This window comes from Camelus bactrianus, chromosome 10 (assembly GCF_048773025.1).
Source record: "Camelus bactrianus isolate YW-2024 breed Bactrian camel chromosome 10, ASM4877302v1, whole genome shotgun sequence".
Classification (NCBI taxonomy): domain Eukaryota; kingdom Metazoa; phylum Chordata; class Mammalia; order Artiodactyla; family Camelidae; genus Camelus; species Camelus bactrianus.
The window spans coordinates 45,267,437-45,411,615 of record NC_133548.1 but is presented as its reverse complement, the minus strand read 5'-3'; the positions used below and the strand labels follow the sequence as shown (position 1 = coordinate 45,411,615).

The following is a 144,179-nucleotide window of genomic DNA, read 5'->3' as shown; positions in this document are numbered from 1 at the left end:
AAGGAGTATGGTCTTCTCAGATAAGGAAGAGGAGGGTGCCATTGCCGAGGAGTATGGACACATAGATGACAAAGAAGGAGATGGAGACCCAAGGATGAAATTTCTCCAGACCTGGGAAGCCAGTCAGTAGAAAAGGAGCAGCACTGATGTTGGACCACATGGTGGGTCCCTGAGATGAAAAAAATAAAGCTTTCTCTAAATTTCCTGCCCAGTAGAAATGCAATTTAAGCCACATACATGATTTTAAACTTTCTAGCAGCCACATTAAAAAGCATAAAAAGTATAGTTATAAATACTTTTAATATATATTTTATCTGCTATAGCCAAAATATTATCATTTCAAAATGTAATCAGTACAAAAATCATACCCAAAATATTTTACATTTTACCATACTAATTTTTCAAAATTCAGAATGTAGTTTATACTTACAGAAATTCCTAACTCAAGCTAACCACAAGCTATATAGTACACTTCTTAGACCATAAAATTATTTTTGCCATCTCATTTGAAAAATAATAAATCACAGCACCTGTACAGAATTTTGCCTAACTTGTATCCTTCCTTCATAAATTTCTCACCCTAGTCCTCTGCTTCTAATATTTTCTAATAGCTCATTATCTTGGTCAGACTTCTCTATTAGAGCTTATCTGAATGTCTGACCTGATCTCACCTGAAATCCAAGACATTTTGTTGATTTCTAGTTTTGTCTTCTAGTTTCTTCTTCTCTCTATTGTGAGCATATTTTATATTGTAGGAAAGAGGTCAGCACTTTCATTTTGGATCCACCGTTTATACTATGTGCTCATTGATTCAGTAAGTAGAAGTTGATGTTCCCTACATAAATGAAGTCCTAGACTGAACATTAAGGATGCAAACCTCATGATCTTGTGAGTAACAAACATATGCCATCTTTACTTGAATTGAAGCTCACACTGTAATTCTTTGTATGGATAAGCATATTATAGAATCCCACAGGACCAACCCACTCAAGGAGCTCCAAAGAGGGATGCCTGAAGTCTGTCCAGGTACCTGCTACCTCATGGGGTTGTTCTAGTACTAAACTTACGGAGTTTATAGCTTTTTGCTTCTAGAAAGCATTGCATTTGGCTCCAGAAGACAAGAGATAGAAACTTGGAAGTGATTCATTTTTTCAATTTCTAAATTTTAATTCATGGCAATCATACTTGTCTCTGTTATGCAATGATTTGATATTTCTTACTCCTTTAAATCTCATAGTTGTGTGCTAAATGCAGTGAATATATTAGTAAAAGGCAGATATTCACACACATTAGAATGGCCAAAATCTTGAACACTGGTAACACCAAAAGCTGGTGAGAATACAGAGCAACAGGAATTCTCTCACACTGCTGGTGGAAACACAAAAGAGTACAGCCACTTTGAAAGAGTTTGGAGATTTCTTACAAAACTAAACATACTCCTACCATACAGTCCAACAGTAGTGCTCCTTTGTGTTTATCCAGAAGAGTTGAAAACTTTTGTCTACACAAGAACCTGCAATCAGATGTTTACAGCAGCTTTATTCATAATTATCAAAACTCAGAAGTAAACAAGATGCCCTTCAATAGGTGGATAGATAAATACATGTGGTATAGGTATATCCAGACAATGGAATAGTATTCGGCACTTAAAAAAAAAAAAAGAGCTGTCAAGCCATGAAAAATCATGGAGGAAACTTAAATGTATTATATAGATATAATTAAGTTTACTGATCCGAGGGAGGATATAACTTAGTGGTAGAGAGCATGCCTAGCATGCACATGCACGAGGTCCTAGGTTCAATCCCCAGCACCTCTATTTAAATAAATAAGCAAGTAAGTAAACAAACAAACAAACAAACAAACCTGATCACATCCCCACACCAAAAAAAAATATTTTTTAAAAACAAAAAAAATCTCTTTGGTCCTAAAAATTATTAAAAAATAAATTAAATTAAATAGAAATATATTTTTTCAAATATTAAATACTACTCAAAAGAAAAAGATTACTGATTAGTTGACTTTGAGTTTATCAAAGGGAGATTATGAGCAGACAATCTAATCATGTGAGCCTTTAAAAGCATAGTGTGTATACAGACTAGTGATGGAACAAAGACCTAAAGTGATTCAAATTTGAGAATTTGACAGATAGTTACTGGTTTGAGGATGTGAGAGGCCACCTAAGAAGGAATTTAGGCGGCTTCTTGTTGCAGAGATAGGGTGACAGCTGACAGTCTGCAAAAAGCAGGGACCTCATACTTATTGCCACAAGGAACTGAATTTTGCCAACATTATGAATGAGTTTGAAAGTGGATTCTTCTCCAGACTCTACATATAAGAGCCTAGCCCAGCCCTCACCTTGATTTTGGCCTTAGGATATCCTAAATAGAAAACCTGATCAAACCTACTAGAATTCTGACCTACAAAACTGTGATATAAATGAGTTTTGCTTTAAACAGCACAGTTTGTCGTAATTCATTAAACAGCAACAGAAAACAAATACAGTAGGGATTGCTATTATCTAGATCTTATTACTGATAAAGTAATATTTAGAGAGTTTATGTATGCCAGTTAGATATTAGCACAAAATTACCACATGACAAAAGCCTATATGGCTTCAATGGCTTACAACATTGCACATTTGTTTTTAACTCGTATGCATGCTTCAGGTAGTTTTGGGTGGCCTTGGCTGGGTGCCTCTGGTGGCTTCTGCCTCTCTTGCTCATGCACCTAAGATTCAGCTGGATGTCATCTCCATCCTATCATTTTCCTGTTTCTTTCTTCTTATACCCATTACACTTTTCTTGGGTTTATTACAATCATATCCCTCACTTTGCCCTCTCCCTCTAGCTAAGTCCCAGATACCTTTTCTACATTTACCAATCTTCAGAACTAAACTTAACACAAAATGTTGTCTGTTGCCTTTCACATTATTACCTGTCTCTCAGATCTAGTGGCTCTAATTAACTCATTCTAATTAAAGCATGATGTACTCCCAATTCAGTGCTAACATCGCTTATCTTCCTGAACTGCTCTATCAACACATCAATCCTCCTGGAACTAATGACAGATTTTGACATACTGACTGTCAGATCATTTATGAAATTTTAATTACCTTATTATTAAAACACTGATGCACTAATGGATAGTATACTGATGATTAAACTGATTTATGTAATGACATTGACTTCCAAATGATAGTGGTACTGTAATTGGCTAATGTATAAGTTGACTGACCCACACACTGCTTTTTCCCTAACAAATGTCCAATTAAGATTCACCAAGAATTCACCAACAAAATGCATATTTAGTCATCATCAGACCCTCCAGACTCCAAGTTTTCCCCAAAAGTGGACATGACTTATCAGATCCAACTCTGTCTTTCCCAGTGGAGCCCTTATCTAATGATCATTTCCAAGCCTTAATGGAATAGCAGCTCTTAAGGACAGGCATTGAGTTCAGAGCACACACAAAGGTTCTGTCATAACTGAGAATCAGTCATATCACTAAAGGCAAAAGGCACACAGGAGAAGAAAGAGCAGAAAGGTAACATAGGGAGATGTGACAGAAAGAAAACTGAACATGGAGAGCACACCGAGAGGAGGAGATGATGTAATATAGAGACTTCCATGTGTCCTGATGACCCCGCCCTCTACATTCAACTCAACGTCAGTCTCTCTTCCCCTTCCTGCCTCTTCAAAATAATATAGCATTGTAGGAAAAATGTCTTAATAGTCCTGGGATAACAAGAAGGTCTAGGTAGGAACCTGGATCTCTTGATTATTCATATAAGCACCATGACAAAAAATTTAAAAAAAGAAAAATCACCTCTTATCTCTGAAAGCTAGTACTGTCTAGGGAGTTGAACTTTAAATGTTACCCTGGATAGAGTCTATAAAAGCAAACAGCTACACTCAGTGTTCTATTTACCTTCCTGCAACATGTACTTGAAGGAAGAGCAGTCCATGAAAAGCAATCAGCTTTATTTTCCTCTCTGTTATCTCCATTCCATTCTCCCAGGGTCACTAGAGCCTTACCTGGGGCATCAGGAATTAAGGGGAAAGATAATTCATGAATTTTGATGTAGAGTCTGGTGCAAATATTATCTCTGAAGACTGCTAACAGGATTCACTAGTGAAATTATTTGTATAGAAAAAAATGGTTCCCCATGGTCCCTCTGGCTACTGACAATTAGGCTTGTGAGGTATCTCTTCCTAGCCTCCTCTGGAGAAGGAGGTTAGCCTCCAGAACTCTGTCCTATAACTCCACATTTTCAATGCAGACAGAAAGCAGAATTATAGCTTCAGCTAGCAGATGGAAGTCATGCTGTCAAATCACCTTTGTCCTTTCCGATCTCCACCTCAACTGAGAAAATACCATCAAAACAACATTTGACTTTGTCATTCCTAAATCCTGGATCAAGTGAGGTCACTAAACTTAGATGAAGCTTGAAAATTCCCTGATGATTACCTTTCTTTGGTTTCAAATGAGGTCACTCATTATAGTACTTGACATATATGTTCTTGAAGTAATAATTTCTCACAAATGAGTGCAATTGCTGATAAATTTTTTGATGCAGTGAGCCATTTGTCTGTCTCTTGGTCATACCCAGAGGTTATCATTCTTGCCTCAAGAACAATTCAAGTGAAAAATCTTCTTTTACTTTAAGTATCAAATAGTAAGATGAAGTAGTAGACATGATAAAGGTACCCTTTCCATCCTTGACTTTCTCTGATAATTTGCACTTGAGTAGAAAGGACTGTACTCGAGGTCTGGCAGAGATAAGGATCTGAAGGACTTTATTGTTTCATCTTAGCCTTGTCTCCTAAATCTATCCTGGAGCCTGGCCTAATCCTGAGACTTTGAAATGAAGATGAGCACGGTGCCGTCCAACATGCAGGTCACATTTCGGCTCCTGACGTTTCAAATTCAGTTAAGTTCTTCCTAAGCTCTCCTCTGCTCATCAGTCTTTCTGAAATTCAGTAGGACTTGGGAGTCATGGTTAGGAGTCGGTCTCTGTGAATGGCTTGAGTCTGAATGTCCTTGTGTGTGAAACCTCTTTGCACTAAGCACAATTTAGGGGTGGCTTGATTTGCGGGAGCGAAATAGTATAACACCATTCCTGCCATCATCACTTTCTCTAGAACAGATATAAAGTCATGTGCTGCAAAATGCCCCAGGGTTAGCCCAGGTGATAACTTCCCAGGTGAAGCCCAGGACAAGTCTCTGGAGAATGAGAGAGGCTATTAGCCCTTAGTAACCATCACTCGAAGCAGCCAGGTCTGGGGGCACTGGCAGGAAGTGGGCAGGGCACCAACAGTGTCTGCCATTCCCTGAAGTACCCGTTTATGGCTCAGTGTTTTATGTGTTTTATGAAACTGTATTCATTCCCTTTACGATTCCTTCTATACTTCTACTTCCTATGAAATGGAGAATCAGAGCAGCATAATCTCTCAGACTTGGAAGGACTTCCCATTTCATGTAATGAGAGCCTTCCTTTCTGACAAAAGTTATCCAGTCAGTGCCTGTCTTCTTCTGGGTCACAGAGCTCAGTCTTCATGAAGAATGTATATTTTGAAGATATTCAGGCAGCCACAGTATTACAGATACCTTACTATATTTTCACCTGGATTTGTCATTCCTTGGCTCTAAGTCTGAGCTCTGGTGCCACACAGCTTAGGTCCAATTCCTGACCCATATTATATAAGATATATGTCAAGGTAAATTCAGGCATTCTAGACACCATCACTAAAGATTCAGGGAAGTCTTTATCCTGGGGAATTTAGCTATTTGTTGAGCAAGACTGTGTTAACATTTATCAGCCTCCCTTTTTTTATGGAGTTTGATTCTATTATCTGTCAGCCTAGAGCATTCCACACTAGTCTGTGCATTTCCCAGCTTTTACGTTTTTCCTCTGAAGAGTCCATCTCATCTTATGCATTTTTATGGTGCCTCTTTACTATTCACTGCCATACCACCTGCCAGCTGGGTGATAAGCACTAGAAATCTAAGGACATAAACTCCCAAATTTCCTAAGTGGATTTTGTCTAACAGGAGCTTATTCATCACAATGTTGCTGTCTGAGGATTTAGCCTATAAAATAGAATTAGCTGACATTCTTTTATTGGATATAGAGACCCCTGGATCCTTTTAACATTTCTAATCACTCTGACTATCTAATTTAATGCTCATAATATCCAATAAGTGTCTTTAAATATATCACCTTAAATTTGCTCTATAAAAATCTGCATCTCCTGAGAAGAAACCCACGATTACGTGTTCATTAACTGAATGAAATTCATCTGCCTATCACGTAGCATGAGTTCGTTTTGTATTTGGAAAAAGAATAATCTGCTGATTTATTATGTCACACTGTGCTTTTTCAGTGTATCTCTAGTATTTCTCACTTTCTGATCATTTTAAAGACTGGTTTCTTTCATCCACCAAAATGCACACTTAGCCTGTCATTTCCTAACTCAAATTCACTATTCTTATGGCAAATTATCCCTGCAAACCCATGCTTGTATAACTGTAATACTCTTTGCAAGACAGAGGCTGATACTTGAAAAGACATTTTTTTTCCCCAGTATATACTCTTATATACCTTACATCTCCTGTGTCTACATGTTCTTTATTCATCTCAACAGGCAGTTGTGAATTCATTCATCATGAATTTATTCCCCATATATTTTTTAAAGTTTCAATTATCATAAGCTAAATTATAGACTTGCTCTGTATGGAGGTTCACTGGTGTGTTAGTATGGTGGTCCAGTGAACCACTCTGAAGTCTACCCTGCTTGTAAATACAAAACATATAGCAGTGTTTCTTGGGAGATACTGTTACAAATAAGTTGCTAATGGTGCCTGACATGTTATACTACAGGAAGACCTGTATGAGATCTATAGAAAACTCTAAACATTGTGATGATAATGACATGCATCCAAGGAAATGTTGGGCTTATGTTGATTGACAAAATGGATCTTGAAGAGAAATAAATATGTAGAAGGATCTCAGCCATTTGCAGTTCTGTGTAGATAAACAGAGGTCCTCCTTTGATCTAATCTCTCCCCCTGCTTGTCCAGTTCCTTTTTTTTTTTTTAACCCCACAGCCTCTTAGTGAATGTATTTCTTCAATTAATTTCAAATAAGAAATGGATTTCCTATACAAGGACAATCACATCATAAATCATTGATCAGATGGTAGCCAGACTTGTTTTCCTGACATTTTTTAGCTTTCATTTCTTGTATTTTGGGAAAATAGACAGTTTTCTAAAAGTATTTAAAGTTTCTAAATCTTCTTTGGAGCAGATTCACATATTGTAACTGAGATGGTATAATTATTATATTATTAGTACTATTTTGGTTATAAGTGACTGAAACCCAGCTAGAGCCAGTTTGAACAAAATAAAATAAAATGACAAGGGAGGTCTTTATCAGGCTGTGGAATTAAAGGGGAGATTGAGCTGCTTGTCACTGAGCCTCAGGAAAATATGGAGCCAGGGGCTTTAGGGTTCCTAGGGATTTTTCATTTCCTTATTTGTAATTTACTCTAAATGCGTATTATAGTCTGAGATCACTCACCTGATGGAAAACATGACTATTAACAATTCTAGACATTTCATCTTACTACTTCTATAATCATGAAAGCATAACTCTTTTTCATGATTTTATTTTGAAAAATTCTGAAAAAGATTTTTGACTGGCTTTACTTGGCAGGGAATAGGGGTTTGGAGATATAATGGAAAATATCAGCTCCTACAAGGAACCACATTTTTGGAGGAGAAGGAGGAGAAATGCTCAGAAGGGAGTAGGCACGGCTTCCATAAGCACAGTAGAGTTCAGGAGGGAAAAGAGAGTACACTGAAGACAGACTATTTCAGTGGAGTACTGTTTACACTGGCCTTAGAATTAGAAGATGTGGATTTGAATCACAACTATACTGCTGATAAATTTATGTCTTTGAATGTGGTAGTTACCTTTTCTTATCTTCAGATCCCTCATCTATAGATTAATGTTGATAATATCTATTTCATGATATTATTATGAATAAAATAAGCTGTGGGTGGGTGAATAGAATAGGAGGCATTGAGGGACATGTTTGGTTTCATGGAAATTGATAACAGGACATGAGTTACCATCACTCTGACACTACACTCCCAATTTAGTATTCATACTCTGTTACTTAGATGTTACAGAGGATAAAAAGAGAGAGAAAAAAAAAGAGTAAAACATACAGTTACTCCCTTTTTATAAGCTCAGTCCTTTCACAAATAAATTTCTTGATAAAATAGGAAAGAAATGAGAGTTGTAGGTGTTTTATGTTGGACTGCTTATAAACAAAGCCTGAGACAGGAATTCAGATGTATGTAGTTTATTAATGAATGCTCTTAGGAGACAGGGAGTGAGAAAAAACAGGGCAGACAAGGGAAGGTGATCAGCAAAGACATAATCCTTGCTGGAGTTTCACTTCAGAAGGCAAGAGGGTCCGTATACATCTACGACTTGCTTCCTGGGGATCAGGAGCTGTAACCTTGGCAAGACGTTTCCAGCTGAGTTGAAAATAATCACCTGCAGAGAGCAGCCAGCACTCACAGGAGCAAGGGGTGGGTGCACAGTCCTGTAAAGTGATCTACACAGAGCACCAATGACACCAATGACGTCGTCTGTAATCTGTCTCCTGACTCATCTAGCTTTTCTAGCTTTTTTCTGTTTTTACTGAAATGCAATAAAGAATAGCCTCTACCCATTGAAGATATTTTAACAAGTCACAAGTCCCTTTCTAACTCATCAGAAATTTTCAATCAAATAAGAATAATATCCTATTCCTTGAGAAACTCACACTTATAAAGTGGAGTCAGGATATGTACATGCATAGAGAACAACTATTTTCCAAAAAAAATGTGGAAACCTGTTGCTTCAGTCCCTCAGGCTTTGTTCATAGCAAAAGGAGGGAGAAGGAACTACCTCTTCCACTCGACAGACTCATGAGCCACTGGTACATGCCCTGGAGATGGCGCCATCATCAGAGCTAAAGACTGGGGTGGCAGGATAAGAATGAGGACCAAGGTGGAAGGAGATGCTGTGTCTATTTCTTCTCATTTATCCATGGTTCCTCTAATCAGTGAGAAATTTTTTTCTTAAGTAGATACTGACTTGGAAACAATATTTTTTGTAAGTAGATAGTGCCTTGGAAAATAAATATAAACTCATGGTTCTTGAAATAAAGTCATGATCACTTAAGGGAGGAGGAAGGAACCAGTGGCATAATTGGAATGATAAGTGATTACAACAGTGTTCAAGGAAGAATTCATACTTCTTTTCAGGGAAATTCCTGCTTCAGTGACCAAACATATAGATTTCCATGGTTTGTGTGGATTTCTGTGGTGGAGTTCATGACAGTTAGAGATTGGATTGGCTATAAATAGACCAAATTGGATTGGCTATAAATAGACCAAACTTTACTTTGATTCACCCAAATCAACTTACATCGTTATAACTCTGTTCCTATCTGCCACCTTTCAAACCCCAAATCAATATATTTTAGTTACATTATAGACACATCTATAAACATCTAAGGCATTGTTATCACAAGAATTTTAGTGATATTTGGTTTATAGATTTTTTTCTTTTAATTGCACAAACTAGACTAGGCCATAGACCTGGGCTTAAGGAGATCCCTTGGGCCATTTGTAGCTTTACTTTGACAATTATTTTACCAAGAGATCTGATCATGGGTGTTTGATTTGAGCCTCCTTTGATCCCCTGCCAAAAAAACCAGAGCTCTTACATTCCATGTGAGAAACACGATGGTCAGAGATCAGGCTCCAGCTCTATGGGTGGTAAAAAGGTGAAGAATGCCACTCTGGATCTGCTTGGTCTTGGCACTGTAGATTATAGGGTTCATTAATGGAGGGAACAGAAAATAGACATAACTCATAATGAGGTGGACAATATGTGGAACCTGCTTCCCAAACCGATGAATCAGAGACAACCCAATCACTGTGACATAGAAAACCAGGACACAGCAGATATGGGATACACAGGTGTTGAGGGCCTTGACCCTCTCTTCTCTGGAGGCAATGCTCAGAACACTCTTGAGTATCAACACATAGGAGATGAGAATAATCAGAGAATCCAGCACAAAGATAAGAACTACAAGCACAACTGGATACAGTCGATTGAAGGTAGTGTCAGCACAGGCCAGTTTGATGACATCCTGGTGAAGGCAGAATGCATGAGAAAGGACAGAGGAATGGCAATAGGGGAAAAAGTAAAGGGGTAAGATTGGGGGGACCACAGATACAAACCCCCTCATCAGAACTCCCAGCCCAATCTTCACCACTCGGTTATTAGTGAGTATAGACGTATATCTAAGGGGGTTTCGAATGGCAATGAAACGATCATAGGACATAGCAAGCAAAACGCTAGATTCTACAAAGGAAAGTGAGTGTATAAAGTAGGCTTGAGAAAAGCAGGCTACGTTTCCAGTCTCCCTGTGATCCAACCAGAGGACTCCCAGCACCGTGGGCATCGTAGTCAAGGTCAGCCCAAGGTCTGTGTCTGCCAGCATGGCCAAAAAGTAGTACATAGGCTCATGAAGAGTGTGATCTTCCTTAATGAGAAAGAGAAGGGTGCCATTGCTGAAAAGGACAGAGAGGCAGACGAAAAAGAAGGGTGTGGAAATCCAGTGGTGAGGTACCTCCAAGTCCGGAAAGCCAGTCAGGAGGAAGGCATTGAAGCTGCTGTTGGGCCACATGTGGGATTTATCCAGAAGAAATGTTCTTTTTTTTCTCAGTTAAGACCCAGGGTTGCAGTTCTACTTTCAAGGTATGGTTCCAAAGATACCGTCTCAGAATTCTTTCCCAAAAGCAAGAATGACATCAATATAAGCCTTTGTTTATGAAAACATATTCTTAAGATAACCTGTATTTTTGGTGTTCTTAACTGCATATTCCAGGGACCATCCTACTGGACCAAATCCTTGGAGATTCACCTAGTCACTTGCGTGTTAACAAACTCCCCAGGAAGTTTTTGACGCATACTCCAACTGAGAAACCATTTCCATCAACAATGCTGACTTTACAGAAGAATCTATCCTTGAAGGATTTCAAGGAACCCAACTTAACCTCATTCCAATCTACTACCTGAAGTTTTAATTACCTTCACGTAGTGATTCCTAACTCATGTTATCCTCAACAAAAGTCTCAGGGTCTAAGAGAAAAAAGTGTTAGAAGAGGACCTGAGCCATGACCACTGTTGCTGAAAGGCAAACAGATAAGAAGAGACATTTTCCTCCCATTCCGTGGATTAGTGTTGGAAAACTAAAGGGTTTACCTTAAGGGTTTACTAGTCTCACCTGGACACTACAGAAATGCTCACTGCTTACTACCATGGCCCTAAACGAACTGGAATTCAGATGATCATAGACCCTCAGGCTGGAATAAACAGTTAGGTCGGCCAAGGACATGGCTCATGATAGAATTTCTCCTTTCATTTGAAAATTTCATCTTCTCTTATTTCCACATAGCTTCTTTCTCTTTCCCCATTATTATTCTGTTGGCCCACTAAAATAACTCCCCAGAACCTGATTTCTCTCCTTTCAAATTCTCCATTTGTATTTTAAAAAGCATCTTCTTGATCTTCTTTTTACATCCAGTCGTAGGCTTTTGAATTTGTCTTACCCAATATTAAACGAGGGCTTTATTGCTGCTTAGAGGTGTCAATTAATGTTAGAGGTTTTTACATCTCTTCTGCCACTAGACTATGGGTTTCTTGTTTTACTTGCCTTGATTAACACCTAGCAAAGTACCTAATATGTGATACATATATCATATATGCATCAATCATACATACATATGTGTATATATACACATACACCCATGTACATATGTACATACATGCATGTGTGTGTACATATACTTATATATATTATACATATATACATTAATTCACCCAATACTTTTTGAACACCCAATATGTGATAGGCATGATATTTTAAGCACTGGAATTAAATGATAATAAGACAAAGTCTCTGGTCTCATAAATAATAAATTAGGTTAAATATAAATAAGAAAAATTTAGATCCATAGAAGTGCAATTTTAAAATAAAGTAGCACTATTTAATACATTGATGGGGACAGAACTGCATCTAGGTTAGTGTAGTATCTTGGGTGACCTGAGTGTGCATTTCTGAGGAGGTTACTCTGAGCTGATACCTCAATAATAACAAGGAAGAGCTGGCCATATGATGATCTAGAGGAAGACTGTCCTACTGAGAGGGGAAAATTAGTATGCCTGGAGCTTGGTGAGCAAATAGAAGAGGGATAACAGGTAACATCAGAAACTCAAGCAGCCAGTCAGTTATCAAATGATCTTAAGGACAACAATAGGAATTTTGTTTTTACTACAAATGTGATGGAAAAAACACTGAAGAGTTCTAAAAACTCAGTGGAGGAGGGGATGGTGACATATTCTGATTTGCATTTTAAATTATCACTTGGACTATGATGTAAAGAATGGATAATCAAGAAAGATAAAAGAAAAGAAAGGAGTTAGAAATCTATTGAAATAATCCAGATGAGGAGTGATGGTGACTAATGAGAACAGCAGCAGTGGAAATGAAAAAAAAAAAAAAAGAAAAGAAACTTAACCACAGATAAGGATGCATTTTTCAGGTAGTATCAGTACTTGCTGATATGTTAAAAATGGGAATGAGGAAAAACTGAAATGAGACTGAGTCTAGATTTCTAGCTTGAATAAATGGGAGAATGGAAAAGTCTTTTACTCAAAAGGGTTAGTGTGAGGGAGGTGTATATTTACTTGTGAAAAAGTCAAGAGTCATCAGTAAATGACTGAATTAGAGCAAATGCATGTCCTGCTTTTTGGCCTGTCACATACTGAAACAGTTTCTTCAAGCTGTTCTGTTTTTTCCTCTCAAATTAAAAAAATATATTCTTATTCAGACAGGCTTTTTTGAAGTTATTTTGTCAGTGTAAGTCACCACTCTTGAGATGCTCTCAGAGAAAACCATCTTACCTTGTACCTGTACCAGTGAGATCTAGCTGGTTCCCAGCAGTGAAGAGGTGCCAGACAACTGGGCATAAGACAATAATTCAACCCTTTTGGCTTGACCCTAAGGGATGGAAAATCGATAAAATCACTTGTCGTTCTCCCTACTCTGTTCCCAGGAGTGAGACAAACCAGAATTTATTGAGACTATAATAAGAGATGTTTATTCTTCAGTCACTAGATGCAAAGATAATCCCACATCACTGCTCCTCTTGTGTGTTCTTAGTACAGCTTCATTCCCTTTATTTCTCTGGCCCTTCAGCAATGATATTCTTTAGCCGAATCTCTTACTGCAATTTGGTAACAATCCCCTCTTGTAAAAGAATATGTAGCACAAGTAGTGAACTAGTGGAGGGATCAATTCTATTTGCCTTCAAATCAGTTTCCTCTTCTCTATTCCCAAGAAATGCATGCAGATCTATATTGTACTTCATGCTGTAGGAAATTTTCATGCCTTTAATGGGAGCTTCTCTAGGTTTCTGAAAAGAAGAACCTTGAGGGAAGAGACAAAAGCTGAGGAAAGACTATAGGGAAGGAAAGAGGTTCCTAAGGTTGAGGATAGAACAGGAAGACTCTCTAGTTGAGTATGCCAAAATTTAGGTAACCTAATGCCATTCACACCCACAACCCTTCTCTGTATCATTTTAAAAGTCTGGTAGAATAAGAGGTGCCTCTGTATTTACCTCCTAGAAAGGATAGGAGACATATAGGAAGGTCAACCATATTTATACCACAAGGCAGGGCAGGTCCTAGATACTCATGACCAAAATTCTTCCCAAGTGCTACCAACTTCAGTCTGAGATCTGTGCCCTCATTGAGAATTGTGAGCTATAGATACCCTTCCCTTCTGCCCCTTGTCATCTCTCCAGTCAGCTTAGAGAGGAGTCTCCTGATACCCTCATTTTGCATCTCCTGGGTGTTTCCCCACTCACATGCATCATAGCTTGTTGTTAAGAATGAGGAGTAAGGTTTTGACTGCTTCTCAAAGACTGCTAAGAGACCCAGTCAGTGAGGTTATTAATAAAGAAAGCATCTCCCTAGAGTTCTTCCTTTTCCAGCCAGTTGGGATCTTAAGAAACATCTTCTCTATCTTAGCCACTCCTGTGAAGGAGATGGAATACTAAATTGACCTCCCCAAGGTCTTAGAGCATTTTCTCCAAATAAGGTGTGATGCTAACAGAGCCTCAGGTGGTGGCTTTATGTGTGAGAAGTCAGAAAGCTTGTCTTTTTGGCCCCAGCAGACTCTGGTATCACCTGTGGGAGGCCATGTATCCCTCCACATCTACTTGAAAATTCAGTTTTTCCAGGTTGTTTCCTGGAGGAAACTTAAGCATCTTCCTGGCTGGTCTTTTGAATATTAATTATATTTTCTGCTGATTTATCTCAGAGCTAGCTTGAGATTGGAAAGTTAGATGGATTAAAGTCAATATGGTAAAAGCCAGGCAGCTTCTCCTAGAACCCACATGAACCCAAAAATCTACAGTTCTCGCCATTCCTTTATTGTTTATCTTGCCAGAATTTTTCTCTTTTCTTAGAAATGCAGTGAACGTAATTATAGCACAGTGTTTCAGCCAAGAGTATCCCATCACTCTAGACCTAGGGGTAGTATTTGTGATTTTCCCCTCAACTCTTATAGAAACCATCCTGCCTTTTACCAGTTTTAAGGGAAAATAAATATATGTTACCAGAATAACAAATTTCCCGTTCTTGAAGAAAATTTCATTTCCAGTCAAGCTTTGTTAGGACTAAAGTAATGGTTAATGCAAGTCAGAGGCCCAGATGATTCCTGCTGGAACCATCAATCGGTTACTAGCTGTTATGGATTGAATTGTGCCGACCCCTAAAAAAAAAATCATATATTAAAGTCCTATCCTTCAGTACCTTAGAATGTAACTGTATTTGGAGATTATCACCTTTAAGGAGGTGATTAAGTTAAAATGAGGCTGTTAGAGTCAGTTGTAATCGAACCTGACCAGTGTCCTTATAAGAAGAGAAAATCTGAGCACATGGAAAGACACTAGTATACACAGAAAAAAAAAAATGTGAAAACATTGGAAGAAGACGGCCATCTACAAGACAAAGAGGGAGGCTTCAAAAGAAACCAACACTGTTGCCACCTTGAACCTGAATTTTCAGCTTCCAGAACCACGAGAAAATAAATTTCTGTTGTTACAGCCGTGCAGTCAGTGGCACTTTGTTATGGCAGCCCTAGCAAATCAATGCCCTAGCAAAGTAAACAGAACAAGCTAAGGTATACAACCTCTCTAATACTGAATGCATAGTTAGGCGTAAGCTTAATAAAAAAATGAGCAGGAGTAGATGCTAAAAATTACAACATAATGAAGAGCAATACCAAAGATAACCTGAGTAAGTGGAGAGACATACTATGTTTGTGAATCAGAAGACTTAGTATAGAAAGATGTCAATTTTTTTTCAAACTGAGCTGTAGGTTTAATGTAATTTTTGCTAAACTCCCAACAAATATTTTCAAAGATACAGAGAGGCTTATTCTAAAATTTATATGGGAAGACAAAGGATTTAAATGGTTAAAATAGTTTTGAAAAATAATAAAATGAGAAGAATAACTCTGTTCAAAGTTAAGGTTTATTATATAGCTGTAGTTATCAAGACTGTGTGGTATTGGTGGACAGGCAGGCGCACAGACTGATGAAACAGAAGAGAGAAACCAGAAATAGACTCACATAAACATACCCAATTGATTATCTTTAGTTGTCTTTAGGTTTATAGGTTTTAACTTTTCCCATTTTTGAGATATACTTGACATATGTTAAGTTTATGGTGAACACTGTGCCGATTTGATATACGCATGTATATATTGTGAAATGATTACCACAATAAGGCTAGTTAACACCTCCTTCATGTCACATCATTAGTATTTGTGTGTGTGTGTTGAGAACCTTTAAAAACTACTCTTTTAGCAACTTTCAAGTACATAATAAAGTATTGTTGACTGTAGTCACCATGCTGTACATTGGATCCCTAGGACTTACTTATCTTACACCTGCAAGCTTGTGCCCTCCGAGAAACATCCACCCATTTCTCCCAACTTCGAGCCCCTGGCAACCACTGTTCTACTCTATTTCTATGGGTTTGGCTTTTTAAAATTGCACATGTAAATGAAATCATGCAATATTTGTTTTTCTCTATTTGACTTATTTCACTTAACATAATGTCCTCAAGTTTCATCTATGTTGCTGCAAGGGGCAAGATTTCCTTCTTTTTTATGGCTGAATTGTATGTAGGGTGTGTGTATATGTATATATAAATATATATGTGTAATATATGGTAAATAAAAATGTGATGTATATTATTTTAATTGCTTCAACCATTGATGAAGGTTGTTGTTTATCATGTCCTGGCTATGGAGTATGATGCTGCAATGAGAGTGAGTGTACAGAGATCTCTTTGAGATAATGATTTTATTTCCTTCAGGTGTATACCCAGAAGTTGGATTGTTGGATCATATGGTAGTCCTACTTTTAATTTTTCAGAAACCTCCATAGTCTTTTCCATAATGGTTGCACCAATTCACATTCCCACCAAAAGTTCACTAAAGTTCTCTTTTCTTCATATCCCTACCAAAGTTTGTTTTCTTTTGTCTTTTTTCATAATAGACATCCTAACAAGTGTGAGGTGATACCTCACTGTAGTTTTGGCTTATATTTCCCTGATGACTAGAGATGTTAAGCATCTTTTCAGACACCAGTTGGCCATTTGTATGTCTTCTTTGGAAAAATGTCTAGATTTTTTGATATGGAAAACAGTAGTTGCCAGAGGTTACGGCAACTACTTGTTGATAGGTTGATAGTAGATGCCAGAGGTTACGGATGAGGGGAGGGTGGAAAGGAAGAAAGGTAGGCATGTCTATGAAGGAGTTGCATGAGTTTAGCCTTGTGGGGATGGATCAGTTTTGCATCTTGACTGCAATGGTATTTATGTGAATCTACACATGTGGTAAAATTCCATAAAACTATACCCATATACACACAAATGAGAGCATGTAAAACTATTAAAATGTAGATAATCTCTGTGGATTCTACCAATGTCAGCTTGCTGGTTTTGCTTTTTTTTTTTTTTTTTTGTAGTTATGCATGATGTTATCACTGGAGGAGGGAGATCAAGATGGTGAAGTAGGAGGACGCTGGGCTTGCCTCCCTTCACAAGCACATCAAAAATACAACTGCATATAGAACTACTCTCACTGAAATCAACCTGGGGATTAGCAGGATGGCTCTTCCACAAACAAGACTAGAAAGAAAGATCTACACAAGAGTCTAGTAGGAGAGGAGGAGAAGCAACCTGGTTGGGACCCACAACCTTAGCAGGGGACAGAGAAGAGGAGAATAATATCACAGGCTGGGGGATCCTGTCTAGGGAGCAAGAGGCTTGAGCACATATTAGGCGTCCCACCTTTCGGGTTTGGCACTGGGAAGATGAGCCCCCTTAGCTGGTTTGAAAACCAGTGGGACTTACGAGATGGCTGTAAGAACCAAGACTCCACTCTTTAAGAGCACATTTACAGATTTGTTTACTCCCAGTCATAGATTAAAAACTGCCTGGGGCTCTGACCTACTTGCCAGAACTGCCCCAGCATGACCCCTGCCTGTGCTAACCCCTTGCTCCCGGGCTACGCCCCAACTAAGGCAGAGACTGCTGTTGCCAACAAGAGTGCCCACACTTGGAGGGAATGGAGCCAGCTTGGACCCCAGCCCTGCCTCTAACCAGAGAAGAGGCAGCCAATGCCCCTAGAGAGGGAGCAAAACTAGCTCCAGGGCAGAGACCACCGTTGCCACCGTTGCCAAAGCTGGCATGCCTGCACAAACTTGGGAGGGAGCGAAGCCAGATGAGTAGTGTGGTATCAGCCCCTCTGGCTCCTGTGCAGCCTCTAAGCAAGGTATACACAGTGGGGAAAAGTGAAACCAGGATAAGCTGCACCCAAGGCTGCCTGGCCACAGCCCAGGCCAAGGGGAAGACTGCTGTCACACTCTGGAAAGCCAACTCCCTCAGGGCTTCTGCTCCAAACAAATAAATGTTTGCCAGAGTGTGGAGAGTAAAGGAAATCCTAGTACACTGTTGGTGGGAATTTAAATTGGTGTAACTACTATTGAAAACAATCTGGAGTTTCCTCAAAAAATTAAAAATAGAACTGCCCTGTGATCCAGCAGTTCCACTCATGGTTATATATCCTAAGAAAATGAAAACATTAATTGAAAAAAAATATGCACTCCAATGTTCATAGCAGCATTATTTATAATAGCCAAGATATAAAAGCAACTTAAGTGTCCATCTACGGAGGAATGGATAAAGAAGATGTGGTATATGTGTGTGTGTATATATATATATATACACACACACACACAATGGAATATTATTCAGGCCATAAAAAAGAACAAAATTTTGCCATTTGCAATGATATAGATGGACCTGGAGGGTTATTATGCTTAGTGACATAAGTCAGACAGAAAAAGACAAATACTGTATGTTTTCATGTATATGTGAAATCTAAAAAATAAAACAAACAAATGAACATAATAAAGCAAAGACAGGCTCATAAATACAGACTCATAAATACAGAGAACAAAATAGTGGTTACCAGTGGGGAGAGGGAAAGGAGGAGGGACAAAATAGGGGAAAGAGATTAAGAGGTATGAACTACTAGGCATAAAATAGGTAAGATACAGGGATATAATGTACAACACAGGGAATGGAGCCAATATCTTATAATAAATTTAAGTGGAGTATAATCTATAAAAATATTGAATCACCATGTTGTACACTTGAAGCTACTGTAATGTTGTAAATCAACTGTACTTCAATTTTTAAAAAATGACATTCATTGAGCTAGACCTTTATAATTCATTCATATTTCTTTATGTAAATTAACTTTAATAATCTTTTTATTTAAAAAATTTGTTCATTGAAGCTTTTCCCAATTGCCGGTTTAGGTTTATCTACAATACATTTTCTCAATTCTGTTTTCTTCCTCACAGTCTCAATAATTAAATACATAAAAAACAATGGGTAATTAAATTAATTGAGTCTCATTAATTGCTTAATTGAAAAAGGAATACATCTGTGTGTTTATTTCTATATCCTCTATAGATCTATGACTAAAATCTAATGTAGATTTTTTAAAAGTTTTTTTAGTAAATAGAATGGTGTTCGTGAGTTAGTAGTTTTAATCTGGAAATGAAAGTTCCTCTCCATGAATCAGGGACACATTGTTAAATTGCCTGTGACATCATCTACCTCCAGGAGCAGAAATTAGAAAAGATGACATTGATTCTATGTGTCATTAAATTGTGAAAGGTGAAGTCTGTTTCTCAAACAGTTCATTCTTCAGTAGGGAAAGATGGTCCAAAATACAAATAATTAAAATAAGTGTGATTAATTATGACTGAGGTAATAATGGCTGACATCAATTGAGTCCTTATTACATATTGAGTACTATTCTTAGTAATTAGTATTTAAACCTCACAAAAACTTTATGCAGTGGTAATTATCATTGCATGTATTTTATGGATGAGGAACACAAGAACAATGACGTTAAATCACTTGTCCAAAGTGGCACAGCAAGAGCCTCAATCATAGTGTAAACAAAATGCTCAAGTTCCTGCGTTAATGGTCTAAGTCATTAATGGTCTACTGTGTTGCTGCTTTTCTATGGGAAGACAGTAAGACCTCTGGCTTCCAGACAATGGGCATTGGGATTCCTGTCCTCCATGTCTTACTGATGACCTGACTGAAAATGATTCTCGCCCTACTCTGTCTCCTTATAGAGAAGATGGGTATGGAGGATACAGACAGAGAGATAAGGGGAAATTAGGGACTGGAAAGGGGAGCTCCTTCCCATGAGACAGGGCCCCGAGCTCCCATTGCCTGAAGCCAGACTAGCTTAGGGGAAAGAGAATGGGGTGGGGGGATCTCTTTTACTTCACCAGAACCAATACCCTGCTCTCCTCTAATTCACATACATTCCTCACTTTATAGACAGGGTATGGGAGTTCTCCCAAGCAGCTCCCTTAAGGATTTTGTTTCATTCCAGATCCTTAACTAGTCCACTTTATTTTTTCCATGTGATAATAGATATAAATAACTAATCACTCTCCTAGCAGCAGGGCTTAAGTAAAAGCTGGGACAGAGACCTTGGGGACTGCTGTTCAAAGCCCCAGATCTCTAAAGCTGAGGGTGCAAATAAGGATGAAGAAGACTTAGAAGAAGAGACACACAAAAGAGGAGAGAGAGAGAGGACAGAAAGGAAGTGACAATGAGTGACCAAAATGAGGAATAAAACCTGGAGAGGAGCTTCTAAAATAAATGTTCCCACCAGCCAGGCTTTTGTGAAGATGATGAAAAGAACGGTGTTTTGACTAAATCCTTGATAAGGCTAAGAATTCCAGATTCATGACTATGGCAGTGAAGAATGGGAAAGAACCAAAATTCAGGTCAGTTAGAGTATCTGATGAATCTTCTCACTGAGGTCTCACTGCAGGCACAAGGGTAGAGAGGGCAGCAAAAGGATCTGGTTTCTCAGCAAAAAAAAAAAGTGATGGTATTATATATCAAGAGTACGTGGAGAGTGGGCTTGGGTCCTTAAGACTCTCAGACATCTCTAAAACCTGGCATCTTTAAGGATTACTTCCTCAAATGTATAAAATAAGGCCAAAGATAGATCTGGAACACATGAGGCGAAGAAGAGTTATGGGAGCAAACCAGATAGCAGGTGTAGACTCAGGGGTAAATGATACAGTCCTACTTGCTCTCTTCATGTCTAAACTTTCAACCTCTTTGGCCTCCTTTCTAACCCTGTGATTTCCTGTGTGACTTTTTTTTTCCTCCAGAAGTCCAGGTAAGCTCAGAAGATAGAATCTCTTCCAAAAGTGTGAGGAGGGGTAGCTCTGTAATCATCAGAGATTCAAACACTTTGTGGTGAGAAGTCACTATTTGACTGTCAGCCAAGACTGATAAGCCAAATCAGTGAATCTTGGATGGAGCCTAGGCTGTATGTGCCTTTAAATCAAGGACAGTGATGGACATAGTTGTGTATCTTCAGCACCTGGAAAAGTACCCAGTGTGCAATCGTCATTCAATACCACCTAAATTGAAAATAGGGTAGGACTTTTCTTTCCATATCCCTTATAACAACCCTGAAGGAATTTCCAGGTCCTGAGGACACAGCTATGTATTGAATCAATTAACCGCTTGTAGGGCATGTCAATCAATCTATATGCTTTGATGAATTGAGAATCTGCTTAAAATCAGGAATGTAAGGTGGTCAGAGAATCAATTTGCATGTGCAGGGAAATTGATCATTTAGTGACTTTAAAAGAACACAAATTTATGTGCTAGGCATTGTGTTAAGGATATTACCATTATTAAAAATACAACCATGGGAAATCCTACAGGTAGAATAAACAGAAGAATGGATTGCGTATTTAAACTATTTAGAAAGGAATGACAAGGGACAAAAGTTAGGAGATTTTTTTAAAAATGGAGAAATGGATTAAGTAATTGAGATAGAAAAGGAATTATCAAGAAAAGTGAAGACAAGGAGCCCAGGAGAAGGTGAGGAAACACATGAAGCGTAAAAGTGTGAGCTGAATCTCTGGGGTCTGCATGGGGTCCACAGTTTATGTGACACGGTTTGAGACCTTGAGAATTAGCTTCTGATTAATGAAAACCCAAGTCCCCTTTAAGTCAGAGCCTTGGGAAATGTTGGGTGGCTGCAGGGATGAGACAAAGGTCTATGATTTTTAACCCCTGCAGAACCCACAGATAATCTCATGTACCACAGAAAACAGCTCTGAGCAAATCAAGTACAAACGCTCAGTTTTTCAGTATGAAACCAGAAAGAAAAGCAACAGGCTTGGTTGTACTCCTAAATGCTACAGAGATTTCGCCCATTCCTGGAGTCTTTCTAACCTACAGTGCATACAAAGGACTCTGTCATTTGCTTAGTGTATCACCTTAGACGTATACAGTATAACTCTATAGAATGGAAGGAAAAGGTTATTGTAAGGATTCTACTAAAGACTGAGGCATGTGTAATGTCCTAGTGTCCTGACACATAATGGAAACTCAGCAATTATTTGTTCCTTATATTTCCTTTTCAACTCTGTCTTCCCTGTCTGCTTCCCTCCCCCACTCCTGCTTCTCTAACATTGCATGAGTATTTTCTGAGCCTTTCACTTACTGGTAGAAGTCAGGTTTTTCCTCCTCTTCTTGCCCGACTGAAGACAGAGTCGCTTTTCCCTCAACCTACTCTGGTCCTAGTGCTCCTGGCTTGATGTTGTACTTATTTACCATCAGAAATGCCCACCCTCACTCACAATGCTCCTCATCTCTTTTTCCTTTTCACTCAGACACATTATCTTTTATCCGCTGCTCAGATGACCTCTAGTTTAATACTTCCAGTGACAATCAAATCCAGCCTCCTCAAAACCCCATCATCTGATACCTGTTCTCCAGGCTTCTTAAGAACACTTGACACATCTCAGGGTGAATGAATAACACTGGTGTATACCCACCAGACAGAGAGAAAGGAGTCTCTTCTCAGTAATAGTAACAAAACTTGGAAAGTGAAGAATAATTTAACCCTTGCAAAACACTTTCCTGTTGGAAACGCCATTCTATTCTCACACCCTGTGTGAAGAGCATGACTGGCCAAGGCAAATACTAGTACCATTTAAATATAATAAAAACAAAGCCCACGGTTAAGTGACTTCCCCAGTATCATTGTTGTTACTAAGTAGCAGAGCTGGCATTTGAACAAAATTCTTCTGAAGATGAAGGCCCAGTAATCTTGCAGACATTTTTTTTTTCTTGTAGTGGAAAAGGGTCCTAGGAGTCATGCATTAAATTCACACCAAGATATTCTTTTCAAAGCATGTGAGATGGATAGTCCATACAAACCGTAATAGAAAGTGGCCCCATTTCTCTTCGGCTGATGCCACCAAGGCACAATTTTTATACTCCTAGAGATTGGCTGCCGGCACTAGATGATACCTTAACGTTTGAATGTCACAGAGACTTCTCACTTTTGTTAAATCTCATCAGACTCTGCAGCTTTCAAAAAATATTCTCCTTGAACTTTCCTAAATAACCAATTTCTATCCTTATATCTCCAAATAGGTGATATGCCAACAGTAGTTTGTGTTGTACTGTTGAAAACTAGTGCTCTCAAATGTTAATCATAAAATCTACCTTTTAAGGATAAGTTTCGAATCCATATTATGAAATTTTGAATTCTTTGAGACTCAGCACATCAGTAGCTAAGGTATTCAGATGCTAGGCAACATGGATTTCCAGGTGTATGTGTTTTGGAGATGAACACCTATAATGAACTCTTACCATTTTTTGTAGCTTCCCCAAAGTCTCCAGAGGTTTATCAACTGAATTTTCCCCCCAGGCATACTGAGTTAATATTAGTTATTCCCTCAAATCAACTGTCTATTTTATTTTATTTATTTGCTTATTTATTTATTAACTGTTTCCTTGTTTGCCGTAGGCTGTTCATACTTGCTCTTCCAACACAGCTTAGAATCAATTTTCCATTGATCTTTTAGGTTTCATACTTGCTGGGAAACCTTTACATCTGCCCTCGATATCAGCAGTCAAGATAAGGAGCACCATGAAAAACACCCTGTAAGTTGCCGTGTTAATAGGGTGCTATTCAAATATAGTGCTTTCTTTGTTGATTTTGTCTTTTTTTTTTTTTTTGGTTATATAATTTCTAAGAACATCAACCGGGTCTATTCTGCATATATTGTTGTGTCCCTAGTATATATTGTTCAAAGCCTTATATATAATCAACTCGGAATAATACATTGAGTTTTTCTGTATACACTGTATTCTCCCGTGCCTAGAAATCTCCAGGGAATGACTAAATTACCATCTTTGCTGTCACTGGAAGTCAAGACTGATAAACATCTTATGAACAGGTAGCACACTCAGAAGCAACTTCTACAGGACTAGAGACCCTATTGCATGACCTGAAGGGAATATTTTCCTCTCTGCAAGGCCTGCAATGTGGCTCAACACCACTGCTTCCCCATTTCTGCTGACTGGTTTCCCAGGCATGGAGAAGGCACATCACTGGATCTCCATCCCATTATTGGTGGTTTACATCTCCATACTTCTTGGTAATGGCACCCTTCTCTTTCTCATCAGGAATAATTATAACCTCCATGAGCCCATGTACTATTTCTTAGCTATGTTGGCAGCCACTGACCTTGGAGTGACATTGACCACGATGCCCACAGTTCTGGGGGTCCTGTGGTTGAATCACAGGGAGATTGGCCATGGGGCCTGCTTCTTTCAGGCCTACTTTATTCATACTCTTTCTATAGCAGAATCTGGTATTTTGCTTTCCATGGCCTATGACCGTTTTATTGCCATCTGCAACCCCTTGAGATATTCTTCAATTCTTACCAACACCAAGGTAATAAAGATTGGGATGGGGGTATTGACAAGGGCCGGTCTGTCAATTATGCCAATAATTCTTTGCCTTCCCTGGTTTCCCTATTGTCGATCCCGGGTACTCTCCCATGCTTTCTGTCTACAACAGGATGTCATCAAGTTAGCCTGTGCTAACATTACTTTCAATCGTCTCTATCCAGTTGTGGTTGTATTTGCAATGGTCTTGTTGGACTTCCTCATCATCTTTTTCTCCTACACTTTGATCCTCAAGACTGTCATGAGCATCACTTCTGGAGAAAGGGCCAAAGCCCTCAACACATGTGTCTCCCACATCTGCTGCATCCTGGTTTTCTATGTCACTGTGGTTGGTCTGACATTCATCCATAGGTTTGGAAGACATGCTCCTCATGTGGTCCACATCACGATGAGCTATGTCTACTTCCTTTTTCCCCCTTTCATGAACCCTGTCATCTATAGCATTAAAACCAAGCAGATCCAGAGTGGTATAATTCGCTTCTTTTCTCTGCCTCATTCTAGAGCATAACTTTGACTCACTGCTCTCTGAAGAATAATTCAGGGAACCTGGACAAGCTGACAGCTCTGTTGGTGGGAGCAACTAGGGAAAGCCATGTTAATGGAAGCCAACATTTGTGCTATTTAGAACATCATCTCCTCCTCCCCCCAAAATAAAAAGAAATTAAAATAATACAATAATAGAACATCATCTCACTCTGCCCATTTGTAGCTGAGTTGTATATTACATAATATATATACAACACTAATCTCGTGTCCAAGTGTTTGCTGTTTTCCCAGGTAATCACCCTGTTTGGTGAGCCTCTGGTGCCTATTATATGATTCTTGGATTTATGGTAAGGGTCACCAGTATTTAAGTCAAAGCTCATTGTTTTTTCACTATGTTCTGCATGTATTGGCTTTGATATACCTAAAAATAGCACACTCTTGACTTCAGACTTGTATCCAGTTTTGTTTTTGTTTTTATTTTTTGCTTATATGGAAATAATTGCTGTTTCTAGAAAACTGCACTAAGTAAAGCAATGAGCCTTACCTTGTTCTCAGTTCAATATGACAACTCTAGAGAAAGTACATTTAAGTATATCTAAATCTGTTCAGTTAAAATTTTGATAAACATTTATTAAATAATATTATTTATATGTAAGTAATATAACAGATATAATTATATCTATGCTGTTATTTTTACTACAACTACTACTAAATAGAAATATAATTCTTCATCCAGATGATCATTGTCTTGATGAGTTAGTCCTAATATGGAGAAAACAAACTTGAAACAAGATCTTTAGCAACTTTCAGGCTAATAAATGATCTTTATCAGATCAGCTCAAGGGACTATTTGTTTGATAATTAATTAATTAATTAACTTCTACTCAACTCAGCTGTATGTCTGTAATTAAGTATGACATTTATATTTTTTCTTTCATAGCTTCTAGACTGTGTATTTCAGGGGAATAATGATAACATAGGTCTGTTCCCTACTGTATTATAGAAACTACCACATGCATCATCTTTAGTAAAATATAGTTTTGATTAAAATGAATGAAACTTAAAGTGACTCATATCTGTGTGTGTGTCTCTTGGTTTTCTATCTCTAAATATGTGTAACTTCTGAGTGTCTTGTTACTACGCCCTGTAATACCTTCAAGTAGTTGGACATCTTCCATTGTATTCTCATTTAATACCTTCAAAAATATAAGGTCACCAGTCTTTCAGTAGGAGTCCATTCCTTGCTCATGCTCTTGGGACTGAATTAAGGGAGATCTAAGCTAAATCAAAGGAAAATTTTCTTGATTTTTATCTTTAGGCCAGTAATCCTAGGGCTTGCCACAGTAGACTAATATAAATGGTATTAGAATAACAATATGTTTTCTAAAGTCTTCAAATGGGTACATTTGATTGCAACCCCTAAAATTTCTCTCCTCTCTCTTTCTGTCCTTCCTTATCTTGCAGAGAGACGATAGAGACATTAGAGAAAGAGCTCATAAATGACTGGGAAGTTCAGTTTTTCCTATGAAACAGAGCAAAGCTCTGGGGTTGCAGTGGCATCTCAAGAGTAAAGTCAAAAGAGATTGGGTGTAGAGTTTCTTGATAGATCAATTTAATGTCCTGCTCGGATACTTGTAGTCACACATACCTTAATGTAGAGGTAAATTTCTGAGAGTTCTCAAAAAGGCCATCCTACTAGCCTTTTCTTTCTTGCTTCTATGTGATACTTAAAATTAGTCATCTTTCTGGTGACAAGACTATTGCCCAAACCAGAACATAGGGTGAGAACGTGGGGGACCACTGTACCAAAGCTTCAAATCCCCAAGGCTATGAGAAGAAAGAAGGAGGGAGGAGGCAGAAAAGGGCCTTGGCGAGGACCTTCTGAAACAAATGCTTCTTGAAGCTTGGCTTCTGGGTATGATTTAAAGAGGTGATCTTGAAAGTAAGACCTTGGCCAGGCTCAGGCTAGAGTCACACCTATGGAACCGATGAGCAAAGGACTGATGAACAGGTCAGTAAGTGGCTCCAGTGTGTCTTGTCCTGGAGGGCTAAGTGTAAATAACAGGGCATGGCAGGGTAGGTTGAGGTGTAGAGAGTTGGTTTATTGGAACTTACAGAGGAAGGTGGCAGTATGTCAGTCAAGAGGTAATGGAATATAGGAACATATCCCCAAAGCTTCCCCTAAAAATTGTCTTCTGAGTAATCTCTTCTTCATATTTTTTTGCAACAGGAAAATGCTTAAAATCTGCCTTCCCTTCCCTACTAGGTGGATGGGGAAGAGAAAGGCAGAACATCTGTGGGAATAGCGGCAGATATCTCTGGTGTGGTTCAGGACTCTGGGATGGATTAGCTGTTGTTCCCTTTCTTTCTCTCTTCAGCTGTTTGAACCAGCTTCCTCTTTGCTCCTGCATGTTCCACCAGGAATTTACTCCCCAAGAGCCTAAATCAGGCTATGGAGAGGAGGCACTATGATGACCAACAGTATAGAACAGAAAGAAAACATTGTCAAGTAGACCATTCTCAGATTAGGGCAAAGACATACTTTGAGGGATTTGACATTAAACATGCTTTAAATTTCTATGTATTTCCAGAGGTGAGCCCAGGATCCATCAGGAAATAAATGTACAAATCCTGAAAACCAAAGGCAGAGGAGAATTTCTTTGTTCATTGTCTTCCATGTTGAAGTATAGGCACTGCAGATTTTGAGCATCTCAAAACCCACACAGAGAGGGAGTGGACCTGGTGTTGGGTTGGAGGGGGGAGGGGAAGGTGGTCACCATTTTTACCAGCAAGGGACACTACCTAAGTGAAAACTCTGCTGGATGCTTTGGATAGAAGACCATTCAGAGCCAACAGTCACTAGTAAGAAGGTCAAGAATTTAGTGTAACTGTAGGTCAAATAATCAATCCATGGATTTGGAAAAGAACAAACATTATGTACTGAAACTTCTAATGAGAATTCGGTGATTAAGTGAGGTCTACTGGATACTATCCATCAGGATAGATAGCACTGTTAGTTATAGATTACCTAGTCAGAGAGCAGAGTTGAGGTCAGAAATGCAGAAGATAAGAAGAAAAATTAAAAGGCAAACAAGGATTGGGGGAATGAAGATTGAAAACAAGTGGGAAAAAGAGCCCAAGGAAAGGCAAATGTTGTAAAGTTTGTCACATAAATGTCTGGCTGGTGTTTCTCCTTGAGAAGAATTTTAGAGGAAGAGAGGCTCAGAGTCTCTCCTGAAGACTGCAAGTTTCTGGAACAGAATGTTTAGTTTGGAGAAATAGTTTTTCATCAATATAAGATCAAGGGCTTCCCAGAGAAGGACCCTCCTTTGAGTTGATGGATATAGTTTTCAAGGTTATAAGTCAACAGTCTTAGAATTATGGGACTTTGTTTCAAACTATGTCATTGAGTACATGACTATAATCACCAATTAACTGTTCCTCCAATCCCTAGCCTCTTGATACACCCACCCACACCCACACACATACACAGACACACACACACACACATTATCGCCACCCAGCTCCACAAAGTATGCTCATTACTTGATTGAACCAAGCAGAGATGCTTAGTCCTTGAGTGTGAACACAGAAAGATGACATATTAAGACTTTTTTTTTTATTGAGCAAATAATGATTAACACTGTTCATAAAACAGGCTGTAGGAAAGAGAAGGCACCTCTCAATTTCCTGTCACCAAGACCACAACTACTGAATCTCATCTAGTTTTCCCAATTACCCAATAACATATATCCTGTTGCTTTCCAATACATTTAGCCTTTCTTACATTTTTTTTCTGCCTTCAAACATGCTCTTTCCTAAGCCTAGAATATGAATCACCCTCTTCTCCCTTGTTCTCTGCATTTATCATGGAATCTCCTTTTGCCTTCCAGATTCACCTCTTAGAGCACATCCTATGTGAAAGTCTCCCCAGAAGATTCAGATGCTTCTTCCTCTTAACTCAAATTTCACTTTGTATTTATTACACTTATTATCTTTTCTTTATCTAGTAGAATATTTTCTAACTTTACATTTATATATGTTACTCCACTATAAATGAAATCCTTTGACTCCAGGGATAATGTTTTACTATCTGTTCCTTTGTAAACCCAAAGCTTAGCACAATGAATTGAGGAGGGTAAAAAAGCTGATTTTCTCACAGATACTACTGAACAGATTATAAATTTCTGGAATTCCTCTTGTCTAATGTCGTACAGAAAAAGAACAACTCCACTGTTTCCTTGCATTTTGACCTTTTGAAGTGCTTTTAATCATTTTCCGGATCAGTTATTTAAAAATGGGGAAAATAAGACTTCTGTGGGCATTCTGTTAAAAGTAAGGGGGCATATGCAACACATGTAGACCATGTTTGTTGTGTAATAAGAAGCAATTATTCTCTCTATCTCTGTCTTCCCTCTCTGTTTCCCCCTGCCTCAGCCTGGCATAGGAAACAACACTGACTAGACGTGTGCAAATAGGCAACTCAGGGAGACCCATCCCTGCCAAAATATTGTTTCTTGCTGTTGTTATTTTGCTTTGTTTTGTTTCTGTTTCTGTTTTATACTTTTGATTCTCTTCTGAATTCTACCAAGGTCAAGTTTGCCCCCGCCCCCAACCTCATAGGCAGCCCAAGCCTCAAGATGGTCTGGTCTGTGCTCACCAAAGTGCCCCCCTCTTCTCATTTCTCCCCACCCCACAACAGACACCAGTAACCTTTCACTAATCCTAGCTATTTGCTTCAGTCACTATCACCCCAAGCCTTCTTAAAACCCCACTATCCTAAACCTCTTCTCCACTAAATATTTTGAATAAATCAGAATGAGTCAACATATCTGAGTGTGATGGCTTCCCACCTGCCTCTGCCAGACAGAATCAGAATGGCCCTTTACAATAAATGTAACCCAACCCCCTACAAATGCACAGTGTCTTACCAGTGACCAACTCTGAAATGATATTGCATTTACTCCTCACAGGACAAGACGAAGTTGGCTAGTCTCATTTATTTCCAGCTGAGGATTGTAAGCTGAGAGAGTCCAAAGGATTTGCCCAAAATTACATGGTTAAAAATTGGAGGAGCTGGGACCTCAACTAAGGAGTTTTCTAAAAGTCAAAGTCTAGAGGTCTTAGAGGAGTTATACATATATGTTATAAACTCACTCTAGAAAATTCTCCTTAATGTCTATGATGATATATTGGCATTTCTCATGTCCTAGTTTATCCCAACACTGATAAATGTATTTACAAAGCGCAGATGGTTAACGATTTTAGAGCCTTACCTGTGGTAACAAGCTATCACATTAGCCCTCTTGTATGACTTTTCAAACAAATCAAACCTCGGCAGTCTAATCATTTGTTGCTCTCACCTGCATTTTTATAACTGTATTGAATATCCATTATTTTTTCAATTCATTCTTGCCTTAGAAATTTCTCTTCTGAGAAAATTCTGAAAAAAACAAATATTTCCCTTTCTTTACACGATTGATTCCCACACATCTATCAGATATTACCCTGAGGAAGCCTTCCTTGACTGTTCCCAAACCTTGCCAGATTTATTAAAATAAGTTATTTATATGCTCCTGTAGAATACTGTAAGTCTTCTATCATAATTTTATTTTATATCAGTGTTATTTCTCTTTTATTCCTTGAAGCTATTTAAAGCTTTAAGGTTCACAAGAACAAGAACCCACTCTGTTGTGCACACTCATGACTGTATCCTCCATGCCTAGTATGTTGCCTGGCAGATTTACTAGGTACTAAATTTATAGTTGTTGTTCCTATTATTGTTACTTCTTTCCATCTCTGAGACTCTCCCAAGAATGGATGCTTTATTTCTTTGGTGTCACTGCAGTTCAGGGAAGCTCTACACTCAGAAAAAAAGAAGTCACTAAAGGAAAATTTTTGAAGACCTACAGACCTATACATAGGGTTTCCTTAAGAGAAGCCTTATCCTATTATAGTGCCCATCATGGGACTCAACACGAGTGTCTCACCCTTCCTGCTGACTGGATTTGTGGGCCTGGAAAAGGCCTACCACTGGATCTCCATCCCATTATCTGTAGTCTACATCTCCATCCTTCTTGGCAACAGCATTCTCATATTTCTCTTCAGAAATGACCATAGCCTTCAGGAGCCTAGGTACTATTTCTTAGCCATGCTGGCAGCTGCAGGCCTTGGGATGACCCAGATTACCATGCCTACTGTGCTGTGCATGGTGTGGATGAGTCACAGAGAAATGAGCCATGGAGCCTGCTTTCTTCAAGCCTACTTCATCCATAGTCTCTCCATCACAGAGTCTGGAATTTTGCTTGCCACGGCCTATGATCGGTTCATTGCCATGCGCAACCCTCTGAGATGCACTTCCATTCTTACCAACACTCAAGTGATAAAGATTGGGGCGGGCATTTTTATGAGGGGATTTGTTCTCATCTTGCCCCCAATATTGCCTCTCTATTGGTTTTCCTGTTGCAGATCTCATGTCCTCTCTCATGCATTCTGCCTCCATCAGGATGTTATAAAACTCCTGTGCTGACATCACCTTCAATCGTCTGTATCCTATTGTGGTGATATTTTCTATGGCCCTACTGGACTGTCTGACAATCTTTTGCTCCTATATTATGACTCTCAAGACTGTCGTGAGCGTTGCTTTTGGAGAGGAGAGGGCCAAAGCCCTCAACACTTGTGTCTCCCTCATCTGCTACATCTTGGTCTTCTATGTGACTGTGGTTGGTTTGACATTCATCCACAGATTTGGGAAGAAAGCCCCTCATCTGGTACACATCACAATGAGCTACATCTATTTGTTTCCCCCCCCCTTTTATGAATCCTGTCATCTACAGCATTAAAACTAAGCAGATTCGCAGTAGCATACTCCAGTTATTCTCTCTGCCATCATCAAAAACATGACATTTACAGGGGAGAGGGTAGAGCTCAGTAGTAGAATGTGTTCTTAGCATGCACCAGGTCCTGAGTTCAATCCCCAGTACCCCCATTAAAATAAAAATAAATTTTAAAAAACCTTATTACCTACCCCCCAAAAAAATTAAAAATTTTTTTAAATTTAAAAAAAAAACGTGACATTTACACTTTCCTATCTGGGAAAGGACTAAGAGATTATAAACATAAGGATAATTTGACTGGCACAAGTTTCTAAGAAATATATTAAAATAGATGGACAGCTGTCAAAAAAATATCTTTCAGACACAACTCTTTCTTCTGCTGCTCCCTTTTTTATGAGGGTGAAGTATAGTAAGCTGTGTAAAAACTTAAACACAGTGCAAGGTGCTTAGCATGTGCTCAACTGATACTCATTTTGTACTCAAATACTCTTATCCTACTAACAGCAGCTCTGATGTCCTGTGGCATGGTCCAAAAAATTTACAGCAGATTCCATCTACAGTTGTCTTTTCCTTAAGGACTGGATGTTCCCACAACCAATGACTTTCACTTCTTTTGTTCCTTGTGCAAAGTTGGTTGCCTTTTCTGGAATATTGTCATCAGTGAAGCAGCGTCTATTTGAGCTAATTTCTAATGATGACCATTGAGCACAGTGTATATCTAAAATACGAATGCTCAGCTTTTACACAGTACAGTTAATTAAAATAAAGAAGTAAGTCAATTCTTGGTCCAGAGGAAGAAGTTTTATTATGAATCTTGATGAGAAATAGTTTATTAGAAGTTATGTATAATCAGAGCCTGGAGAGGAAATTAATTCAGGTTGGAACTGGACACGAATGGAGCTTGGCATGTATTCCTCATGCCATAAAGGGTAAAGTATGTGTGTAATTAGCTGGGAAAAAAAGAAAAAGGAGATACTTGTACTAGGTGTGAAAGAAGTCCTGGGCTGGAGAAAAGGCTTTCACAGCAGGCTGTAGGTGTAGGTGTCACCCACACACCAGGTGAGGAGGACCTCTCGGCCAGGTAAGATCCCATTCTCAATGGTGGCAGCAACGGTGGTTATAGATTCAATACAGGAAGTGGGAAGACTAAGATGCCAGGGTTCAACAAGCCTTGTGCAGGCCACCCAGGGCAGTGCAATTCCTTGAAGAGGGATGAAATCAGGTCCCTTGGTTCTGTCTAGACACAGGTGAACTTCTGACCTTTGCAAAATCCTTTGCCCTTGATCACTAAAGGAGAAGAACATCACAGAATCATTGGAATTTAGGGTAATAGGGAGGCAAGTCCAATATGCAAAAGTGGGGCTATGGCAAATGCTCTGGTGCATTTTACGAGCCGTGTAATGTGTCACGTACTGACAGGCCCGTGAGACTGGCGTTTCTTTCTGTTAAGAAATGCCTGTCACACTTGAAGCTCCCTCTTCCGTATCTCTCTCTCCCCTTTCCCTGTGGACTATGATACTCATTCTAAGCACAATGCTTTGAATAGAGTTGGAGCTTATTAAAATGTTCTTTATTACACAAAGTAATAAACTAAGGGTGGATGATGTTTCCGTGCCTTTCTATTCCTCTTGTTCCCACATCTCCATGTACATGTCTGGATATTCCTGCCACTCTGGGGCACCCCTCTAAGCTGTTTGTCTACCCATTGTGACAGGAGACTCCAAAAGTGAACAACCAAAGCCCGCTGTGTGCAGGGTCTACCTGTTTTTTCCTGAGCATGTGTTCTGAGCATCCTGAAGCCAAGCTCATAGGGCATCTTTTTCAGCTTTCCTGAGTTTCCACTGATGAATTTTCATTTTAAATGTGGATATGTGAAAGGTTGATTTTTAGTGAACAATTTTCAATCATTGTGGTGGTCTCCATGTTTTCCTAAGAGCTGCTGGATACCCACGAAAAGAAAAAAAGAGAAAAGGAAATACACAGTAGACTATAGAGTGTTGTCCATGCAACTACCACTGTTTCTCCTCTTTGCCACAGCAGCCCACTCAGCACAGGGCAAAGAAAAGACCGTAAAACCAAGAATGTCTTTAATAATGCTGGTAATAACCTTGACTTCAAGTGGTGGTTTATTGCAGCTGCCAAAGAACATTTCTTTTTTTGTCTGGTGACGTATGCTGTAGACGTTTGGAGCACTAGGGCCATGAACTGGGCCAGACCTTAAAATAAGGTCTTTATTACACCATGAGTTTGTGGAAGTATCTAGTGAACCTGAGGGATTAGAGGTCACCCAGCGACAGGTTCAGTGCTTTGAGATCAGTGTTATGAGAATATCGTTGGTGTTTGCCATCTACGGAAACCATGGGGTTAGAGCATACAGAGATGCCAAAGACAAAACAATGCTAGGCTGGTTCCAGCCTGGCAACAAGGCATCGAAGTGATCTTACCCCTCCTCCCCTGAGGTAAGCACACGGTAAAAAATGCTGCGAAGAGATGCATTTAGATACAGATAGAATAAATAACAGCCCAGTGTATTTTGACTTCCCAGTCAGCAGCCACCTTCTCTAGTCAGAGGAGTGGACATGGTTTATTACCCTAAGGAAGTCCTTCCATAAAGTGTATTAACAAATTAACACATCAGTGAGATACACATGTCATCTTGTTGCCCTGACAGGGCTCTGGAAGTGACTCTGTGCTGGCTTCACACCATTCCAGGGGAACTGAGGCCCTGGTGAGACTTAACATTGCAATAAAAATGCGCTTGATTTTATACAGCACAATCTGATACATTTAAATTATACAGTTGTTTTTTTTTTTTTAATGTCTTTAGCAATAAACTTTGAGGGCAGGGGCTATGATTCAGACATCATCTCCACTTAAATCAACATTCTCCAGCACATCATAGATGCTCAATATATGTTGGCCTGATGGCAGGATGAAGTTTATGTCCCTAACCATTCATAGAGGACCTCTACCTGCCTCTCTGGGGGATCTGAGGAGTCTGAATGTGGCTATAGAAGCGTGAATTTAGGATGGAAGGCGGGGAACCAGGACCATCACCAGCACTGGGAAACATACAAGTCGAAGGACTGTTGGGAGCAGTTGGACATTGGTTAGAGGAAGTCAGCTATGGTTGTGGGCCAGTTGGTAATGCAAGAGCTCATAAATGGCAGGAAAATAATTCTTCACCTATGACTAACCCCTGTCCAGTCCCAAGCAGGAGTTCCTGTGCACACAGAGTTAGGAGGGTTGAGGTAAGGGTGCTATCTAAGCCATGAGACACAGGCCCTAAGTTTTAGCCCCTCCCAGGGCTTGAACTCTTATCTCTTAGACACAGGACTGAGGGTCTACAACCACGCCCCTCCCAAACTTTGCAAATACTGCCATCTCTGCCTACAGTGAACGAACCAGGAGAAAGGCCTCTAGGAACAGGGCAGAAGACAGTCTCTAAAGTCTCAATATGGCTCAGGTGGAAAAGGATCTCTGCTGTATACAGGCATGTGAACTTGCAAAGTCCTTGAACCACTAGGCTTTAGTTCTTGCATTGTTAACTCGAATAAACCCATTGTTAAGAGAGATTTTTGAAGTTAAAATGAAAAACGGTATTTTCAACGTGCTGGTCCATCACCATAGAGGCACTGGCACAATCCATGCATTCCAAGGTATTCTTTCCTTAAGCATTCTCCCTGTGCCTATTTTTATCATCTAACGTCTCACATCCTAACCTTGACCAAGTCTAAGTGTTTCCTGGTCCTTACCCAGCAGTTAGTAAGGAGCCAGACATTCTTCAAAGTTTTACTTCTACCAAAGCGAAACTACCCCTCTTCCAATTGCACCTCACAAGTAATCCAGTCTTTTGTTGGCCCTTTGCATCTGAGCCCTCCAGCTCAATTCAGATTTGTTGCATCTTCAACCACTTAACTGTGGCCCAGCATGGGTAAGCCAGTTACGACTGCTCTAGCTTTCTAGAAACTCGTTGTTTCATGCTTCTCTGTATATACGCTAGTGCAGTGGTTTTGGACTCAACAGTCTGGTTTAGAATGCCACCTTCTACTAACTGGCTGTGTGCTCTTTTGCAAATCTTTTCATCCATCTGTGCTTTGGTCTGTTTAGTGTGTTGGACTATTTTAATGATTAAATGTATTCATATATGTAATGCATCTAATAGTTCCTGGCCCATAGTAAATACTGCAGAAGTTTTAGCTGTTATTATGACTGCTATTTTTATTATTAGACATTTTGTGAAAATGGGATAATTTGATACTTGGAGTGAGAAGAAACCTAGTCTGGTCTGCCAAAAAAGGTGAGGACTTAGTGAAAACTTGCTTACAAGCACAATGCTTGATAGTATGTACAATATTCTAATGTAAAGACTGATATTCTGTTCTCTTAAGGACCCTGTGAGAAAGCAGAACCTAGTAGAGGTTTTAGTTCTATTTATCAGAAGATTTTGAGATTCCCAGAGACTGAGTGACTTAAGGTGTTATGCTTAGAAATAGGAAGAATCAAACTTATAGAGCTGGTGATGGCTTTCCTCTGTAGGCCAATGTGTTCTAGGGAGTAAGAATGTTGAATCTGCATGTTCTCACGAGGATTTAGAGGAACTCTCTTCTGTGAATGTTGGACGCATCTACTCAGAATTTTTTACCTTCCTTGTGGCCCTCACAGATCTAGTGCAGACGTCCAAGAAGCCTACATTGTGGGTCAGTCGTGTGGACCAGATTAGACAGATACCCATTAACTAACACTTGCTAGGTGCCTGTGGAGTAGAATCTGTGCTAGGGTGTTTGGGCTATCAAAATGCACGTGGCTGTATGACCAGGATCTAAGCCTAGACATACTGGGAGAATGGAGTCTTTAAAGGCAGGTATTCACTCATTCACAAGTGTAACCTAAGCACCTACTTATCATCTAGCACAGCCTGGGGCCAACATGATAGAAGACGATATGTATGTGCATGCGTGTGGGGTAGTTGGCAAAAAATGATGATTAACAGTCAGTAAAAATCCATCAGCAGTGGTTTTTAGCAGCCACTATGAGCCACGTGCAGCCCTATTAGAAGATTTATATTTATTATTCCTCAATAAAACTCTATGAAACATTTTTTACATCTTATTTTTACTAATAAAAAATAAAATCTGATAAAGAAAATCTTTAAGATCACATAAACCAGTAAATAATTGAGTTCTTTAAAAATTTCCATACCTTAAGTATGTCTATGATATAAATATAACATAATATTTATACTTCATACATGTTAAATATAAAGTGAAAGACCATTTTGAGCCTCAAGGCCTACTGGGGGTTGAATCTTTCGCCATTCTGGTGTTAATTGCTGTGTTATTCCTTGAATGGCTGTGCCCTGCCCCCTTCCTGTCTCATCCCCATCTCAGAGATTTTACTCCCATAATCTTCTTAAGGGGTTGTAGAGGGATGATGGTCGTCTTCTGAAACCACTTCCAGGCTGAGTAGGAGCATTGACCCTGCCTATCAGGGAGTAAAAAGCCTCTGAATGCCTAATCTCGGGGCCCCAGGGGCAGGACAGCATTTTGTTTTTGTGTCCAGAGTGCTGAGGGTATGGGCCATCATTTGACTGGGACTGTTGTAACCCACTGTTTCCATTGACTTCTGATGAATTGTTTTTAAAGATGAAGCACCTTTGTAACAACTTGACATTCTGTAACAACAAAAAGATTTAAAAGGCATGGTTAAACACCTGTAATTGATAGAGATTTGTTTGTAATGACTAGAATTATGACTGATTATATTTAATTTAACATATTAAATAATCCTAGTTAGCTTAATATCTGAGATGTCTCAAGTTTTCTTTAAAGCATCTTAAAGTTACCTGGGGCTACAAAGAACTTTTTGAATTTGTTAGATTTTTAAAATCCTGATTATGTATGAAAACTGTTTTTTTCCGTAGTTTTTTTTTTACGAACTCTTACTGAAACATACATCTTACTTTCCCACTGTATACTGAAGTACTTATTTTAGGAGCTTTAACTACATGTATTATTATTTTAACCCTCAAAAACCATGAATCTCTGGCAAAAACCAAGAAGCAAGCAACTGTGAATTGGTTATCATATCACCGTTTCCTGACTGGAAACTTACACTTTAGTGTTTTTTTTTTTTTTTTTTCCTAAGGCAAAGGTAGATAAACTTAGATCTGCCCATCAATTAATGTTTTAATGTTTTATAAATGACATAGGTAGTCAGTGAACTTTTTAACTTAGTTTTAAGTTTTAAGTACCAAAATTTGGAGAGATAATTTTAGGTAGACTTTCAAAAGAAAACTCCTATAGAATTTACCCCAGATCTCTTATTTTGTTTACTTTTTGAAAGTTTTTTTACATTGAGTTACTTTTTTTGTTGACAAATTTGTAACAGATATAATAAAGTTTTGCTTGACCTCTATAAGCCTGGGCACAACCGAAGTATTATACTTAACACTGTTGTCTCTAAAGACAAGTTTATGTTAATTAAACCAACGAGCTTAAGCTGGCTTCAATACCAATACCAGCACTGAATCCTTTTTGGATAACGTGAACCTGAAATTTATTTTGGCCAGTTTTCTCTATGTTTGAGTATTTATATAAGTACTTAATCTCCTTTCAGCCAATTAAAGAGCTTTTTTACCATTTAATTGTGCCGATACCATACGTCTATGACACACAAACCAGACACCTTATAGTTTCCATTTTTAAATTTCAGTCATGAATCAGATATAACAGAGTAAAACCCATTGGCTCCAAAAGAGGTTGGATTTAAACTGGGGTTTTTGGCAGATAGAACAAATCAAAGTTGCCCATCTAGATGGCTAAGCCTCTTTACTAATATTTATAAAAAAGAGATAAAATTTTTACTTGTCCTTCACAAATTAAGTTCCAAATTATTTATCCCTCCCCACCCCCCTTTTTTGAAATTTGCATTTTAAAAAGATGGTGAGATCAGAGTTCCTGGAGAAGACAAGGTAGAATATTTGTATCTCAAAGGCAAGTTTTTCCTAGAAAGACTTTGTTTTTCAAAGGCCAGAAAAAAACATCTTTTTTTAAAATACTTGCCTCTTAAGGTAAATACATAGGGGAGGTTTGGGGAGTGGTAGAAGGGTCGGTGGGCTTTGTATCAGTTTTGGAGCCACACCTCTGGTCCTGTAAAGACTAGATTTGTAAAACAAAGACAGTTTTGTTTTTTCTCATTTAGCTTAGGGGAGACTTTTCCAAAAAAATGTTTATTAGGCTCTGAATATCAGCAATGGTCAGTTTAGTCCAACCGATGGCCTCCCATTTGGCCATCTATTTACAAACACTTTTGAGGAGACTTCCTGGGTTTGAGAGGTTTTTTAATTAAGGCTCTTGGTTTGGGCTTTGATCTGAAGAGGCTTGCCTGTAGCCTCATGTGGTCCCATTTCTGATGATAACCTAACAGTAGTAGCTCTGTCAGGGACCTCAGTTTCCCAGACAGGAGGGTTTCCTTGAGAATTAATATGGGGTGGAAGGGAGACCTCTTCTGGCTTGGGACTGAGGCAGGCTCCCGAAGCCAAGAGACCTTTTTTGGGGTGCGTGTCTTTCATGTAAGGGCCTTTGAATTGGATTATTTCTTAGTATTTACTGAGCAAGTAGGTCCCTTCCCAACGAGGGGAAGGGACGCTCAGCCACCAGCAAAAACTCCTGTGTAAAAGTAAATTTTTAGTAAGCACCTTGTTTGGGACCTTCTATTGATCCCCGTTGTTACACAGGATTGGGAGGGCAAGGGTCCAGGGAAATCAGTCAGCACAGAGTAGGTGGCTGCCTTACCTAATAAGAAGACAACTTTTCTACCTGCCACATCAAGGGTTACTCAAGGCTCCACCAGAGAAATGACCCGGTGTCCTGTGGGAGCCAGGGAGGGTCCCGGGCCCCGTCAGTCTTTAGTCATCTCAGCCATCATTGGTTTGGGAGCCGCAAGCCCCCTTCAGGACTGGGGGCAGTCCTGTTTCCAGTGGCCTTTTTGTTTGCGTAGGGGGCAGGGTCCTGGTGGACTTTTCCCATTCACAGGGCATTTGTTTTCCCAGTGGCCCTCCTGGCTGTACTTAAAACAAGTTCCTTTTTGGTGAGACAGTGGCTCTGATGCAGGCATCCGGGATCCTGTCCTCACCACGGGTCTTGGGTGGAGGGTAACTCTGAGGTGGTGCGGAGATGAAGGCTGCCGCTAAGAACTGCGCCTTTTGCTGTTGTCCCTGAAGCCTTTTTGCCTCTTTAGCCCTGCCTCTATTGTTCAATACTTGAAACACCAGATCCATGAGCTGATTCATGGGGGTCTGGGGTCCCCAGCTGCCCAGAAGGGGCCTTAGGGGTAGATGATTGGGAAGACATCTCCAGTGGGGTCCTTCCCAACAGGAAGCAATAGAAGAATCACAAAAATCTCCTAGTGAGATCCCCAGCCTTGGGGCTTCCAAATCCCACAAGGCCCTTCCAATTCTCTGTTCATGAGAGAGGAGGAATAGCCTTGGGGGTCCTCACCCAACGGCTGGGTCCTACCCAACAGCCTATGGGATACCGCTCCAAGCGGCTAGATCCCACTGCTCGAGGCTGGCCTTCCTGCCTAAGAGTGTTGGGAGCCCTCTCCACTCTCCTGGAGGAAGCTTTTAAGCTAACTCTGGGGACCCCTATACAAGCATATGCTAACCATCAAGTTTCTGACCTTTTAAAAGGCAAGAGACATTTCTGGCTCTTAGATGTTCGGCCTCTTAAATATCAAGCATTACTACTGGAAAACCCAGATGTCACTGTCTCTGTTTGTGGGACACTCAATCCTGCTACACTATTACCATCACCAGACGAGTCTCTTCCCTTTTGCCTATGTCATAAGACCCTATCCATTTCTCTAGGAGCTAGAACAGATCTCACCGACCAACCCCTGGAAAACCCTGATGAGATCTGGTTCACCGCACACATTCTCGTGAACCTCTTAGCGATCTGCAACTGCTTTCCAAGAAACACTGCAGTGAGACTCTTCCATCGCCCTAGGGGACTATGGATCCCTGTTAGAGAAACCTCTTCCTTAAATGTCTCCTGGTTCAAATCTTTTCTCTTTGAGGGCCCCCACCAAACTGTTTTAATACTAATTGAAAATGTCTCTGACATTAGGGTCCCTCTTTTTACTCCTCCTTTAGTTCACTGGACTAACACTCCAACATCTGCTTTCTAAACCCTAAACCAACAGAAAGCACAGAATTCAAAAATTTTTAAGACCTTTATTTGCCCCTTTCATCCTTTGGCTAGGATTAGCTCTCTATATTTGACCTCTGTCTTTTCAACCTTCTTATGAAAAGTGTTTCTTCTCATCTAGAGATAAACTTCAAATGATTATATAACAAGGTAATCAACCAGTCAGCCAAGACCACACATATCCAAGCACCTCGATGAACACCAACCCTTTGCTCACATCCTGTGCAAGGACAGCCAGCTAATCTGGGACCCCAACAAGCTCCATCATCACCCCAGATCAGCAGGAAGTAGCTAGAGCAGCCCTCACTCTCAACGTCCCCAAGATTTGGGGTTCTATAACTAGAGGGGGGAATCGAAGGTAGCTTAGATAGAAATGAGCATTGGGGGAAGGGAGAGGAAGGGGAAAGGAAAAATCCAGAACACAAGAAACCTGAGCCCTCAATCAACCAGAGCTCTGGGAAACGGAGTTGTCAATCAATCAATCAATCAGTCAATCAGAAGGCCTGAGGGTGACACGGGGTTGGGGATGGAGGCACACCCCGTGTCATGTCTCTATGAGAAGGTTTGTTCCTCCAGCCCCAGGCCTTGGGGTTGAAGTGCACCATGTGTCATGAGTTATCAGTCAATCAGTCAACCAATTAATCAGTTAGTCAACCCCCAGGCCTGGGGGTGAAGGCACACCCTGTGTCATGTGGTATGTGTCTTTTTTCTTCCCCTGACTGTTGTTCCCCATGAAAATTTTGGTAAGTTTTTTTTTTTTAATAGTTTTCTGTTATGTAATGAAAGTGTCTTTATCTATGGCTATTTTTAAGGGGTGTGTGTGTGTGTGTGTGTGTGTCTGAATAGAAGTTCACAGTGAAGCTGAAGAAACCAAAACTTTGGAGCTTCAAGCAGAGAGAGGTTTATTGCAGAGCCAAGCAATGAGAACATGAAGCTCAGGGTTCAAAAAAAACCTAAACACCCTGATATGTTTTTGTTTTTTCTTTTTGATGGTTTTTTTTTTAATGGGCCAAATTTGGGGTGAGGGTGGCAGGGTTTGTGATGTTCTCCTGAATGGCTGGTGCTGAGGTAACAGGGCATTGTACAGGAATCTAGTGCTCAGCCTGAAGTTGCCATCCTGCACCTGGGTAGGGGCCCTAGTTCCTGCGGAAGAACTCAAAGATACTCTTATGTGTATTCCTTGCAGACCCAGGACCCTGCCCCAAGTCTGCACTATTGTTGCTTGAGTCTTCCTCTCATGTCTCTGCATTCCCTCCCTTCCCTGATTAGCAGCTTTTTGAGCCTACCCTTTGTAATTCAGGGAAGGTCAGGGAGTGTGAATGAAGTGTATTTCCTACAAAAAGAAATGAGGGACACGCAAAAGATTTCTACCAGGGAGGACCCAACAGAGTCCTGCTCCGTTTCTGTGTGTGTATATTACTTGTTTTCTACAATTTGAAATATATACATTTAGCTATATGCTTTCTTTTTTAATTGGCCTTGCTCACAATTTGCTGAGCATATGAAATCATGACTACTGTTTACATTCAAATTATTTAAAAATTCAGGCAATAGTGTTTTGAAATTTTTTTTGAAAAAAATCTCTTCTTTTACAACTCTAATTGCTCATATAATAGTTTGAAACTGTCTCACATACCTCTGAGATTCTTAATTTTTAAATATATTTTTGCTTTATTCAATGTTTCTGTTTGGATGATTTATATTGATGTGTCTTAAAATTCAGTTAACTTAGCCTTTCCTCTGTTGTTCAAATAATTTGGATTTCATCCAATAAATTTTATTTTTGTTTATTTATCATTTATTTTGTTTTAATCTTTTATTGAAGTATAGTTAATTTACAATGTTGCATAGTTGTATTAGTTCCAAATGTACAAAAGAGTGATTCAGTCATACATATATGATGTAGTCAGTTTACAATGTTGTGTCAATTTCTAGTGCTCAGCATAATAGTTCAGTCATACACTTACATACGTATATTCCTTTACGTATTACTTTTCATTATCGGTGACTACAAGATATTGAATACAGTTCCCTGTGCTATGCAGTAGAAACTTGTTTATCTATTATATATATGTTAGCTAGTATCTGCAAATCTCGAACTCCCAATTTATCCCTTCTCACCCCCTTTCCCCCCGGTAACCATAAATTTCTTTCCTTTGTGAATTTATTTCATTCAATACATTTTAGATTTTAGGTTTTTTTTTTTTTTTCTTCTCTACTGGGATTCTCCTTTTTTTTTACTTTACATTCCTCATCCTCATCTTATCTATATCCAAATTTCTCATCCTTATAGACATTATGGAGCTACATTAGGGAACAAGACAAAGAATGTTAAGTTAATGAAAGATAAGGGGCTGGTTTCAGTCAAACTGTTTGAGAGAACACTACTTAACCAAGGAGAAGCAAGGAGCATTTTTGGATCTCACCCAAAATGCCTTCGCTCTGTATTGAAGCTAGATTGTGGAGAGCAACTTGAGATGGCCCATCAAAACCTGAAATGAAGGACATGGTCACCATTCCAGGATTCTCTTAGAGAATCTCTTAGATTCTCTTAGTGGCATCTCTTCTCACTAACGAGTGTCTGCTTAAATTTTGCTCTCTGGGTGCCTATCTTGCTTACTCTTGGCCTGGCTCTGGTCTCAAAATTTGTTTGGGGGCAGAGGGGAGGGCAACTCCCTCACTGAGCCTTTCTAAGAAATTCTTTCTCTTCGGGGAACTCCACACTGAGTCTAGTAGCTGGTTAAACTGATGTTTCCTCCTTGATCATAGCTCAGCCACTAATATGGTTTCGATAAAGAGGAAAAAGAGAAATGAGCAGAAGATTTCAGAAGGCAATGGATCTATCTGGACTCAAACTATAGGTTATTACAAAGAAACCGGGAGGATCCCAGCAGTTAGGGAAGCTAGGACTCAACAATAAGACTTGAAATACAATGTATAGGTGTCAAAGTGTCTGGGTATCAGACTCCACTCACACCTTGATGTCTGCACGTTATGGGGATCGTACTCTCTGAACATGCGCCTCGTTGGTCTCTTCTCTTTGCCTGTATCCCATGACTTTGTTCATCTCCTACTGGAATTATTATAAGATTTTCCCAAGTATTTTCCATTCCTCTAACATCAACAATAATGTCTGTTTTTATTACTCTCCTTAAAGCATTTTAAAGGCTTTGAAACTCTTAGTATCATTTCTCCAACAAGTTGCAAGATATACTTACTGTAGGCAGAGTCTAATCCTTTGTCTGCCTAGAGCGCGCGGGACAGGGGCTGTCCAGTCAGGTGGAATGCACACACAACATACTGGTGGCCACTGATTGAACAGCAAGGAGACCAGCCTGGGGAAGTTGTCTTTTTTTTTCACATAGAAAAGGTTTGTGGTAGAGGTGAGGAAGTGGCCTCAGAAACAGTTTGGGAAATGTCAGACCTGCTTTGGTGAGACAGGTGCTTGAGTTTTCTAAGCTTCCTGGGCCATGAGTTGAGATAGACAGATGAAAAAGACAGGTGGGCTTAGCCCATGTTTGGGGGAAGGAGGGGATAGAACCTTGGCTTTCCAAAAGGGGTATCTCTGATAACCGCCTACAATAAGAATAGAAATTTGTATCTGACATACATTTAAAAAATTTTCTCCTAGAAGAAATAAAAGCAAGAATAAACAAATGGGACCTAATGAAACTTACAAGCTTCTGCACAGCAAAGGAAACCAGAAATAAAACAAGAAGAAAACCTACAGAATGGGAGAAAATTTTTGCAAGTGAAACCGACAAAGGCTTGATCTCCAGAATATATAAGCAGCTCATACGACTCAATAAGAAAAAAATAAACAACCCAATCCAAAAATGGGCAGAAGACCTAAACAAGCAATTCTCCAAGGAAGACATACAAATGATCAAAAAGCACATGAAAAAATGCTCAATATCACTAATTATCAGAGAAATGCAAATTAAAACTACAATGAGGTATCACCTCACACCAGTCAGAATGGTCATCATTCAAAAATCCACAAATGACAAATGCTGGAGAGGCTGTGGAGAAAGGGGAACCCTCCTACACTGCTGGTGGGAATGCAGTTTGGTGCAGCCACTATGGAAAACAGTGTGGAGATTCCTCAAAAGACTAGGAATAGACTTACCATATGACCCAGGAATCCCACTCCTGGGCTTGTATCCAGAAGGAAATCTACTTCAGGATGACACCTGCACCCCAATGTTCATAGCAGCACTATTTACAATAGCCAAAACATGGAAACAACCTAAATGTCCATCAACAGGTGACTGGATAAAGAAGAGGTGGTATATTTATACAATGGAATACTACTCAGCCATAAAAACCGACAACATAATGCCATTTGCGGCAACATGGATGCTCCTGGAGAATGTCATTCTAAGTGAAGTAAGCCAGAAAGAGAAAGAAAAATACCATGTGAGATCGCTCATATGTGGAATCTAAAAAACAAAAACAAAAACAAACAAACAAACAAAAACAAAGCGTAAATAAAGGACAGAAATAGACTCACAGACGGAGAATACAGACTTGTGGTTACCAGGGGGGTGGAGGGTGAGAAGGGATAGACTGGGATTTCAAAATTGTAGAATAGACTACACTGTATAGCACAGGGAAATATACACAAAATGTTATGATAACTCGCAGAGAAAAAAATGTGACAATGAGTGTGTATGTGTCCATGAATAACTGAAAAATTGTGCTGAACACTGGAATTTGACACAACATTGTAAAATGATTATAAATCAATAAAAAATGTTAAAAAAAAAAAAGAATAGAAATTTGTTCCTCTTCAGAATGAGTGGACAGACAGAGGGAGGCTATAAAGAAAGAAGAACTTTCTAAAAGGGCTGCTGTGGGAAGATGTGGAACCTTCCACTAGGAGAACATTGCAGACTTTCTGGAATCATGCAGTTCTGTGTTTACGTAGCTGCAGACAGCCAGTGTTGCAGGAGAACGGACAAAATAAACTACAACTGGAAACTTTTTCAAGGGCTCTAGATAAGGATAGAGTATTTCTGCAATCTGAAACTCTGTGGGTCTTGCCAGCCTCGAAGATGCAGTCAGTGACACACCACAAAATGGAGTTCATCCAGGGAAGGCTTCATCCAACAGGCCTGCACCTCAGCTCAGAAAAGAGTGAGCTCAGCCTTGTGGCCGAGGAGAAATAATTTTTCTTCTACCTTTCTCGGTTCTTGGCAGAAACCCCTTGTTATAAACAACAGATTAACAGGAGAAAAACAAACAAAAGCTTAATTAATATTGTGTATACTCCTATATACATGGGAGAGACCCAGGAAAACTGAGTAGTTCCCTGAAATGACCCAGGTCACTACCTTAAATAATATCATCTCCAGCCAAAGACAAAAGAAGATGTTGGGGTGTCGGGGATACGCTTATGAAAGGCAATCTGGAAAAGCACAGTAAACAAGGGTAAGTTTGTTATGCAGGTTTCAGTCCATGTCTTCTCCACAGATAAGTCTCTAGAGATTTAGTCAGTCTCCATTTCTTGTTACAGAGAGGGAGACACGCTTACAAATAGAGAGCTCCCTTATAAATGATAAATATCACGTACAAAAGGTTTTCAGAGCTTCTCCTGTGTCTGCTGTTTCTTAAAAATAATCAGTCTTAAATAATGTTTATGCCAAAAAGGCATATTTTGGGATGACAAATTCTGCTCCCCTGCAACCTACAGCCATTTTCTGTGACAGAGCACCCGTCCCCAACTGAGTCGGTGAACATGAAGCGACAGAGAACTCTGAGCAAGGATTTCATTTAGGTCTGTCTGGCCAGACTGGGGATCCAAAGCTTGGTCAATAAAACTGTCTTCAAAATTTGAGAAAGTAGAGAAATATGTATCCTCTCTGTCAGTTCAGGATTTCAGGTGGGCTTGAGTGGGTTTGTCGTGTGTGTGCCTGAGATGGAGATCATCTTTAGAGGTGGAATAGACTGACTGGAAATTTTCAGAGCTATATGAGAGGTGCAGAGGATGTGGGAAGATGGTGCTGGGAGGAAAGTTCTATTTTCTTAACCTTTTGAGAAGGGGTTATGAAGGGAGGGGGAGAAGAATTTGAATTTAAGCCTATTTGGGAGCATAAGGCTCCCCCTGATGGTTGTATTGAAAAACTACAGCATGTATACTGGCGGGACTGTTTCATTTCTGCATTAATCTCTTACCCCATCAAGCTTGACCCAGTTGACTTGGTACTGATTCTGGGTAAAAGGTCCCTTAAACATAACATATATTGGGACCCTGAAAAGAATTCTAGAATCAAATATATCTTTGTCTCTCTCTCCCATACAAGTTTTCTTAATCTCTGATACAGAACAGGGTCAGGTCTTGTGTTCCTTGTGGAAAGGGGCTGAGCTCAGTCAGTCTCAAATTTTTCTGACAGGGACTTCCTCTCCTACAAGCCTAGATGAAGTCTGTGCCCAGACCACATCCTCAAGTACAATTCAGTAAGATGCCCCCTGCACCCTGCCCTGTCACCTGACTGTGCCTGCCTGCATCTGGCCATAACCACGTGTTCTGAACCAGGTCTAAATTTGTACTGCATCCTACCTGGGTGTTTTGGATCTATTTGCCCCATTTGGGGGTTTGCCCTCACACAACTCTGATCAGTATTTCGCAGCTTGAAAGATAATAACAATATACTGCCTTGTTCATGCCAATCTGTGCCTTTGTGTGTGTGCACACACGTGGAAAGGGAAAAGAAATGTGCATATGACCTGACCTCATCAATTCAGGTTCTACAACATAGACTGAGAGGGGAAAATGGATTTTCTAAAATGATGGTGTGTGCTACCAGAGGAGAGAAGAAGGCAAGAAGAGCGGAAATGTTAGGGACACTTAGCTTACCATAGGGCTCGTTGAAGGATTGCCCCACACACTCAAGGCTGAGTAGAGAGCCTTGGAAAAGCCTGAGACAGGCCTGAAAATGTATTTGGGGTGGGGGTGTAGATAAAACATTTTAATCTGGTTGACCTCTGGGCTCAAAGACACTATCACTGACAGAGACGAAGGACACATTCATGGCCTTGTAAAGGGAATGCAGAAACAGGCATGAAAGCGAGAGCAGGAGAGAGAGGCCCCTGGGGCCCTGGGGCTGTGGGGCTTCAGGGAAGAGGAGCAATTTGGAGCCGCTGTGCAGGTCACATGGATAATCTTCATCCGTCACGTCCCGCTTCTCTAGCAAACTCTGGCTCCTTCCAGTGAGCAAAGGGGTCAGTGAGGTGATGGGTGCCTGGGACTGGTTTCCTCATGAAGCAGAAGTAGTGGCTGAGGCAGGACCACGTTGCCGCAGCAGACACCTGTCAGCAGCCAAAGCCCGGACACTGAACACTATAAAGTCAGGGCCCTTTGGCCTCCCGCGAGCCCACGGAAGGAGAGAGGGATGCAGGCCAAGGAGGGGAGAGTCCTGACAGCTCCTGTCCTCAGAGCCCCCAGCCCTGGGGACTCGCTGTTTGTCCCCAGCTTCTCCCAGGTGGAGCCGTGGTGCTTCCCATGCACAGAGGAAGGAGGAGGATAAATCCCTCCCTGACAGCCACAGCGGTGCCGCTCACTGACCCCGGGGCCCTCCTGCCCGCCCTCTTCCTCCTTCAGTGCAGATGACCTGGCTTTTCTTTTCTAAAGTCAGCAGCTGTCGGTGAGTGTGCACTGCCGTCCGGGGCCAGGGTTTCAGGGGTGGATATTAGGGGGTCATACGAGAAGAAAGAGAGAAGAGACAAGAAGAGGGGAGGGTAGAGGCATCCAAACAAGCAGTGACCCTGGAAGGACGTGGTCTGAGTTCTAATCCTGGTTCCTCTCTTAAGGCTAAAAAGACCTCAGGCAGATGTACTCCCCAGCTGGGCCTTACTTAGTTTCTTCGTTTTCAAAATGAAGTCCTGAATCCACGATCCCATAAAAATGCTTTCACTTGTGATACCCTCAGCATGTTTGCACAGACCCAGAGCCAGAGAAAGGCTCAGGGCTTGCTCTCCCTAGAGAAGAGGAGCAATTATCTGCAACATTCTCTTACTAAGGCCAGAGGGAAGGGCTGCCTCTCTCCTCCTGACCTGGGTCTCCGTGGCCAAGCCAGGCCCTTCCTGGCTTCTGCCTGGAAATCAGCCTCCCACTGCATCAGGATGTCAGCAACCCTCTGGTCTCCACAGACCCCTGCCTGCCCGGCTGGCTGGTGCTCTCAGCCTTCCCTTTCCTTTCTTCACCAAACAGCCATTCATCTAACATCACACGTATTAAGTGCATTCTGTGTGCCAGAGCAGTTAACAAAGCAGAGGAGGCCCAGCCCTCAGTCTTTGTGTATTAATATGGACAACCCCTGTGACTTCCCCAGTATCCGGGATCCCCTCTCCCCCGTTCCAATGTGCTCTGCCACCCCGGGCACAAGACGTGGGTTGACAGGAGTTTGACCACGTGGGAATGTCCCCTCCCTGTTCTGATTCCTGTCCTTGAGCTTAGGCCTGGCTCCATCTGCATCTTCTGCATTTTAGAGACAGTGGTCTCCTTCACTGATTCATTTTTTAACATAGAATACATTAAATTGAAGCAGAAGAATGTTTAGAAGATGGACTTAAAGTACAGAGCTAATTGCTCATTGCATAGTGAAAGTCTCTCTTTTCAGGGATTTTCTCTTTAAGTCTCACCTGTGTCCCCTGTGCTGTGAATGTTGTAATTACATTGTCGGTAGCCACGGTGATGTGCTGATGAATGGATTCCTGTTTTTTAGAAGCAGAGAAACATCTGTTGGCCCTCAACATGGACAATTTCTTTCATTTCCAGGAAAAACTCAGTAGAACTTCCTTTCCAGCAGGAATTCTCCCAGCCCTGCCATGTCTCTCTATAAAAGTCCCATTTCCCCCATACCCTTCTCCCTGTCCTGCTTGTTCTGAACTCAGTAAAAACAAGACTCAACCTCCACCTTTAGGTACAATTAATTTGGACAAAGGGTAAGCACTCAACTCGCTCATTCACTTACTCAGTTTTTCGTATAGAGTGGTGCCAGCCATGTGTTAGACACTGCACTGGGCTCCAGGGTCAAGTTTGTACAAAATAGGAATTAAAAATCATAACCTAAAAAACACATCTAGGACTATATATAAAAGTAATATATATTATATATACTATGTATTAGATAAACACATGTATGAATATGTAAGCATAAATATTTGTTTAAGCATACATTTATGCTTATAATACTTATACTTTTTATGTATATATAAAGAATGTATAGTATATAAAGAATACATATAAGTAGTATATTATATGAAAAGTATATACAAGTAAATACACATATATGTTAATGTTTACATATTTTGCATATATATATTTATATATAACATTAGATACAATATATAATTATCAATATGCTTATATATAAAATATAAAGGATGTATGTGTATATTTACGCTTTAATCTTGCAGCCGCAAAGCTGCTGTGTGAGTACAGAAGGGTTTGCCTCACTCTACACAAGACGCCAAGAGATATTTGTCAGAGAAAATGATACTTATGTTGTCTTAAAGGATCAGTATTGTTCACTGGTCAAAAAAGCAAAGTAGTTTCTGCTAGGAAAGCAAAATATAAAGCAATAGAAAGAATAGAAAAAAGAAAAGTATATATGAGGCATTGTAGAAAAAACAGTATCGGTTTTTTGACTATGGTAGAAAAAAATGAATTTGGAAAGATGTCAACGCTGAATAGCTGAGTAAAGACAGGGTATTACCTTGTATTAGGACTGCCCACTTTGGAAGTAGGTGGACGTGGGTTCAAATCCCATCCTTGACATCAGCTCACTGATAAACTCATGTTGTGAATTAATGTAAGACGTGGGATTAGCTCACAGACTGAGGATTTGCTCTCTGAAGTCAGACTTTGGGAGAGCTATTTACCTTTTCTGTGGTTTCCTCCTCTGTGAACTAGGATAAAATGCCTCGTGGTCATGAGAAGTAGTCACATTATGTAACGTGTTACACAGTGTCTGCGTCGTGCCGGAATGCAATAAATTGGAGGTCTCAGCAGAGCTCTTCTGACCAGTTTAAACTGTATCCTGGTGAAAGGGGAGCTATTGAAAGACTGCAAACAGAGCAGTTACCATTTTAGGGATAAACCCCATGACTCAAGTGGAAAATAGATCTAGGACATGGGGTGTCAGGCTGTGCAAGTTAAGTGTCGGAGAGGTCAGTTATGCAGGAAAAACTTAGAAATGATGACAGCACAAAAGTGGAAACAAAGGAATAGGGATATTTAGGAAGTAGAACATACTTATTAAGTCAGTTAAAAAATGAGGTGTGGGAAGAGGGAGAGGGTCAATTAAAGCATGAGATCCAAAATGTTGTCTTGGAAAGTGATTAAATACATTGTAAAGAATCAGGTGTGGAGAGAGTAGGTGATGGATCAATGTTAGATGTGTTGGGTTTAGTTGGCGTCAATTGGGAGACATCTAATAAGAAGGCAGATATTCAGGTCTGCTACACAGCTGAGTTGTCGGGACTAGGGATAAACTTCTATGGGTTATCAGTCTACTAGTACTACTACTATTAATAATAACAGTAAAAAATAATAAAAAGAGAAAACAATAAATGAGAAGGTGTCTAAGGTCAGGAGTAAGTAATATGAACATCTGAGTAACAGATGGAAGGAACTGAATATGTACTGCCCTGAAAAATAAAGGGAATCAGCAGGGGCCGGCGTCAAGAATTCCAAAAGAGAGCTTTAAAAAGGAAGACGTGGCCAGAAGACACAAGTTTGCAAAGGAATCAGGTATGATTGAGTCTCCATTGAATTTCAGCCTTAGAGGTCATTGGTGAATTTGAAGAGCATTGCTCTAGCCAAGAGGGTTAAAAAAAACCAACAAAACAAAACAAAAACAGTCATTTGGTGGTAGGTGAGTAGTGAACTGAGGAATAAGGACGCGGAGAGGAAAAGTGTGATGGGTTCTTTCACCTCCTTGTCAGAGTGATGAGGGGCTGGCCCTGGTCTTCATTCCTAAACATTTTCCTTCTTGCCACCTCCCCCCACAGTTCTTCTCAGGGCATGACAGCATGCTTATCACTGCTATGCCTCCTTGTCCAGCCATATAGCCTGACTCATATTAAAAAAAAATTATTGAAGTGTAGCTGATTTACAATGTTAATTTCAGGTATACAGGAAAATGATTCAGTTATACATATATATGTATTTTTTTCTTTTCAGATTCTTTTCCATTATATGTTATCACCAGGAATTGAATATAGTTTCTTTTGCTCTATACAGTCTGTCATTGTTTGTCTATTTTATATATAGTGACGTTTGTCTGTTAGTATCCAACCCCTAATTTATCCTTCCCCCTCCACCCCTTTCCCTTTTGATAACCATAGTTTCCTATGTCCGTGAGTCTGTTGTTGGATTGTAAATAGAATTTACATCATTTTTTAAGATTACCTTTATTCATTCTAGCCTATCCTAACTTTAACCTGGTTCAGTTCAAATCTCTGTATAGTCATTTTCTGATTTCAAACAGGTAAACACAGTGATTAAAAACACACTTAAGCACTGACTAGTTCCACTTTGAATTTCTGAACCTCAGTTGGGCCACCATCACTCCCTGGAAACCTACTACATTGTTCTTGTCCACTTGTTCTCTGGCTCACGAACACACTTTTTTCCCTCCTAAGAACTGCTTTATTGATAATGCTTGGCTGCCCATTCAGGTGGTCCTGTGGAAAACGGCTGGGACCTGTCACTGTTCTGACCCAAAAGCAGCCACGGCCACAGCAGAGGGAAACAGAAATACTGACATGGTCATGGTCTTTCTGGGGGTGGGGGCAGGGATGGTTTTATTCCCCACTACCTCGCTGAAACTGCTCTTCTCAAGATCAGCTGTAACTTCCATGTTGCTAAATCCTTTGGTCACTTCCAGGTCTTATTACTTTGTCCCTTTAGCAACATTACATATCATTGATTTATCCCTCTTGAAACTGATACAAGACCACAGTCTCCTGGTTTTCCTCTAACTGGCATTTTTCCCCCTCTGTCTCTTTTAGTGGAGCCTTCTCTTTTCCAACTCTACAATTCAGATGTTCCCAAAGCTCAATTCTAGAAACTTCCCTCTACCCTCACTTTTTAAGTTTCCTCATCCAGCATATATACTATTATTACTCAAACATATATCTCATCTTCAACTTATTTCTGAAGTCCACATTTCTACTCCTGAGTTAGTGAAAACAACTGAATGAAAGCCCTGTTAGGGGAAGTTAGTATAAATTAAAATTTTGAAAAAACTGGGTAACACTAGATCCAGATGCTCAACCTGGTGTTAGATATGTGAGTCTGCAAATCAAAAAGAAGAGAATTATACAGTTATGTATTTTATATTTATCAACATAAAGTTAGTAAATACATTCATGAGAGTGATGATGTTCTCTAAGGAGGAAAAATAAAGTATGGACAGAAAACTGCCAAGAAAAAGAATGGTTGTATTTAAGGGTTGAGTAAGAAAGAGAAGTCTCAAAGGAGACAGAGAAGGAATAGAAATCGAGAGAAAACCTAGTGAGCCTGGTACTTTAAAGAAAGTTTCCATCAGGTAGGAGGACGGTGGAGTTGACAGTAGTAAAGTAGATACCAAAGATGACAATGAGCATGATTCTGATAATGACGGTGTGAATATTCTTGAAGCCAAAGAATTAATAACCAGAACAATCATTTATTTTCAGCTCAGCCCCAGAAGAACGTCAGCCCAGCATCCCCCCAGGATGCACTTGTCCAACATCACTCAGTTTAGCCCCGTGCTCTACCTCACTGGCTTTCCAGGGTTGGAAACCATTGAGCAATGGATTTTCATCTTCTTCTTCCTCATGTACCTCGTGGCCATCTCTGGCAACTGCTTCATCCTGATAATTATTAAGACCAGCCCTCGTCTGCACAAACCCATGTACTATCTCCTCTCCTTTCTGGCCTTCACTGACCTGGGCCTGTCAGTGTCCACCTTGCCCACCACTATGGGAATCTTTTGGTTCAACTCACGTGATATCTACTTTGGAGCCTGCCAAATCCAGATGTTGTGCATCCACTCATTTTCCTTCATGGAGTCCTCAGTACTCCTTGTCATGTCCTTTGACCGCTTTGTGGCCATCTGCCACCCCCTGAGGTACTCGGTCATTATCACCGGCCAGCGAGTGGTCAGGGCAGGCCTGGTTGTCATCCTTCGGGGACCTGTAGCCACTGTTCCCATTGTTCTCCTCCTGAGGACTTTTCCTTACTGTGGGTCTCGAGTCCTCTCCCATTCTTTCTGCCTGCACCAGGAGGTCATACACTTGGCCTGCACAGACACCACCTTCAACAACCTGTATGGGCTGAGCCTGGTGGTGTTCACTGTGATGCTGGACCTGGTGCTCATTGCACTGTCCTATGGGGTCATCCTGCACACAGTGGCAAGACTGGCCTCCAAGGAGGAGCGGCTCCGAGCCTTCCAAACATGTACCTCACACCTCTGTGCTGTGCTGGTGTTCTTTGTGCCCATGGTGGGGCTGTCCCTGGTTCATCGCTTTGGGAAGCATGCTCCACCTGCTGTCCACCTTCTTATGGCCAATGTCTACCTCTTTGTGCCTCCCATGCTTAATCCAATCATATACAGTATTAAGACCAAGGAGATCCGTCATGCCATCAGCAATCTCCTGGGTCTTAGAAAGGCTGGTGCTGAATCCTGGAGCTAAAAATTTCACTGGTGCCCAGAAGAAGGTCCCAAATCAGGCCAAAGATTTACTACATTTTGTACCTATTATCACACCCTATTTTTCCCAAGTTTTTTTTTTTTTCACCGCCCTAAATAAAATATGGATGAATTTCTTTCTTGAGTTTGGGTTATGAACGCTAACCTTTTCTTGCTTAAATTACAATGCTTTCTCCTATATATGAGACCTAGATATTTTGGTAGCATCAAAAACTGCCCAGAGGAAGAGTCTCATCAATGTGCATAAACTAAAACTAAAATGAAACTATGCAAAAATTTTAAAGGAGAAATAAGTAAAAAGCACCTAGAGCAGAACCTAGCAGAGAATAGATCAATGTTTGTTGTTCAAAATTCACCTCAGGAAATGTACCTCTTCTCTCCATGGCTCCTTGGGACTGCCTCCCTCTTCCCTGCCTGGTAAAGTCCTTCTCTTAGGTTTCTATCCTAAGTAAACTATATCCTTTAGACTCTTGTGTCACATTTGAAGAACCAGAACTTCTTCACTCTTCTCTCATGACTGATTCAGGTAGAACTCCTCCACATCCTTCTCATCTTGTGCTCTCTTCAGGCTCTGTTCATCTAGTAGACACTCTTGACCCCACTCCTGACACTTCTCACCTCTCATTTTCCTTTCCTGTGGATTTGCTGAAGATAAATGAAGTCAGTGTTTGCTTCTAGGCACCCTAGTTGTGAGATCTTGCACAATGACCTGCAATGTGACAAAGCTTCAATGAAAGGACCTACCACAAACATGTCTAAGTCACGATCCCATTGTGCAGGAGGCTGTGAACCTGAAATTGGCAGAGAAGCTTGCCCCTGCCGTTAACTATGTGAAATTCGTCTTGGAGTCTCAGAGACATTTTCATGACAGACTCTCTCTCCCAAACCAGAGCAGATGCTCCATCTGTCTGCTCCCTCAGAATCCTGCATTTCCTGTTGTAACATTTATCACATAGTAATGGAGTCTTCTGTGTTTTAGATCTTTTTTCTTTGTTGTTTACTTTTTTGTCTCTCAGAATACATGACTAAGTTTATCTCCTTGTAGGAGTTATGAATGTGTTGCTCACCAGTAAATCTCCAAAATACAATTACTGCCCTGTAACAGATATTCAATGAATAAATTCTGTGTTTCCTTTTCTTTCTGGAATGTTGAATCTAATGAGACAGCAGCTTTTAGTAAAGAATACCTGTTAAATCCTTGTATCTCCTGTGAATCCCTTTTTACTCTCTCAGGCAGTTTGGCCTTCTCGTATCTATATCCTGCAAAAGACGGATGAATTTCTCAGGAGCAGATATTCTGTCTTACAAATCTTTGCATCCATGTATATGGCCGAAAGCTTACAGTCCCTATATACTCAATGAATGAGTGTGAGTAACTACCTGGTAGGAAGAACAGTCTCAAAGGGAGGCTAGACTAGAGAAAAGAGGATGACAGAAAACAGGACTGAGGGTCACCCAATACATTTTTGGTAACTCTAGCAGCTAGTGGGAGAAGAGAATGAAGGAACATCATGTCTGCTGGAATATTTCATGTTGCTACTTAAGATCACTGAGTTTCCATGGTAGATAACTCAGGTGCCTGCAGACTGTTCCAGGAGAATGCTGATCCCTTTTTGGTGTTTGTCAGGTCTGCATCCATTTAAGGAGTTTCCTCTGGGGGCCCAAGACCCAAGGGAGAAAAACAGATAGTCTTATAGTTACAAGTGCAGCAGATGCAGAGAGTAGTCCTGAGTCAATTAGAAGAGGATAGGAAAGGTGTGAGTGAGGAGGGAGAAGGACCTCAGAGGCTGGGAAAGAAGCTACAGACAGCAAGGGACCAGTAAGTTGCTGAAAGCCCCTTGATTTGTGGATACAGGCAGCCAGTCCAGTGACCTCCCTGACACCCTTTATCTAGCAGGTCTCTAAGTAGGGTTATGGGATGATAACCCATCATCCCAGGATGATGGCGGGTCTGTGGTTAGAGCTGCTGCTCCATGCTATCTCTCCATTATCATTTTGGTTGGAAAGAGAGACCAGAATGTGTGTCTAGGCTGGATTTGGGAGTGGAGTGATACAGTATTGTGGCAGGCAAGGGATCATAATCTCAACAACTCTCCCTCCTCCCCCAGTTGATGTGACTTCTAACACTTCAGAGCACTTTTTTCCACACTCCTGTTAAGCCCAGTAGTTTCCCTGGAGAGGAGGCAGGCAATAGGGGAAAACCTTCCATCACAGAAAGAAGCTAATGCGCAGAGGGATTTGTTCCCTTCACCAAAGTGATGTAGCTGGCGCATCCAAAAACCACTTACAAGCTGCAAGTCCCAACCTTCAGCCTCTCACTCCTCACAGTTGTCGGATCACTGACTTACGCCCACTGAAGGTGTGGAGGGAGGACCTGTAGCCGTCAGATGGTGGATCATGGTTGTGGAGAATTTTCAATAAGAAGGCAGCACTGACAACTGCAAAGAATCATCATCTACATGTGGTTCTAACGGCACCACATTTAGAACCACAGATAAACAGCTCTATAACCTAACGACAGTGTTGTCGTCCCAGTTTTCCAGACGAGGAAACTGAGACTAAGCAAGCGGCTTGCACAGTCACCGAGCTCGTCAATGCTGAAGCTGTGCTTGGAGTGCAGATCTGATTCTCGGGTCGAGAGCTACGTCCTCAACCACTGCACTGCCTAATGAAACCCTGTCTAGAGTTGAGAAGCCTGAACAAAGGGCTGTGAGAGACCCAGCTCCCCATCCTCTCCCTGTTCCTAATGCTTCCCCGCATCAGTCCCCTGGTGTCTGACCGCCTCCTCCTCCACTTCCCATCCTCCCTGCTGCCTAGACCTGCCCTTTCTTTCCTTGTTGTCTCACAAGAGATTCCTCTCCTCAGGCTCCCCTCTTTTACCTGACTCCCCACTCCGCCTCTCCACCTCTTTCTCTGTTTCTCCCTCTGCCTCTCAACATCCACTCTGAGTCCCTGAGCTTCCTGCCAATGTATCGCTTGGCTTTCCCCTTCACAGTTCCTCAGCCCGTGTTTTTTGCCCCCTAGTTTTCTCTCTGTCTTTTTGTCATCCTCCTCCCTCCTCTCAGTCTTTCAGCAAAGTCCCTCCCTCCGACCTTAGCTTCCCCATTCTCCAGGCCCTTCACACCATCCCTTTCTGCCTCGCATCCCCCCTTATTTTCTGCTCTCCCATTGCTTCAGCTAAGTTACACAACCCCCTTTCTCCGTGACACTCACCGTCTTTCACAGACGCGTTCGTCACCCCTTTCTTCTTTCACTGTATGGTCTTCCCGCCTCCCCGCTTCTTGTGCTGCGTCCAGCACAGCTCAGGACCGCGTCTGAGGACAGGTGACGCAAGACTTAAGAAACAAAGAGAAAGAGTAAAGAGCAAAGATGGGACTAGGGGTCTCAAGATCTCATGGGTCCAGAGTCCCGAAAGCCTGGTCGACAGCATATTTATTAGGAGTATATAGCTCAGAGAAAAATGCGATCAAAGAGGTGGGGCTTTAGATATCCCATGCGAGAAGCACCAAGTTCTGCTTGCTGTTTAACTGATTAATTTCAGGCCTATCCCTTCCAGGAACAATCACCCTCCTCAGGGTATGCAAAATTTCTAAATCTATCCTGTTGTTGCCTCCAGGACATCTTGAGATAGCAAATATTTCCCCTGGGCTTAACCGCATGCTTTCATGCCAGAACAAAGGTCTGTTAATGGGTGATCTGGCTTTCCAGGACCATCGTTGTTTCACCCTAAGGAAGTATCTGCCCTCCTTCATGCCCTTATAGTCAATCTCAGGATTGCTCACCCCAAGTTTTCTTTAGCATAATATGTGCTATAGGTCATCTACTGCATAACACATTAAAACAAAGCATGTGTATGTTAAGCAAGCAAGTGTGAGTATAATATTTTTAGCTCATGGAAATTTAGGTGTGGCTTGTTTTCCAGCTGTTCGTTTACCAGCGGCTTGTTTTTGAGCAGCTTGTTTTCCAGCATTCTGGAACCATGATTATCTCCATCTTTGCCTCTCAGCATGTTTTTATTAAGTCCACCATTTTACTGCCTTTCATTCTCCCCCGTCTGACCCTCACTATACCTTCTTCTGTTGCTCAGCCTCATCCTTCAGTCTGTCCCTTAGCCTTGCTTTCTGTCCCTCAGTGTAAGCTGTGATCTCTTCCTCAGGATCCCCTTTTATCACTGTCCCTCAATTCCTCCCTCAATAGATCCTCAGTTTTTCAAAGTCATATGGCACCTTATGCTGAGATCCAATATGCTCTCATTTTAAAGAGGAGATCGGAGTTTATTTCTGTATAATAAGAGACAGTACAGACAATGGGGAAAAATTACAAGAAAATCAGTGTTTGGTTTGGGAGCAGTAACATTTATTGTTTTTTACATTCCAGACCTAGTGCTAAATTCTGTGCACACGGTGTGCCAATTAAAACACATTCATTCTTTGATTAGAAGGCATCATTACCATTATTTTACAGGTGAGAATACAGAAGCAAATATTATATCAGACACTGAGATCCGGCATAGCAGGGCTTGTCTTGTGAGCCTCTCGCCAGGTACCCCTGCATTTCAGTATTTAATAAACTGATTTGAGCAAGGAACAGGCTTTGTCTTTGTTGCTTTTTTTTTTAACATTTTGTTTTTAAATTCTTTTTTTTTTTTTTTTTTTGCAGGGAGAGGTAATTAATTTTACTTATTTAGTTAGTTTTTTGATGGAGGTACTGGGAATTGAACCCAAGACCTCATGCATGCTAAGCATGTGCTCTACCACTTGAGCTATACCCTCCCCTTGTCTTTGTTGCTTCTGTTTCAAGGTACACATTCTGATAGTTGCTTTTCACAATACCTATTTAGGAAACATTGCTCTAATAAGTTTACCTGATTTATTAAAATTTTGTGAGTTGTGTCAGACATCCAGCTTGGTTTTTAAGGAGAGATAACTTTGAAAACACAGAGACCAAAACAAAAACAGAAACAGAAACAAAAAACTAAGGGAGCAGACACGTCAGTCCCCTCTTAAATTAGATTTGTTAAAAAAAAGAAATTTCAGGACTTAGAGTAAAGGTAACAGCTTTTAACAATGAAGACACTACAGGATGAATTAGTGTGACTCAGTGAGAGGAAGAACGAGGTTCCCAGAGGACCTGAGAAGATGCTTGAGGCATGAGATACTCACTAGTGAGTTCTGGGTTCTTTGAAAGGGGTTGAGCTAAGAGAGAAGCAAGATACAACTTCTCCCAGTCATACAGACATGTGGAAAGGGTCACAGAATGACAATAAGGAGATAAAGTGAAGAGCAGATTGCATGAGGAAGCTCTCTACAGGCATCCTCATTTTGCTTAGAAAAATTAGAGATAAATTCTTCTACAGAAAAAGCTTGAAGAGGTAAGGCCAAATAGAGAAGGCAATTTGGGAGTAACAACATTTCTGAGCATCTGAGCATTCTGTGAAGGTTGAGCTATATAGATTTTTCTAAGAGAAGTTAAAAAAAAAAACTGCCTTTCACTAGCTGGTCCAAAAGAAGAGCAGAGAAAACCCTTGTTGATGTTTAATGTCACAGGGGTAAGTAAAAGACTTGATGGGAATAAGAGAAAGAGGGAGAAAGCAGGAAGAGGACAGACTGCTTATGAAGGCAGGGGTTAACTGATAGGTCACTGAGTCCCCGAGCGTGCAGAGAGGCCAGGCCGGCCAGCAGGGGACTGCCGCCCTAAGACAGCAGGGCATCTCGTGCTTACTGGCCTAGTAACCCTCAACACACCCGCCACCGCCTTTCACAGAACAAAGCAGCTTCTGGAGAATGGAGATGTTCACCCTAGCAAGTGCCAACTGGAGTTTCTCTGTGTTCCTGCTGACAGGCTTCCCAGGTCTGCAGTGGGCTCACCACTGGATCTCACTGCCTGCCTTTGTAGGACACTTGGTGGCCCTGCTGGGGAGTGCCACCATCTGGCACCTGGTAAGAACTGACCCTTCCCTCCACCAGCCCATGTACTACTTCCTGGCCAACCTGGCTGTGACGGACTTGGCCTGTGCCGGTGCATGCCGCCCCCAGTGCTGGGTGCGCTGGGGCTCGGCGCCCTGCATTCTGCAGCAGCACTCCCTGCACTCCTTCTCCTTCGTGGAGTCAGCCGTGCTCTTTGCTATGGCTCTGGACCACCTGGTGGCCATCCGATTCCCACTGCGCTATGCGTCTGTGCTCACGGGTCCTCGTGTGGCATTGGCCTGGGTCATGCTGGGCACTCAGAGTGCCGCCATCACGGTGGCACCATCACTGCACCTCCTGAGATTTGACTACTGTCACCCTGGGGCACTGCCCCATGCTCACTGCCTTCACCAGGACATGATCCGCCTGGCCCGCTCTGACTCTGCGGGCTGGGCCTCATCATGCTGGCCATGGGCACGGACGTTCTCTTCATCCTGCTCTCCTACAGGATCCCCCTCTGCCCCAGGGAAGAAGGGAGCACTCATCACCCTCAAAGTTGGAAAGCTTGATAAAGCTGCATGTTGCTGAATGTGTAGAGGACGTGCATTTTCATACACTACACGTTGTAATCTAAATTAGTGCTGTTCAGTATTTTATCACCTATTTTGGTGTATGTGTCAACTCACATAGCACATGCTCTTTAACCCAGAAATTCCAGTTCTTAGTGCTGCCCTAGATTCATACTCTCATGCTTCTTCATGGACGCATGGTCTTGAATAAGAATTTTCACTTCAGCAATGCTTGAAATAAGATTAAAAAAAGAAAACTAACTGGCAGTCAACAGGTAAACAGTTAAATGAGTTAGAATCTGTCCATACTATGGAATGTTTTGCAGAAAAAAAGAAGACCCAGATTGATAGGCTTAAGCAAGATATAGCAAATTATATATATTTATATATATACACATAATTGTTGTATAACAATTTAATCACATAAAAGCATCAATTTGTTTGTATCTGTAAAAACACCCCCTAAATTGATAACAATAATAACTCTTTTGAGGGAATCTGTGACAGTGAAGAGAGGAACAAAAGGAATTCTTACCTTATCTGCATTGCTTATAAAATGTTAAGAATAATACAGTTAACACTTTCTTCTGTTATAAATATATACATAATTATTGTATATATACAATTATGTATCTACACATATATTTATCTTTACACCAAAAGCCTGTTTAAACCTTGGGACAATGGGAAGCAAACTAGGTACTAAGAGCAAAGCTCTATAACTGAGAATACATGTTGAGAATAAGCCTGGAGGGAAGACATTTGTAAATCAGGAAACTGTAAGGTTCTTGAGGGATGCTGACTTTGGGCAATCACACTAATTCCTCTGCTGAGACCTTACTGGAGAAATGTACTGTGCATAGCTATTAAGATGAAGCGGAAAGCAAAAAGGAAAGTCTGCTAATGCTCGATATCCTTAGTTGGCTGAAGAATTTGAAATGTGAGGCTTCAGAAGCCGACCTGATGTAGACGTTGCAGACCAAGTATTAGCGGGATAACACAGGAGGGGGAAGTGTCCCGAGCACCTGTTTTCTTTGGATTTGTAAGGGCCTGAATCTGTGTCCCTATCTCCCTCACAGTAGCCTGAAGCGGCTGTGAAGACTAGTTGCGTTTTTTGTTTCTTGTTGTTTGTCTCATGCCACACGTCACAATTGTAATGAAGTAATTATCTTTGCACTGTCTTATTTTTTTTTAAGTTTCTCTTGTCTAGTACATTCTAAGCTCAGTAAGGCATAGACTGTGTCTCTTTTCTTCACTAGGTACCCCCATAGTCTCTGGAATATACCAGTCACTCAATAAATATTTGGCGAATAAATTCTTTATTGAATGAATTAATACAAGTCTACATGTATTTCCTTGACCCTTATGTTTATATCATCCAAAAAGAGATAATTTTTTACTTCATCAGGCTGTATCTGGATTTTGTTTCTAATCAGTTATTTTTCTTTTAATACATTTTATCTGCTAATTAAATAGAAAGGTGACTGTGATTTTAATCTGAATCTGATAAATTAATACAATACAATACAATAAATATGATACAATATGTATGTATTATATATATATATAATGTAATATACAGGCATGTCTTGGAGATATTGTGGGTTAGGTTCCAGACCACTGCAATAAAGCAATTGTCACAATAAAGCTAGTCACACTATTTTTTGTTTTTTGGTTTATCAATGTCTATAAAAGTTATGTTTACACTATACTGTAGTCTATTAAGTGTGCAATAGAAATATGTCTCAAAAACTATGTATATGCCTTAATTAAAAATATTTTCTTGCTAAAGAAGGCTAACCACTAGTTAAACCTTCAATGAGTCTTAGTCTTTTTGCTGGTGAAGCATTTGCCTCCCTTTGATAGCTACCATATGATCAGGGTGGTGGTTGCTCAAGGTTGGGGTGGCTGTGGCAATTACTTAAAGACAGGCACAATGAAGTTTACTGCATCAATTGACCCTTCCTTTCATGAAGCATTTCTCCTTAGGCGGCAGTGCTGTTTGATAGCATTTTACCCACAGGAGAACTTATTTCAAAGTGGGAATCAGTCCTCTCAAACCTGACCACTGTTTTATCAACCAAGTTTTTTGTTTTTCTGTTTTTTTATAAAATTCAAAATCCTTCAATGTCCCTTACAGCATCTTCACCAGGAGTAGATTCTATCTCTAGAAACCTGCTTTGCTCATCTGTAAGAAGCAGTTCCTTATCCACTGAAGTTTTATCGTGAGGTTGCAGCAACTCAGTCACATCTTCAGGCTCCACTTCTGGTCCTAGTTCTCTTGCTCGTTCCACCACATCTGCAGTTAGACTTCTTCACTGAAGACTTGAACCCCTCAGTCATGCATGAGGGTTGAAATTTCTTTCAAACTCCTGTTAATGTTGACATCTTGACCTCTTCCAGTGAATCAGGAATGTTCTTTATGGTATCTAGAATGATGAATATTTTCCAGAAGTTTTTTTTTTCTTTTCAATTTTCTTTGCCCAGATCCTCAGAGGAATCACTATCTATGGCAGCTATAACCTTACAATCTGTATTTCAGAAATAATGAGACTTGAAAATCAAAATTACTCGTCTGCTTTTGTCACCTAAATACAATCTGCTTCTGTCATCTAAATGAGAGCAATCAAAATATACATCATCAAAAAGTCTACAAACAATAAATGCTGGAGAGAGTGTGCAGAAAAAGGAACCCTCCTACACTGTTGGTGGGAATGTAAATTGGTGCAGCCACTATGGAGGTCCCTTAAAAAACTGAAAATAGACTCATCGTATGATCCAGCAATCCCACTCCTGGGCATATATCCAGAGATAACTCTAATTCAAAAAGATATGTGTACCTCAATGTTCACAGCAGCACTATGTACAATAGCAAGACATGGAAACAACCTTAATGCCCACTGACAGATGACTGGATAAAGAAGTTGTGGTGTATATATATAAATAATGGAATACTACTCAGCCATAAAAAGAATAAAATCATGCCATTTGCAACAACATGGATGAACCTGGAGATTGTCATACTAAGTGAAGTAAGCCACAAATTTCTGAGAAAGAAAAATAGCATATGATGTTACTTGTATGTGGAATCTAAAATAGTTTGACACCAATGAACTTATTTACAAAACAGAAAGAGACTCACAGACATAGAAAACAAATGTATGGTTACCAAAAGGGAAAGGGAAGGGAGGGATAAATTAGGAATTTTAATAATAATAGTAATATATTATTTCTCCATGATATAATTGTCCTATAAGAGTTATAACAGTAGCTAGCCCTTATGGTGCATTTTTTACAAGCCAGATACTTTTCTAAGCGACTTACATGTCAGCGATGTATATTATTATTATTATACTCATTTCATAGAGGTACCCTGACTCTGTACCCTTGCTCATTTCTTTCAAGGATCCCTGGACATTGACAAGGAGTGAAAGGGCACAAATGAACTTATATACAAAACAGAGACAAGACTCAAAGACATGGAAAACAAACTTATGGTTAGTAGGGGGAAAGAGGGTGGGAAGGGATAAATTGGGAGTTTGGATTAGTAGATAAAAACTACTATATATAAAACAGATAAATAGCAAGGTCCTATTGTATAGTAGGGAACTATATTCAGTACCTTGTAATGGACTATAATGAAAAGGAATATATATATATATATCTGAATCACAATGCTGTACAATAGAAATTAACACATTGTAAATTGACTGTATTTCAATAGAAAAAAAAAAGTGATTTAATTACCTGGGTAGTTGCTCCTCTGGGAACCCAAATCCCTTTCTCTTCCTCCACTCCCCAGAGCTGATCAGCTTACAAAGAAGGAGGCAGCGTTTTGGCCCCAGGCCTGGGGAGATGTTGATGCCAGTGTGGCTGGGACTTGCAGGAGTGGGCTCCCCAGCGTCACTTGATGTTCAGAGGTCAGTTCTGCGTGTGGTGAGTCTTGAGCCTGTGATCTCCAGCCCTGCCTCCTGAAGCAGCTTTCAGCAGTGGCTTTCAGAAAGACTCTCAACTCTACCCTACAATTAGCCCTCCTCAGTAGTCATCTTTCCAGCTTCCTGAGCTTGTGTGATAGAACAAGAGAAAACTTCCCTAAACTTGATGGTAGGTGAAGAATACAACAAAGACGTCAGAGACTACCGTGGATTTTAGAAATAGTTTAGTCGTCATAACAGCTTGAATTAGTCATGCCATGCGTATATCTTATTTATATGTTCATTTGTTAAGTGGAAAATCTTTGTGTCTTTGTTTCCCTCACAGATGTGCCCTGAGTATCAGTGAAGCAATGACCAAAAAAAATCATTATCAATAGAAATGCCAGGACAACCTGACTTTGAATGATTCCTTCCTTTCTGCCTCCTGAGAATGCCTGAGAGAGGAGGCAGAAAGAGTGGAGAATAGTTATATTCATTGGTTGCTGAAAGCTCACCTGAAACTCTTAAAGCCACTCTCTGAGGTGGGTTTTAACACCTCTATCTTTAAAGATAAAGAAACCAAGCTCCACAAAGCTTAAGTATGTGAAGGTGTTCTGCACACAGCGTTCATCTCCAATTCTGTCCACTTCCAGGGATGCAGTATGAATCGCATAATACGCTCTTCTTTCTTCAGATCTGTTGTGACTTACTAAGTGGACTACAGGCTGAATATTTCCTTTCAACCTCTCGCAGTGTGAAATGTTCTTGTCCTACAAATCCTAAACTCAGACAAATAATTACATTTTAAGATCTTTTTGAAGAAAACTTGAACCCTGTAAAAAAAAAAAAAGCAAAAAGGATAGAAGGAAGAAAGAAAGAAAACAAAAGAGCGTGCAGAGGCAAAGAAGATAGCTGATAACAGGGAGGGGAGACACTAGGTCCAAGTATCCTTCAAGAGATGTCTCTTCCAATATCAGGTCACTTGGCATGGGACAGGCAAGAAATAGGGGTGCAATAGGATCAAGGTTGCAATGAGGCTACCCACAGGAGAATAGCTGCTCAACCCAGAGGCAGGCCTATATTTGGTTCATTGAAAGGGTTAAGAAAGGGTTGGGCATTGGAGGTGAGGAGAAAACTAGAAGAGGCCCTAACAAGTAGGGAACAGAAATTTCCCTCAAGTCCCTCAAACAAAGGAAGTTCTGCCATGTGTGATCATTTCTTGAGGTCAATAATTTGTTCTGGAATTTCCCTGTCCTAAACTTTAGCACAGCCCACAGCCCAGAGTCTCTCCTAAGCTGGTATTTGCTGAGGTTAATTGCATCAGCCCATGATTCTGCATTTAGGCAGGCAGCGGTCTTTTATTTCATATTTTCCTCTCATATTTTCATGGGAGTAAAAATTATGAAAAAAATCACCAGTTCAATATCCTAGTGCATCAAGAGTCTTCCTTTCCTGTCTATTTTCTTTCAGTTCTTGTCAAAGTAGGGCTTTATATGCCCACTGGCGTGGTAATTTTTTTCTGCCTTTTATTATACCCAACCTCTCCACTTAACCTGGAAAAAGTCTACTAATTCCTCAGATCTCAGCTGAAATATTAGTTTTTGAGGAAACAATTCCCTGATTCTTAGAATAAAGTAAGTTTTCCCCTCTAGTTCCTTCCTATTGGCTTCTGAACTTTTCTTTTGTAGCACTTAACATAATGATAACTCGCTTAGAGAGAAGACATCAGGGCACTTGGTGATTGTATTTGAATCCTTGTGGGAAAAGAAAGTTGCAGAGATTTTCTAGTAAGTCCAGGACTCTGTGTTGCCATGGTCCTGTAAGATACAGGTCCTATAAGATACAGGTCCTATGTGGCAGAAAGGAGTGTGGATTGGTCATAGCTGTTCGGGAAAAAGAAGAACTTAATAATGATCACCATGTAACAATGAGATCCCTGTAAGTTCAGCAGTGGCTGAATAAATAGTTCACAACAGGGAAGTTCAGACAGGATTTCAGCAAGTGTTGGTAGTATGTGCATGGGCAAATATGTTAGCAGGTGTGTGTGTGTGTGTGTGTGTGTGTGTGTGTGTTTGGATGAATGAGTTGAAAAATACCTTCAGAGGACCTTCCTACTTGTCAATTCAGAATTCTGTTGTGCTGAAATTCTAGTCCTGTGCTGACATGGAAAATGCTCAGCTTATAATAAGCCCATTTTAAAGAGGTGATTTCCTCCTTCCCTCTCTTGCCTTTCTCTTCTTCCCAGGAGAACCTTCCTTAAAGCCTGTTTGGGTTTCCAGTGTTGCTGCAGTGTGTTCAGAGGTGTGTCTGAGCCAGAAAGAAGTCCCAGTGGGGCAGGTAGGTTGTCTCTGAGAACTGTGAATTGAGAGATTGTAGATGGCATTCACACAACGACAGAATATTTTTATGAGCCTGAAAGTCTACATACAAATCTACCGACCTTGGTCCCTACCTCATTCTGTCCTTTACACATAATCTGTACAGGTGCTTCCTTGTCCTTTCAAAGCCCAGAATAGCCAAAGCCAGTGAGGATCTGAGCTCTATTCTTTTCTAGTTTAATTTTTCAGCCACTTGCTCCAGATTCTGGGTCACTGCTATTTCTCAGTCTTGTTTTGGACTTCAATTATTTGTATATCCATATTTGCTTATCAGGTATTTTTAGTGGTTTATATACTGGCTCTTTGCCTTATATCTATATATTTACCAATAATACCTCTGTTCATCTATTCTTGACATTATTCCATATCTGACACTGAGATTGTCCACACATGCCTGTCTCCCAGTAGCTTTCTAGGGTCAGGCATTTTCACACCAAGATAGGGCAGTCATTTCTCTCTTGCCAGATTCAAAATACACTATAATTTACAGCAATAATTTTCTACTAGCCTTGAACTTCCTTCTGATGGAGACTGTAACCCCCCCTTAAAACTGGGGATTTCCTGATGGAGGTCATCTGTCAATTTTCAGGCATGAGATTTTTGGCCCCTTGAGTCTGTGACCTTTGTTTTCTCCTTCTCTTTCCTCATGCCCAGTGATCTTTCTCCATTATAATGTCATCTCACTGGTTTGTTTTTAATTTTCAAGGTAGCACTGATCTTAAGGAGAGAGATTCCAACATGAAAAACTCAAATAGTTCTTTGGAGTTCTTACCTACAAAGTTCATTCTGGTTGGAATCCCAGGGCTGGAGGCAGAACACATCTGGTTATCCATCCCCTTCTGCCTGATGTACATTATCATCTTCCTGGGGAATGGCACCATTCTTCATGTCATCAGAACAGACACCGCTCTACACCAGCCTGTGTACCTGTTTCTTGCCATGTTGGCCCTGGCTGAGCTTGGTGTCTCTGCACCCACCCTGCCTACAGTGCTAGGCGTCTTCCTCTCTGGCACGACTGAGATGAGTTCTGACGCATGCCTTTTCCAGATGTTCCCCATCCATTCTTTCTCCATTATGGAGTCAGCTGTGTTGCTGGCCATGTCTGTCGACCGATTTGTAGCTGTCTATAGCCCACTGCGCTATACAGCCATCCTAACTCTGCCCCGCATCTTTGGCACTGGAGCTATTATTGGGCTGAAAAGCATTATGCTCATGGCCCCATTGCCCATGCTTTTACAGCACCTGCCCTTCTGTGGCCATAATGCCCTCTCCCATTCCTATTGTCTCCACCCCGACCTTGTCCATCTACCTTGTGGGGACAAGTCTATCAACAATATCTATGGACTCTTCATTGTCACCTCCACTTTTGGGCTAGATTCACTGCTCATTGTGGTCTCTTATGGGCTTATACTCCACACTGTACTGAGTATCACCACTGGGGAAGGACGGAAGAAGGCACTCAACACGTGTGGCTCACATGTCTGTGCTGTACTTGCTTACTATGTGCCTATGATTAGCTTGTCTATGGTGCACCGCTTTGGATGTCATGTGTCCCCTTTGCTGCATTCAGTGATGGCCAATGCTTACCTCTTCCTCCCACCTGTTGTCAACCCAATTGTCTACAGCATTAAGACCAAGGAAATCCATCGTGGCATTGCCCGAATGCTGTCAGAGAAGAGAGCCAGAGTTTAGACAAAGGACAAAGTCGGAAGAGATTTTTTTCTAAAATCATAGGTATTACACACTCTTTTCAAGTGCATATAGAACACCTACCCAGATTGACCATTGGGACATAGTAATGCTTTTTTCTTGATCTGGATTAAGGATGTAAGATTAATTTATTTAGTGGTAATTATTGAACTTTTCACTTTATAATGTGGGTACTTTTATCTATGAACATTATATCCCAATTAAAATGTGTATAAAATGCAATCTGACAATTTTAGAGTGAAATAATCATTTGCTTGTGTGGTAGGAAGGAGTGAATTTTGCATCTAATTTGTCTTCCCATTGATTTTCATGAAATCTCCAGTTCTGATTCCTACACACTCTGCCTTCCTAAGTTCCAAATGCTTCAAATTAATGGCACTTTCTGAGTGAGCCTCTCTTAGCTTCTTGTTTATTTGTTCCTCTGTAGTCAATTAGGGTCTATATCTCCTTGCTTTGCAAAATCAGTTATCACTCATCTGTATGTTTTCTATAATTCACATTTTAAAACTTCCCTCCTGTTACTGTTTTCCCATCCACTATATCCTGTGAGCCGTACAGAATGATACACATTTAATATTCTCTGTCTTTAGACAATACCTACTAATCTTTTACTATAAACATGAATGAAATAATTGGACTTCCCAATACTACCTACTACCTTATTTTTAAAACATTTTAGGAGGGAAATGTTTATATATATATATATATATATATATAAATTGAACATGATACAGAACTCTTCTGTACTCTTTATATAACCTCAGCTTCAGGTATTATCAATTTTGACAATTTTATCTGTATAATTATAAGTATAATGTTAGTTTTAATACTTTATTTTTCAATTTTAAATTATGTCATTTAAGCCTTAACTACTGAAGAGGAAGTAATCATACATTTAAGACTACTTCTCAAATGTGTGTAATACTACATCCCCAACTAAATTGTGTTATTTAAATTCTGTATTTTCAAGGTTTATAAATTTATATTCTGTTCTATATACATAATGTCCCTTTTGAAGTCATGGGAATGGTGTAGAGGTGGATCTTCCCTGGAGCCAAAAAAGCTCCAAAAAGCCAAGTAAGCCAGATATAGAAGGAATCACAAAGATAAGCTGTATTTGCAGGAAACACTGTACCTTTGGTGGTAGAAAACAAGAGACGTTCACAGTGAACACCTGAACAGCTGCTGATTTCCACTATCTGGAGAGAAGTGCAATCTAAATAAAGTCACATATAAAACCCTAGATCAATTATCTCTACATACTTCTTCCTGAGGAAGGAGTAAAATAGCAGCACTGTTTACAACAGCCAAGACATGGAAGCAACCTAAATGTCCATCAACAGATGACTGGATAAAGAAGATGTGGTATATATACACAATGGAATACTGCTCAGCCATAATAAAGAATAAAATAATGCCATTTGCGGCAACATGGATGGACCTGGAGATTGTCATTCTAAGTGAAACAAGCCAGAAAGAGAAAGAAAAATACCATATGATATCACTTATATGTGGAATCTAAAAAATGAGACAAATGAACTTACTTACAAAATAGAAACAGACTCACAGACATAGAAAACAAACTTGTGGTTACCAAGAGGGAAAGGGTGTAGAGGTGGAAGGATATATTGGGAGTTCAGGATTTGCAGATACACAATACTATATACAAAATAGATAAACAGCAAGTTCCTTCTGTATAGCACAGGGAATTATATTCGGTATCTTGTAATAGCCTATAGTGAAAAATAATATGAAAAGGAATATATATATATATAACTGAAATATTATGCTGTATACCAGAAATTATCACAACATTGTAAATCAACTATACTTCAATAGGAAAAAAAGAAAAAAGCAGAAAATGCAACGTATGTTGAGGCTAATATCTGTAAGACATGGAGAGAAATATCCCGTTTTGCCTCTCTGACTTTTGACTCTGTCAAGAGATCTGGGATATTTGCTTCAAGAATCTTTAAGCCATATCAAAACTGAGTTTGGTCACATCCAAGATGACAACATCAATGCGTAACATAATAGTCCCTCTCTTGTGGTCGTAAGCAGAAATGAACCAATGATCACTGAGAAACAATTGCCAGAATATGGGCTATGTCTTTTCTACATCGCCCAACAAAATCTTCACATTTCCACGAGTCAGCTAGCTCAGTTGTTGGTACTTGCTGAGCGCTCAGTAAACGTTAGCTGCTATTATATTTATTATTACTGTTATTTTTCCCGGTTCTGTCCCCCTGGGGCCTCAGATCTCAGAACACAACCATCATATTCCTGTAAGATTTTTCCGAGGTTTCTTCATCCACCTTCTGCATTCCAGCCTGGGAGCTTCAGGAGCATAAAACCACATTCAGCCACAGAGCAGAGAATAGAAACCGCAGAGAGCACTGAAGGAACAGGAAAGCACACAGGTGGGTCTGGACATCTCCAGGAGTGCTTGAATAGGTAACACCGCCATTTGTGTCTGAAATGTTCTTTCCTTTATGCTTCTACAAATGGCCAAACACCTCTCTGACTAGCATGCTCTTTATTTGGAATATTTTAGAAGTTTCTAATACCTCAGCTATATTGAGCAAGTCCATTAACATTCAGTGCTAAGTTTAAAAAAAAAAAACTGCTCTGGCCGCGTCTTTTGGTTTATTGCTTAAGTCCTGGAGGACACTCTGATTCCTATTATTTATTATTTCATTTGAGTCCTCCCATTGGCCTCTGCAATTTCTCTACAGTTTTGCTTCTTTCATTCTATTTAATTTCTAAATGTTTGCCTATATTTCTCTTTCTTGATCAGATTTGCTAGAGGGTTTCAGATTACATTGATCCATTCAAAGACATCATTTTTGAATATTTATCTTTAAAAACTTTTTCTAACTGAAAAAAATTTTATTTTCTTCGTCATCATTTTCCCATTTCTCCTAATTTTATTTTATATTATTTTCTAAATTCTTGAGTTTAATAATTTTTCAGGGATTCTTAGTTTGGCATTTTTGGCCACTTTGGGGGAGTATGAGTGGACTCCATTAATCCTAGGAACCCATTAAATACTTTGTGTATTTTTTCACAAGGAGATTCACAGCTTTCCTTCTCAGTACACCCCCAAAATTGGTTACCATTCATTTACTCAAGTTATATTCATTCATTTAAAGAATAAAAGTCTCCACTTGTCCCCTAGGGGGCAGGATAGCTTCCCCTTTGTCTGCAGAAGCTGTCTCCAGTCCTTCATATTAACCCGCTTCTCAGACCACTTCAATTTGGCTTCTTGTCCCATCACTCTATTGAAATGTCTTTCCAAAAAGTTACTACTGGCATTTACATCCCTAAATTGAGTGGGTGCTTTTTAGGATTGTGTGTTTTACTGAGTATCTAAGAAGCACTAGTGTCATAACCACACCCTTTACCTTCTTATCCTCTGACTCCCATTTTCCTTGTTTTCTACCTACTTCTATGAGCAGACCTTCACAGTTTATTTTGCTGTTTCTTTTACATCTGCACTGCTGATAAATTTTTCACTTTTAATAGACCTTTCCTCAACCCCCTTCCTTTCTCACCCTACACTCTAGCCAAATTATCACATCAACTTCTAGGTTTTCAGCTCCTACCAATGTGCCAAAGGCTCCCCAAACTCCTTGTAGACATCTCTGTTTCTTGAGCCTTTTGGTCATCTGCCTAATTGTCACTTCTATTGGATAGCTCCTATGAACATCAAACTCAGCAACCACAAACCATACCGGTGATCTTTCTCTTAGTCTCCGCCTACTCTAATGCTCCAAATAAAAGCAGCTGCCACTGCAATCACAGAATGCTCAAACAAGACACCTGGACATAGCCACCCTTCACTTTCTCAGTAATCGTTCCATTCAGTGGGTTACAAGGAAGCAGTGAGTAGAATCTTATTTGTCTGTATGTTGAGCAAAAGATTAACTGAATTGTATCTGGATTTGGTTACTAGAAAGTTGTTTGGAGTTTCAGTTAGAAATTGCACCTGTGAAGGTTTATATGTACATATACATATATACACGAGCTGCTGGGAAGTGTGTTACAAGGAATGCATGATGCGTAAAGCTAAATTTTAGTGCATAGTGTCAGATATGAAAGTTGAAAAAATAAGGTCATTTTAAATGAAAATGTGTGGCAGAAAGAGCCACAGCTCTGTTGTTAGTGGTCTGACTGCTGTATTCTTCTGTGATGTTAGAAAAGCAATCCTAGACACATATTTAAGACCTTAAGTTAGAGGCAAATTGAGTAGATGTCTCTGTGGCAGCAGCACACTGATGGAAATCTTATCATGGAACACACAGATTCTGGTTTTTTCTTCATCTGTCATGTCCAATGTGACTAACACCACCCAAGACCCCTTCTACTTCATCCTCACGGGCATCCCTGGATTTGAGGCCTCCCATGTCTGGATCTCCATCCCCTTCTGCTGCCTCTACATCATCTCCATCATGGGCAACACCACCATTCTCGCTGTCATCGGCACAGAGCCCTCCCTCCACCAGCCCATGTACCTGTTTCTCTCCATGCTGGCCCTGACTGACCTGGGTCTCACCCTCACCACCCTGCCCACAGTCATGCAGCTCCTCTGGTTTGACATCCGTCAGATCAATTTTGAGGGCTGTTTTGCCCAGTTCTTCTTCCTCCATGGATTCTCTTTCATGGAGTCTTCCGTGCTGCTGGCCATGTCCTTTGACCGCTATGTGGCCATCTGCCACCCTCTCCACTATGCCACCATCCTCACCAGTGAAGTCATTGGCAGGATTGGGGTTGCCATCCTCTGTCGCTGTGTTCTGGCTGTTCTCCCCTCCCTTCTCCTGCTCAAGCGCCTGCCCTTCTGCCGCTCCCACCTCCTGTCTCACTCCTACTGCCTCCACCAGGATATGATTCGTCTGGTCTGTGCTGACATCCGAGTCAACAGCTGGTATGGGTTTGCTCTGGTTTTGCTCATTATTGTGATGGACCCTCTGCTCATTGTGCTCTCCTACACACTCATCCTGAAAAGTATCTTGGGCTCAGCCACCTGGACTGCCAGACTCAGGGCCCTCAACAACTGTCTGTCCCATATTCTGGCTGTTCTGTTGCTCTACGTGCCCATGGTTGGGGTGTCAATGACCCACCGCTTTGCCAAGCAGGCTTCTCCACTGGTTCATGTTATCGTGGCCAATATCTACGTGTTGGCGCCTCCTGTGATGAACCCCATCATTTACAGTGTAAAGACCAAGCAGATCCGCCAGGGAATGATCCGCCTCTTTTCCCAAAGAAACAAGCATTTAAGATAAAGGAATGAATTTATTAAATTACTCAGAAATCATTAGCATAGTTTTATAGGGGTAGTGTAGTCAGATTTGGGAAACGCAGACTGAAAAATAAAATCCCATTACACTTTTAGCACAGTTTGACATGAACTAGGCTTTTTTATATTTTTGTTGGGGAGGTGCCTGCAGCAAATATTCTATCCAAAAGAGTTGTGGGTCCAAGTTGATTAAATTCATGCACATTTACCAACCAGTGAGATAAGCATCATTGACTGAGTAAAAGTTTGTTTAAATTTTTTCTTCCTTTCTAGATACTTTTCTCTCTCATGGGTTTGGTTAAATAATGAAGTGAAATGAAATGAAATGAAATGAAATGAAATGAAATGAAATGAAATGAAATGAAATGAGATGAGATGAATGAAACCCTTAGTTGTTGCCCCCACCAGCCATTCTCCTAGGCAGCTCCACTGAGACCTTCAGGTAAACTCCATTTCTCGGGCTCATACAGTGGGTATGTGTGTTCTCTGTCTCTTGAAAAAGAGTAGAATTATCTGAGGGAAGATGGATACAGATCAAGTTTCTGAACTATCCAGCTGAGATCAACAGCTTTTCAGCTCAGATTGCCTAATCAACGCCCAGCGTGAGTTCAGCAGACCAGATGAACACATGCAAAGAGGCTAAAGACTGGGGTGAGACAGTAAGAGCCCCCATAGCTAGATTAAGCCTCCTGCCTTGCCAGAGACCCCTAGTATTTAGAACTAAAACTTCAAGGATCTACTGATAACATTTGTGGGAACAGGAACTCATTTTTCTGACCACAACAGGCTGTGTTTTTGTTTTTGTTTTTTTTTCTTTTTAACCTTAATGCTATTAATGTGGTTCAGATTCTTAGCCAGTTCCCTTTGGAATCATGGATTTTGTACTAGAAAAGGTTCTGATAGATGGGATATGGCCTTAATGATCATAAAGATTATTTTGTGGAAACCAGGTAGGTTCTCTAAGAAATACCAGTTTGAAAGGAAGCCATCATTTTGGTTACAATTTCTGATTATTGAACTCATAGTACAGGTGGCCTATATCAGAATCAATGTAGATTTTTTTTAATTGAAGTATAGTCGATTTACAACGTGTTAATTTCTGGTGTACAACATAGTGATTCAATTTTTTATATATATATATATATATATATATATATATATATATATTCCTTTTTGTATTTTTTTAATCATAGGCTATTACAAGGCTTCAAATATAGTTCCCTGTACTATACAGTAGAACCTTGTTGTTCATCTATTATATACTAGTTTGTATCAGCCAATCCCTAACTCCCAGTTTATCCCTCTACCTCCACCTTTTTCTACCATAGTAACCATAAATTTGTTTTCTATTTGAGTCTGTCTCTGTTCTCCAAATAAGTTCATTTGTGGGTTTGGTTTTTTTTTTTTTTAATATTCTATGTGTGAGTGATATCGTATGGTATTATTCTTTCTCTTTCTGGCTTACTTCACTTAGTATGATGATCTCCAGGTCCATCCTTGAGGAAACTCTAAAAGATACATGAAAAGATACATGCACCCCAAAGTTCAAAATATTACTTGAATAAATGAAGAAAATGATTGGTCACTTTTCAGTGACAGAAGTGCATATTTATGTGTAAGTCCAAGTCCCTGGGGCACCAGTCCAGAAGAAATCATCTTCTCTGATATTTGACTGTGAAATTCGACCAGATTTTGTCTAGGAAAGTCACTTTGGCTTTATAGAAGTTGTCATTGGTGAACATCTAATTTAGTGGTCTATAAATTAATTACATGCAGTCCTAGAGAAATGAGAGAATATTTTTGGAAGTGCTTGAGCACAAATACTTTTAAAGGAATAAATTTTTAGATATTCAATGCCCATATAGTTTCTTTGCTTAAATTGCTGTATAAGAATGAATCTGGTCTGACTGTGTCTCTTGTTACACCGTTTTTCTTCCTTTTTACAGTCCCATTCTCTCACTAAACCAAAAAATAAATAAAATTTAATTTTAAAAAAGGAAAAAAAGCAAATGAATATTCATAGTTCCTAAAGCCATTGCCTCTTTCCATGATATACCCTCAAAGGATAAACATTTCTGAGATACCAAAGGGACCATGGGAAATATTGGCGTAGATTTTGATGAAGTAAATGATGCCAATGACTAGGTAACATGTTCTAGTGTAAGACAAATGGTATCAATTTCATTGCTTTCAACAAAAGTAAAGAGGAATCCAATGGATTTATTGGTCATTCAAATAATTGTTCCAAACAGATCATCATCATATTATTATTTTTTAATTGAAGTATATAGTCATATTATTTTTTATTTTTTAATTCCAAAGGCATTAAAAATGGCAGTGGGCAATGATAAAACAGTACCCATATCATCATCCTATTTATGTTATTAAACATATCAGCATTAGCAATTATGGAATAGGGAGAAAGTCAATAGGAACAGAATTGCTGCTGAACTATGTCTCATTCTATTAATAAATAATATTCATTTTCAGCTCCAAGAAAAAAAAGCTCATGCAGCTCATTAAGAGATGAATTGCCAATCAAATTTTACTTTGAATATATCAATATTTGTGTCATGCTTATGTTGTTTTGATTAATTATGTACTAATAAGCATTAGAGAAATAACTCAATGCAAAAAAAAAAGGAAAATAACTCAATGCAGAATACATTTTAAAAATAATGCTCTATGTGTCATCAATTATTAAACATCAAATTTAAACACATTTATATACATTTTTTGAAAAGTATTATGACAGAGTGATCATTAAAATTGTTTCAAACAGAAAAATATATTACATGATCAAAAAACTCTTTGGTGGGGATAAAATAAAAATTTGGATTCAAGGAGAAAAGGGATTGATATAAAAATATGTGAATGTTTAAGAATGTGTTCATGCATTTTTAAATCCATGATGTCAAGTATCAAAATATCATATTTAGTTTCCATTAGTTATTTTTAAATGTGATATAACAATTTATTTTAAACTCACTATATTTATACTATATACCAAAATGCATGCTCAACGACTATGTAAATTTATGATAAAATTTTGATGTCAATCTGAAAATGCATAAAAAGATACATAGTTTATTTTTTCTTTCATTAACTGTTTTATAGCATACACAAAAATTTAGCAATCACTATCCTAAACAGATTGAGTACTTAAAAAATTTCCCTGTGTAAAGGTGACCCTGATGTGCTAGATGAGGTCTGGAAGAATAGCACATGGTGAGGAAAACACTCCCATTGTAACTGGAGGCCCTGAAGTGAGAGAGGCTAAAATCTGAGACCAGTTACTGATCGACCAGCACGGCCTTATCAATCCACCCTACACAGACCTGTGTTGTTTAGGAGGTGTGGGGACACTCTCCCATTTGACCAAAGGTTTCCGGGATACCACAGACAGCCACGGGCAGAAGCAAGCGGTGCCCACTAGAGCTAGGCTGACAGAGCTAGAGAAGGGGTGGGGTGAAGGGACAGGTAAAAATATACCTGCTGCATGGCGTGGTGAGCTGGCTGAAGGCTGAAGGATGGGAGGAGAGGGGAACAAGTATTTCCAGCCACAATGACTTAAGAAAAATAGGACCCAAGTTTCTGCTAAAGCAGAATTCAGAGCTTTTCCTGGGATTCTTAGGATCTGAAACCTGGCTTTGCCATATTTTACTAGACACCTAAGCTGACACCATCTATTCAGCTATTCCTCATCCTCAGAATCTCCCAGTACATAAACTCTGAGGGTAGAGATTTTTAGATGGTGAGTTGTTGAAAGAGTCTGGTTCCTTACATAAGAGGAAGGAGGTTGCTTCATGAATAGGTTTAGCATTAATTTACTGTTTAAACAAGGACGTTTTTGAGAGGAGAAAGGAGTGCTATTAATAGTGATGCTGAGAAGAATAAGTGTAAATCATGATTATCTGGGACAAACCAGAAAATGTACTTACCTTACTCAAAACCATATTCCTAGGATGACTTTTTCTTGGAGGAGACACAATTCCTGCCTGACCCCTCTAAACAAGAATTTGTTTTATTTCAACTCAAATATCATCAAGTCTTAAGCCTTTACTGTTAACTTATTATTTGCCAGGCTTTTTGCTGGGAGCTTTGAGAGGAAAAGGAAAAGGGAATTCATGATCTCTGCCCTCAAGATCATCATATCTGCCAGAGATGGCATGCACATGGGCACAAACAGAGACACACATACATTGATGAGGTGTGAGATGGGGAGGGGTTAAGATAAGTCTTGTGATCCAGATTCAAGCCTGTAGGCAACACTTTGAATCCACTTTGCCCACAGAAGAAATACCATCAGAGTTTATGGACTAACTCAAAGTCCCTGCTCCCTGGGAATGATTCAGAGTAATTCTCTCTTACAGGAAAACAAGGTGGCAATTCCCTGTCGGATTGGCTTGGTCTTGACGCTGTAGATGATGGGGTTGAGTACAGGGGGCACAAAGAGGTAGATGCTAGACATGAGTGTGTGGACCAGAGGTGAGGCATGCTTGGTAGCACGATGCATCACAGACACACCAATCATAGGCACATAGTACACAAGCACCGCACCGATGTGTGACACACACGTATTGAGGGCCTTCCGTCGTCCCTCCCCAGAAGCAATGCCCAGCACTGTGTAAAGAATCAGCATATAAGAAATCACAATGAGCAGTGAGTCCAGCCCAAAAGTGGCCAAGACAATGGCCAAACCCAGGATGCTATTGAGCTTAGTATCAGCACAAGGCAGCTGGATCAGGTCTGAGTGGAGGCAGTAAGAGTGGGAGAGGACGTTAGTGTGGCAATAGGGCAGTTGCCTCAAAAGGATTGAAAGGGGAGCCATGAGAGTCACACTCTTCACAGTGATGCCCAGACCCATGGAGATGATACGGGGCAGGGTCAGGATGGCTGTATATCGCAGTGGGTTGTAGATGGCTACAAAGCGATCGTAGCTCATGGCCAGTAGGACCCCTGACTCCATGCAAGAGAAGGTGTGAATGAAGAACATCTGGGCCAGGCAGCCATCAAAGTCAATCTGGCGGGTATCAAACCAAAGAATGCCCATGACAGTGGGCAGTGTAGACACAGAGACACCCACCTCAGTGACAGCCAACATGGAGAGAAACAAGTACATGGGCTCATGTAAGGCAGGGTCTGCCTGCACTGCTGCCATGATTAGGCTGTTGCCCACAATGGCCACCGTGTACGTGGTGAAGAAGGGGATGGAGAGGCAGCCGTGTTGGGCTTCCAATCCTGGAATGCCAGTCAGGAAGACAGATAAGAGGTCAAGACTTTCATTGCTCTCAGCTTTCATGTCACCAACAGCAGAGATCAGTCTTCACCTGACATTTGGGAAACAAAAACAAAAACAAAAGTTAGCTCTCACCTACCTTAAATTTATTTAGCTACTCAAAGAAACTGACTTAATTCACTTACTTCAAGTCCTCCTGTCAGGATGTCCCATGGATAGTCAGGGCTTTAGGCATCGTGAGCAAGAATATTTTCTTCAGAAGATAATATGTTCTAAAATGTGCATCTACAGTTCAATGTTTTCTTTTTTTCTTACTTTTATTTTCTTTCTCTTTCTTGCTTTTGAATTCTTACTATCATTCATATTCAAAACCTTTATTTTTATCTGCAGCTTTTCCTATCACTGTTTAAGCAGAAATAATAAAATTTCATCCATGACTTGTAATATTTTATACATACTTTTTATTTTTGGGGAAGTACTTTTACCCCTGTTCCCCCAGTCATAGTTCGGGCTCTTTTAGGGTTAAACGCTTGCCTCATTCATTCTTGCCTCCCCACCACTTCTTGATTCTAGCACAAAGACATGCTCAAGAATTCATGAATTAATGAAACCATGAACACACTGCTCAGGGCTATAACTGAAGTACATTCAGAAAGTGCCTGCCTGAGGCCCATTCTGAGCGGCGTATGGGTTCCACGTTCTAGATCAGAGTTAAACCAATTGGGAAGCACTCAAAGGCAAGGAGAACCAAGTCCTAGAAAGAGCATTGAAGGAACCAGTGATGTTTTGTTTTGAGAAGAGGAGACTGCAGCAGAGATGGGTGGGGATGGCTGTAAGAGGAAGTGGGTGACGGGTGGAGATTGACAGCTGGCCCTCTCTGGTGTCATAAAACCCCCACCCCTGGGCTCTCCGTGTGCCTGTGTGCTTGTAGCCTTTGACACCTTAACCCCAACTCTCCACTGCAGGACCCTTCGCATACCTGCATTTCTGCAAGATATAAAACATCTTCTCTTGATGTGTGTTTTCCCTAACAAAACTCATCACCCCTGGAGATAGCCCCACAACAGCCTAGGGCACTGGCCTCACATTCTGCCCTTATCAAAGTCAGAAAACCTATTGTTCAGAGAAATCCCTGACAGATCTTACAACCAATCAGGTGCCTGTGCACAAACTGATCAGGTAGCCCCTACTCCTTGTGTGCACAGCCCCCTCCCCCCAATAAAAGACCCTGCACGCCCATCCTGGGCCCTCATGCAGGCAGCTGTCACCTGTGTGGCCCACTGTTGCCTGTAGCAACGTGTCTATTAAACTTTCCTAAACTTTTCTCAGTCTCTGGTAGTTCTTTACCAATGTGAACGAAAAGCACTGCAAACCATATCAGTACACAAAGAATGCTGAAGCCGTCAGGTGTCAGGTCATCAGCGGCTGCCGCCACCCCCCAGTGAAGACAAGCCTGCAGCCTGGCCTCTGCAGCCGCTCCAATGGTGCCCTCTGAGGGGACTCAGAATAAGAAAGGACAGGATACTGGCCCTAGATAGCTAGGTGCTTGTCAAAGGAATGAATTCAATGAGTCCAAATGTTTGCTTTCTCACATAGAAAAGCACCAAATTCTTTAACTTGAGATGCCTGGTTTTCTCTAGATAACAAGTGATCTTTTATTGTTCCAACTACCTGGTCTTTGTCCTACATGTCCTAGCCCCTCCCCTACCTCTTCGGAGCAGTCCCTCAGAGCCATCTGAGAGGCTGTCATCCCGGCTCGAGTCCTCCCGCCAAATAAAACATAACTCTCAACTTTCAGGGTACACATTTATTTTAGTCGACACCAACCTCCGTGTCACTGTCACCATGTTGTGTGCCCACAACAGAGATGACAGGGGATGGTCTAGGGCACAGGTAAGGAAGATTCTTTCTCTGAGAGTCAAAGCTACATGATGAAGTAATAAATTTCTGTTCAGTGAAGATATTCAAGCCACAACTGCAACAGCTGAATGACCTTTGATGGGAATGCTGGAGGGAGAATCCCAGCATCTGCTGAACTGGGATTAAGGTCCCTTTCAACTCTCCTGCCCTTGGGCAGGATGTTCCAGAAGGTCAAAAATCTCTCTTAGTCTGTGACCCTGAGAATATCATGACTTTGGACCTGTGTGAAATAGAACAGAGGCAAGACGTCAATCCCGTCATGTGACTAGCACGTGTCTTTCCCTGCGGAGCAGTGTCGGCAGCTCTATCTGAAAGTGTCTGGGAGGACACAGGGCATCAGGATGTATATTATTTCTTTTTAAGAAAACAGACACAAAAAATCAGATTTTGAGAATTTTTTCCTTTTTTAAAGACATCTCCACCTCCATCATAGGCCAAACAAATCATAGCAAATATACAAACTCACACACACGCGTGGACAGAGACTCACTCAAAGATCCAGAGACCTGAGAGAGACTGAGGGAACCACACAGCGGAGCAGAGAGAACTGACACAGAAACACATTTCTTGCGCACATACCCGGGGACGCAAATAGATTCACACCCGCCTGAAAGAGTTCTGTGAAGTGAGAGTTGAGTTGACAGACAGAAGCCAGAGCTCACAGTGGCTCCAGAATGGGCCTCAGGCAGGCACTAGCCAAGAGACGGGCGGGCTTTATGTCTCTGAATGAGAGTTCCCAGGGGCCAGGGCCTCTGGGGTCCTGGTTTTCCTGCGTGTGATGCTGTGCTGACGACGGGGAAAGGAGGGGGATTAGATCTCACCCTGGGAACAAAAGAAAACAAAAAATACTCCCCCTGGAAGTACTTTCCTCTCTTCTCAGAGAAAATAAAATTCCAGCTCCTTCCTTGTGATGAAGAGGAGGATGGAGACAGATTCCCCCAAGCTCCATAGCAACAGCCCTCCCACATCAATTATCCAGGCTCAGAGTCAGAGCTCCGAGCCCAGACCCCGCTTAGATCCCTGAATTCTGGGCTGAAAACTCATATTCCAGGCAGAACCTCAAGTTTAGGCCCAATGGGCAAAATTCAGAACTCAGAGCCAGGAGAACAGAACTTGAAATGTAAAGCCGTCCCAGGATTTAACCAATAGAATATATGACCACGGCTGCCTTACTGACTTACCACTGCTGTTCCCTGCTCAGCTCCAGTCCCACCATCTCCCACCCAACTCTCTACCAAGTTCCGTAGGACTGAGGTCTCTTCCAGGAGAGACATCGCAGGGTATTGAAAGGGCATGGGGTCCAAACTCACACAGACGTGGGTTTGAGTCCTAGCTTTGCCATCTGTTGGCTTCATGATTTCATAACATTAGTATTGTTTCAACTTGGAACCTGATCTGTAGAGAATAGATCCTATCTACGGGGGAGATTCAAATAAAAAGAAGAAAGTGACTTTCTTTTAATGTGATTGTACCACACTTGATAATTACGCCTGTCAGAAGATCTGCTGCAGTTTTCAGTCTTAGGCATTCCAAATTGTTTATTTTCCCAAATACCTAGTCTTCCCATTAAATAGCACATCTTACCTCCTCTTTTCTTCGGTTTCATATAGAGTAAGTGTGTATCAAGGAAAAGAATACTGGGAGAGCTCTCTTCTTTTCCTGTGGGTAGGGGATGAAAACAGAAGCCGGACATAGAGAAAATTTTCCTTTCACCATATAAAACTTTGAACTGTCTTAGAGAAGCAGTTTGAAAAATGCTCTGCTTTCCCTGATTGTAGAACTGGTTGGGTTAAAATTGATGAGTTAGGAAAAAGAGAATGAAATTCAGGAGAATGCAGAAAACAACGTTGTGAATAAGGTCATAGAATTATGGGAAAAGAAAGGGACCGATATGGTGTCTCAGACTGAGCAGCAGTTCCTGGTGAGGGGAAGGGGGCTCTGAGAAGCCACAGAGCAACATGACTCTCGCTGTGCCATTGGAGGTGGAATAAAGGGAAATAAATCAGCTTGGATCCAATTCCTTCATTTATTTAATTAGCATTTGGTTGTTTATTTAATTCATATGTACTAGGCACACCGAACACTGTGCTATTTGTAGGATTTTAGATTTGACCTTTTTTTTTTTCACTTTTGAAAAGTTCTTTCAAGGCTTAGTTCTGCCTCCACTAAATGAGAAAAGAAGTCAGAGAAAACAGAGTATTTGCTCACTCTGAGAGTGATACGCCAAACATAATGTCTGTGCAAATCCCAACAAAAGGGATATATTATAAATGTTAAATATCATTTATGGTAAAATTATAAAGCAGTTCCCCCATAGAGCTTAAATAGGGAAATAAATTTGTACTGTGGTTTGGAAATCAAAATTTCCACCATGGAGCACAGCAAAGGTAGACACAATGCAGGTATATGTTTGGTGTGGAAACATACAACCAGAGTAAACATTTTCCATTTAAGGGAGGAGTATACTCTCCAGAAGGAAGTTAATAGACTTTGTAGAAAAGAAAAAAGAAGTCTCAGAGAGGCTTTGATCAGAAGCTTGTATACATTCAAGTTCCACTCCAAGAAATCTTGCTGATCCTGTATCTCATTGTAACAACCAATTGATTTTTCCCCCTCTAGGTTCTCTTTGCTTAGAGGGCAGAATTATCATTGGATTTTACCTAAATTTTGGATTTCAGGTAGGTTGGGATTTCAGGGGGTGGAAATTGGGAGAAGAAGAGAATTGCATGATGGGGCAGGAGCCTCTGTGTGATGGCGAAGTGGCTGGAGATTGTTCGTCTGTGAAGCTTCCTCTGTGAAGTTATTTCTGTGTCCCGTCTGTGCCACCTCATGGAGATAGTAGGCTCTAAGTCTGCGTTTCCCTTTGCCACCAACACCATATGCCTAATTGTCATGCATTCGGGTTCCTCCAGCATTGACATCCACCCACAATCTGACTTAGACAATCTCCCAGGTTCTTGTTTCCAGAGCTTCTCAAAATGAAACCTCCCCCTTTAAATAAAGCTGTTCGCAAATCTCCCAAATATTCCTGACCAATATTCTAGATTAAAGATTCTCAAACTTTAACAGATATTAGAACTGCTTGGAGGACTAATGAAAACCCAAATTTCCGTACTTCACCACCTAGGAGTTTCTGATCAGGGTGTCTGAGGAAATGCCTGAGAATTTGCATGCCTAAAAATTTCCCAAACAATGGTGATGGTGCTGGTCTGGGAATCACACTTTGAGAACCGCTTTCCAGATCACTTGTTAGTCAGGAATCTTGTTATCTTTGTTACACATCAGATAGGCAAGATAACCTGAGGTGTTACAAAATTGAAGCACTTAGCTTCTCAGCTTTCATTACTCCAGGGCCTTATTAAATGCAATTTGAGTTCAGTAGGTCTTATGTGTGGACTACGTTTCTGTTTCTCTAAAAAAACACCAAATAGAGCAATGCTGTAGATCATCAGACTATGCTTGGGATAGTAAGGTTCTAAACTTTCTTGCCTAAATATCTTTTCTCAGGCAGCTACCTATGCGAAAATCATTATCTTCCCTTCTTCCTGTCACCCTGACCAACTACTCTAACTCTTCTCATCCTTCACAAGGTACTTACAAACACACAGAAAAAACTTATTTTGATCTCCACGAAACAATAGGTCCTCTCTCTCCCATGAAGCGCCAAGCTGCCACAGAAATTTATTTGTGTTTTCCTTGCACTGGGTAGTAGCAGAATTATCTCTGTTCAAAGCTATCTGCACTGTAAATCCATGATTGTCATATATGTTTAACATGTTCAGGGTATCTTTATCCTTTTTTTGTGTATTTCCCAGCATGTATCTCTCACTTAACAATATGTTTCACTCACTGTTATAGCATTCTTAGCAACTAGTACAAAATTTTTCATATAGTAAATGTTCAATACATATTTATGTCATTTTATAGAGTCAGATTTTTTTATTAGTTCCATATTCACAACTCCCAAGATCTTGGTTCTTCTCCTCCTTGTTTTAGCATTCCTAAAGATGACAAACAAGCCCAGTCCTTTCTTTAAGGTAGTTCTCTCAAGGTCCGCAGCCTTCCTAAGCTCTGAGATTTATAGAAGACTTTGAGTATCCCTCTGCGTATCTCCCTTGTTTTCACACTGTAAATGATGGTGTTGAGCATGGGGGGTACAAACAGGTAGACATTGGACATCATGACATGAACAACAGGTGGGGCACTTTTCCAGAAGCGGTGAATCATGGAGACAGCAATTATGGGCACATAAAAAGCCAACACAGCACAGATGTGTGACATGCAGGTGTTGAGTGCTTTGAGCTGCTGCTCCTGGGATGCAATGGCCAGCACAGCTCTCAGGATCAATACATAGGAAAGCAGGATGAAAGTTGAGTCTATGCCATAGGTGAAAACGACCACGAAGAGTCCATAGATGTTATTAACATGAATGTCTCCACATGCCACTTTCATGAGATCTGGATGGAGGCAGAACGAGTGATGCAAAACATTGCCCTTGCAGAAGGGCAGTCTTTTTACCAGAAAGGGGAAAGGGAAGAGAGTGGTGAAACTTTTGGCAAGGATGCACAGGCCCATAGCCATGATGCGGTTGTTGGGGAGCATGGTTGCATAGCGTAGTGGGTCACAAATAGCCACAAAACGATCAAAGCTCATGGCCAGTAGTATGCCTGATTCCATAAAAGAGAAAGTATGGATGAAGAACATCTGAACCAAGCAGGCATCAAAGCCAACACGACGATAGTTGAAGCAGAAGGTAGCGAGCACAGTGGGAAGAGTAGAGAAGGACACTCCCAGGTCATTGAGAGAGAGCACAGAGAGGAAGTAGTACATGGGCTGGCGCAGAGCAGACTCCTTAATCACCAGAGCAAGGATGGTGAGGTTGCCTATGATGGAGATCAGGTAGAAGATGCAGAAAACCAGGGCCACCCAGGCTTGGCCCGCCTGCATCCCTGGAATGCCTGTCAGCTGGAGTGTGACTGGCTGGAAGGGGGTGACATTGAGGATCAACATGGCAGGCAGGTGGGGGAACACAGATGGGGATGTGCCCAAGAGAGTGTGTTGGGAAAGCTCTTCACTTTGTTTCAGACATCCTGTCTCCAACACAAAAGGTCAGAGATTGAAAGTGTTTGTTTATGGTCCTGCTTCCCCTATTAGACTATGAGCTCTAGGTTGCATTTATTTCTGTATCACCAGAACCCAGTATCCTGTCTCAACCATAGTATAAACTCTGTGAATGTATGATGAACGAGGGAGTACCCATAAAATGACAAGGCGAAAGACAATGTGAGAAAAGCCTCTAAGATCACCTTAAACTGTGGTACCCCTTTACTTCCCCATCTTACCCCACAAGCCATATTCTGGGAATTTTGAGGGAAAAATAAAAAATAAAAAAGAAAGTAAGCTGTACAGGGAAAGGAAACACTGCCCGTGCCTTTGAGGACACTTTTGAGGTGGCAAAGATGAAACCTCTAAAGATAAAAAATCAATACCGTTACTCAGACTTCACCTCAACCTCCCAATCCCATGTTCCAACTTTAAAATCTTAAATTCTGTTTGTTTATTTTTTAAGCTTCTGATCATAGCCTTCAAACTATAAGCTCCCTTACGTTCTCATGCCCATGAACTGACTCTCAGAGTTTTGTTCATTCTTTCATTTTCTTCTCATCTATTCATCTATTAGCTTTTCCTTCCTCACTTTTTTCTGACCTAATCTCCCACTAGGACTGGTACCTTCATCTCTTCTTTTCCTCTCTTTTACATTCATGCAGTAAACCCCAACCTTTGATCAGTTCTATAATCAAACCAGGTGTATGGCTAGATAAAACCAAAGAAGCAAGTATTTTATTGGAAAAGAGACAAGGAGACATATTATTTACCACTACTGAAACTTTAAACTTACACCTGCCTCTTGGTTTCTGATATCTCTTCTTCTCCTAGTCCAGACCCTCCACCTCTAGGATTCTATTTCTTGCCATTTCTTTCAGAGACCTTTTCCATTAGTCCATTATACACATCTTCAACCTCTCAATTTCTGTCTCTTTCCCATTACACAATAAGTATGGGCAAGACTACCCCATCATAAAAACAGAACCTTCCTTCTTTAGCTGCCATTCATTTACTCTTCTCCAATTCATAACCAGACTTCTTGAAACACTGTCTCTCTGGATGCCAAGGAAGGGGAACTTGGGTCTGTTTTTCCAGTCCATTCTGAGATCCCCCAATTCAGGAGTTCTATCTTATTGTCCTTACTTTCTAGCACTGCTCAATGTATTGTATTGTGGCTTCCACACGGCACCCTCCCAACGGAAACTAATTTCTGGGTGATCATTAGTGACCTCTTTGTCACTAAATCTAATGAAAATATTCTCTCTCCTAATCCATTTGGCCTTCCTGCCAGAGTCAACACCGGTGGTAACTCCCCTTTTAGAATGGCCTTCTTACTTAAAAGGCATCATTTCGCCCTAATTTTCCTCCAGCCTTGACATCTTCTTCTCTGCCTTCTTTACTGATTCCTCTTTCTCTGGCTTTGTCCCTAAGCAGCACCAGCCAGACTCCAGGAAAAGTAAGCAAGAATCAGAACAGTACAAATTGAGAAACCACATCATATAGGACTTCTCAGCTTTTGTCCAAAATATCTCTGTAACCACATTTTTATGGTATTAGATATCTTAAAATTAAAGCTCCACTCTGTAGAGTGTAGAATGGTGGTTGCCAGGGGCTGGGGTAGGCTTGGGGGAAGAACGAGAAGATGTCAGTCAAAGGACACAAACTTCCAGTTGTAAGATGCATAAGCTCTGGGGGTCTAACTATAGCATGGTGACTAAAATTAGCAATACAGTAATATATGTCCTGGAAAGTCATTAAGAAAGGGGGTCTTAAATGTTATCACCACATTCAAAAAATGGTAATTATGTAAGGAAATGGAGGTGCTAACTGGCCTTACTGTGGTGATCATTTTGTAATACATATGTCCATGAAATCATTACACTGTATATCTTAAATTTATAAATGTTGTATGTCAATAATAGCTCAATAAAGTTGGAAAAATCTGTATTTAAAATTAAGAAAATAAAATAAAGCTCTATTCTGAAATACAGGCATAGTAACTTTCATATTCCTCTTCCCAAACCTCTTGGTAAATTCAGTGAAAGGAGATGGTGACTAGAGGCTAGAGAATGACCTGATATCCGTAATAATCCTGAAAATATATGGGCTGTGAGTAGGAATTCTATTCTTTTGATTTCTCTCCCTTCCAACTGAGAATTCAAAAGAAGCATTTAATAAGTAGGATTTCTTTTCCTTACTTCCCCTGTAAACGTCTCTCTTCCTCCCCACCCAGATTTAAAGTTGATGTCTCCGAGAAGTCTTGCATACAGACTGTCTTGTATCTACTTTTTTTGATATCATTTTCACTCCAAGACTATTTCTAGGTCCTAAAGAAATGGAAAGACTTTTCTGAGCACCAACAGACACTAAGGATTCTACAAGACAGTTTTACCCTCTATCCTGAACCACTGGTGCGCAAATGTAGGTAATCCAGAAGGGCAGAGATCGTCAATGTTTCAAATTTTCCTCAGTACAGAAAGCGACTTTGAAAATATCTGCCCCAAGGAGAACATGCTCTGTCACCACCCAAATACCCTTTTTTTTTTTATTTGTTTTGACCAAAAGGATGTCAGTTAAGTTTTCCTAAATGTGTCTAATCTAGGGATAAACATCAAGAAAATGGGAACAAACGCAAGCAATGCATGTCTTTTGCACAGAATGTACACGGGCATGCACACACACACATGGTCACACAAGGGTACCAACACTTACATTGTTTTACACGCCTGTACACACTTACACTCTCGGGTATTCAAAGGCATTATCTCACATCATACAGAACAGAAATTATTGCATGCTCCTCTGGTCACACGTAACACTAGCACAACCACGGAATTTTAGAAGACAGATAGTACTCATTGGCTTTACATGATATATTTCAGATATCTTCCCATTTTTATACCCACCTGAACATGTACTGATAAGTGTACACACACACACACACACACACACACACAGTGCCATAAACGCATCAGCATTAACAGACTCACAGTAATATCCCCATCAGTTACGTCCCCATGGCATACTCAGTATTGAAAATCCAGCTAAGATTGAAGCTCACATCACATTGGTTGAATGACTTCAATACTTTTGGGTCTGTGTTTTTTTTTTTTTGGTTTGTTTGTTTACAGATGCACACCCAAGAGTTAGGTATAGGAGACAATAATTCAAATTGCAACAGAAAAATGTATAGGATACCCTCAAGATAAAATGTAGACATGATGACTCAGCCCCTTAATCTAAACGTGTGTGGTTTGGTAGTAGGATTTTGATTCTAAGAAGGGAAACTGGCATCAGGTTCTGTGATAGGCTTTGGAAAGGAAAAAGTCTGGCTCCTATTTAGAGGAGAATTGTGAGAGAGTCTGCCTGGAGTAGCAGTAAGAGTGCTAAAGTTTGAGGTAAGTTCTGTCTAGGAGCCCCATGAGTGATGTGAAGGCGGTGGCACTCACTGGGTGGCAGACGTTTCTTTTCCCTGTGGCTAGATGTACTGGTCCGTGGGTCCCTCGGGCAGAGCGGCATCAACTCAGCTTCCTATGACTCATAATAAATTTATCAGATCCCTAGGCTTGTTTGTTGTGGTCAGAGGAGGGAGAGGGAAGATAATAGGGAGGGTGGTATCAATGAGGAAGGAGCTGGCCACCAGAGAATTACTCCAGGGGACTCTCCCTCTCAGCCCCATTGTTGCTGATGTCACCATCTGTCTCCATTACTGCGTTAATCCTTCCTTAGTCAAGGAATGCAATCCCGTGAATGCATACAAAGATTCATACCACGGACATTCTGAGACCCCCGCAGACACACCCATAAGCACATTCAGCTATTTATTTATCAACATTCACATTGCTTCTTTTAGATCCCTACACGTATAGATAAACCTGAATATTTTCATACACCTGCCCAATGCTTTAGTCACATATCTGGAAGCATACACGCTGCATCTTACATTAATGATAAGAAACTAATGCAGATTAGAGACACAATTTCAGAAATAAGTAGAGACCCATACACATAATCAAAGAAATAATCAAATGTGTTTCAAATTTACTCCCCTTCTCACGTATCTAAAACTATATAGTGTTTCAAACAAACACCCACATTCTCATGAACAGATCAACAAAATGTCCAACAAGTTCATATTGCCACGTCTCTTTACAGATCCATATATGAATTGAAGTGCTTTGCATTTACTTCAACTGCATATCAACATCCATTCAACATGCATCTTATGCAAGCATTCCTTTTACTCCATCACTGGATGAGGCCTTAAAATTACAAACTTAGTTCAGTTCAACTAAGACCAGACCAAAAAAAAAAAAAAAAATGAAAAATGCATTTTGAGCACTGTTTTGCTCCAGCTATTATTGTCAGCACTGAAATTATGCAGAGCAATATAGACACAGCACTGATTCTTGCAAAGAAGATAAATATTGAAAAGCTAATCCACTCAACAGTCCAGATGCCTCTCAGAGGCAAACAGGCCTCCAGACAGTACCTAGAAATATGTCATAAACCAAAACCATGTTTCATAACCAAACCAAAAAATTTGTCAGAACTTACCTGATGTGCATGTAAGATCTGTGCACTATATGCTTGAAAGAACCCAAAGAACTATACAAAATATTAAACTTCAATTAATTATATGAAGGTTGAAACATTTAGGAGGAAGTGTATTGATGTGGCAACTTATTCTGAAATGCACAATAAAATCAATTGACTGATGAGTGGTTGAAGGAATGGCTCTGTGGGCAGATACATGACAAAACAAGCAAAATATTATTGATATAATATAGGTGGTAGGTATACTGATGTTCACTGTAAAATTATTTTAGATTTTCCATGTTGTAATTCTTCCTGATAAAATGTTGGGAAATTTTTTGAAATAAAAGGAAAAAAAAACTACCGAAGGAGCAAGCCATAGACCATTCTTCTGAAAGCATACACCACGTTCAACTGCAATGAAAATTCAACCTAACATGAATGATCTCAAGTCCCAGTTTAAACCAACCCTGAACATCTTCTGTATAAACTCAGTATTTGTATAAGTTATGGGCTAAATTTTATGTACTTGGCATCGTTGATATATTTTCACATGATTAAAGACAAAATCCAATTTCTCAGCTGCAACTTGTTTTGTCCCAAGGTCAACCACTAATGTCTAACAAACTGACACTCCATACCATGTCCGAGCTCCATCCTAGGGGCACCTGGTTCGTCCCCCAGACTGCTCTCTCCCCAGTGGAGGCTCCAGAACCCCCCAGAGCCAATAATAACAGAGTGAGATAACTGCTCGCATGGCAGAAGTGAACAATGTCATGAAGAAAGTATCCTCCCTCCTACTTGAGTGGGTACAGTTTTAGGGATATAAGTAGCTTCTAAATTGTGTGCCAATTTTGAAGTCGTCCCCAGAAAAATCTGGCTTGTCTAGCTTTTGAGAGAGAAGATCATTTTATACAACACAAACTCTACTTCTCAGAACATGAGAAGTTCAATACCATGATTTTTCACAGACTACAGTGAGTTGACACATTCCATGGCGCTGGCTATGAATATGAAAGTCCATGAAAGATCTTGTCTCTTACGGTTCTAGTGGTATAGTAAGATTGAGGTGAATGGATATATTACGCTCTATACCAAGAAATGGCCTGTTTACCTTGAGATCCACTTCTCACTTTTCTGTGGCTCTTGTCCACATCACAGGAGTCCAATTATTACTTGAAGAATATCCCAAACTCTAATATCAGCTAGCTTCCAGATGGGTTCAGCAGTTAAGAAACACTGGTAGACAGATCTTATGTTACTCACTGAACTCTCCTGCTTAAAGAAGTCTCTGGCACAGGTTTCATCTTTCTTCAAGCTTCTAAGAATTAGTCATTCCAAACGTCTCACTTTGTTCTTCTTGTCCTGTGGTTAGAAGCTGCTTCCTGAAGTTCCTACCTCTAATGATGACATCATACCCTCTTTTTGTCTTGTGCATTCTCTAATGCTTGGTTAAAATTATTTTACATTAACTTTTCTCAATTAAAGGAATCGGTGTAGTTCTTATATTCTGACTGGACCATAACTAGATCATAGTTTTTTGTTCCTGGGTTGGATTACAACTAACACATATAAATTCAACAGACAGTCACCAAGTATCACATCCCAAGCACTATTCTAGGGCCTGGTCAAGACCAGTGCGATCCTTCTACAGGAGAACTCACGGTACAGTTGGAAATACAAGTGAATCTACCACAATCAATGTGAAAGTTTGTTGGAAAGTAAAAATTACTGTGGGAATGCCAAAGCATTTATGATGCAAATGATCAGAAATATTTGAATTGCAAAGACACTAAAACTTCAAAGATGTTAAACAAGAGGTACATTCACAATGTTTTCATCAGAAAGAACAGGGGTCATAAGTTCATTTATTCAGCAGATGCTTATTGAGCGTCTAGCGCATGTCCTACAATATTTAAAATAATGCAGATAAACCCGTGAACAAAATAGTCCAGGCCCGTTTATCTGGTGTCTATCGTATAGTGGAGATGATAGGCAACAGACAAGTAATGAGGCAATTTCAGAGTGAAAAGAGGGATGAAGAAAATAAGATTAAAACTAAGAACATATTGTCATATTCTTAGGCTTGCCAATGCTTTGCATGGTGCCTTGGCACTTAGAAAAACTTCTCTCTATATTGATTGAATAATCAGAGGAGTCCAGTGACTTGGGCAATGTAGAATCAGAGTTTTGTTTTCTTTTATTTTTTTCATTTTTGCTTTGCTTTGCTTTGTTTTCTGCAGTGAAGGAGATAAGGAGATAAGGAACAGCATTAGCTAAAGCACACAGTTTGATGATGTCAAGCGAAAAGAATCACTTCTACCATAGCTGTTGCTGTGAAAGAAGATAAAAAGGGACAAGTGGAAGAGAACACAGAGAAAATAAGGGCAAAAGAAGAGAGCCATGGGAGGAGGAGATAAGAAAATGAGATGAAATGTCCCCTGAGATTTGAGGAAAGCGAGGCATAGCAGACTGGTTCCTTACTTGTGCCTGAAAATCTGAACAGAGCGATAAAAGCTCCCTTGCTGTTCTGATAGCAGGATTGAATGAGAGTCTATTCCTGTTTTGTGGTAGGGCATTTGTTGCAACCATTTCCTGGGTGGGCTACATGTTACAGCGTGCTGTTGTCTGAGATCTTGGCCAGAAGAATGTATGGTTTTACAAAGGGGGCCTGGCTTGTGGATGGAATCAAAGGCAACCATATATTAGTTTAAATCAAGTGGAGAAGGAAAAGATGGGGAGAAGGCTCTTCATTCATCAAGGAAAGCACCCAATGAAAGAAAGAGTCAGCTCTAAACACTTAGCATGCCTGGGACACATGACAGCAGCTAACTGAACCATAATCAACTGTGAATCTTCCCCTTGCCCTTGTGGCTTCTCAGGGGAGGAGGAGCCAGAGAACATGCTTAGCAAGTGAAGGATGGGAGAAGACGAAAGGCTGTGCCTCTGAACCCTGGAAAGCGTGACTGTCCCAAGAGGCTGAGCAGTCTAATAGTCACCAGAGGATGTTTTATTTTCTGAATGTGACCAGGACCATAGGGAACTGAGTTCTCATCCAAGGGTAAGGAAAGAACTAATCCTTTCAGTACATTTAAAGGAGTAAGAAAAGTAAACTTATTTTCTCATTATCCCTTATTTGTCGTACTAGGTCAACAGATCACAAAATGCTGGGATTTCTTAGAAGGTAACGAGCTCCTCTCTTATATGCCTGCCCAGTGGCCACCAGATGGTGTCTTGCACTGGGTAGAGAATTGCTCTGGCAGGTTGCTGAGTTCTTTTTCAGCTAAGAGTATGTGCTTTATTCTCAGTAGTCGTGGAAAACCTCAGGAGACTAGAGCCTTCCTGATGTGTTTTCAGACATGAAGTCAGCATCACTCTTTGCTCTCTCTCCAGGGGCTTAGAATGAAACATAAAAGAGGCCGGCGTGAACGCACTGTCGCAGCTGGAGAGAAGGAAGTGTAGTTCTGTGGGTGTCTCTCATCTGTCTGTCTTCTGGTGAGTTCTGAAACCCAGTCGGGGTGAGCTAGCGGACTGTCCTGAAGCCTGCCCCAAGAAAGGGTTAAACTGGGAAAGGGGTAGGGTGAGGTGCAGAGGGAGAGACTGAGTGGTGGTTATCAGATAGAAGCATCTGAGCTGAGTGGGCAGAGCAGGTGGAAAGTTCCGTGAACTTGTGGTTCTTGCCATGGCACTATCTGATTGTGTGACTCTGGGTAATTCACTGTATTCTCTAGATTGCCCCCTTTCCAGAGTCAGTTTCCTTGGGATCCATGTTTCTCTGACTCACTAACATTGTTGCAAGTTCAGTGAGGAAAGAAGGACTCTGAGTACAAGAAAAATTTTTAACAATCCAGAAGCAAAGTCATCTCTACCAATGCCATGACTCAAACTAACAGCAATGCCAGCTCATGTGGTCTAACTTTGTTCTCATCTTACGATTTCTGAAAAATAGTATGTAAAAGTCCCTCAGGAGATTAAAAGAGTAGAAGAAATCAGCATGTCATAAACTTCAGATGAATCATACATAGATAAGCATTTTTAAATGTTTATAACTGTGACAAAGATAAAAACTATGGTCCTTATATTAACAATATACTTTAATAAAAAATGTGAATTAAAAAACTGAAGTGTTTAGACAGGCAGAATGTCAGTGTACCTAGAGCGGATTTAGAGGAGTATTCACATATTTTTCCAAAAACAGAAACAGCTTTCTGCCTTTGCACAAATAAGTGGTTTCTTTGTTGCTTTCATGCAACAACTCTGCCAATGAAAGGCTGGTGTCCAGAGGCTGTCAGTTTCCTCAGCGTCCCACTGCCCCATCCTCTTCCTGAGCAAACACACATCATCATTGAAACTCACTCTGGTGAGTGTTTATTAATCAGTGACATGTCAGAATAAAACATTTTCAGGGAAAAATTTAAATACTTCCAACAGTTACTGAGGACTCAAATCCTCAGTGTTCTTTTATAAAAACGATCTCTGATTTGTAGTTAACATATTTGCATTCAATGATGCTTGTAAAGCAGTTAAAATTGTGGACAATAGCGTTAAAGTTTTTTCTTGGTGACTGATATGTTTAAGCATTTATCAATATCTTCCTTTTTCCATAAAACAGAGCCCAGGCCATAAAATATTCCAGAAAACAATAGCCCAGCCCATGCCTTGATGATCATAAAACATGAAGAAAAGAAGTTTGCCTGCAGTGTCCCCGAACCAGTGATTTCACGAGTGCATCAGCTCATACTGTGTAGACACCTCCTGCTGTGTCTTTTACTCCCTGATTCCCTCTCCTCCAGTAAGTGCAATTCTCACAAATCTCTCAATCAGAAGGTCTGACCCTGAAAAGCTCTCTGGCTTCCTCTTGTCATGGGATTGTTCAACGTCACTCACCCTGCTTTCTTCCTTCTGACTGGCATTCCCGGTCTGGAGAGTTCTCAGATCTGGCTAGCCGGTCCCCTCTGTGTGATGTATGCCGTGGCTCTTGGGGGCAACGCAGTGATCCTGCAGGCGGTGCGAGTGGAGCCCAGCCTGCACGAGCCCATGTACTACTTCCTGTCCCTGCTGTCCTTCAGTGATGTGGCCATGTCCATGGCCACACTGCCTACCGTGCTCAGGACCTTCTGCCTCAATGCCCGCAACATTGATTTCCATGCCTGTCTCATCCAGATGTTTCTCATCCATTCCTTCTCCATGATGGAGTCAGGCATTCTGCTGGCCATGAGCTTTGACCGCTACGTGGCCATTTGTGACCCCTTGCGCTATGCGACTGTGCTCACCAACGAAGTCATTGCTGGAATGGGTTTAGTGGTGATTGCTCGGAGCTTCGTCACCCTCTTTCCCCTTCCCTTCCTCATCAAGAGGCTGCCTATCTGCAGATCCAATGTCCTTTCCCACTCTTACTGCCTTCACCCAGACATGATGAAGCTGGCCTGTGCTGATATCACTATCAACAGCATCTATGGACTCTTTGTTCTCATATCCACCTTTGGCATGGACCTCTTATGTATCTTCCTCTCCTATGTGCTCATTCTGCGCTCGGTCATGGCCATTGCTTCCCATGAAGAACGCCTCAAAGCTCTCAACACGTGTGTGGCACATATCTTGGCTGTACTTGCGTTTTATGTGCCAATGATCGGGGTCTCCACAGTGCACCGCTTTGGGAAAAATGCCCCACGCTACATACATGTCGTCTTGTCCAATGTCTACCTCTTTGTACCTCCTGTGCTCAACCCTCTCACTTATAGCGCCAAGACCAAGGAGATCCGCCGAGCCATTGTCCGCGTGTTTCACCGCATCGAAATGTGACTTCACATTTGGCTTATAATCTGTTGGTTACTGTAGCCATAGGCTGTCATCCGTGGGGTCATTTTCATTATCATTATCATCATCATATCATCATAATGAATAAGATAGACTTTTTATACTGAGAGAAAAGTAAAAGATCAGGAATGGAGCTGCAAAACTTATAGCACAAAACAAGTGATCAGTCCATTCAGGAAACAGTGGCATTTATAGAAAGATAAATGTTAGAGGAAATTGAGTGACCAGACAAAACCTTACAAAGGGGATTAATCTAAGCTAGGAATCATTTTCTATTATAATAAAAGTTACTAATACAACAGCAATTATTATAGTATTGGGTTTCTAAAAGTACTGAGTTCTGTCCTGAATGTTTTGCATTATTTCACTTAATATTCATAACAATCTTATGAAGTATACATAGTTCAATAAACTGTTCAGAGTAATACAGATAATCTGTGATCCAGGGAAGATTCAATACTAGTCTGTCTCTACTATTTGTACCCAACCACTACAAATCCTGCCTCTCCATCTAATCAACATCACTATTAACATTACAACTGCTCTTCTTGCTTCCACTACCATCGTCATTCTCAAACATTCATGAATGTTTTAACTTCACAAAGTGAAATTTGATGTCAGAACTTACAATAAGATGTATGAACGAATATGACCCTGGAAAATTGAAAGAGAATGATGTGTAGAAAAATCTCCAGATTCCTCTCTCCTTTTATCTGTCCATCACTCCTTCCCCAAGGAAAATAATGTTTGATATTTGAACCATAGACTTCTTTCATTGTGCTAAGTATACGATTTACCTTTTTCTTCCCTTCTTGGGGTTTTAATTTTCTTCTATACTTGATGAAATAGAGATGACAAAAATTATGTCCTTCCAGAACTTCTAGCTCAGAAAGGCTGGGGATTGTCAGAGTAGAGCATTTATGATTTATACACTAGAAAATAATTTTTTGGATATTCTCTTAAGTTAATTATTTTTGCATACTCTTTCCTTGATAGCTGGGAGATAAGCTATGACACGAAATCCCTTGTCCTCATTTTACTGCTCGTAGACTAAGTTGGGCATACATCTAGAATGCATTAAAGGAGATGCCCTGTGGAGACTTACCTACTCACCAGGGACTCGGGGCCAGAGGCTTCATAGTTGCAGATCATACACTTACCTTGAGTTTTTCACTCCATACAAAGCTCTAGGGTTGAAGGGTTAGGTGGTAGAGAAAGAGAATTATTTCTGAATGGAGATATTGTAAGTATTTAAAATTCAAGTTTCCAAAAATGCCCATAAACACAGTAAGAGGCTCATAATATATTCCATTAAATGAATTATTTTAGGGGCAGGATTGAATAACATAACTTAGCATGATTTAAAATGGAAAATAATTGGGATATTTAGTGATCCAGAGTCAGACTATGGTCTTCAATCAATGTAAATAATGACTTCTGATTCATACAAAAGGTTCTTTATTTCAACATTTAATAATAATAATAATAATAATAATAATAATAATAATAATAATAATAATAATAATAATAATATAATAATAGTAATCCATAATGCCTTGAGAGTTATTTTAGATGATTATACAGATGCAGAGACAAGGCTTGGAGAAGCTGCTATACATGAAAAGGAGGTGAACACTCACTGATTCCCACCCCAGGGAGCAAGAGGAAGATGTCCTTTTCATCACAGGCCTAACTTTGATACCAGAAAGGACAAGGAGCAGGGAGTGGGAGCCTCCTTGAAGAGGCTCGTCACTCACCCCACCCCCCTTTTCCTCCTTGTTCGCCATCATCAATTAGAAATGCTGCCTGTGTGCAGAGGATAAGGGAAAAAGCATTTTTAGGTTTCATCTCCTCCTATGAGGCTGGTGCCTTAAAAATAACTTATGATTCACAACCTCAGCCTCCGTCCTAAGAAGGCCAATGATATGTAGAAATTCTCTTTCACCTCTTTTTATTTAACAAGGTTTCCTTTGAACTCAGCATTTTTTCTTCTTAAAGTGGTAAAATACCTGGATTTTGACATAGTGAAAAAAAAAAAAAAACAACCTCTTATACTCCTTTTTGGGAGGGGGGGGCACTAGGTCTGCTCCTAATTAAGAAAATGAAATACTGAACATGATTCAGCTAAGCTGGTGAGAGGCTGTTTTCAGATTTTCCAGAAAAAAAATCTCTGAGTAATAAAGGTCATTCCTTACAAGTTAAATGACAAAGGCAATAGTCTATTAAATAGTGTGTTGTACCAGAAAAGGGTGATTCTTTTGTCTGATCTTGTCGTGAGTGCATATGTCTTCCTCCCGGGCTGGTGCTGGGTAGTCAATGGAGAGAGAAGACAGAGAAGGAACTAGAACAAGAGTTATGGGAGGATAGGATCCCTGAACTCAGGGCCTCACAGAGTCTCACAGAAAAGTTTATACGGCTAAATGTCATATAGAACTAAACAAAACCCACATTGCATGGACGTGTGTGGTCCCAGGAAGTGGGAGAACCTTACAAAGGAGAGGGTGGTAAAGAGGGTGATGGATGGGCCCCTGGACACGGCTCACCATCTGCGCACTTCCTCAGTTCCACAGAGAGGTCCAGCCTGAGCTCATCGAAGCCGTCTCCGGACCTGATCTGCTCTGCTAGGACAAGGCGACTTTGCTGCGCGGTAACAATTCAGTGAGATGAGAGTGCTCTTCCCGCAGACACTGTTTTACAGGGTGATAAGTAGGAACAAAGGTCGGGGAGTCTGTCTCCCTAGCTAGGATCATCTCGAAGGGCATTTCCTCATCAGGAGACTATCCAATACTCCAGTATCAATTGGATACATTTTCTAAATGGGCTGATATAGTGTGGACTCAGGATCCTATATAATTTTGTATGATTTTCTAATAAGTGTCTATTTGGTGATGGTTATACATTTGAGCACAAGCAACCAGATGCCTTCCAGACAACTGAGTAGACTACAAGCACCTAAATGTTTTCAGGTTTCATAGAATCAGCAAACAGCTTATGCAATCAGCAATTACTTTGTGAATTATCATCTTCCTGACCTCAAATAGTCAGGAGTCACTGCTGAGGAATTACCCTCTGCAGGGGAGGAGGAGGACTGCTCAGCAAGCAGTAACTCTACAGGAATGTCAGAAACCAAGAGTTGGTTCCATGGATTTCTATACTAGAATCAAGTATACATGGTTTGTGTTCCTATTTATAGTATAACTGTGTTCTTTTCCTTTTCTTCTGTTATCCAGGGAAAACTTGTAGATCAAATATTTATAAGAAAGTAAAGTAGATACATTGTCCATTAAGTGATTATTTAATTAATTTGTTTTGGACATGAATAACTAGGAGTCAGCTGACATCACGGAAACATTTGCTATTTCACTGAAATTTGCATAAGCCTCCGACATCTTCAAATGGAAAGTAAATCCTCACATGTATAGAAAGTTTATACTTTCTGTAAGTATAAAGTATAAACTTTCTATACATTTTCGGAGTCATGTATCAATCATCGAAAGCATTGGTGTGTGGCAGAGTCTATTAAAAGTTTAGATGACAAACACATCTCAATAGAATTCCAAAATATAGATCTGATTATTGGACAACCACGATCTCTCATCATTTCCTGTTACTCATGTTGATTAGGAAAATTCTTCCCTAAAGTGGTTTTTGACTTCCAATCCTCTTAGCACAAATATTTAGTCACTGTTCTTTACTCAACCCTGGGTTTAAAAAATATAGTGATTTTGGGGTGAAATGAATATAATTCTAGTGACGGTGTATTTTTCTTACAAACTTTGCTTTTTGTTTGCTTATAAGACACATAGCTGATTATTCACTCAGCAATATTTATTGAAACCCACAATGTGGCAAGCATGGTGTTAGGTTTGAGGGCTCAGTGGTTACAGAATTTTGTCATTAGGTTTATGAGACAAACTTACCTGGAGAGAGATAGAAGAGGAATGTCAAGTCTCCTGGGATGTTTACTAACTGCACATTCCTTTTAAATACCTCCTTACAGAGCTGTACCGCATTTGAATGGCTGCAGTGTGATGGGGGGTGTTACTGGTGGGAATGTGGCCAATATTTATGTGAACTGTGCCAAAGTGATGTATCTAAGGCAAATATCTTATATTATTAACTGGGAAACAGAAGTTTCCTGGGTGACAATCTGCATTTACAATGAAAGACAGATTATAGGTAACAATGGTTTAGAGTCAGATTTAATTATTAGTCTCCATATTCAAGTCCAATGTCTCTGAGACAAGTTCTTTTGAAATGTTAAACAGCTTAGAGTGCTAAATGACATTTTCTATATTTGACGTGTTCGTGAAAACAAAATCTATTGTGGATTTTAACTCAAAAAAGCTGAGAATCAGGAATTTAATAAACAACTCTTGACTAAATGTTGAAGAGGCAAGTAAAGTAAATCTGAAACTCAAATGAAGAAATTTCTGCTAAACAAATATATTCAAAACTTTATTTATACTGGCTTATAGACAGTAGATTGGAAATATTTCTCATGCCAATTATTCAGCTAGGTATGGATTATAATTCACAGGAAATACTCCTCAACATTTGGAAAGCCGATAACTACAAGAACATTTTTACGAACAATGTAGAAAAATAGACTTTAATTATTAGCGGAAAAGAGAGTTATAAGACACAACTCAGGTATAAACCGGACAATTGCTCATTATTTTTAAACCCATATTGATATGTTTTCATTGTAGTTCCTTAAAGAAGCCTTTTAACATTTAGTTCACACAACAATAGTATAAAAAGTTTCATTATTTATAATTTACTTAGAGATCAGTCCCTACTTAAATATTCATTTTAACAGTTTTAACAAACACAATTTATCTCAGATAAAAAAAAGCATTTTTTCCCTACAAGTGTGTTAATTAGGGAATTGGTCAGTATTTATTATGCAGCAATAAAACACATACACATATGTTGCATCCAGCGCAGCTCAGGACCATGTCTGAGGACGGCGATGCAAGACTTAAGAAACAAAGAGACAAAGTAAAGAGCAAGGTGGGACCAGGGGACTCAAGATCTTGTGGATCGAGAGTCCCCAAATGCCTGGTCAACATCATATTTATTAGGAGTATACAGCTCAGAAAAAATGCGATCAAAGAGGTGGGGCTTTAGATAGCCCATGCGAGAAGCACCAAGTTCTGCTTGCTGTTTAACTGATTAACTTCAGGCCTATCCCTTCCAGGAACAATCACCCTCCTCGGGGTATGCAAAATTTCTAAATCTATCCTGTTGTTGCCTCCGGGACATCTTGAGATAGCAAATATTTCCCCTGGGCTTAACCACATGCTTTCATGCCAGAACAAAGTTCTGCTAATGGATGATCTGGCCTTTCAGGACCGTCCATTGTTTTACCCTAAGGAAACATCTGCTTTCTTTCATGCCCTTATAGTCAATCTCAGGATAGCTCACCTGAAATTTTCTTTAGCATAATATGTGCTATAGGTCATCTGCTGCTTAAAACATTAAAACAAAGCAAGCATGTGCATTTTAAGCAAGCAAGTGTGAGTATAATATTTTAAGCTCATGGAAATTTAGGTGTGGCTTGTTTTCCAGCAGCTTGTTTCCCAACACATATTATATATACCTACATGAATACATACATACATACATATAATGGATTTTTTTTTCTCTATTAAGAAAATAAAAGCTTTAGGGAAAGGTTGCAGCCCTACTGGTAGAGGGCATGCTTAACTTTCAAGAGGTCCTGGGTTCAATCCCTAGTACCTCCATTAAAAAATAAACAAATAAATAAGTAAACTTAATTACCGCCCCCCGCCAAAAATAAAAAAAAATAAAATCACATGATGTTAAAAAAAAAGAAAACAAGAAAAGGAAAGCTTTAAAATTTCTGCCTCCTCAACAAATTTCTCTGTAATCTCTAGTCACTAAAAATAGGTTGTGTGTCTGTGCACGTATCCCAGTGGTCCTCTTCCAACCAAGAGCTGGAAGGTAAGTCCTTCTGTGACACAGAAAGAGATGTGTTGAGATCCCTTATTTGTTAAGAACTTAACTCTGCACGTGAGTATTCAACCGCTGAGACGCAGGCAATAAAGCACCTTCCAGTGTCACAAGTTCTTTGTTGTCAAGAATCAGGCCCAACCCACTTCCACATCCCCTCGCTTAACCCAGAGCTAGACCTGGAGTAGTCACTCTACGCACGTGTGTTAAATCAACGAAGAAGGGGTCACTGCACAGAAGGCTGAGAGAAATACATTCCCTGTTACGTGGTACTCACTCTTCCCATCCTCATGCCTTCTGTGATTCCTCAGTTCTTCAGTTGAGATTAGGAAGTGTTTCTTAAAAGGAAACCTAAAAAATTCTGAACACACACTCAACAATGTGGTTTTTAATATTCAGGTCTGGATACTGAAGCATTAGGATATAATTAAAAAAAAAATTTTTTTTAAAGGAAACTCTCCATTGTAAACATGGGAATCCCAGGGCTGTGGGTTAATCTTAGTTCTTGATTTCTTTTTTCTTTCATTTGTTTGCTCAAAACAGTGTACAGAGTTAGCTATCCATATATAAAGAAGGATGGTTTTCCAGAATAACTGGAAGGAGGATTCTCTGGACTGAGAAGGGATAACAGAGTAGCTTTCCAGCTTCACTGGCTCTAAGGCCCCCTCTTTTACTATGGGAACAGCTCAAAGTAGCACTTTTTCTTTGAGGTCACTTCTGTGAGTCAGAGCTAAGTCTCTTTCTAGAAGATGTCTGGCTCCCTGTTATGGTCCTAGAGTTGATTTGCACAATATTTTCTGTCAGTCCATAGGTTGTCTTTTTGTTTTGTTTATGGTTTCCTTCCCATTAGGGTGGTTACTAGCTCCCTAGAAGAAAGGTGAGCCTTCCCCTCATCATGCGTGAGACACGGCAACAAATGATTGTTTTCCACAAAACTTTTCTCCTGCTTTTAAAGTTCTGAATCCAGGCTGATGCTGCAATGTCAGTATGGCAAGCATATATGTGCCATTTTATAGGTCTCAGAATAATAAAAGTATTGGGTGGTACCTATGATCTCAAGTAACATAACCCCCAGTTATAACATGGTTTATATGTATGCATCAGGTTTTGTCTGTTTTTGAGCTTTACTTAAAAGTATAGATGATACCAGTAGATTAGAACAAATAAAAGAGTCTGGTTGAAGACTCATCCTTATTGCATCTGAGAGAAATCATTGATGGAAACCTATGGTTCAGTTAAGTACAAAGTAGGGCAGCCTGATGTTTTAAGTTATGGATTATAGCCAGGCTACACCATATAGCTAACTCTAGGTCCACGTATAGGAGATTGACACCATCCAACAGACTAGCCTGTAAACCCAAACATCAGCAATAACAACAAACTCTTAGAAACCTGGATTTCTAGAAGTTCTCTTTCTGATCAGTACCTAGTCCCCAGTAATATCTTGTGTAGCCTCTTACGAATCTCCTTAGTCTTGATGGAATAGATAATTGGGTTGAGCATTGGAGGCACAAAGAGATATACCAGGGACATGAACTTGTGCACATACTCAGGGGCATACTTCCCAAATCGATGGACCATGGACACACTAAACATGGGCACATAGAAAATGAGTACAGCACAGATGTGTGACACACATGTGTTGAATGTCTTCAGCCTCTCCTCCTGGGATGCAATGGCCAGCACAGAGTGCAGTATGAGTGCATAGGAGAGGAGGATGAGCACTGAGTCTACACCAAAAGCAGAGATGACAATGAACAGGCCATACGTGCTGTTGATGGTGGTATCTCCACAGGGCAGGCGGATCAGGTCTGGGTGCAAGCAGTAGGAATGGGTCAGCATGTTGTCTTTACAGAAGGGCAGCCTCTTCAGAAGGAAAGGCAACGGGAAGACCATGCAGAAGCTGCGGATGATGATGGATATGCCCGTGTGAGCCACACGGGTGTCAGTGAGCACTGTAGAATAATGCAGGGGGTTACAGATGGCCACATAGCAGTCAAAACTCATGGCCAGCAAGATCCCAGACTCTGTCCAGGAGAAAAAGTGGATGAAGAACATCTGGGTCAGGCAGGCATCAAAGGCAGTCTCTGGTACATGAAAGCACAAAGTAGCCAGTATCGTAGGCAACGTAGAAAAGGACACACCCAGGTCATTGACAGACAGCAGAGACAGGAAGTAGTACATTGGCTGGTGCAAACTCTGCTCCTCCTTTATGATGAAGAGAATGAGGATGTTGACCAGGATGGAGATAGCATAAAGCAGCAAGAGGAAGGCAGCGAACCAGTGCTCCAGTCCCTCTACCTCTGGGAAGCCTGTTAGTGTGAAGCTGGTAGTGCTCGAGATGTTGGTTCCAAAATTTCCCATGAGGGTCCCTGAGCAGCTTTTGGGGAAATACAACCAGGGTAAAATGAGGTCAGACAGTGGAAGGATTGGTCACTGTCCAGGATGGAAAGGACATATTACTTACATTTCATACCAAAGATCATGAAAGATTAGGAAGGAGGAGGCTGGGGGATCGTCAGTTAGATCTCAGGCCTTCTGCAGTCTCATCATATCTGCAGATGGGGTGTAGGTTCCAATCCCTTCCCCACAAAATCCTTTGACTCTTGTTTTGGACATGATATCTTATTTTCCCTGTCTCAGTATTCTTGGCAAAATTACTCAAATTTTTCTCCAATAGCAGAAAATGACTTTCCCTTTCTATCTACCAATTCTAGCCATCACCTTCTTCAAGAAGTGAGGTACGGTATGACCTCCACAAGGTCTTTCCTTCGTTCTCTTCACTTACTAATGCGTTCCCGTGAGTGCAGGTGATGACACTTCTGTCTGTACTCTGGGCTGTGTCCCCTCTCTTGCCTGCACCTGAGCATCACTCCAGCTCTTTATCCTCTCTTTGTTGCTTAAGTTCCTCACTTATTCACCAAGTGTCCAGACTCTCATGCTCCTCCACTCTTGATTGCTCTTGGTTTTTCTCTCTTGAATGTTCTTATTTTTCCCTCTGTTTAGATTAAGGATTCTGAAACTGTGCTGTATGTTCGATTCACTTGAAGATCTTTAAAAAAAAATCTCCTTTTCCTGGACCACACTCATACCATAAATCAGAATCTCTAGCAGTGGGAGTCAAAAATCAGTATTTTTTTAAAAGAAACTTCCTAGGCAATTTCAACAGGCAGCCAAGTTTGAGAGTAAGGGATTTAGATCACTCTTATCAGTTTCGTATGTCCTAACTACACCAATTTTTTCCTTATTGAGGATCAATTTCAGGATATAATCCCAAAGAAGACAAATAACAACAACAAAACCCCTCTTATTGTCCCACATATTCTTCTAGTAATCACTCATTCCTCTGCTCTCTTTCATAACCAGAATCTTCAAAATTATTTCCCACTCATAATGTTCTTACCTCTCTTCTGTACATCAGTTATCCCAAATTTATGTCACTAGCTCAGATTTCTCTTCTGGCTATAGAGTCAACCACCTGACTCCTTATTGGGCTGTCAATTAGAATAGCTCATCAGCATCTCAAACACAACATGCAAAGTTGAACTTCTGTTAATCATCATACTAGATCCTCTGCAATATTACTTATCTCATGAAAATCCATCAGCATTTATCCATGCACTTAAGCCAGAAAAACTTTGGAGGAATCTCTCACACTCTTCCACTCTCAGGTCTAATTACCAGCTTTCCAAAATATGCTTAACACCGGTTCTCCTCTCTGTCTCACTTCCAGCTAATCCATCAGTCCCATCTGTCTCACTACTCTGTCCCTCAGCATCTTTCCCCAGGATGTCTGCAGAACCTTTCTTGCTGCTCACCCAGCTCAGTGTCATGCCTCTCTCTAATCCATTCTTCACGAAGAAGCCAAATCATTCCTTAATAATATAAATAAAATGATATTACACTCCTATGGAAAACCTTTCAGTGGTTTCCTTTCACTTTTAAAATAAGAATTCAAGCAAAAATTCGAACAGTTTTACTATGGCCTGCAGCAGCATATGCACCGCCTGGGAACACATAATCTTGCAGTGATACCAATCATCGGTTACTTCTCTGCTCATGGGTTGTATGTCTCTGTTATGTATCCTCACACATACTTCATGAATCTTATCATACTTTGGAATCATAATTAATTATTTTATATCTGTTTGATCATTTGATTAGTATCTTTCTCCCCCAGTGAATTACAGGATCCCATAATCATCTCTTTTTCTTCTTATTTTATCCTCAATGCTTAGCCAAGTCTCTGGGCGTAGATTAGGATTAGGATTCAGAGATTCCTGCTACTCATTCTTATTGATTAAATGGATAAATAAACTATCCAAGGGAGAATGTATTATGACCCACATTTTGAAGTGTAAAATAAATTCAGATAACGTAAATAATTCTCCTAAAATCTAATTACTGAGTTTTTACCTAAGCTTTAGCACCTGCCAGCTATGAATTTAATTTACTTCTTTATACTTTATTTTTGCAGCTGTTGTATAGCAAAGTACAGAGTAAAACATTTAAAATTCATATTCACGACTCTTGTGCAAGATATGTACTAAATAAATGACAACTGATGAAGAGGAACATTTAGGGGCTGAGGTTCCCTGGTCCTCTGCGTTACCACTCTCAGTTTCCCGAACAAAAGCTCTCCTTTTATCTTGGCTGTGTATCCACTCTGCAGTGAGAATACTAGAGTACGAGTTAATCACACAGAAGCAACCGCACCAAACAACAACTGGGGGATCTCAGGCACCGAGGGCTACAGATGAGGAGTATTGGTCTGAGGGCAGAAGTGGAATGAAGAGAAAATCTCTAAACTTAGATCACAGACAGATAAGTGTACCTTAAATCACTTTAGGATTTTGAAGCTATAAATGTGATTCCTATAGACCTCTGTGAAGGGAGAGCTGAAGCCCCAACTTACCTCCCCAGGGCAGCTCTAGTGATGAGAGGAAAGGTGAAGGGTCTCTTAGGGAGAAACATGGAGGGCTCTGCACACAACCTCCCAGCCAGCCTCTTCCTTTGAGCTATAAAGCTTCATCTTAAGGGCCCCCTGGGCCCAGTAAGTTTCAGGACTTAGAGAGGTGGCTGGGGCAGCAGGGAATGTGAAAACTCTTGAGTGGATGGCTCCTCTGTGTCCTTTCACTTCTCCCCCTTACACGCTTCAGGGATTTGAGTTATAACTGTGTTGTCCATCATTATATAGAAGAGGAACTAAGAGAATCCATTCAATTAGTCAGAAAACAACTGGACTGAATCCCAGACCTGATTGCCAAGTTAGAGATCTTTCTATGAATTATGTCACAACCCAAAGAGATTTCAAGAAACAAAACAACATAACCACTAAGAGCTTAAATAGTTATAGTCAGCAAGTAGGTGACTATCTTGGTCTGCCTGGAACTGTGCTAGTTTAGCACTGAAGGGCCTGCACAGGGGACAAACCCTCTGTAGCTGCAAACTGGGACAGTTTGTCACCCTTTGCCCAGATCTGGGTTCAAAACCACCACCTTCCCTGTCTCGGTGTCCTTAAGAAAATTACTTAGTTCGCTCAAATTCCAAATCCCTCATTTGTAAAATTGGAGCACAAATGCCCATAATGATCCAGTTGACCATGAAACTCAATATTACATGGTAAGTCATCATGAACCAGAACTACAATGACTTGCCAGTTTTCCATTTGTCAGGAAATAATTTGAGAAGATGGGATAGCCAATTGGCTCTGGGAATCCTGAGGGCTGTGTGGGCAGGCTGAGTCCCAAGATACTAATTCAAATGTCTTAAAATTAAGAGAGTCTTTGGACCATATTTTATCACACCCAAATTGTGTAATGAAGAAATTAAGACTTTAAGGAGTAAGAGGCTTGCTGACATCCACCATGAAATTGCTAACAAAGTCAAGACTTGTGCATAATTATTCCTGATTCAGGTCCCAAGGTCTATCTCCACTGTCAGGGCCATCTTTTATTACCAGGGATTTGGATGGGAGAGAAGTGACGCTGATTTTTGTTGAGCACCTGCAAAGTGTCTGTGACCATGCTAGGTTTTTTGATAAAGATGAACTTACTTAATCATCAGAGAAAACCTGATGAATACATTTTATAATGCCTCAAGTCAGCACTGGAGTTTTCAGTAGGCAGACCAAACATACAGAATTAAAGCCACAGAGAAACACACAAAAAACCTATGTTTAGTATATTTAGATAACATTTTTTAAAAACATCAAAACATCAACGTCTTCTTCATGAGAAGACTAGAAATGTGTTGGACTTTACAACACTTATTTTAGGGTTTCATTTTTTAATTGTTTTTAAATTTCTATAGAGGAACACCAAAGTCTTATGTAATATTCACAGAATCCTTATCAGCTATATTTACCGTCTTCTTTTTACAAATGAGATATCTGAGATTCAGGGAGTTTAAGACACTTGCCAAGATCATTGCCAAAGTTATTAGAGAAACCAAGATTCCAATCTGGATGAAAAATCATAATTATAAACATATACTACACACGCATGCATGCACACAAGCACAGCCACCCTTTGGAAGAGGAGATTAAAGCAAAGAAAAAAGAGACTTGAAGGACAGCATCCATCAAGCAGTTATAAGGAGAAGACATGACTGGCCCACTAAGCACCGGGGACTACAGGGTTAATGTTTTAGGGTTTTGGGGAAAGATACTTGTCCTTCAGAATTTAAGACATAAAACTTTTGAATTTTATGGTTATGCCCTTTACCTCTTTCTCTTTGTTCACCTCCAATGTAACTATGGTTGTCTCTTACCAGGTAGGTAGGATGTGCTAGTCAAGTTGAGAAGAAAATTTTTGCCCACGTAATAATTCTATTTCTCATTGTTAATTGATAACATTGTGCACGTATGCCTCTGTCTTGGTTCGTGGGAGTTCATCCCTGAGAGAGAACCACACGGAAGGGAGTCTGAGGTAGAAGAATGAAGAGGATAGGCCTCCTCTCTGCTCTCACAGTGATCAGGACAAGAGACTAAACAAGTCATTTCCTGTGTCAGTCTGCTTCAGAAAAGACATTTGGACAGCTATAAATAGGAAACATCAGGAAGAGTAGTTTAGATTGGGTCTTGAAGGATAAATTAGAGATGTTCAGGGGAAGAGAGAAGAGAGCTCAACAAATAAGTGTCGGAGTGAACTCTACTTGCAGAAATAATTATGTCCTTTCAGTTTTACCTCCTAAACATCTGTTTAATCGACTTCTTCCCATTCCCAGTGACTCTCTAATCAGAATATCAATATGTCAACCTTAGATCATTACGCTAGCGTCCTTGCTGATCTCCCTACATTATTCAGCCCTTTTCCTATTTACTTTCCAAATTACAGAAATATTTTAAGTAAAATTTCATCGTATTATTTCCATTTCCAATATAATCAAATCCAACTTTCACATGGCCCAGAGGACCCTGAGTAATATGACAACTTCCTTTTTTTCTAACTTTATCTTGAGCCATTTGTTCTTTCTGTTGCAACCACAAAGATTTTTCAGTTCCGTGAATATGCAAAGTTGACCCCTCCCACGTGGCCTTCACAAGTGCTGCTCCCCAAGTCTTGGAAGCTTCTCCTTACTCCCCTTCCCTTCATCTGGCTGGATCCCTATCCGGTATCTGCTAGCTTAGATTGCCCCACGGAGGATTCCCCTAACCTCCTAACCTAAATAAATGCTTCTATTACATTCTCCGTTGATCTTTAACAAGCTATAAAATTGAGATGTCTCTTCTCCTTCCTAGGCTCTAAGACCTTTCCTACAAAACGAGGGGCTATATACAATGTTCTTGCAGACCCCTTCCCGTTCTGATTATTTCTACTCCTGCATACCCCTATGAGCAATGAAACACCAAGTCAGAGAGGGGCGGGACACAGTAGATGCCCTTATTCCCAGCGGCCCATGAGCTCCTGAGCTGACGTAAGCTCAAGGGACTCCCTGGATGCAGCCTTATGTTGCTCAGGCCAGAGAGTTGGCAGAGGTAATAGGGGGCTATGGGCAGGGCATGCAGGGCCCCGACTGCTGCCCTTCCTTCCGTGCATAGAGCTCTCTCCTGTAGGTAAGTTGGAGGGTCAGACACTCCAGACTCAGGCTCTAAAGCACTCTGACCCAGCTGAGAAATCCTGAGTGTTATAATGTGACAATCTGAAGAAGGAAAGACTGTCCCTAATTGGGGTCAGTTTTTTGGTTTTTTTCTCTGCTTGTTTTCACCTTTAAAACTTACCTGATTCTTCATTTTCTATTTGTTGCTCTTGTTCTCTGAAATCCTGCCATGCCTTTGCTTCAGGCATTACTTCTCAGCATGGAAACCCCTTCAGGCTACACTTTAGATGTAGATACCTTTGTGTGCATTTTTCAGAGTTAATCTGGTAGGAGAGGGGACATTTAAAAAGACAATGGCTGCTTTAGAAGCCATTTGTCAAGATCCTACTCAGTGCTAAAAGACTCCAGTATGTCTGCTTATCGCATACAGAGGCAAACAAAAATGTTTAGGAGGAGCCTGCAGGTGGGGAAAACATAGAGATTCTATGAATATGTAATGGAGAAAAAAAAAATGAATCCTGAAAAGAAAGGACAGAAGAGACCTGATGCAGATGGAGTTGAAAAGGCAGCTGAGAGGCTGGAGGTGGGGGTCTGAAGCAGCCTTTGGAACTCCAAGTGGCATAGTATTTGGTGTTAAGAGTTTTCACAACTGTCCACTTTTGGACCTTCGCAACCTCATCAGCAAAGTTCCTTCGCATCTCCAATTTACAATGAAGAGAACCCCAAACCGGAAGGGATCAGTGACTTACTGAGTGCACCTCCCGTGCTCAGCCTGCGCAGCAGGGGCTGAAACAATTAATAAAAGTCAGAGCCGAGTCAGGAGGGAAGATGGGATTCGTGATTCTATGGGAATTATTAGAGCTGCATGATAGAAAGCTATAATGCAGAACAGGCAGAGAAAGGGGCGCAAAAGAAGATGTAAACCTGTAGCTGTAGGAGTGGTGGGGCATGGAGAGAAGTTACCTCCTCTAGCAATCACCAGTCAAATTTGTATGGAGGATGGCATCACCGATCCTGGGCCCTGAAAGATGGATTGAACATATTGCCCACACATTCTGGGCAAGTCTGAGATCTGGGAGCTGTAATTCATGCTTGGATAAAAGCAAATACACCCATCTGGATATCTGGAGGTACAAGTCCGGAAATTTTTAGAATGAGACCAGAAATATCCATTTAGTACTGGCCACAGTGGGCTTTTAATTCTAGTCCAGTGGGTTTCAATTTGACCCTCTGGTAATAAGGGAGCATTCAAGGTTTCTAATCAGAACAGCACCATTTTCAGATTTGCCCTTTAAAAATATTAGTCCTACTCCAGATTACAGAATGAAATAGAGACGTGAGATTTATTAGGAGGGCAATATTATGGTACAAGAATGTGATTTCTTGGATCTGAAGCATGAAACTGCAGTGGAAGGAAGTGGACAAAGGCTGGCAGAGGCACTTAGGGGTCAGCATTTTCATTGATTATTACCCCTTTTAATGTAGTAGTAAAGGAAAGAGTCAAAATGACGTTTGGATTTTGAGTCTCAATCTTAGGCATAATGATAGTATTGTTCAGAGAGATGGAGAACACTGAGAGGCAATTCCATGGTATAGAGAAATGATATTTGGGGGAGGGGCTGGTTTTTTTTTCAGTGAAGTATAGTTGATTTACAATGTTGTGTTAATTTCTGATTACAACTTAGTGATTCAGTTATACACACACACACACACACACACACACACACACACACATACATATATATTCCTTTTGAGAACTGCTTATTAATCCAGTGGCTTTAGGGAGCTAGGTGCTATTCAGATCTGAAAGAAATTAATTAAGAGAAGACTTTCCGTAAAGTTGTTCACAAAGAAAAGTAATGCCATAAGATAAATGGATAGAAGAACGAAAAGATGAGCGGAAATACAGCAGTCAAGCGCATCTTGATGAATCTCTAGAAGGCTTTCACTAGGGATGGGTATCTTTCTGTGCATCTATCTTCAGTTTGGATGAGTAGATCGAAGAGCTGAAAGATTGTACAGGAATAAGAAAGCTGGGGGCGTCATCATAAGGCAGTAAATATTCAGTAGAAAGAGAGTGGGAAGGGGGAAAGTTTATGGCTTGATGAAAAAGTGGAATGCTCAGGAAGGCAGAGTAGTCAAGGCAGCAGTCATCAGAATTTTGTCTTAGGTCTTGAAGAAAGAAATGCCCACAGATTGATAAGATCATAGCTTTGAATGTGAGATAGAGCACAGAGGAAACAGGCAAGGGTGTCAAGGAAGGCAGTGAGCCCTGTTTAACCAGCTGGATAAACTGAAAAATCTCAGACTGTGAAGGAAAAACCGGGCTGGTCTGACAAGATAACTCATAAGTCTAGGAATGCGAAGGAGAGGCTGGGCTGGGCTAACAAGTCTAAGTATTGGAATACTGATCTGAGTTCTGCTAGACTAACTTGTAAATCTAGGTTAATTAGTGTTGGTTTGCTGTTTATGTGTTTTTGCTAGCCAGCTGGATTTTCAAAGAGACATATCTGGCTTTGGAATGTTGGTTTGCTGCCTCCCCACCTCCACTTTTGTGATGATAATGCTGCTAAAGCTGTTCCATGCCTATTGGCCGAATACCCCAAGCTTGTACTTTACCCTATAAAACCTCATGTGCATGTCTTGAAGGTGCTCAGAGCTTCGGAGCAGAAGGCCCTCTGAGCCCGCCGGCATAATACATCTGAGTACTCCAACCCTCCGAGTGGTGCTTGTTTCTTGACTGGCCTGTCGTTTCCGTAACAAGACAAGTCTAGAAATCATGGTGACAAAAAGAGACAAAAATGAGTGATTTGGTGAACAGAATTGATTAACGGTGTAAAGTGAGGGGCTGGATGGTAGGTGAGAGTCTTCAAATATCAGGTCTAGGTCATGAATAAACTGGATGTTTGTCTTTACAGGATAGTGGTCCTGCAGTCTGCACATTTGTCCCAGCATGGGAGCTAACCGTCACAACAGCTCAGAGTTGCCAACTTTCACCCTGACAGGACTCCCAGGGCTGGAGACCTCCCAACACTGGGTGTTCCTGCTCCTTGCTGCCCTCTACACTGTCTCCATTGTGGGCAATGCTCTCATCCTCTTCATTATCAAGGAGGAGCAGAGCTTGCATCAGCCTATGTACTACTTCCTGTCCCTGCTGTCAGTTAATGATCTAGGCATGTCTTTTTCCACATTGCCCACTGTGCTAGCCACATTTTGCTTCCATTTAAGGAAGATCACTTTTGATTCCTGCATGGCGCAAATGTTCTTTATCCACCTCTTCTCCTTTATGGAGTCTGGGATCCTGCTGGTTATGAGCTTTGACCGCTATGTGGCCATCTGCAACCCACTGCGCTATGCCACAGTGCTCACTGATGCCCGTGTTGTACACATGGGCTTGTCTGTCATCATCCGCAGTTTCTGCATGGTTTTCCCACTGCCTTTCCTTCTGAAGAGGTTGCCCTTCTGCAGGACCAATGTACTATCCCATGCCTACTGCCTGCATCCAGATCTGATCCGCCATCCCTGTGGTGACATCACCATCAATAATATTTTTGGTCTCTTCATTGTCATCTCTACCTTTGGCATGGACTCTGTACTCATTCTCCTCTCCTACATGTTCATACTGCGTTCTGTACTTGCTATTGCATCCTGGGAGGGACGGGTAAAGCCACTCAACACGTGTGTGTTACACATGTGTGCTGTGCTCATCTTCTATGTGCCCATGGTTGGTGTGTCCATGGCTGCTCGCTATGGGAAGCATGCCCCAGCCCATGTGCACACACTCATGTCCCTTATTTATCCCTTTGTGCCTCCGATGCTCAACCCTGTTATCTATTCCATCAAAACCAAAGAGATCCATCAAAAGCTTAGCAGAATGCTAGTCGGATCCAAGTTTTAATCAGGAGGCATACTGAAAGGCCAAAATTCAGAGGATATTTACTGTTACTTCACAAATTTGAGGTGTTAAGACCTGTTTTGACAAGACTTTTAAAATTTCCTTTTGGGCACAAACCTATTAGGATTTCTGTCACCAGATATTTGATGACAGTCTGGCACTAGTTAAGGCCCAAACCAGAGTTTTGGCAAGGTACACCAGGTCATAATTTACCAAAAAAAAAAAAAGAGAGAGACAAAATTTCCTCTTCTTAAAGCCAAAGAAGTACATCCTCAAAATTTGTCCCTTCCCTCATTCTGTTATAATAAGTTTCTATCATCTCTTTTTAAGGTGAATCATCACAGAGGAAGTTACTTATTACCATGGGAAGGCTGTCATAATGGCTAAATGATTCTTTTCCCCAAGATTATGCCAAAGGTAGTTCTCTTTTAATTCTTTGTGGAATCTTCATACTGTTTCCCATAGAAAATGCATGATTTTCCTTTTCCACTAACAGTGTGCAAGGCTCTGAATTTCTCAATATCCTCCCCAGCCTTTGTGTAATTTTGGAAATAGCCATTTTGACAGATGTGAGATAATACCTCATTGTGGTTTCAATATGTACTTCCCTAATGATTTAGTGACATTGAGCATTTTTTCATATACCTGTTGGCCATTTGAATGTCTTCTTTGGAGAAACTTCAATTCCTTAGCCCACAGTAAAATGAAGTTATCAGTTGTTTTTTGTTTTTGTTTTTGTTTTTTGCTGCTGTAGGAGTTTCTTCATATTTTGGAGATTAACCCCTTATCACATACTTAGATGTACACTTGAATGAATGGACACAAATCATGTGCCTTGGTGGAAAGATTGAACAAATATTGAAGGTATTGTTTTTTCCCAGTTCATTTTGCTTCATTCTGAATATTTAGGGGAATACAGAACAATGATTTAAAAATAAATTTAGAATTCTAGTACAGTTTAGATTATCTGCTCTGAAAATTTCTTTAAAAAAAAAAAATGGTACAGGAATAGAGTAGATCTCTCAAATGTTAAAACATAAAGGAAAAAAACAAAAAAAATCTATACTAATTAAAAAAGGAGATGTGGCTGCAACAGCAGATTTCTGGCATAGGATAGCTTAGAAGAATGTGTAAACCACTGTAGAGCAGTATTTCAAATAAAACGTTATATAAAAAGTGTTTGTAGCATAGTCTCAATTTTTTTCTTGGTAGAAACACTAAGATGTAATATTATTGTTAAACATGCATATATTTGCATGGAAAACATATTTGGAAGAATTAATGGAAATTTTATTAGTAGTTGTTTCTGGTTAGGAAAGATTGGGAAGATTATTATCTATTTACCTTCATTTTCTGCTTTTCCATAAAACATATACATTATGCTTTTAATCAAACGAAAGGGGGGGGGGCAGTCGAATGAAAATAATCAGACAGTTCAAGGAGGTGAGCCTCACAAGGGAGAAGTCTGAGCGTTGACACCCCTGCTGGCTACCTACCAGGTGCTTTCTGAATGCTCCTCTCTGCTTCTCTCAGGGGATAAGTGGTTCTTGTCCCAGGAGAGCCGCTCCCTTCCAGATGTGACCACAGGCTGTGGAGGGCCCACGTCACTACCCACAGGGGCTTGATTCCAGGCCCCAAGGGACTCACCTCCTCTGTGGTGCATATTGGAAACACATCAAACTTTCATCCCCTATATCCCGATTCAGCAGAAGCCTGTGCTAGTCAGAATGTTCACTCTGTAGCATGAAAGGATAATATGAGATCATTAGTTTAAAACAAAATGACAGACTATGTATCCCTGGCAGGCCTGATGTCAGGACTAATCCCACTGATCTCTTCATTCAACTGGAGTAACTACACCATCATTTAAAGTCTCTGATGCTCACTCTCCCAGTAGCGGAGTACTACTAAGGGTAACATTTCCTCACAGCTTATTAGGAGACAGTCAAAGTGCAAAGCTTATTTTATTTTATTTTATTACTTATTTTATTCTTAAAAATTCATTAGGTTTTATCGGCAAGCCTACGATGTAGGTAAAATTATTATTCTTGTTTTATAGGTAAAGACACTGAGACACACAGAATAGATTAATTGTCTAGGATCACATAGCTAGTGAGAGGAGGAGCGGGAGGTGGACCCAGGAAGCCCCACTCCTTAGTCCAATTAGTATGACTTTGAGTCGATGACACTGCTTTGGAGCATCTTGCAATTCTTATCTTTCATGTGCATTGCCATCTACAGCCACACATACTTAACACCAACGATACTTAGTCTGGGCTGGAGATCTGCAAGATACCAAATGAAAAGGAGGCTCATCTGGCCATTCAGTGGCTCTTTATTGAGCGTCCACGATGTGCCAGACCTCACGTCAGGCACAGAAGGGGTCCATGGAGAATAAAGCAGAGGGGCACTTACCCTCTGAATTCAGTGTGACCGTAGAGTATAATGGTTAAGAGAACCTAGATTCATGACACAAATGAACTTCTTTACAAACTGGAAATAGACTCACAGACATAGAAAACAGAGTATGACTGCCAAAGGGAAAAGGGGTAGAGGTGGAGGGATCAGTTAGGAGTTTGGGATTAGCATGCACAGACTACTATTTATATAGTAGATAAACAACAAGGACCTATTGTATAGCACAGGGAACTTTATTCAATATCTTATAATAACTTAGAAAAGAATTTGAAAAAGGATTAATATATGTATGTGTATGTATAACTGAATCACTTTGCTGTACACCTGAAACTGATGCAACATTGTAAATCAAATATACTCGGTAAAAATAGGAAAAAGAGTACCTAGATTCGAACACTAGCTCTGCTACTGATACTTTTTGTGACTTTGGAAAAGTTATTTAACTCGTTATGCCTCAGTTTCCTTATGTGAAAAAAGATAGCTAATAAGAATATCTGCTTCATAAGGCTGTTCTAAGGTTTAAATGAATTAATGAAGTTGACCAACACATAAAACACTCAGTAAGTAAACATAAATGTTATTACTGGTGCAGGGAACAGCCGCAATCTGGGGAGATATGGTGCCATGGTTACTGTTGGTGATAGCCCAGAAAAGGGGCATCTAACACGGCCTTTAGAGCCACGGTTATCTCTAGCGCACGTTGGTTTGAATTAATTAATGTAGAAAAGTGAATCAGATACTTTACAAAGATTCTATCCAGGAATGAAAACAGTGTACAGACTGGGAACAGCTTTGTTTAAAAAAAAAATGATGAAATGATCCAAGCGTGGGCCATTCTGCAGGACAGTACTGTGGGGCTCATATGTATCCAGATATATTGACAAAAAAGCATAGTTTGAATAGGTGTGTGCATATTATATCTTCTTTAATATGGGATGCACCAAATACCATAATTATCCATTTTGCAGAAACTTATGGAAAGAAGGCTGGTGGTGTTATGCTAATGATATAGTTACAGTAAAAATAGTTGTATGTTTACCATTTGCTAAATGTTGTGCAGGGTGCTTTAAATATATATATATTTTTAAATGGCCTAGAGATTATCATATTAAGTGAAGTAAGTCAAACAGAGAAACACAAATATCATGTGATATCACTTATATGTGGAATCTAAAAAAAGATACAAATTTTAATTGCAAACCAGTAATAAACTCACAGACATAGAAAACAAACTATGTTACCAAAGGGGAAAGGGGAAGGAGGGATAAAAATTAGGATTTGGAATTAATAGACACACATTACTGTATATAAAATAGATAAACAACAAGGATCTACTTATAACCCAGGGAAGTATATTCAATTTCTTGTAATACACTATAATGGAAAAGAATCTGAAAAAATATATGTATGTATATGTATAACTGAGTCACTTTGCTTTAATCTCCTCTTCCAAATGGTGACTGTGCTTGTGTGCATGCATGCATGTGTAGTATATATGTTTATAATTATGATTTTTCACCCAGATTGGAATCTTGGTTTCTCTAATAACTTTTCCATCTCAGCGAGTGTCATAAACTCCCTGAATCTCAGATATTTCATTTGTAAAAAGAAGACAAAAATATAGGTGATAAGGATTCTATGGATATTAAATAACACTTTGATGTTCCTCTGTATTAATTTAAAGACAATTAAAAGAATGAAACCCTGAAATAAGTGTTGTAAAGTTCAACACATTTCTAATTTTCTCATGAGGAAGACATTGACACTTTGACATTTAAAAAAATTATCTAAATGTACTATACAGTTTTGCATTTTATTTCTTTGTGACTTTAGTATATATGTTTAGTATGTATGTTTAGTCTGCCTACTGAAAAATTCAGTACTGATTTGAGACATCATAAAATGTATTCATCAGGTTTTGTCGGATAATTAATAAATTAATCTATATCCAAAAAACCTAGCATGTTTAAGTCTTTAAGCCATTTTGAGTTAATTTTTGTGTATGATGTGAGGGAGTGTTCTAACTTAATTGATTTACATGCAGCTGTACGGTATTCCCAACACCACAAGGCAGACACTTATAAACCTCCCAGAAGAAAACACAGGCAAAACATTTTCTGACATAAATCTTAACAATGTTCTTTTAGAGCAGTCTAGCAGGCAATAGAAATAAAAGCAAAAATTAAAAAATGGGACCTTATTAAACTTATAAGCTTTTGCACAGCAAAGCAAACCATGAACAAAACAAAAGGACAACCTATGGACAGAGAGAAAATATTGCACAAGTGAACTTTATTGCTATAACAGAGGGAGTCAGACATCTTCTAGAAAGAGACTTAGCTCTGACTCACAGAAGTGACCTCAAGAAAAAGTGCTACTTTGAGCTGTTCCCATAGCAAAAGAGGGGGGTCTTAGAGCCAGTGAAGCTGGAAAGCTACTCTGTTATCCCTTCTCAGTCCAGAGAATCCTCCTTCCAGTTATTCTGGAAAACCATCCTTGTTTATATATGGATATAGCTAACTCTGTATACAATTTAGAGCAAAAAAAGTGAAAGAAAAAAGAAATCAAGAACTAAGATTAACCCATCGCCCTGGGATTCCCATGTTTACAATGGAGAGCTTCCTTTTAAAAGAAAAAAAAATTTTTTTGATTATATCCTAATCAGATGCTTCAGTATCCAGACCTGAATATTAAAAACCACACTGTTGAGTGTGTGTTCAGTAGTCTTTAGGTTTCCGTCTAAGAAACACTTCCTCATCTCAACTAAAGAACTGAGGAATCACAGAAGAAGTCATGAGGATGGGAAGAGTGAGTACCACGTAACAGTGAATGTATTTCTCTCAGCCTTTTGTGCAGTGACCCCTTCTTTATTGATTTAACACACGTGCATGGAGTGACTACTCCAGGTCTAGCTCTGGGTTAAGCAGAGGGGATCTGGAGATGGGTTGGGCCTGATTCTTGATAGCAAAGAACTTGTGACACTAGACGATGCTTTATTTCCTGCGTCTCAGCGGTTGAATACTCATATGCAGAGCTAAGTTCTCAACAAAGAAGGGATCTCAGCACATTTCTTTCTGTGTTACAGAAGGACTCACTTTCCAGCTCTTGGTTGGAAGAGGACCACTGGGACACATGCACAGACACATAACCTATTTTTAGTGACTAGAGATTAGAAAGAAATTTGTTGAGGAGGCAGAAAATTTAAACTTTATTTTTTTTTAACATCACGTTATTTTTTTTTCATTTTTATTTTTGGTGGTGGGCGTAATTAGGTTTACTTAATTACTTGTTTATTCATTTTTTAGTGGAGGTACTGGGGATTGAATCCAGGACCTTGTAAATGCTAGGCATACCTTCTACTGCTGAGTTATATCCTCCCCCTAAAGCTTTTATTTTCTTAACAGAAAAAAATAATCCATTATAAATTCTTATAGATGTATGTATGTATATGTATGAGTTTTACTGCTACCTAATAAATATTGATCAATTCCCTAATTAAGAGACTTGTGAGAAAAAAGGCTCCCTTTTTTTTTTAAACATTGTTTTATTGAGTTACAGTCATTTTACAATGTTGTGTCAAATTCCAGTGCAGAGCACAATTTTTCAGTTATACATGAGCATACATATATTCATTGCCACATTTTTTTTGCTGTGAGCTACCACAAGATCCTGTATATATTTCCCTGTGCTATACAGTATAATCTTGTTTATCTATTCTACATATGCCTGTCAGTATCTACAAACTTTGAACTCCCAGTCTATCCCTTCCCATCCACCTCCCCCTTGGCAACCACAAGTTTGTATTCTATGTCTATGAGTCTGTTTCTGTTTCATATTTATTTTCTCAATTTTTTTAGATTCCACATATGAGCAATCTCATATGGTATTTTTCTTCCTGTTTCTGGCTTACTTCACTTAGAATGACATTCTCCAGGAACATCCAAGTTGCTGTAAATGATGTTATGTTGTTGTTTTTTATGGCTGAATAGTATTCCATTATATAAATATACCACATCTTCTTTATCCAGTCATCTGTTGATGGACATTTAAGCTGTCTCCATGTCGTGGCTATTGTAAATAGCGCTGCTATGAACATTGGGGTGCAGGTGTCATTTTGAAGTAGGGTTCCTTCTGGATATATGCCCAGGAGTGGGATTCCTAGGTCATATGGTAAGTCTATTTCTAGTCTTTTGAGGAATCTCCATACTTTTTTCCACAGTGGCTGCACCAAACTGCATCCCCACCGGCAGTGTAGGAGGGTTCCGAAAAAGGGCTCCTTTTGTCTGAGATAAGTTGTATTTGCTCAAACTGTTAAAATAAGTATTTAAACAGGGTACTGACATGTAAGTAAATTATAAATAATAAAGGTATTTATAATATTTTTGTATGAACTAAATGTTAAAAGGCTTCTTTAAGGAATTATGATGAAAACGTAACAGGATAGTTTTAAAAATAATGACCAATTGTCCGGTTTATACCTGAGTTGTGTCTTACAATGCTCTTTTCCCATAATAACCAAAATCTATTTTTCTATATTATTTGCAAAAATGTTCTTGTAGTTATTGGGTTTCCAAATGTTGAGTAGTATTTCCTGTTGAATTATATACTCCATACCTAGCTGAATAGTTGACATACCAATCTGCTGTCTATAAGCCAGTTAAATCATTTTTAATATATCTGTTTAGCAGACATTTCTTTGAGTTTCAGATTTATTTTACTTGCATCTTCTACATTTAGTCAAGATTTGTATATTAAATTCTTTATTCTTAGATTTTTGAGTTAACTTCCACAGAAGACCTTGTTTTCACAATGTCATGTCAAATATAAAAAAAAGTCATTTGGCCTCTATCAGTTCTAAACTGTTTAACATTTACAAAAGTATTTGTCTCAATCAAGACTATAGACTTGAGTGTCGAGACTAATAATTAATTAAACCTGACTCTAAACCATTGTTACCTATATCTGTCTTTCGTTGTAAACATACAGATTGTCACCCAGGAAGCTTATAATATGGGATATTTGCCTTAGATACGTCGCCTTGGCACAGTTCGCAAAAACACTGGCCACATTTCCACCACTAACACCCGCCATCACACTGCAGCCAGTCAAATGCGGTACAGCTCTGTAAGGAGGTATTTAAAAGGAATGTGCAGTTAGTAAACATCCCAGGAGACTTGACATCCGTCTTCTATCTCTCTCCAGGTAGGTTTCTCTCAGAAACCCTAATGACAAAATTCTGTAATCACTGAGCCCTCCAACCTAACACCATGCTTGCCACATTGTGGGTTTCAATAAATAATGCTGAGTGAATAAATAAGTGAATAAACTACTGTGTGCCTTATAAGCAAACAAACAAAAACCAAAGCTTCTAAGAAAAACAGATTGTCACCAGAATTATATTCATTTCACCCCAAAATCACTGCACTTTTTTAGGCCAAGGACTGAGTAAAGGACAGTGACTAAATATCGCTGCTAGGAGAAATGGAAGTTGAGAAACATTTTAGGGCAAAATTTTCCTGATCAACATGACAGACAGAAAATGATGGAAGATCAGGATTGCCCAATAAACAGCTCTGTTTTCTGCAGTTCTGTTAGTTGAGATCTGTTTGTCGTCTAAACTTAATAGACTCTGCCACACACCAATGCTTTTGGTGATCGATACACGACTCCGGAAATGTATAGAAAGTTTTGGCTGGGGTTACCCTTTCCATTTGAAGATGTTGGAAGCTTATGCAGATTTCAATGAAACAGCAAATGTTTAGGGGGTGTCATTTGACTTCTGAGCTATTCATGTTCAAAACAAACAAATTAATTAATCACTTAATGGATGATATATCTATGTTACTTATTTTCTTATAAATATTTGATCTACAAGTTTTCCATGGGTGAGAGAAGAAAAGAAAAATCAGCACTTGACAGTACACGTATGAAGACAAACCACATATGCTTAATTCTAGTACAGGAAACCCACGAAGCCAAGTCTCACTTTCTGACATTCCTGTAGAGTTTCCGCTTGCTGAGCAGTCCTCCTCCTCCCCTGCAGAGGGTAATTCCTCGGCAGTGACTCCTGACTATTTGAGGTAAGGAAGATGATAATTCACAAAGCAATTCTGACTCCATAAGCTGTTTGCTGATTCTATGAGACTTAAAAGCATTTAGAAGCACATGGCCTACTGAGCTGTCTGGATTCCTTGTGCTTAAATGTACAACCACCACCAGAAAGATCCCTCCCTATCAGAAAGTGAGACAGAACAATAGAGAGTCCTGAGCCCACACTGCATCAGCCCATTTAGAAAATGTATCCAGTTGATACTGGAGTATTGGATAGTCTCCTGATGAGGAAATGCCCTTCGAGATGATCCTGCCTAGGGAAACGGACTCTCCTCACCTTGGCTCCTACTTACCACCTTGTAAAACAGTGTCTGCGGGAAGGGCACTCTCATCTCACTGAATTGTTACCGCGCAGCAAAGTCGCCTTGTCCTAGCAGAGCAGATCAGGTCCGGAGACGGCTTCGATGAGCTCAGGCTGGACCTCTCTGTGGAACTGAGGAAGTGCGCAGATGGTGAGCCGTGTCCAGGGGCCCATCCATCACCCTCTTTACCACCCTCTCCTTTGTAAGGTTCTCCCACTTCCTGGGACCACACACGTCCATGCAATGTGGGTTTTGTTTAGTTCTATATGACATTTAGCCGTATAAACTTTTCTGTGAGACTCTGTGAGGCCCTGAGTTCAGGGATCCTATCCTCCCATAACTCTTGTTCTACTTCCTTCTCTGTCTTCTCTCTCCATTGACCACCCGGCACCAGCCCGGGAGGAAGACATATGCACCCACGACAAGATCAGACAAAAGAATGACCTTTTTGTTTTTGTTTCTGTTTTTGTTTTTGCACATGACTGTATCACTCAATCCACTGTTGAATACACTATTGCTTTCATTGTTTAACTTGTAAGGAATGACCTTTATTACTCAGAGATTTTTTTTCCACAAATCTGAAAACAGCCTCTCACCAGCCTAGCTGAATCATGTTCAGTATTTCATTTTCTTAATTAGGGGCAGACCTAATGCCCCCCCCTCACCAAAAAGGAGTATAAGAGTTTATTTTTTATTTTCACTATGCCAAAATCCAGGTATTTTACCACTTTAAGAGGAAAAGATGCTGAGTTCAAAGGAAACCTTGTTAAATAAAAAGAGGTGAAAGAGAATTTCTACATATCATTGGCTTTCTTAGGACGGAGGCTGAGGTTGTGAATCTATTTTTAAGGCACCAGCCTCATAGGAGGAGGTGAAACCTAAAAATGCTTTTTCCCTTATCCTCTGCACACAGGCAGCATTTCTAATTGATGATGGAGAACAAGGAGGAAAGAGTGGGGAGGGGGCGAGCCTCTTCAAGGAGGCTCCCACTCCCTGCTCCTTGTCCTTTCTGGTATCAAAGTTAGGCCTGTGATGAAAAGGACATCTTCCTCCTGCTCCCTGGGGTGGGAATCAATGAGTGTTCACCTCCTTTTCATGTATAGCAGCTTTTCCAAGCCTTGTCTCTGCATCTGCAGAATCTTTTAAAATAACTCTCAAGGCATTATGGATTGCTATTATTATTATTATTATTATTATTATTATTATTATTATTATTATTATTATTTGATGTTGAACTAAATAACTTCTTGTATGAATCAGAAAAGTCATTATTTACATTGACTGAAGACCAGAGTCTGCCTCTGGACCACTAAATATCCCAACTATTTTGTGTTTGATATCTTACTGAGTTACGTTATTCAATCCTGCCCCTAAAGTAATTAATTTAGTGAACAAGGGCACTTCTGAGTCTCTTAATGTACTTCTGGATATTTTTGAAACCTGGATTTTAAATATTATATTATCTCCATTAAGAAATAGTTCCCTTTTTCTGTTTCCTAACACTTCACCAATAAAGACTTGTACAAGAAAAAAAAAATCTAATAACTGTATGCAATGCTGCTATGAGGTCTCTAGCCCAGGTTCTGTGTGAGTAGATTAATCTCCATAGGGTGTCCTCTTTAGTGTAATACAGACATATGCTCGACTTACTCGTAAGCACTAAAATGAGGTCAAGGGATTTTCTAATATATCCTACCTCCCTTGTATCAAGGAAAGAGTATGCAAGAAAAATCTATATAAGAGAAGCTTTAAAAAATATTTTCTAGTGCATAAATCATGAAAAACTCTATTCTGCTTACTCCAGACTTTTTGGAGCTAGAAATTCTAGAGCACATGCTTCTGACATCTTTCATTACGTCATTGTGTGGCAGAGAATTAAAATCCCCAAAAGGTGGCCAAGAGGCAAAAGAAAAGATGCTCAACATGACTAATCATCAGGGAAATGCAAATCAAAACCACAGTGAGATAACACCTACACCTGCCAGAACGGCTACCATCAAAAAGACCAGAAATAACAAATGTTAACAAGGATGTGGAGGAAAGTGAGCCCTAGTACACTGTTGGTGGGAATGTAAATTCGTTTTGCTGCTGTTGAAAACAATATGCAGGTTTCAAAAAACTAAAAATAGCACTACCATAAGATCCAGCAATTCCACTCCTGAGTATATATCCAAAGAAAATAAAGCATTAACTTGAAAAGATCATGCATTCAATGTTTGTAGCAGCATTATTTGCAATAGCCAAGATATAGAAGCAGTCTCAGTGTCTATCAACAGATGAATGGATAAGAAGTTGTGATATATATATATATGTATATATTAATTAATATACTATATTTATATATAATATATATAATGGAATAGTTTTTAGCCATAAAAAGACTGATGTTCTGCCAATTTCAATGACATGTATGTACCTAGAATTCATTATGCTTAGAGAAAGAAGTCAAACAATGACAAATACAGTACGATATCACTTAAATGTGGGATCAGAAAAATAAAATAAAGTAGCAAATACAACATAAAGACTCACAGATATAGAGAACAAACTAATGGTTACCAGTGGGAAGAGGGAAGAATGGTTTCGGCTATTAAATATGTTTTCCTTGGGACATGTTTGAGTGGTGGGCAGATAAGGGAGGCAGAGAGGAACCTGGAATTTTTTCTAGACGTCAGCCTCTATCAGTTTTCCTGGGTCATACTTGTTTATACATCTTATGGCAAATTCTGACAGCACATCAAATTTCACTTTGTGAAGTTAAAACAACTCATGAAATTTTGAGAACGATGATGGTAGTGGAAGCAAGGACAGCAGTTGTAATGTTAATAGTGATGTCAGTTAGAGAGGCAGGATTTGTAGCGGTTGGGTACAGATACTGGAGACAGACTAGTGTTGAATCTCCTCTGGGTCACAGATTATCTGTATTACTCTGAACAGTTTACTTAACTCTCTATACCTTGTAAGATTGTTACAAAGATTAAGTGTATTCATGCAAAAATAATTTCAAACAAAATCTGGAACTTTTAAGGACTCCATGTATTAATTAGCATTATATTAGCAATAATTATCATTATAGGAAATGATTCCTAGCTTAGATTAATCCCCTTTGTAAGGTTTTGTCTGGTCACTCAATTTCCTCTAACATTTATCTTTCTATAAATGCCACTGTTTCCTGAATGGACTGATCACTTGTTTTGTGCTATAAGTTTTGCAGCTCCATTCCTGATCTTTTACTTTTCTCTCAGTATAAAAAGTCTATCTTATTCATTATGATGATATGATGATGATAATGATAATGAAAATGACCCCACGGATGACAGCCTATGGCTACAGTAACCAACAGATTATAAGCCAAATGTGAAGTCACATTTCGATGCGGTGAAACACGCGGACAATGGCTCGGCGGATCTCCTTGGTCTTGGCGCTATAAGTGAGAGGGTTGAGCACAGGAGGTACAAAGAGGTAGACATTGGACAAGACGACATGTATGTAGCGTGGGGCATTTTTCCCAAAGCGGTGCACTGTGGAGACCCCGATCATTGGCACATAAAACGCAAGTACAGCCAAGATATGTGCCACACACGTGTTGAGAGCTTTGAGGCGTTCTTCATGGGAAGCAATGGCCATGACCGAGCGCAGAATGAGCACATAGGAGAGGAAGATACATAAGAGGTCCATGCCAAAGGTGGATATGAGAACAAAGAGTCCATAGATGCTGTTGATAGTGATATCAGCACAGGCCAGCTTCATCATGTCTGGGTGAAGGCAGTAAGAGTGGGAAAGGACATTGGATCTGCAGATAGGCAGCCTCTTGATGAGGAAGGGAAGGGGAAAGAGGGTGACGAAGCTCCGAGCAATCACCACTAAACCCATTCCAGCAATGACTTCGTTGGTGAGCACAGTCGCATAGCGCAAGGGGTCACAAATGGCCACGTAGCGGTCAAAGCTCATGGCCAGCAGAATGCCTGACTCCATCATGGAGAAGGAATGGATGAGAAACATCTGGATGAGACAGGCATGGAAATCAATGTTGCGGGCATTGAGGCAGAAGGTCCTGAGCACGGTAGGCAGTGTGGCCATGGACATGGCCACATCACTGAAGGACAGCAGGGACAGGAAGTAGTACATGGGCTCGTGCAGGCTGGGCTCCACTCGCACCGCCTGCAGGATCACTGCTTTGCCCCCAAGAGCCACGGCATACATCACACAGAGGGGACCGGCTAGCCAGATCTGAGAACTCTCCAGACCCGGAATGCCAGTCAGAAGGAAGAAAGCAGGGTGAGTGACGTTGAACAATCCCATGACAAGAGGAAGCCAGAGAGCTTTTCAGGGTCAGACCTTCTGATTGAGAGATTTGTGAGAATTGCACTTACTGGAGGAGAGGGAATCAGGGAGTAAAAGACACAGCAGGAGGTGTCTACACAGTATGAGCTGATGCACTCGTGAAATCACTGGTTCGGGGACACTACAGGCAAACTTCTTTTCTTCATGTTTTATGATCATCAAGGCATGGGCTGGGCTATTGTTTTCTGGAATATTTTATGGCCTGGGCTCTGTTTTATGGAAAAAGGAAGATATTGATAAATGCTTAAACATATCAGTCACCAAGAAAAAACTTTAACGATATTGTCCACAATTTTAACTGCTTTACAAGCATCATTGAATGCAAATATGTTAACTACAAATAATAGCTAGTTTTTATAGGACACTGAGAGTTTGAATGGAAGTAAGTTAATTACAATTCATAGATAGTTATTATAAAAGGGCACTATGAGTTTGAGCCATCAATAACTATTGGAAATTTAAAAATTTCCCCTGAAAATGTCATTTAATTCAGTGGTGTCACTGATAAATGAAAGTATTCCCCAGAGCTGGTTTGAATGATCATGTGTGTACACTCAGGATGGGGAAGGCGCAGTGGGACTTGGAGGGAACTGACCCCCTCTGGACATCAGCCTTTCATTGGAAGAGTTGCTACAAAAAAACAAAAAGAATTTATTTCATTGTGCAAAGGCATAAGGCACCCCTGTTTTGGGGGAAAAAATATGAATTCTCCCTTAAATCTGCTCTAGGTACACTAACATTCAGCCTGTGGGACAGCATTGTTCCAAATAGAGATTTTCACACCCTTACACACAGTCATATGGACTCTCAAAATACACAATTCACACAGACACATTCATGTACCTTCACGACAGCCTCATGCTGGATCCCATTCATACTCTGTAAAAGCACTCACTCACATCTCTCTCTGTCTCACAAACTTACTTTTATTATACAAATATGTGTTTGGCACTCCCTCTTGACTTTTGTACACTTTAACATGCACATGTCCTGCTCGTACTCTCTGTCCACACTGACATATATGCCGCATTCACACCTGCATAACACTCAAGAGCACACATCGGTTCGTGTCCTCACACAGCAAACACTTCCACCTGCATGTTCATAGACTCCTACCTGCTCACAGCTACTAACCCGCTCACCCACACAGACACTCCTTCCAACCTCACGTGTTGCATTTACTCAGTTTTTCTTACAGTGGCACGTCTGTGTTACTTACCCAATTCCTAGAGGCCAACCCACAGCTACTTCCCTCTGACAGTGATATTTTTCGTTCCCCTATCATTCTCCTGTTTTTGAAACCCTTCCATGTTGACTCCTTGATGATGGATAGAGGTTGAGAAGGCAAAAAGCTTTTCACCTGGCAGATGTGTTTCAGGCTTATAAAGCACCCTTCTCTGTGGCGGGGAGGGAACCCCAGAAATATGTACCACTATTATCCTTTTCCTTTCCTCTTTAACCTCTGACAAAGCAAGGCCAGAGCATGATCTCAGAGTCCTTCCTGATGGGAATGGCAGAGGAAGGGGGCCTGGGAACCTTAGGTACCTGAAGGCCACAGAGATGCTGCAATGCTTTGTCATGCAACATCAACACTCTGGGAAAGACTCCTGGACTTTCTCCATCAATATAGAACTCAGACCTTCTCCAGATTTGTAAAAAGGTAGTGGCCACTTGTCTGAGTTGGATTGATTACACCCCTTCTGGTCCTAGAGTTCGGTCCGTGCAGGCACGTCTCCCCTTCAGAACTGTGATTCCTTGGGATCCAGGACTCCAAAGTTCTCCATCTCTTGTTTTACCCACCTGACTACAATTCCTCCTTACACAGCTTCATGGAAGGTAAGGAGCAAAAACAGGTGAGGACTGAGCTAATGTAAAGGAAACAGGAAGAAAAGGGAGAAGGAAACAGGCTTCAGTGAAACCAGGATTCTGTGAAAGGCAGAGCCAAAGGCATTCTGGGTTTGACTATCTACACCTTAGTATCCATGGCAAAAAGGCTGCCTGACAGTCTCAGGATCATATCCTTTATCATATCTGGCAGCCACTAAACTTGGCGGTTGTCTAGATGCAAGTGAAGAAAAGAACGCAGTGAGAGAAAACCAATGCTTATGGAGCATGTGCTATGTGCCAAACACTCTGCATGGACCTTTACAACCATCTACTTTTTTAATCCTCGACAGAAGTGGAAACTAAGGCTCACTGCGGTGAGCTTGCCTCACAGAGTAGATCAAGGAGCTGATAAACCTCAGTGTAAATAAAGATACATAAGACTCTCTAAAAAAGGATATGAAGACCCCACTGAGGTCTGAGAGGCATCACAAAGATGCTGGAAAGGACATGGATAAAGAAAATAGAGGTGCATGTGTCTGGATGGAGATTTCTCAGGTATCCTTGAAGAGAGAGGGTGGCTAAAGGCAGATTCATGTGGTGAAAATGATGTAAAAAGTACCTGCATTCAATGCTGGACTCAATTTCTTCTGACCCCACAACCCAGAGCCTTTCTTTAACTGAAGCCTTATAGGAACCAGGATGGTGTAGGGGAACAGGTACTGGCCTGGGAATCTAACGTCCTGTGATTTAACTGTGCTCTGGCATGTCCTGGCTGTGTAAGCTTCAGCAAATCTGTTTCTCTTTCTACACCTCAATCTCTTCTTTTTTATAACTATCTCTATGGAAATTTTAAAATATCCTTTATGGCTTTGATGTTCTTTTATTTTCCTTCTTAATTTTTGGTCAAGCAAAGAATAGCTGTGACGATTTGCTAGCGATGCTAAGGACAACAAAAATAAGGTAGAGATGGGACTGGAAGTGTGTATAGAAAGGGTCTTCTAAGAGCCATAGTATTGGGGGCTTTTTTTTTGAAGGGGTAATTAGGTTTGTTTGTTTGTTTATTAAATAGAGGTACTAGGGATTGAACCCAGGACTGCATGCTTGCCAAACACACACTCTACTACTGAGCTATACCTCCCCCCAAAAGCCATAGCTGTTAATCTACATCATGGATTATAAAAAAATCTAGAAATGCTTATCTATCCATGCTCATCTAAAGTTTATAACTAGCTGATTTCTCCTGCTTTTATAATCTCCTGGGTGACTTTTACATATTGTTTCTCAGAATTCATAAGGTAAGACCATGTGAGCTGGCTCTGCTGTTAGAGTCGTGGAACTGGTAGTAACCACTTTGCTCCTGGATTTCTGAACCTTTCTTGTACTCAGAGTCCTGCTTTCCTCTCTGAACTTGCAACAATGTTAATGAGTCAGAGAAACATGGATCTCAAGGAAACTGATTCTGGAAAGGGAACAATCTAGAGAATACAGTGAATTACCCAGAGTCACACAATCAGATAGTGCCATGGCAAGAACCACAAGTCCACAGAACTTTCCACCTGCTCTGCCCACTCAGCTCAGATGCTTCTATCTGATAACCACCACTCAGTCTCTCCCTCAGCACCTCACCCTACCCCTTTCCCAGTTTAACCCTTTCTTGGGGCAGGCTTCAGGACAGTCCGCTAGCTCACCCCGACTGGGTTTCAGAACTCACCAGAAGACAGACAGATGAGAGACACCCACAGAACTACACTTCCTTCTCTCCAGCTGCGACAGTGCGTTCACGCCGGCCTCTTTTATGTTTCATTCTAAGACCCTGGAGAGAGAGCAAAGAGTGATGCTGACTTCATGTCTGAAAACACATCAGGAAGGCTCTAGTCTCCTGAGGTTTTCCACGACTACTGAGAATAAAGCACATACTCTTAGCTGAAAAAGAACTCAGCAACCTGCCAGAGCAATTCTCTACCCAATGCAAGACACCGTCTGGTGGCCGCTGGGCAGGCATATAAGAGAGGAGCTCGTTACCTTCTAAGAAATCCCAGCATTTTGTGATCTGTTGACCTAGTACGACAAATAAGGGCTAATGAGAAAATAAGTTTACTTTTCTTACTCCTTTAAATGTACTGAAAGGATTAGTTCTTTCCTTACCCTTGGATGAGAACTCAGTTCCCTATGGTCCTGGTCACATTCAGAAAATAAAACATCCTCTGGTGACTATTAGACTGCTCAGCCTCTTGGGACAGTCACGCTTTCCAGGGTTCAGAGGCACAGCCTTTCGTCTTCTCCCATCCTTCACTTGCTAAGCATGTTCTCTGGCTCCTCCTCCCCTGAGAAGCCACAAGGGCAAGGGGAAGATTCACAGTTGATTATGGTTCAGTTAGCTGCTGTCATGTGTCCCAGGCATGCTAAGTGTTTAGAGCTGACTCTTTCTTTCATTGGGTGCTTTCCTTGATGAATGAAGAGCCTTCTCCCCATCTTTTCCTTCTCCACTTGATTTAAACTAATATATGGTTGCCTTTGATTCCATCCACAAGCCAGGCCCCCTTTGTAAAACCATACATTCTTCTGGCCAAGATCTCAGACAACAGCACGCTGTAACATGTAGCCCACCCAGGAAATGGTTGCAACAAATGCCCTACCGCAGAACAGGAATAGGCTCCCATTCAATCCTGCTATCAGAACAGCAAGGGAGCTTTTATCGCTCTATTCAGATTTTCAGACATAAGTAAGGAACCAGTCTGCTATGCCTCGCTTTCCCCAAACCTCAGGGGACGTTTGTTTCCTGAGCAGAATTCTCGAGGATCCTCTCTTTTGCTTCAAGGGAAGTGCCGTGTAACTCCCTGCCCCGTTCTTGGGTGTGAGGTGAGGCCTCGCTCTTTCCAGTGGTTCTCTTCAGGAACCTCTACTTACATCCTAGAATTCATAACTCCTTCGAGTCTGTAATTAGGGCAGGATTTCTCAGCCTCAGTGCTGTTAACATTTTGGGAGGGATAGTTCTTTGTTGTAATGTGACGTCTTGTGCATTGTGAGATATTTAGCAGCATCTCTGGTCTTAACCTAATAGATGCTCTACCCCATTTTTGACAACCAAAAATGTTTCTAGACGTTACCAAATGTCCCCTGAGGGACAAAATAGCCCCTGGTTGAGAACTACTGAATTCAGAGGAGTTTACAAGTCAGGTAACCAGTTCTATGAAAATGAATTCACAATTTCCCCATGGTTGTCCATTAAGAATATAATATCCATTGTCTTCATGTATTAGCTATGTTAAGATATGCAGAAGCCATTTAAAAATTCTGTTCCACATGCAAAACATCTCAAACAGTTAGATTAGAATTCTTCCTCTCAAAAGGCCATTTTCTGAGCTCAGTTAAGCAATTTTGTATTTGTCTATTCTCTGTTATCAAATCATTCCCTCTGCAAGGATTGAGCTGTTGCGTGTACACAAGACCCTTCACTGCTCCTCTTCTGAGTGATCTCTCTTCACTCCAAGACTTATAACATTTGTTTCTGTCTTTCTGAACCTCTTGCAGATTCTGAAACAAATATGCCATTTCACTTAATCACAACTCTGCAAGGTCCTAGAAGAGATCAATAGAGAATGTAATATAAGCATTTATTAGGCTAGGAATCTTCCACAGGGCAATTTAAGCTGGGAGATAGTAGATAAGGAGCCAGCCAGATGAAGGGAAGAGCCTCCAAGACTTGGGGAACAGCACTTGTGAAGGCCACGTGTAAGGAATCAACCTTGAATATTCAAGGAACTGAAAGATCATTAAAGTTGCAACAAAAAGAACAAAGGGGCAATGGCTCAAGATAAAGTTTGAAAGAAGGGAGTTGTCATATCACATAGGGTCCTCTGGGCCATACAGAAGGTTGGACTTGATGGTAATGGAAATGGAAATAATATAATGAAATTTTCCTTAATGCATTTCTGTAATTTGCAGAGTGGATTGGGTTAGGGCTGAATAACATAGGGAAATCAGTAAAGGCTGCTATAATGATCTAAGGTTGACATGTTGATATTCTGATGAGAGAATAACTGGGAATGGGAAGAAGTCACACCAGTTTAATGCAAATGTGTTGAGTTAAGCTGTGCATAAATAAAAGATCACTGCACAAAACAGTGATAGAAATTTCTTTCAGTGTTCAGAAGTACTCACTTTCCAGCTCTTGGTTATGGACCTCTGGGGCATGGGCACACACATGCACAACCTGTTTAAAGTGACTCTGAATTAATAGATAAAATTATTCAGGAGGCAAAAAAAAATTATAAGCTCTTATTTTCCTAATAGACATAAAAATTCATTATATATACGTATGTGTGTATTTATGGATGGATGGATAGATGTGTATGTTTTTGAGTATGTCTGGTATAGTTTTTGAGTATGTCCTAACTACTTTTTTGAGGATGTCTGGCTATGTTAATGAGACTGAAGAGTACAGAGATAAGTAAGACAGGCTTGCTGCCCATGAATTGCTTGCAGTCTAGTTGAGGATTCAAGCTGCCCAAAGTAACTTATATGATTAAGGTACATTCCAAGTACAATGAGGACACAAAGCAGATGTGGAACAGTTCTACTTGTGTGAAGGAAAAGCTGGGCTGGTCTAACAAGATAACTCACAGGTCTAGGAATGTGAAGGAGAGGCTGGGCTGGGCTAACAAGATAACTCACAAGTCTAAGTATTGGAATACTGATCTGAGTTCTGCTGGACTAACTTGTAAATCTAAGTTAATTAGTGTTGGTTTGCTGTTCATGTTTTTTTGCTAGCCAGCTAGGTTTTCAAAGAGACATATCTGGCTTTGGAATGTTGGTTTGCTGCCTCCCCGCCTCCACTTTTGTGATGATAATGCTGCTAAAGCTGTTGCATGCCTATTGGCCTAATACCCCAAGCTTGTACTTTACCCTATAAAACCTCATGCGCACATCTTGGAGGTGCTCAGAGCTTCGGAGCAGAAGGCCCTCTGAGCCCGCTGGCGTAATACATCTGAGTACTCCAACCCTCCGAGTGGTGCTTGTTTCTTGACTGGCCTGTCGTTTCCGTAACATTTCGGGTTCAAGAGAATCTTAGACAAAACATTTCTTTAGACCATGGCTGATGCACATGATATTTTGAAGCTAAACATTGGATTTTACATTGATTCTGCTGAATACAAACACTGAGTAAATAAGCAATGCGTATTATCATATAATTTTCAGAACAATTCATTTTATATACTCTTTGAAATAAACAAGTGAGGTAGCTGAATCAGAGATCCCATTTTACAGTTGAGGAAATTAAGACTGAATTCAGTCTACTCACTCAAGGGTCACCTCTTTGGATGGGGTAAGTAACCTTGTAGGAGTAATCATTTCACAGTGTCTGTGTGTAACAAGTCATCATGTTGTTCACCTTAAACTTACACAAAGTTATATGTCAGTTACAACTCAATGAAGCTGGGAAAATGAAAGAACAAAGGGAAAAAAATGCCACCTCTAATTTGCATTTCTCTCTATAGAGGAGTTATGGGCACCGAGGGAGAAGAAATATTTCCTAATACGAGATTCTGATTTAAGGAAATTAGTTATTAGTTCAAATACTCATTTATTAATTTGTTCACTCCTGATTTCCTTCTGTTATCACTTATTATGGATTACTCATCCAGGTTCTCACTAATTCTTTCATATTGCTCTCATCATCAGCCACGCTCTGAATGGAGGAGACACAGTATGTCTGATGTGGATGGGCAAAGTGTTTGACAAGGTTGCGGCTTTAGGGAGCTCAGATTCCATGAGGGGAGAGCAGATAGACATGAAAGAGTGAAGGGAGGTCACAGGAGAGATATAAACAAAGGGCCACTGAGTTCAACGGTGGTTGGCAGGTCCAAGTGCCTACATATTTCAGGGCCTCCTGTGTAAAAAGAACATGCCAAGAATCCTGAAGTCTAGTTCTGACTGCTTTAGTATCGTAGCTGTTGTATGAGTCAGTGTTCTTCAGATAAACAGAACCAATAGAATACGTGTACAAAAAGATTTCTTAAATTTATTATAAAGAACTGACTGTCACAATACGGAGACTCAGGAGTCCAGACGCAGGAGAGCCAATGGCACAGTTACCGTCCGAGTCTGAAGCCCCGAAAACCAGGAGAGCCAGTGGTGAAAGCTGCAGTCCCCATCTGGAGGGTCTCCAAAGGCAGGAGAGGGCTCATAGCCAGCTCTAAGATGATCAGACAGAGAATTCTTTCTTAGGCACTCAGCTTTTTATTCTATTCAGCAATTCAGTGGATTGGATGAGGCCCAGTCACACCGGGGAGGACCGTGTGCCTTACTCAGTTTATCCATTCAAATGTTAATCTCATCCAGAACTACCCTCACAGACACACCCAGAAATAACGTTAAACCAAACATCCAGATGCCTTGAGGCTCAGTCAAGTTGACCCATGAAATTAAGCATTACAGTTATCAGACTCTAAAACTCAGCTTTTCAAGCAGCAAGGTAAGAAGGGCTTTGGATCCTGATTGCATCGAAACTGCTCACCCAAGCTAAACTTGCATGCTGATAATGCTGTGATTCCCAGCCCGCAATTACTCCATCTGTGCCTCTGTCTTTTTCAGAATTGTGCAAGCCCATAACCAGAAGCCCCAGCCTTGTTACCAAGTGTCTTGAAGTTTGTTCCCTGGTCCTTTTGGAAAAACCTCCTAACATTGTAGTAATATTTGTCATTCTCTAAGTTACTCTTGAAAAGAGATAATTTTTCTGTCTCTAGAGAACATTGACATGGTTGATTTTTGGATGAAACCCAAGATGGTCCAGGCAGGTGCTGGCCCATATACTAGACTAAATGTTTGATCCTTTCACAAAAAGCATAACACTGACATCCATTGATCCTTTCCTCCTCTGGTGTTCGGATGGTTCTTCCTCCAACACAAATCTTCCAGGGCTTCTAGATCTACCAAAGAGTCAGGACATAACCCTGCAGAGCATCTTGAGAAATCTGCGGTGTCGGAGCCAGCCGACAATGAGCAGGTCCAAAAACCTGTGCTGCAGGACTGAGAAAAGAAAGAAGACAACAAGACAACAAAGGTGGGGTTGAGAGGGACACACTCTAAGTCCGCAAGACGCAAGACTCAGAATGGACCCCGAGTTTATTTCCAGCAGTCAATTTATACAATTTTGACAATTCAAAGCATGCATTCCTTCACGTAGGCATAAGCATTGTAACCTTTACCCTAATCGTAAACCACCATGTGCTAAGATTGTTAACTTGTGTGCTGATTATATCTTCTTTAATAATGTCACTGGTATCCTATTTGCATAGGATGTCCTTAAGGCTTAAGATTCCTTGACGCAAACATCTTCAAGGGGTGGCGGGACAGAGATTGTCTTTAACAGATAAACCTCAAAGCCTGACGCCAGCACTCAAGATTTATTATCCTGTTAGTGCCGACCGTCCTCAGGTCATGAGTTGGCTCCCCACACTGCGGCAGATCTCCTTTGTCTTAATGGAATAGATAATAGGGTTGAGCATGGGAGGCACAAAGAGGTAGATTATAGACGAGGATATGGACAGCATGGGGCAGGCCAGCTCCAAAGCGATGCACAAGGGACACACTCACCATAGGCACATGGAAGATGAGCACAGCTAGGATATGGGACACACACGTATTGAGTGTCTTGAGGCACTCCCCTCGGGAGGCGATGGCTAGCACTGATTGAAAGATGAACACATAGAAGATGAAACTGAGTGCAGAGTCCAGGCCGAAGGTGAATAGCACAATGGACCACCCATAGTGGCTATTAAGGGAGACATCAGAGCATACCAGCCTTATCATAACTGCATGAAGACAGTAGGCGTGGGAGAGAATGTTCTGGGGGTGACAGAAGGGCAGTCTGCAGCAGCAGTGGTAAGACCAGGGTGAGAGCAAAGCGTCGGAGGACAGCACTCAGGCCCATCACCACGACGCGGGCGTTAGTGAGCACGGAGGCATAGCGCAGTGGGTTGCAGATGGCCACATAGCGATCGAAGGTCATAGCCAGAAGGATGCCAGACCCTGTCCGAGCAAAGAGGTGGATGAAAAACATTTGGGCCAAGCAGGCATTAAAGGCAATCACTCGGGCATGGAAGCAGAGGGCAGCTGATAAATTATGGTGCAGACAAGCCAAAGCAAATTGCAAAAGCTTAAGAAAAATTGAGAAAGGAAAACTATAACATTGAAGACATTCTATTCATTACCTTATTTTTCCTATGGGTGGTTAAAAAGCAGCATTCTTTAATTTCCGTAACAGACCATTGTTTTCCTTCTCACAGACTTTCGAACTCAAGAGTAGATGATGAGAAATGTTGCCTTTACATCAGACCAAATGAGGTTGTGAGAAAGGCTGATAAGAGTCATCAGTGCATTTTACATCTTTCCCTTTGGTCTCTTGCACTGCAGAGTTTCAGAAACAACCATTCGAGGAAGGAGCTACGTTTAGGAATATTGCACAGTATTTCTATGGCGCATCCAAGACCCTCCCAGAGCCTGGGCTGAGTGGCTTTGCCTACTAGTTTTGGAATTTGTTAGATCCCTTCTGTCTTTCATGAATCATTCCTAATGTTTCAGTTTAATTACCCACTACTGAGTACTTTATTATTTTATGTTTTCCTTGGGGGGAAAATGTTTTTCTGCCAGAAAATTTTCAGTTTATATCAATGAACAATCAGATGGGAAATCAGAGAGAAATTCTCTACCCGAGGGATATGTGTTTTGGACAACAGATTCCGGGAACTACTGCTGAAGGATGGAGATGCTGAGTAAGGGCACTGGGTCTGAAGAGGCAGAGAGGAGGAACTGGATAAGCCCTGGGAAACCCGTCCAACATAATGAGCTCTGATTAGTACTGCACAAAGGAACTGACACTGAGGGTTTTAGAGGAGACTGTCTTAAGGAGACACATGCCCCCCCAACTTCTTGAGCACCCCACCCTTGAGTTTCATTTCATCATGTCACATATTCCACTATAAGGAAGTCTAAAATTGTCTTAACTAAAAGCCAGCTGCCACAGAATCCGGCCACTTGTAGTACCTCTTTCCTGTCCTCATTGGAGATGATGCTTGAGTTCAGCTGAGTGTTCTTTTCTATTCCTTAATAATTTTTCTCCATGTTCATGCCAAGCAAAAAGTGGGAGCAAAGGATGGAGAGAGAAGTGAAAAGTCAGAGGGAGAAAGATCAAAGGGCAGCAGGAAAGGCAGAGAGTGGGGAAGAGACAGAGAAAAAGAGATAAAGAATATAGAAGAAACAATATAAAAATGGGAAGGAAAAGGGCATGCAGGTCCAAGAAGGGATTTTAAAAAGACAGTGGCTGGAACATTGAACCTGGAGAGGGAGAAGGAAGAGAAGACAAATAAGAAGACAGAGGAACAGCTACAAGGAAGTGCCCCAGCCTGACCCAGGTGCTCCAGGACGATGGGGCTGTGTTTCCCCCAAGCTAGGCCAAGGCTGTAGCAGACCCCACACACATCGCGTTGCGCAGAAGCTGCCTCTCAGGCTCTGAGCGGTGGAGGGGCTGTGGCAAGCTGTGATATCTCCCAGCTAAACCCTGTTGGGAACAGGCTCCTTGCGGTGGGGTCCCAGTGGACACCTCTTGCTCTATTCCCATGGGTGTTTCAGACCTGTCTGCAAAGGCCAAGGCAACACAGTTGTAACCCAGCAGGACCCTACAGGACCTTCCTGGGGCACACTCCTCCCCATGTCCTCTGCCTGCTCTTGTTTCTGGAAAAGCCTTAGTCTCCCAGGCCTCCCCGGAGTCACAAAGGCCTGGCTCAAGAATTAATGATTGAAAGTGAGACAGGAAGGGGGCAGGGCACAGCCATTCAAGGAATGCTACAGCAGTTAACATCAAACAGGTGAAAGATTCAACCCCCAGGAGGCCTTGAGGCTTAAGATGGTGGTAGGTACGCCCATTGTAATATATTAACATGGTGACTAACATGCCCACAGGCCCATGGCAGTCCTAAAAGGTTAACCACAAAAGGTCAAAGAGTGGGAAATGGCCAACTTCCTGGGAATCCCAGCCCCTTCCCCAGACTAGTTAGACTGGTCCTTCCACTTATCAGCATATGAAGCCACTGAGCCCATAGAAACTGGTAACTGGGTGCCTCAGTGCCTTGCGGCCACAGCCCCCTCTCTCTGGCCGACACTGTCTATGGAATGTGTACCTACTTTTAATCTGAGCACCCAACCCCCACACCTTGTGGCCTTTCTCTTGCCTTTCAATGAATCTCTCTGAATAAATCTACCTGTACTCAACTGTGGCTCACTCTTGAATTCTTTCCTGCGCGAAGCCAAGGACCCACACTTGGCGGGGCACGTCCCACGGGCTCAGCCGGAGCCGGGGACACGGCCCTCCTCACGCCCCACATCAGTTTTTCCTGCATCAAAAGGATGTGAACATGTAGTGACCAAAGTAGCAGTTGGGCCAGGAGAACTGGTACCAATTTAAACAGTAGATCAATTGTATGGTGGTCACAGAATCTTTAGCTCCTCCCTGAAATACACAGATAACAGTATCTGATGCACATTTCCTTAGTCATTTTGCAGGTACTAAAATCCCTATCAAATGGAGGAAGTTAACTACTGAATGACTATGAGCACGCAGCCCCAGACCTACTGGAGGCCGAGGATTGATAATGTTAATCCCTGTGACACTGCTCTATCAGAGGATTGTGCTCAAGCTGATCACAAATCCTGCAACTCCCCTTCCTCACCTTGCCTTTAAAAATGCTTTCTTGAAACCCATAGGAGAGGTAGGGTTTTTGCTCTTTAGCTGCCCCAGATTCCTTGTCCTGTGCCTTACACTAAATGCTGCACTTTCTGCTGCCACCACCAGGTGTCAGTAGACATCAGTAGATTGACTTCCTGTGCGTGGGCCAGGGTACCCAAGTTTGCTTCAGTAACACCTCTTCCCCTCTAGCTGAGCAGGGCTTATCTGCCTCCATTCCAAGTCCTCATGGCACCTTAGATCCTCTCAAGAATGGGTCCCAAGGAACCTCGGGCAGGTGAGGAGTGTGAGTGCCAACAATATAACTCATTCTTCCTGACCTTCATCTCTTGGGTTTCTTTTTTCCAAGCCGAGTCCCCACTCCAGGGCTCTCTTCTTATGGAAACTTCAGAAGCTGGGATGTAGGGTTGGTTAGAGTCATAGGTGATAGAAAATACAATAATCATCAATGATGCTCAGTGTTTACAATGTTCCTTGGACTCCGCTAAGAATTTCATGTGCTTTGTCTTTTTCAATCCTAACAATCAAATTTGGAGAGAAATATTATCTTCCCATTGTACAAATGAGAAAAAATGAGTTGCCCAGGAGGTCAAATTAAGTTCGAATTTATAGTACCACTAAGTAGCAGAGCCGTATTCAAACACAGATCACTCATTTATTCACTGAACATTTTCAGAAAACCTAATATGAAATTTTATCCAGTAAAAACCCTGGAACAAATGGCGTCCACTTATTCATTGTTATCATTTCTATCTTTTTTTTTTCCTGTTTATCCTTTTTTTCCCTATATAATTTATAATTGATTGTCTCTCTGCTTTTGCCTCTGTTTGCAAACTCCCTCAAAAATAAACAGAGAAAACTAAAAAAGGAAAAGAATAAAAGAAGCTAAATCAATTTCTTCCATTCTTATGACTGTAAATGTTTGGCTTTCCCACAGGGCTGAGACCTGGAATACAAACCCTAGCCCCTTCCTCCGTGCCCCTCACCCAGACCCAGGCTTTGCGTCTGCTTTATGTGTGGTGTCACATGGATAAATGGGTCCCAGGCAGTTAAACTTTTAAGTTTCAATGATTACATGATTCTATAATTTTATTAAATTTTATCATTAAAATATAGTTCATATACTGTAAAATTCAGTTTTAAGTGTTCAATTCAGTGGGGTTTTTTTTCAGCATATTTAGAGTTGTGCAACTGTCACCAACATATAATTCCAGAACATTTCTATCCCTCAAAGATGAAAGTCTGTTATCATTAGCATTCACTCTCCATTCTCATTCACCCCTGGCAAGAACTAACTTGTTTTCTGTTTTTTTAGACTTGTCTATTCTGAACATTTCATATATATAATAATAAAATATGTGGGGTTTTGTAGCTGGTTTATTTCACTTGCAAAATGTTTTCAAGGTGCATTTTATATCAGTACTTCATTCCTAATATAATATTCCGTTGTATGAATATACCATATTTTGTTTATTAATTAGTTGATGGCTATTTGTACTGTTCTCATTCTTTGACTATTAGGAATAATGCTTCTTTTAATATTTGTACATAAGCTTCTGTGTGAAAATATGTTTTTAGTTCTTTAACATATATACCTAGTAGTAAAATTGCTGACTCATTGGTAACACTATGTATAACTTTGAAGAAAAGCCAAACTGTTGTCCTAAATGGCTTCACCAATTTACTTTTCCACCAGCAATGTATGAGGAGTCCACCTTCTCTACATTTTTACTAACATTTGTTATTTTCTGTTTGTGTGTGTGTGTGTTTTATTAATTTCGTTTTTGTTTATAGCCTTCCTAATGTGTATGGAGCAGTATCTCTCTTTTTTTCTTGAAGTATAGTCAGTTTACAATGTGTCAATTTCTGGTGTACAGCATAATGTGTCAGTCATATGGGGGAGCACAAACTTGGATTAACAAACTTTGATATTGTAACATTTAATTTTGCTAAATTCTATTCTCAATCTGACATAAGCATATGGAATTGTACAATCAAACTTAAAGTTCTTACTTCTAAATTGTATCTACCCTTTTTACTATTGCGTAAAGAAAAATGTGTAAGAGCTCAAGCGTTAATCTCTCAGTTAAGTCGTCACCTTATCTGTGGAATTTAGTTTAGTTGCTTTAAAGCTGCTTTAAAGCTAGCAGAAGGCTGCTACGACCCGTCTCCTTGCCGTAAGAAGCAGAGACATGCTTTGCCTGCTTGCTTAGCTTGAGCTCATGCGTTAAGGGCTGCTTGTACTTATGGAAAGCCATCACTCTCACTTGCTCTAACCAGCAGGACGTACTTCACTTATCTACGGCGTAGGTGGCTGGAGTGGAGCTGCTGGCACTCACAGAAGGCTGAGACTTAGCCCTTAGCTGGGAACAGCGAGGCTGCTTTGCTTGCTCAGGTTACCTTTGATCATTTAACAAGAAGTCTTGTGGTGGCCAGATTTTGTTACCGATTTTTTAAATCCAGTTCCTGAAACAGGGACACTGCAACCCTCTTGATGAGTACTCTAGGCTTTATGGAGACTTTGTGCCTTTCAAAAGAACAGTTTATGACTTCTGCCTGTTTTGTGTATTCGTTAAGCTTAGCAATCAGTGTTAGTTGCCCTTTATCCTTGGTTATTTATTATCGATTGTTAAGCCCCCCGGCCTTTGAAAATTTTAACCTTTCCCATATCATGAAATTGAGATTTACGTTCTTGTTTTTCACAAAAACCGTTCGTCTGCAACTTTGTTGATTTGTGTCTGAGCACATGTGCCTTGCCCCCTGCCCTTTACACAAATTCCGATGACGTATCTACCTTTTGATTATTCTCAATAAAAATGAGGGTCTTGGAGGAGTTCGGGGAGTTGACCTCCGGCTCCCTCTCACTCTCTTGACTTGATAAAGTCTTGAGTAATTTCGTTCTTCTACAGTGGGACTTTTCTGGACAAAACCCACAGTCATACATGTACATACATATATTCCTTTTCATATTATTTTTCATTACAGGTTAATACAAGATATTAAATATAGTTGCCTGTGATATCCAGAAGAAACTTTTTGTTTATCTATTTTGTATGTAATAGTATCTGCAAATCCTGAACTCTCAATTTATTCCTTTCCAACCCATTTCCCCCCTGGTAACCATATGCTTATTTTCTATGTCTGTGAATCTGTTTCTTTTTTGTAAATAACTTCATTTGTGTCATTTATTTTATTTTATTTTTTTAGATTTCACCTATAAGTGACATTATATTTGTTTTTTCTCTTTCCGGCTTAAGTCACTTAGAATGACATTCTCCAGGTCCATTTATGTTGCTGCAAATGGCATTATTTTATGATTTTTTATGTGTGAGTAGTATTCCATTGTATAAATATAC

General features: G+C 40.4%; 11 protein-coding genes and 4 pseudogenes across 11 annotated transcripts; 8 read left to right on the top strand and 7 right to left on the bottom strand.

The window, feature by feature from the left end:
* LOC105061870 (olfactory receptor 51B2-like) overlaps nt 1-160 on the bottom strand; it is a 933-nt pseudogene extending 773 nt beyond the window's left edge.
* A 9,655-nt stretch (nt 161-9,815) lies between these two features.
* LOC105061869 (olfactory receptor 51B5) lies at nt 9,816-10,754 on the bottom strand. Its single transcript, XM_010946003.1, has one exon. The coding sequence runs from the start codon at nt 10,752-10,754 to the stop codon at nt 9,816-9,818; it is 939 nt and encodes a 312-aa protein (XP_010944305.1).
* Nucleotides 10,755-24,113: 13,359 nt separating this feature from the next.
* On the top strand, nt 24,114-25,049 carry LOC105061852 (olfactory receptor 51B6-like). Its single transcript, XM_010945987.1, has one exon. It carries the CDS (start codon nt 24,114-24,116, stop codon nt 25,047-25,049), a length of 936 nt encoding a protein of 311 aa, XP_010944289.1.
* A 5,940-nt stretch (nt 25,050-30,989) lies between these two features.
* Nucleotides 30,990-31,930, top strand: LOC105061868 (olfactory receptor 51B6-like; annotated as a pseudogene).
* Nucleotides 31,931-53,798: 21,868 nt separating this feature from the next.
* Nucleotides 53,799-54,758, top strand: LOC105061867 (olfactory receptor 51M1). The gene has a single exon (XM_010946002.3). The coding sequence runs from the start codon at nt 53,799-53,801 to the stop codon at nt 54,756-54,758; it is 960 nt and encodes a 319-aa protein (XP_010944304.1).
* Nucleotides 54,759-60,558: 5,800 nt separating this feature from the next.
* Nucleotides 60,559-61,250, top strand: LOC105061866 (olfactory receptor 51L1-like; annotated as a pseudogene).
* A 7,030-nt stretch (nt 61,251-68,280) lies between these two features.
* LOC105061851 (olfactory receptor 51J1) lies at nt 68,281-69,234 on the top strand. Its single transcript, XM_010945986.3, has one exon. The coding sequence runs from the start codon at nt 68,281-68,283 to the stop codon at nt 69,232-69,234; it is 954 nt and encodes a 317-aa protein (XP_010944288.3).
* Nucleotides 69,235-73,580: 4,346 nt separating this feature from the next.
* Nucleotides 73,581-74,534, top strand: LOC105061865 (olfactory receptor 51Q1). Its single transcript, XM_010946000.3, has one exon. It carries the CDS (start codon nt 73,581-73,583, stop codon nt 74,532-74,534), a length of 954 nt encoding a protein of 317 aa, XP_010944302.3.
* A 4,365-nt stretch (nt 74,535-78,899) lies between these two features.
* On the bottom strand, nt 78,900-79,850 carry LOC141578971 (olfactory receptor 51I2-like). Its single transcript, XM_074373067.1, has one exon. The coding sequence runs from the start codon at nt 79,848-79,850 to the stop codon at nt 78,900-78,902; it is 951 nt and encodes a 316-aa protein (XP_074229168.1).
* Nucleotides 79,851-85,739: 5,889 nt separating this feature from the next.
* Nucleotides 85,740-86,717, bottom strand: LOC105061864 (olfactory receptor 51I1). The gene has a single exon (XM_010945999.2). The coding sequence runs from the start codon at nt 86,715-86,717 to the stop codon at nt 85,740-85,742; it is 978 nt and encodes a 325-aa protein (XP_010944301.2).
* A 9,495-nt stretch (nt 86,718-96,212) lies between these two features.
* On the top strand, nt 96,213-97,294 carry LOC105061849 (olfactory receptor 51I2). Its single transcript, XM_010945984.2, has one exon. It carries the CDS (start codon nt 96,213-96,215, stop codon nt 97,149-97,151), a length of 939 nt encoding a protein of 312 aa, XP_010944286.1. The 3' UTR covers nt 97,152-97,294.
* A 7,270-nt stretch (nt 97,295-104,564) lies between these two features.
* On the bottom strand, nt 104,565-105,509 carry LOC105061848 (olfactory receptor 51I2-like). Its single transcript, XM_010945983.2, has one exon. It carries the CDS (start codon nt 105,507-105,509, stop codon nt 104,565-104,567), a length of 945 nt encoding a protein of 314 aa, XP_010944285.2.
* An 8,629-nt stretch (nt 105,510-114,138) lies between these two features.
* Nucleotides 114,139-115,083, top strand: LOC105061847 (olfactory receptor 51I2-like). Its single transcript, XM_010945982.2, has one exon. It carries the CDS (start codon nt 114,139-114,141, stop codon nt 115,081-115,083), a length of 945 nt encoding a protein of 314 aa, XP_010944284.2.
* A 12,048-nt stretch (nt 115,084-127,131) lies between these two features.
* LOC105082472 (olfactory receptor 51I2-like) lies at nt 127,132-128,213 on the bottom strand. The gene has a single exon (XM_010972037.2). The coding sequence runs from the start codon at nt 128,211-128,213 to the stop codon at nt 127,275-127,277; it is 939 nt and encodes a 312-aa protein (XP_010970339.2). The 3' UTR covers nt 127,132-127,274.
* Nucleotides 128,214-137,515: 9,302 nt separating this feature from the next.
* Nucleotides 137,516-139,701, bottom strand: LOC105061863 (olfactory receptor 51I2-like; annotated as a pseudogene).
* Between the last annotated feature and the right edge of the window lie 4,478 nt (nt 139,702-144,179).

What these genes read in the sequence shown, in the direction of transcription:
- LOC105061869 (XM_010946003.1), bottom strand. Translation starts at nt 10,754, where the DNA reads ATGTGGCCCAACAGCAGCTTCAATGCCTTCCTCCTGACTGGCTTTCCG.
- LOC105061852 (XM_010945987.1), top strand. Translation starts at nt 24,114, where the DNA reads ATGTGGCTCAACACCACTGCTTCCCCATTTCTGCTGACTGGTTTCCCA.
- LOC105061867 (XM_010946002.3), top strand. Translation starts at nt 53,799, where the DNA reads ATGCACTTGTCCAACATCACTCAGTTTAGCCCCGTGCTCTACCTCACT.
- LOC105061851 (XM_010945986.3), top strand. Translation starts at nt 68,281, where the DNA reads ATGAAAAACTCAAATAGTTCTTTGGAGTTCTTACCTACAAAGTTCATT.
- LOC105061865 (XM_010946000.3), top strand. Translation starts at nt 73,581, where the DNA reads ATGTCCAATGTGACTAACACCACCCAAGACCCCTTCTACTTCATCCTC.
- LOC141578971 (XM_074373067.1), bottom strand. Translation starts at nt 79,850, where the DNA reads ATGAAAGCTGAGAGCAATGAAAGTCTTGACCTCTTATCTGTCTTCCTG.
- LOC105061864 (XM_010945999.2), bottom strand. Translation starts at nt 86,717, where the DNA reads ATGTTGATCCTCAATGTCACCCCCTTCCAGCCAGTCACACTCCAGCTG.
- LOC105061849 (XM_010945984.2), top strand. Translation starts at nt 96,213, where the DNA reads ATGGGATTGTTCAACGTCACTCACCCTGCTTTCTTCCTTCTGACTGGC.
- LOC105061848 (XM_010945983.2), bottom strand. Translation starts at nt 105,509, where the DNA reads ATGGGAAATTTTGGAACCAACATCTCGAGCACTACCAGCTTCACACTA.
- LOC105061847 (XM_010945982.2), top strand. Translation starts at nt 114,139, where the DNA reads ATGGGAGCTAACCGTCACAACAGCTCAGAGTTGCCAACTTTCACCCTG.
- LOC105082472 (XM_010972037.2), bottom strand. Translation starts at nt 128,213, where the DNA reads ATGGGATTGTTCAACGTCACTCACCCTGCTTTCTTCCTTCTGACTGGC.